We start from the raw sequence: 144,179 nt of genomic DNA, 5'->3' as shown, positions 1-144,179 counted from the left end.
TGTGGCTTCAAGCAACTCCCAAGCCTCCATGCTCTGCTGAAACTGCCCCCATTTTTCCACTTGCCAACTGGACACCTCATCTTACATGCCACACAACTTTAAATTGCGAATACCCAAAATGAAACTCATGATTTACCACTCTCTGGGTCTCATGGCCGACCCAGAGAGAGTCTAGGACAACCTCTCTCACCAGCCCTGAAGTGATCTTTCCAGAATACAAACCACACCTTTGTTGCTCCATTGATTAGAGCTGTTTGTTTGTCCCCCACCTTCTGTGGGCAGGTATCTACATACCCAGCATGTGAAACACATAAACCACAGCCTCTCCCTGCCCCACGTGTACCCCTCCCCTGGCCTCTTGCCACAGCAAACTCCTGCCTTCCTCTGAGAAGCTATGTCTTTCAAGCAGCCTTCTCTTTGCATATGGAACTCTCATTACCTCTGTGCTTTTCATTTCATTTAGCAAATAATTTTGAGTGCTTAATATGTGACATTTATCTTTTAACTCAAAAAAATGGATGTTTAGTTTGCCCCCAGACTACTGAACCCTTATAAACTTCATTCATGTAACAGACCTCTGAATTTTCACAAAGCTCCTCCTACTTCTGGTACACAGGTGTCTTACTAGGGTCGTGTTTCTCAGCCTTGGCACCACCGAAATTTTGGGCCACATAATTCTTTGTTGGAGGATGGGGAGGGTGGAGAGCTGTATTTTATAATGTGTGGTAGCACATTCTGGACTCTACCCACTAGATACCAGTTGCTCACAATCCCCCATTTGTGACAATCAAAAATGCCTATAGACATTCTCAAATGTCCCCTGGAAATTAAAATCCCCTAAGAACCAATGTTTTCGGGCATTTATGATGCTTTCCACATCCTGATCAGCAAGCCCAAGTAGCATGACGTCATTAGGAGGTGGACCCGAAGTGATATTCTGTGCAATGTCAAGACAACAAGGCCCCTGTAGACGTGTTGACAGTGAATACATACAGCTGTCCTTCTCATATAAAGGCACCACTGCAGATTTCCCCTGTTGATGAGGACTGAGAAGGAAGCATTTGCCAGATCAATAGTCACATACCAATTTGAGAACATGTGTCAATCTTCACCAGCCAACACAGCAAGTCCAATATAACAGCTTCAAAAGAGATCATCACCTAAAAAACTTTGTGGTGGCCTGATTACCTCTGCTATCATTCACCTGATACCTACACAGTGGGTAAGTTTAATGGTGATATTATGGGGCCATCACCTTGCAACCTTTATGTCTTTGATGGTGGCAGTAATACCCACAGTTCCTCCTGGGATGTGATGTTGTTTCTGATTTACTATCTTGGATAATGGGGGAATAACAGTTTCAGGTGGTCTTACTTGGCCTTTGCTCCTATGATGTCCATTACTTCACAGGTCATGAGACCTCCTGGGAGTTCTAGGAACCACTGAATATATCTATCCTGTTCTGGGACCTGAGAAGTAACCACAGGATAGTCTTGTGAACCGACGGACCCATTGCAAAATGGACATGGGGTAAAACTTCATTTGTCACCTGCTCTCTAAAGCTGCTAATCTAGCTGTGGACCCAATGTGTGGCATTTCAAATCCCCTGTTACCAGTGTCAGCTTAGGCCTTGTATGTAGAAGTTCTCGAAAAGTCTGGCTAGTTCCCATTCTCTGGCACTGGTTACATGGGGAAATATCTACAGATTCCTTGAAGGGGAGGATTAAAATAGTAAATTTTCGTGTAGACTTGTGGGAAATAGTAGCGTCCTTCTTCAAGGGGACCCCAGCCTCTCATTAGAATCTTTGGATTCTAGATGCAAAAACAGACTTACATTTGAAAACTGAGTAAGAGACCATCATTTTCCACTGAAGTTACCTTATGTTCTCCCAGCTTCTATTATCATTATCATTATTATTATCCAATTTTAACAACACCCTAGTCAGCTGTCTGTCTGTCTCCTGTTTGGGAACACCATGATCTCTTAGCCATCGCTGCACATCTCTGAAGGTTAAGGCACCCTAACTGCTACTCTGCAGTGTTTCCAATTATGATAATCATGGCCACCTTTGCCTTGGCTGGTTCAAAGCTGCTCCGGAATCTTATCCCCACTGACACTAAGGAGCCCAGCTCCACGGCAGTGTTTACCACCATTACCCCAGCCTACAAAAGACAGACGCCACCTCTCACACATGTCAGTGAGCCCTTAACTTGGGCATTCCCATTGCCTTCAGAAGGAAGTGTCCTCCAGTCTCTTTCAAGAAGCATTGTTGAGTGGAGGGTACTCAGGCTTTACATAGACAATCCATTCTAACATTCCCGACTCCTTGAGCCTGACCCTTTCCTCCAAATTATGTCAAACATACTGCAGCATCTCTCCCCTATCCATTTGAGGCCATCAACCCACCCAATGTCAAGGAGTCACCTCAACAGACTACTAAGACCAGCTCCAGACACCCTCGAGATCCACTCCTATGTATCTTTGCTGACACATCTGCCCATTCCTGTAAGTCCTCTGACACACGGACAGATTTCTCCCGGAGCTGAGTACATTTCCCCACCCACTGAAGCTGTGCTCAGCTCTGACTCGGGTCATTACCCAGGAGACAAGGAGGGGTGACGGGGACAGATCCTGAGGAGAGTAATGGTTAGCTGTGGTGCATCTTCTCTGTGAGGCCACAGCATAATCCCCTAGGAAGGGGAGCCTGATTTCTGCAGCCTCTGCCAGCCAGGAAGCTTCAAGCCATTGGGATCCAATATCCTCAGTCTCAGCAGGCAAATATCACCATCCAAGTTCTCAGGCTCTCCTCGTTCTCCGTCAGGGAACTTTCTTTGACATTAAAGGGACTTTAAGGCTGTCCATTTAGTCTTTTGCATTTCCTCCATCCTTCAGATCAGATCCTGACTTTTAGAACCTTGTGTCCTGCAGCTTTAGGAGATGAGAACCCCCTTTAGAGCTACCATAGGAATACCCTGGCTTTCAGAGAGAGCTTCAAGATAGCAATTAGCTGCCTATTATTTTCATCTAGTATTTTCTTTTTGCAAGGCTTCCAGTGCCTTCCAAAGTGATTATCCCACATCACAATCCTTATAAATTTTCATTGCCTCAAAATGGGCCAAGTGTCACAGTGAGTTGATATCTCAACACTCTACCTCCACCTTCTCCTTGTCCTCATTAACCACAGATAAAAGCTCTGGTATCTGTGATGCCACCAGATGCCAGGTGATGTCACCATGTGCTTACCACAACCAACGCCCACCAGAGTGTCTGCTTGCTGGAGTCAGCACAAATTCCAACTCTTTTGGCCCAAGTTCTCTAGACAAGAGACCCTGGAGCACACACTTATGTGCTAACACTTCACTGCAACGTGCACTCCTAGAGGAGCAGGGGTGTGTATGTGTGTGGTGGGGAGAGCAATGAAGCAGGGCAGAGGGAGCCTAAATGCAGAAGCACAGAGTACCAAGTTGGCCAAAGCTTCGTAACAGCCTGTTTGCGTGATCTCATGAGATGTCTTCAGGAAGGCTGTAGGGACTATGACATCTCAGAACAGTCACTGGGGCTCAGGGAGGGGGGGCGGTAGTAGGGAAGGGCCCGTCAACCAGCCTCTTCCTATCAGCTGCCTCCCACTGGGCAAAGTCAGCCCCATGGTTTTTGTGTCTCCACACTTTCAAGACAGAAACCCCAGCCTCTTCCGGTGCAGTGGGCTCTCCTTGCCAGTCAGGGCTGAACGGACAGTGGCTTGACCTGCAGTGGTGGTAGCAGCAGCCTCAGTGACCTGACTCTGTGACTTTGGGAACAGTCCAGGCCGAGGCTGGGCAGATATGTGGTGTGCGGTGGGCGGATCTGGGTGGGTCCATAAGCGGACTCTGGCACACACCCTGAGCACTAGCCTTGCCTTTGCATATTAATAAGGCCAATGGGTTGGAGGTAAAGAAGCACAGACACGAGACACAATGACTTGCAAAGTCATGTGAAATCTGTTCTCATCCTTTTCAGATTCACATCCTTAGTTTCCTTCTCTGTTTGTTTAAAGAAAGATGGTTGTATAGCAACTAAAGACATGGCTATTTCCTTAATGCAGTCACTCAGGGAATTTCACCTGCTTAACCAAGAAGAGGAATTTAGAAAACCAGAATTGTCTTAAATTATAAATTCTACCCCGGGGGGTACGTTCTTAGAGCTCACTGCTGCTGTTCCATCCCCTGGATTTTTGCTTTAATTAGCTGGACAAATTGCATACATTCTGCATTTCATTTTGTACTTTACAGCCTCAACTCCTTCGGCTTCTTACCGCCTCACCCGCCCTCTGGCTGATGGTCACGTCTGACTGCAGAACAGCTGTGTGTGTGTGCTTGGCAGCAGGAGTCCACTTGTCTGAGACTACAATCGGCCAAAGGAGAGAGAGAACGGAAAAGGTCAGAGTGCCTCCCATTTGCACCTACTAAGAGCCAAATTGAATCTGAGGGACCTGGGATATTTCAATTATAAAATGTACCATGTCTGACTTCATTACAGATTCTGCTCTTATAGTTCTTTTATTTATTTTTAATTTTTTTTTATTTATTTTTGAGAGAGAGAGAGAGACAGGGCATGAGCTGGGGAGGGGCAGAGAGAGAGGGAGACACAGAACCTGAAACAGGCTCCAGGCTCTGAGCTGTCAGCACAGAGCCTGATGCAGGGCTTAAACTCGTGAACCACGAGATCATGACCTGGGCCAAAGTCGGACGCTCAACCTACTGAGCCACCCAGGCGCCCCACAGATTCCGCTCTTAAAATGGCACAAAAGTTGACTACATCATATTTCATCTGAGTGATGGCCATTACTCTTTAAAGATACTGCATTGAATATTTTTATTACTGTACCATTTTGTGATGTGAATAATCACAATGTATTGTATCTGTGCTATCTGTTTAAGTCTACTGAAAAACCTTTCTGAATATCCCTGTATTTCACACGTTTGAATTTAGGACTTAGCAGCCAAAACATGTTTTGCCTTTGTATTAAACGAATAACACAGTGCAGTACAAGTCAGCCCAGGCCAAAAACAAGAGCACACACAAAAAAGTGTATTCAATGGCACATCTGCCGTGCCTACACAGTCTCCTGTTACAACCCAAGATAATGTGCACTTACCATATTATTCTGGTTTTGCATTCAGCAAACCAACATTCATGTGGCATTCGAATGCCACAACAGGACAAGGCTTAAAGAGTAATCCTTCATTTTAGTTGTGGGTCCAGCTATCTTTGGAGTACATGACCTGAGCACTGCCAAGAGCTTACAGAGCAGCAAGATTGACAGCCCTGAAGGAGAGACAGCCAACACAATATTTACCCACTATATGAATGTGGAGGGGTTGTTTGTTTCCAGTAAGAAATATCCCCTCTAGCAACATGAATCTTTCAGACTGGATTAGAAAGGGGCTTTCGTAGACATCCAAGGAAACAGCTGATCAACACTTGGTTGTCAGCCACAGTGCCTACTGCCAGACATACAAAAGGGTCCCTCACGAGCATATTTTGCTTTAGGTTCTTAACTGTTTCCCAAACTGTTCCTTTTCTGGAGTAAAATGAGAAAGAATATTACACAGATGAGAGAGAGCCATGTAGGAAAAAAGAACCTCATACAACAAAGGTATCCACCAAATACTTGAGGAAGGAAGGAAGGAAGGAAGGAAGGAAGGAAGGAAAGAAGGAAGGAAGGAAAGAAGGAAGGAAGGAAAGAAGGAAGGAAGGAAAGAAAGAAAAAGAAGGAAGGAAGGAAGGAAGGAAGGAAGGAAGGAAGGAAAGAAGGAAAGAAAGAAGGAAGGAAGGAAAGAAGGAAGGAAGGAAAGAAGGAAGGAAGGAAAGAAAGAAAAAGAAGGAAGGAAGGAAGGAAGGAAGGAAGGAAGGAAGGAAGGAAAGAAAGAAGGAAGGAAGGAAGGAAGGAAACAAGGAAGGAAAGAAGAAGGAAGGAAGGAAGGAAGGAAGGAAGGAAGGAAGGAAGGAAGGAAGGAAGGAAGGAGAGAAGGAAGGAAGGACAGAAGGAAGGAAGGAAAGGAAGGAAAGAAAGAAAAAGAAGGAAGGAAGGAAAGAGAGAAGGAAGGAAGGATGGAAGGACATAGCACCATATGCATTTTTCTGTATCTAAGGTCTTATCTCTCTAGTTAAAGTTTGGTAAGATAAACTAAGCAGTGTCTTTTTCATCCCTTTTCTAAAGTAACATAAACGAGCATCTCACTTATTAAAAAATAATATTAATTATAAAATGTGGAAAATAAGAAATGAAGTTCCCCAAAACCTATTTTTTAGCCATTACCTCCAGTAACCATTTGCTGCATATTCTTCCAGGCTTCTTTCTCGAGCATGTATAAAACATACGTACATATTTTTAACAAAATGGGATCATATATATTGCATCCTCTTCTGTAAGTCACTTTTAAAATCTAATTTTCTATTATAGACATCTTTTACGTCAGAATACACAGTAACTATACCTCACTCCTTTAAACACTGAATAATATTTTATAAATCACTTACCCAATCCCCTGTAGATGAAGCAGTATAATTATAAGGTCGAAAATAAAGGCACGTCCTTCTTCTTAATAGATAGTGTCAAATTTTTCTCTAAAATACTACACCATCAACAACACTGACTACTGTCAATTTCCTTAATGCTTATGATCTGGAAGAAATGTTTTTAGTTGTTCTAATTTGTATTAGCTTGACTATCAGTGAGGTTAAGCACCTCTCCTATTTATAAGTTATCTATACTTCTGTGAATTGCTTTTTCATATCCTTTGCCATTTTTAACTGGATTGTTTATTGCTTCTCACTGGTTTGTAGAAACTTAGGCACTTCGTAGGTTAATTGTTTTAGTTATATATAGTGAATATTTTCTCCACCTTGGTAATAGTTTTTTAATTGGGATTATGTTACTTTTAGCTATATAGAAGAGTTTTTCTTTCAATGCTATCAAATACATCATTCTAAAACATTATGACTTCCAGGTCACATGTCACGATTTAAAATGCCTTGCCTAGGGGCACCTGGGTGGCTCAGTTGGTTAAGCGTCCGACTTTGGCTCAGGTCATGATCTCATGGTTCATGGGTTCGAGCCCCATGTCAGGCTCTGTGCTGACAGCTCAGAGCCTGGAGCCTGCTTCAGATTCTCTGTCTCCTTCTCTCTGCCCTCCTTCCCTTGCTCACGCTCTGTCTCTCTCTCTCTCAAAAATAAATAAACATTAAAAAATAAATAAATAAATTTAAAATGCCTTGCCCACTCCAACATAATGAAAATATTTTGTTTTTACTAGTACTTTAAAGATTTTCTTATGTTGAGATACATAATCATTTCAAGTTTACTTTTGTATGCAGTACAAGTTAGAGATACAACTTTTTAAAAATTTTTTTAATTCTTAAATCTTAGTTTTGTTTTTCAATTTTACCCAGTTACAGCCAGTTTAAAACATAATTTCTTCACTAAGCCATCCTATTGTCACTGATTTAAAATGACTCCTTCATCATCTACCAATTTGCCACTTACAGTTAAAGGATTTTAGAGCCAAGACTGAGGTTTTCAGAAGAAGAAGCAATTCTGCCTCAAGACTGCAAATAGAAACCCTGGCCAAGTTTCCAGCTTGCCTGGCTTGCCCTGCAGAACTTGGACCCAACTGTGCAACATCATCTCTTTATTTTATTCTGCTAATCTCTTGGTCAAATCCTGGGCTGGCATCTTATTCTTTGAATTACCATGACCTTATAGTTTGTTTCACATCAAGGAAAGTAAGAATCTCCCCTATTACTCCTTTGCAAAAGTTCCTTGGCTCTTCTAGTGCCTTGCTTTTCCACATTAACTTCAGAATCAAATCTGCAACATACACATGCTGCCTTAGAAGAACCCTTTCCCTCCTCTATCCAAAGTCCACTGAGAAGGCATCTTCTGTGTGCTGGCCGTGGTGGGTAGGGGCTCTTGCAATGGTCCCAAGCATTAGAGAGCCCACAGTCTGATGGGTTATAGACTAATAAAGAGTGAATTTCCATGATATAATGTAATGAGGGAAATAAAGGATGATCTGGATGTTCGAACATGCTCAACGCCAATACAGAGCTTCAGGAAAGGTTTCTACAGGAGGTGCTCTCTAAACCTCAACATAATAATCATAGGAGTTATGCAGAAAAAAATAAGGAAGAGAGTAGATCAAGGAGGCAGAAGATCAAGAGAGTAGGTTAGAGAAGGCATGTTGAGCCAAAAGACCTGAAAAATGTCTAAAGTGATGGAAACATGACAGATGAGGCAAGGGGCCTGACACACTATATTAAGGAGGCTGGGTTTCTTCTGAAGACCGATGAGCTGCCTTCAAATGGGTTTTGGGCAGAAGAGAATAAGGGAAATTTGTCAGAGACAATGAGTAATCCTTGAGGATCTAAGCGTTCCCAGCCCAGTGGGGTACATCAGGTTAGGCGGTGCCATGTGACCAGTTCTGGCCAATGGGCTGTGTGTGGAAGTGATGTGTGACCTTCCATCCCAAAGCATTTAAAAGCTGGTGCTTGACCCTCCCACACTGGTTGCCACAGCAACCCGGAAGCCCCCGTGCTGAAACGGTGGCTCCCCAAGGTGGAAGCAGCCTGGACCACCAAGTCACTACTGCATGGGGGTAGCTGACCTGAAGAGCCACCCAACCCACGCTGGAATTATCACAAGGCAAGAAAGAAATCTCTATGTGCAAGCCACTGAGACCTCGAGACTTACTTATTGCTATGGTACAGCCTGGTGCTAACCTGACTAATAAAGTTCCCAAACACAATCCACCTTTTCAAAGCTCCACAAACCACTGAAAGTCCCTGTCCTCTATAGTTAAGAATACTCCTTCCTCCCTTGGGGAAAAAAGGATGATATCAACTCATGTCATTGCTATGTCTTTTCAGGGATTTACAAATCACTTCACTGATGAGCTCTGTGCTCCCCTGAACAGAAGTGAGGTTTTTCCTGCATAGGGAACTCCAATCTGCAATTTTCCTCTCTCCTTCTTCATGGTCCCACCTTCTCTCCTTATTGCCTCTTTGTTCTTTCAGCCCTAGCCTTTTTCCTATCTTTCTTCAGCAGTGAGATGGTCCTGGTTGTTAACTCAGAGGCAGTCATATGGCAGCTATAGCCACACACAATGACTTTGCTTCCAGCCCCTCTGTGTCTTCACAGGGAGCAGACAGGCTCCATAGCATTGCTGCTCCTGCAGACAGAGAGACCTGAGTTCAAATCCTCCCTGGTCTCTTCTTCATATGAACTCTGATGGGCTCCTTAACTTCTCTGAGATGTAGTTCCCTGTTCTGCAAAATGAGGATACTAGTACTTTTTGGAAGTCTTTTGGAGATTATGGGAAATATAAAGTTCCTAGCACAAGGCCTTGGCCCACAGAGCATGGATTTCCTAAAGGTCTGTTTCTTTTTTTTTCCTTTGCCCTTTCTTCTGAAGGGTAAGCCAGCTCCTTTTGGCTCCTCCCCGTTTAATTCCATTTTTATTCATCCAGGTCTTTTGATGGACAAAACCCCATACTCAAGTCTGTGGAGGATGCCAGTGATCAGCCAAACTAGGCACAGAGGCAAGATATACTCATGGAGGAAAGTTAGCAGGCTAGTAATAAAATTTGTAAATGCCCGGTGTTTAATATGAGGCATAACCCTTAAAGAAATACACAGAAGGAGAAATTTTCTAGGCTCGGGTTTAGGCTAATGACTCAGCACAGGAGGCAGAAGGGAGAAACTGGTCCTGCTTTCCCAGTGGCCAGGACTCTCACGGCTCAGTCAGGCACCCTCTCTAGTTCCTAACTGTCATCGGATTGACAGCTGTCCCAACGATGACAGACGAAGAGAGATTTCTAGACAGGCTCTGTCCACTCAAAACAGATACCCCCTTAGGTACTATCACTTGTCTACTGATTCAGGAAAGTGAAACAAATCTACTTTTGAATGAATGTACAAACAATTGTGGAAGGTCTGTTCTGTACAAGGCACAAGAGTAGTTACCACCAAGGCTGTTCTTGATATTGAAGGCTGGGACGGTGTCTGGTGCCACTTAGCTTACCCTGAACCTAACACCAGCAGCAGACACACAAAGGGTATTTACACAAGGTCAGAAGATTATCCCAGGGCCCCGTAAACAGTGCCCACAGATGTTCTCAAACTTCTAACTGGGGCAGGGCCAGCTCCTTACTGAGGTCAACACCTTCATGCAGCTGTGGCCTGCACATAAATTTGTTTCAAGTCCAACAAAGCTCCAGCCACCATCCCAAAGAGGAACGTGCACTTTGTCTGATCCTATCACACTAAATACAAAAAATAGGCAAATTGCATATCAACATAACATACCCATGTGCCTAAGACTCCAATATCAAATGTCACATTCAAAGGCCCTGATAAAAGCAAAACAAGTCAACAGTGACTAGGTCAACATTTCTACTTCTGCTTCTTTCCAAACCCTCTGGTACATGGAAATTTAAATGAATGGAAGGTTGATTTCTCCTCAGACTTTAAGGTAAACAAGCACCAAGGGTGTGACACAGCACCAAAAAAAACCAAACAAGATCTTACGATGGATTCATCAATAGAGGTACACCATCATGAACAAAGGCAACAAATCCCCACATATGAACGATAGATGCGCTCCTCCACAATTAGACCTGGGGGATCCCTGCAGGAGGTGACAGAGTGGTGACCACTGTGCTTCCTTTGAATCAGTGAGGACATTCAGGCAGGAGACAATCAGCTCAAACACTGTGTCATCTTTCAATGTTGCAAGAACCAGTGTGAAGACAGCTAGATTTTACCATACAGTTCCAAAGGCAGTGCTGAGACCAATAGATAAAAGTGACAGGGACAGAATATTGCAGCCCTCAACCAAATGTGAGGGAGACCTTTCAAAATGACTAAAGCTGTTCAAAAAATTGTTCAAAGTCTCCTGAGGTGGTGAGCATCCTGTCACTGATATATTCACACAAATGTGTCTTTCCACTTTCGTGGCTACGTGGAAATTTAGAGGGAACATGAGATTCTTCGGGCTTCAAGTCAGGTTTTGTGGAAAGTGTCCCAAAGGACAGAGGGGTTAGGCCGGGTGGCCTCAAATGACTGTAGTTAAGGTAACCAAAAAGTGTTGCTTCCTCAGATATTTTCTCCTATGACAAAGGTTAAGAATTTCCCCGGGTCAGGTTTTGAATCACATCTTTAACATTTCCAATCCTTCTCCCCACAGGCATGTCCCCTGCTCAGTGGCATCTGGGTGTCTTTGCCCACTTCTCCCAGACCCCAAAGTCACACCCACACTCTTGCTAAAAGCTGTGGACTATAAACTTCATCATGTATAATGCAGAAAGGGAATCATTGATTTTGTTCTGATTAGTCATCATAATGCTTTTCTCTTATATGTACTTAATCGCTGTGGTTTCTCCGAGAATGGAAAGCTTTCCTCTCTATAGAAGAATCCAAATAGCTCTCTAAACAGACACCAGCTGGGCAAACAGTGCAGAGAATTTCGGTGCAATGTGATGAGAGCAACCACACCCACGGCCAAGGCCAAGCAGCCTCTCCACACGGCAGCCAAATTACAAAGAACTGTGGAGGGACTCCTTCTGATCTAACCGTAGGGCGCTTCCATTTCTTAAGAGAATGTTCCATCCAGCTTTGTGGTTAGTCGCAAAGCCTGAAAGTGATTAATGGACTAGAGCATCGGCCAGTGTTTCCCTTCCAGGACTAGAACCGGACGGAGTTGAGCAGCACCAGCACCAGCAGGAAATGATAACACAGCTGGCGGCCTGGCCTTGGGCCACAGTGACAGGCTTCCCTGTAGGCCCCTTCGCTCAGCAGGCTCCCCTTCCCGCCTTGCCTCTTCTCGCTAAGCCTGTCTCTCTGCACAGGGACGAGAGGCCTTTCGTGTCCATGTCTGAGGGATGCGGGGGAAGTGTGCAGTCTTAAACACAGGAAACACAGATGGTGGCATCCAAGACAGTGTGCTCTCCTCTGCTCTCCGCTCCAAAGGAGAGTTCCCAGCAGCTAACAGGGTTGTGTGACCACCAACCATTACAGAATTGTCTGGGGGCAGGATGAGGTGGGGTAGGAAAAATGAATGAATGAATGAATGAAAGTGACTTCTCTAAGACTACAGACTGTTGAATAACCAGGTGGCAATCTTCCCTTAACGAATGTTCTAGCATGGAGAGGCGGGGACATGTGGGTGTGAGAAGGGTCATAGCCTCCTCCTATTCTAAGGGAACCAATGCTTGCTAAGCCAAGAGGTTCCTTAGGGCTGGAGCTGGGACCTGTATTTCCAACTAATGCCCCAGAGGACACCGCAGCTGATGGAAGAGACAAGAAAGAAGAGCATCTTTGATGCCAAGGCCCCCTGAGGTCTGACCATGGGCACAGTCAACCTCCCAGAGTAGGCACAGCGAACTCAGAAGTTTCTCCTTAGACACAGGACCACCCAGCTTCTTGCTCCATTGGAGGAAGTATGAAGCCACATCTTCAATTTGTGTTTCCACATTAAGCAGCATCAAGCCCTTTTGTGTCCTCAGATTTTGCCTGGACTGGGTAGTGTCTCTACACTGCGAATTCCAAATTACCAGACACAAACACACTTTTATTTCTTTGCAATCTTTATTTGACCTAGAACACACTCGGCGGAAGCTGAGCTGCACCCTGCAAGGGTACACTGCCCCCAGCTGGTGCTGGGCTCGGCGACCCAACTGGACCACATCAGTAAGGCTGGCTCCACCTGGTCCGGGTCTCCAGGCTGAACACTGACCAGGCTTTCAAATACAAGACTTGGTGTAAACAGCGGAACTATTAAACCCACCTGTGAACTGAAAACTAAATTATATGTATGTTCGCTCTCCTTGGAGCTGACCTGGGCATTAGTTACATCCATGTCTGAGACCTGTAATCAGCAAGATGCCAATGTCAACAGGGGGTGAGGCCCAGGGCACTGTGGGTGCAACAGTGCACTCCCCCTCTCTCTCCTTTGGAGAGTGGAAAGGGCTCAGCCTAAGCAAGGGCAGGGTTCTGGAGAGACATGGGGAGGGAGCGAGGGAGGCAGGTGGAGGCTGTGTTATTGGTATAGAGAAGTGTATCCAGCAGAGAGGGTGTCTGCCTGGAGCACAGGTGATGACTGTCCTATGGACACAGACACCACAGGTGGCCTCAGAAACGAGCTCCTGCTCTGGCGGGCAGGAACCATGGGTGGAGGCCTCACAGAGCCCACCTCCCTGGCTTCTTTCCACGCTCCACCCTCTTTCCTAACTTCCTCCTCCAGAAGCTTCCATGGAGAAGCAGCTGTGCTGCAGGCAGGTGTGGTAGCTCCTGGGGCCTGAGTCCCATCCACAGACACAGGCAAGGAGGCCCCTCACTGCCCTGGGGCCAGTTTCCACTTGCTCTACCCTGACAGCAGCCCCAGCACTCTGGTCTGGACCTCTCCTTGTGGACTCTGCCCATCCTTCTTTATGTTCTTGTTTCTGCGTGACCCATGCTGGGATGTTGCTCTCTTTTTTTTCAGGGACCTAACTCAGTCTCTTCTTAGGAACTGCCCCAATTCCCTCTGTATATTGATTGCATTACCTCCACCGATTGTTTTTTGCAGAGCGTGGCTTCCCCCAGATCAAGAAATGCCCACAGCCCCTCTGAACTGAAGAACCGGGGTGAAACACAGAACTCTCTGGCTCCCTCTCCATCCTCCACACTCTCTGGCAAGCCCATCTTCCGGCACAGGCTGAGCCCTGCATGTCGCAGGCGAGGAACCACTGGCAAGAGGCGTTTCTCATTGGGTTCCAAGAATGTGGAATCATGAACATCATGGCACATTCAGGAGGACAAGTCAACGAGAGCTGGTACTGCGATGGGAACTGCGGACAGAATTCCTCAGTGATGCCTCAACTTTGAACTTGGACGAGCAGGTAAATGGCAAATGAGGGAAGGAAGACCAGCCAGAAGGGCCATGGGTGCATGTCCATGTTTAGATCCTCCCCCAAAAGTACCTGCTATCGTCATCCCCTTGCTTCATCATATATACAGTATGCGATGGTAAGTGTATAACTACCACCTCCCCAAAAATCAAATGTGTGTGTGTGTGTGTGTGTGTGTGTGTGTGTGTGTCCCTTTGTAAGTTTCTTACACATTTTTTTATACACAGGATGTACAGCACACAATTTACAAAAAAAAATGATAAAATACATGATATCCCATAATATTCTTTATTAGAAATCTGTACAGTTAATTGATTCGCACAGAATTTTTTGAATTTTGCCACACCTTCATAATTTCAGCCAACCAATGGCCGTAATGGGGGAGCGAATGTAGTTCCAGGACAAATGTTGGTTAATATTTTGTTTACATTAACAAGTAAAGAGAAAGCAAAATGACAAAAGTATATGGTAGAGCCTCACCTCTTCATCAGTCATGTGAGCAGCTTTTTTGTTGAATCAGACAATAGTTTTCAAATAGTAGAAGACCATGTACTCAATTCCTGTGCTATTCGTGAGGTAACATCCACGGACACGACCAACTTTTAAGTTTAATCAGTTCATCACCATTCACATTTCGTCCACCATTTTGTTATGTGCACATGGGTATGTTTATACCGAACGATCAAGCCCTAGTTTGTAGCGTTAGCCCTCTCTTTCATGTAAGTTACAAATTCTCCCCTCATGGCCTATTTCAAACTACCAAGGTGACGTCACCAAACACAGAGTCTGAAAGAGATCGTAGTAGCAGGCCAGCATATGAGATTTTCACACACACACATAGAATAGGAATAAATTACCTCAAAAGCATAGATAATAGTAAAATCCAGTAAATTAATTAGGTGATGAGGTTAGCATATTTATTACCATTGTCTTTAGTATAATTTTTATTGTAAATTTACATAATTTAATTTTTAATGTTGGCTGCGCTTAACGACTGGCTTGCAAAGTCCCTGAAAATTTAATTATTGGGTCTCACAAGCCAGTTCAAGCCACCTCTAACACACCATTGTATGAAAATGGGATCACGCTCTATGTAATCCTCAGGCAGCTGTTTTATCACATATTATGTTATTCTTGTCTTTGGACCTCCCACCCTCTTCTTTGCTCACAGCTCTGTCACAGGATGTGGAGCCCTGAGAACAACTCCCAGAATCCCTTGCCAACAGGATTTCTATTCTATTACCAATGAGAGGTGGATGGGAGGACAAAAGTAGATTTCATCATCCTCAGGCAGTGATGGTGGCAAAAACATGGGCTCTGCAGAAGCAGTAGAGGCTTCCTGAGACTTCCTGACCTGTGAGGGGCACCCTCACCCTTGGGCTTTGCCCCTCCCCCATCCCTTCCAACAAATTTGTAGGGCCTGATTTCCTGTATTCAGCCCTTCCTGTTGGAAATATGTAGAATGGTTTCTGGTTTTCAGATTAGAAGACTGGGATTTATCCATGTTTAGGCATGGAGCCCAGTCCCACCATTTTCATTGTGGTATAATATTCGACTCCAGGATGGTATCACCTAGGACACCCCACAATTAGGCTCCATTTTACACCCTGCTGACCCAGACTTTGATGCATTCAACACAGCCAATATACCCAGATTATACTGTCACAAGCAACAAGACATTGTTCTGGTGTTGACCCAAATGGCTCTCATGCTTACCCATTAGACATGTCATTCCTTGCTCTTATCAGCACCTTCTGCAGGTGATCCAGTGGGCCTTGCCTTCTAGTCCATCAACCTTGACCTAATGTGCTCTCCTGTGTTGAAGGAGGGCCTACTGGTGGTCAAGAGACTGGTTCCTATAGGTCACTACAAGCCCACAGGAGCAGGATGAAAACAAAAATCATATAATAAAAATGTAGTTCACCTTCTCACAGTAAATTAGTGTTAGTTGTAAGTTTATAATAGTGAAACATAACGGGCAACAGTCCACATATGCCCACTAGTCGATCAAACTCAGCCACGACTTCTCTAGAGTGCCCCCTGTGCTCACACAATCTGTTCTGAGATATGCAGGAGAGAAGTTAATTTACTGTTAGGAAGAAAAGGGAAAATATTTCTCGCCTTGTCTGTGGGCCCTATTCACCCTTCAAAACCCAATTCAGACATCTCCTCCATGATGCTTTCTCAAACACTACCAATCTGAAATACCTTGCTCTATGTCCGCTGTGCCTTGTATATAATTCTTTATACCTTTGAGGGATGAGGTAATGTCTTTTCCCCAAAGAAGAGATTTGCTTACCACTTACTGTTAAGAGCATTGGAATCCCCAAGTTCTGTGTTCCTCGGCTGTGAGGCAAACCCCCTGCATGCTTAGTATCTACCTAGGCCCCTTCATGTTGCCCTGTGCGACATAGGGGATAACAAGAACCCATCCCAACATGAAGCTCATTCCACTTGCTGTGCCACGAATAACAAGTCCTTTATCTCTGACCCAGGAACCTTGAATCTTCTGCCAGCATCCACAAAACAGGAACAGGCTGATGTACTAGCTTATAAGTAGAATACAATCCCAGATCCTTCACAGATCCTGGACCGACTCTGTGTCTTTTCATCCTTACAGGCTCCAGAGTCCAACACAGGTCCTGATTAGTATATGTCTGGATTTTAATCAAGTTGAATTGACAAGGGGCGCCTGGGTGGCTCAGTCAGTTGAGCGTCCAACTTCGGCTCAGGTCATGATCTCACGGTTGGTGAGTTCGAGCGCTGCATCAGGCTCTGTGCTGGCAGCTCAGAACCTAAAGCCTGCTTTGGATTCTGTGTCTCCCTCTCTGTCCGCCCCTCCCCCGCTTGTGCACGATCTCTGTCAAAAAATGCATAAACACTAAAAAAAAGTAAAAAAAAAATTAAAAAGTTGAATTGACTAGACCAAAGACAAGAACTTTTCTTCTACTGAGTACCATATAGCCCAATGTTTCTCAACCTTGGCACAACTGACATTTGAGGACTGTCAAACTAGGGCTTGATTGACATTCTTCGTTGTGGGGGACTGTCCTGTGCATTGCAGGATATTTAGCAACATCCCTAGCCTCTGCCCAGTTGATGTCAGTAAAACCCACTCTCTAGTTGTGGCGACCGACAATGTCTCCAGACATCGCCAAGTAATTGTTCTTTGGGGAGGCAATATCACTACCCCCAAGAACCATTGGATTTAACTATCCCAAGGATGTGGGTGACAGTTGGAAGAGCAAGCAAAGGGGCCATAATTAAATGATAATTTAGCATAGTCTGAAATTTTAACACATTGGGGAGAAATATAAAATACTGCATCATCTATTATATCTCAGTAAAACTAGGGGGAAAATATCGCACTACCTGCTTTTCACAGCTAACAGTAAACACAACTGTTGTTAACATCTATGGCATAAGTGCCATGCAGAGGCCATCAACTAGATCTCCCCATTTATACCCTCCAGCAGTTCTGTGAAATAAGCATTTCATGTTATAGGAATCTGAGGGATGGATTGCATAAGTGGCTCACCCAAGTGGAACAGTTTACACTTAAACACAGAGCTACGAATCTCCAACACTCTTGCTCTTAATTATTAACCAACCTCGTGCTATAATCCCAGAAAGAAAGGGGGAGTCAGTCTGGTGGTTGGAAATCATGAAACGGGAAATCAAAGCCTATCTTAAGAAAAAAAAAAAAACCACACTCACGTGTCAATACCAGTGTCTTAGGGGTTAAAAATACATAACCCTTTAGATATTTTAAGTGGGCAGATAAGTGCCAAAATCTGTAATAATATGTACTTTGATTCCTACATAAAAATGTTAAAATACAAGCCCTCATGTGTTGCTGTCTTTTCTGCATCAAACACACACACACACACACACACACACACACACACACACACACACACACACATGCTAACCAGCCAGTCCAGGAAGGAGAAAAGTGCCAAAACCTGTTTCAACAAGGCAAACACCACTCAGAACTTTGGTGGAGTACCTTCTCCATCTGGCGGTAGGTTAAAGAATTGTCCCTGAAACACTTCAAGCCACCCAGGACTCTGAATGAGTCAGACACACAGTGATGCTCCAAACTGATCAGATTTGTAATTTGGAGACAGCAAAATTACTAATTACCTATGGAATTACAGGGCTGAGTAACTCCTAAAGAAAAATACTATTTTGACTATATTTAAAACTTTCTCTGAGAAGCTAACATTCTCAAGTACCCTACATCCTTACATAGATTTGGTCCATTCCAATGGATTTGGTCCATAAGGATGTATTCCCTATATACTTAACGCTCAGAAATATTTTAAATGCACTACAGTGTTTCATCTTGGAGGCAGAGAAAGAAAGGAAGGGGGAAAGAAAAGGAATGGAAGAGGGAGGATGTTTTTGCCATATTCTGTGGAGAACCAAAAACCATAATTCTATTAAAAATACATATGTATATTTGTCAAAGATTTAAAATTATGTAAGTGAGCTTCTTGCAGGAATCCTGAAAAACACCATCTAGAAAAACAAATGACGACTTCTCAACTAAAATAGTAAGTTTACCTAAAAGTGAAATTAATGTCCAATACTAAGATATACATGAATAACTTATGTTGATAAAAAATATCTTTGGGGCACCTGGGTGGCTCAGTCGGTTGAGCATCCAACTTTGGATCAGATCATAATCTCCCGGTTTGTGGGTTCAAGCCCTGCGTTGGGCTCTGTGCTGACAGCTCAGAGCCTGGAGCCTGCTTCAGATTTTGTGTCTCCCTCTTTCTATGCCCCTCCCCTGCTCACTCTGTGTGTGTGTGTCTCTCTCTCTCAAAAATAAGTAAACATTAAAAAAAAATTTTTTTTAATCTTTCTCCAGGGTGCCTGGGTGGGTTGGTCAGTTAAGTGTCCAATTCTTGATTTCAGCTCAGGTCATGATCTCACGGTTCATGAAGCTGAGCCCCACGTCGGGCTCTGAGCTGACAGCACAGAATCTTCTTGGGATTCTCTCGCCCTCTCTCTCTCTCTGCCCCTCATCCCCTTCTCTCAAAATAAATAAACATTTTAAAAAATATACGTTTCTCCAATTATTTTGTTTCTAATATAATTGCCTCATATCTCCATTCCTCAAATCTTTAAACTGTTCTCTTTCTTTTCACGGTAATATTACAGAACAATCTGTAACACATTTTTACTCATCTAACAAATATTTTATTGAGCACCTACTATGTACCAGGCATGGGGCTATAGCAGCAAACAGCTGTAACAGGAGAAGGGGCAATCCACAGGCTTTCTACTAAGTGTGAGACACCATTTCATTTCATTTTCACAGCTCTGGATGGTGGGTCTCATTATGCCCATTTTACACATGAGGAAACTGGGGTTGAGAGAGGTTGAGTGGTTTACCCAAAGACTCAGAGAATAAGTGGCAGAGGCAAGATTCAAAATCATGTATCTTCTCTAAAGCCCAGCTCTTAAGCCCTGCACCATCCAGCTACACATTTTCTTTCTTTAAAGTTTATTTATTTATTTTGAGAGAGAGAGAGACAGACAGAGAGAGAGACAACACAAGTGGGGGAGGGGCAGAGAGAGAGGGATAGAGAGAGAATCCCAAGCAGACTCCGAGCTGCCAGCACAGAGCCTGATGCAGGGCTCGAACTCATGAACCACAAGATCATGACACAAGCCTAAGTTGGACGCTTAACAGGCTGAGCCACCAGACGCCCCCCAGCTACAAGTTTTCAAGAGCAAAGCAGACAGCATGCACGGAGAGCTGGTATGTGTGGGGCAAAATGCCTGGCCCTGGGAGGTACAGGGAGACTCGGCCCTGAAACTGAAGCAGCACCTGCCTGCACGAGGCTTCCGGGACCAAGCACCCACCTGTCCACTCGCCAGCATTTGTTAACAGTAACAAATCTCCCAAACTCAGCTCCAACATTCTAGGGGGGGAAATCGTTCTTAAAAATTAAAATTAAAGTGAAATTCAACAAAAAGACTAACATGAGGAGGATCATCAACAGGTCCTGTGATTTCCGCATAGAGGGGTGGGAAAGGTTAGGTTGGGGCTGCGGATTTCATGTGGCTTCCCCCCCTCCCCCCCCCCCCCCCCCCACTGAGTCAATGAGGCAGGCCAATTACTGGAATGTTCAGGTGGCCAAATACACAGACTGAAGTGGAGATCTTACGTCTGGACCAAGAGTGCATTTTGAAAGGCTCGGCGACACAGAGCATAGAATGAGGAATAAAAAAATTACAAAAGATGCTCACTTGAATAGATGGAAAGTCAGCACTTCAATATGTATCACTTCTATATACCATAGATTCAGGACCGCATCTAACAAAAACCAGAGCTGACATCAGAGGAGAAACCCCGTCGCAAACACCACTGCTCAAGCTCATTACTCCTGGCCATTTCTGGCAAATCTTTGTTTCCCACTTCTTGTCTAAAACACACTGTTTGCTTGGCAGAAGGAGGGAGATGTGAGAACCTCCTACAGCAAATGTTGATATAAAGGAAATGTCCCAAGTGACCGGTGGTATTTATCCAGGTATTATTTCTGCCACCTGCACGGAGTTTACCAAGTAGGTTGGGGGGAAGGGGGCCGTGTCACTCTCTTGTCGTTCAGCTTGAGTTGCCCGGATACCCCTTTTTGGATTCAACAAGGAACAGAAATCTAATTGTCCCTCTCTTCACTTAAACTGTAAGGATCCCAAATTAGGTCATGTCTGTGAACCACATGAATGAACCCTGTACTCTGGAACTCTCTGTGTGGCTTGTGAGACCTGCCCTCTGAAACCAGAGGCAGCAAGCTTTGCAATCAAGATGTTCTGGGGTCTTGTCAAACACGGTCAACATTCAAGAGTTCTTCCCCTTGGCTCCGTCTCGGGGCGCCTGGGTGGCTCAGTCGGTTGAGCGGTTGAGCGTCCGACTTCAGCTCAGGTCATGATCTCATAGCTCGTGAGTTCGAGCCCTGCGTCGGGCTCTGGGCTGACAGCTCAGGGCCTGGAGCCTGCTTCAGATTCTGTGTCTCCCCCTCTCTCTCTGCACCTAACCCACTCGCATTCTGTCTCTGTCTCTCTCAAAAATAAACATTAAAAAAAAGAAAACAAGAATTCTTCCCCTTGGCAGGCATCCGTTTTGGCGTTCTCACTCCTACTTACTGATACCAATGAGCAGCTCTCTGAGTTCTGATTCCCTTTCTGCAGCCAAACTGCTGACTTACATTAAAAACACCCTCAGCATCGCCTGGGTGGCTCAGTTAGTTAAGTGTCCACTTCAGTTTGGTTAATGATCTCATGGCTCGTGAGTTCTAGCCCTGCATGGGGCTCTGCTCTGACAGCATGGAGCCTGCTTGGGATTCTCTCTCTCTCTTCTCTCTCTGCCCCTGTCCCCCTCAACAAATAAATAAACTTAAAAAAAAAAACACCCTCATAAACTGCCACTTGTGGGCACAATTGTCACTGCACATTCACTTCAGAACATACTTAGTTTCCACGGACCAGAAAAAGAGAAACAAAGGAGGAAATCTGATGAAAATAAGCCCAGAAAAGGACACAATTATAAATGTATATAGGAGCAAACTTTAAAGCTGTAGCTACTGCAGAATCATAGGCAAATCTTAAAATAAGGTTTCTAACCATTGTGGAAATTGTTAAAGTTTCTTTCATGAAATCAACTTTTTTTTTTCTTTAGGCTATGTTTTCATATCATAGCATTATCACAACTGTGATTAATGAATTATCTGCATAATTTCTAATTTAATGTCGATCTCCCTGGTTATTCTGTGACTCCCTCAGGCGAGGACCTGACTGGTTTACATCCCAGCTGCCCTGTATATTATTAACTGGCACATAGGAGGGACTCAAAAAAATGTCAACACTAGCTTTGCAATAGCGCTATGATTTCATTATTTCCATGTGCCACCTGTTTCGAAAGCACTATACCTCATTTCCCAGGTTTGTCACCATGCTACAGTTATGCAAGATGTTACAGGGGTGACAGGCGTATGGGACCTCCCTGGATATGTTTTTTATTTTGCCACTTCCTGTGAATCTTTGATTATTCAAAGTCTTTGATTTCACCTAAACAGTGGAACTTCCATTTGCCCTGACTCCCACACACCACACGATGCTCCTGGCTTGCTGGATTTCACCAGCGTTTTCCGTCTTTCACCAGCTCCACTTCTAACAATCCGACATCCTATATAATACCTAGGAGCTCATCCTTTCCTCCCGTGGACACTTGACACAGCAGATCACTGTGTACTACAGCGACCCTCCTGAGACAGCCAGCCAAAATGCCAACTATGATGGCGATTTTCATACGATTTATCCCTTTCTGTCTTCTCCACACAGACACCACCCAAAGTTGTCACATGGTAGTGATATTCAAGAAGAGCTAGCTGGAATACCAAGGGTCACGGAGAGATGTCATCATGATGAGCCAATCATCCCCTCAAGATTGTTGGTTGGCAATAAAATCCAGAACATGCGTGTCCAGGTTCCCAGTCAGTGAACCACACTCCTAAGAACTATGTAGCCACATCTGCGACAGCCTCACACTACACAATGAATGAGGCCACCACCAAGCTGCCAAGAGCCTCAGAAAACTGTACAAAGTACATTAAAATCAACAGAAAGGCTTCCCATGTCACAATTTTTGGATAACTTCTCACCTCTTCCTCCCCAAAAGCCACCACTGGCTGAAGTTTGACACCACAGGCTTGAATCACACAATCAGATTCAAACTCTTAAATAAACCACTGAACAGACATTAACTTCCCTGTAGGCCTGGGAACACAATTCAGCCCTGCTGGGCATAAAGGGAGATTGAGTATGTAGGGGCAGAGCCGAGTCAGGAGAGCAGAGCATTCTCAGAAAGTGGGTTTACCAGCTGCCCACACCAGCCCCGAGCTTGGCCCACTCTCTGTGCTTCTTGGCCCTCCCAGTTGATGTCCTCCTCCAGGGAAAAAAAAACAAAGGGGGCCCACCTTAACACTGACATTAGTCTCTGTGGGTCAGAAAACAAGAGCTGTTCAGCTTTCCAATACCTTCACCAGCTCAAAGGCTCAAAGCGTTACCTGTCGTTGACTCTTGTTGTAAAGACAATAGCAAACAGCAGAAATTCAAGGGCAAACAACTTTGAGAGCCTCTCTAAACAGTGAGGCTTGGCTACCAGGAAAGAGAAAAAGAAATGAAAACTAATCTTCATTACATCCTGGACAAAAATGGCAGGGAGGGAGAGAGCCAAGAGAAGGAGAGAGAAATGATCGTCATTTAAAATGTTTTAATATGGCGGCACAATCAAGACTTACTTTCCCACTGCCAGGCAGTGAGTCTGAAGAGGGCCAAATGGCCCATTCTCTCACAGGCTTTTCAGCAGAAAAGTAATACCCATTTGTATAACATTTATAAATCAATAAAGTACTTGCACATGTGGAAACTCAAAGTCTCAGCAACCCTGAGCTATTATACCCACTTTACAGATGAGGAAACTGAGACTCACAGAGACAGAGAGTCAGCCGGAAGTGGCAGAGCCAGGGGCACAATGGGACCAGTCAGCTGGTCAGTAGAGACATGAAAGAAGCAGCTGAGGACCGTGCTATGCTATTCTTTGAGGAAAAAGAAATAAAGCATGGTCCCAACAGTTTATTTTTGTTTTTACTGCCCTTGCCTTAGGAGACATATCCAGAAAAATGTCGCTTCGGCCAATGTTAGAAAATATTGCCTATGTTCTCTTCTAGGATTTTTGTGGTTTCAGGTCTCACATTTAGGCCTTGAATCCATTTTGAATTTATTTTTGTGTAGGGTGTAAGAAAGTGGTCCAGTTTCATTCTTTTTTTTTGCACATAGCTGGCTAGTTTTTCCAGCATCACTCATTGAAGAGACTGCCTTTTCTCCATCATATATTCTTCCCCCCTTTGTCAAAGATTAATTGACCATATAAGCATGTGTTTATTTCTGGGCTCTCTGTTCTGATCCATTGATCTATGTACCTATCTCTGTGCCACCACCATGTTGTTTTGATCACTACAGCTTTGTAGTATATCTTGAAATCTGGGATTGTGTTACCTCCGGCTTTGTACTTCATTCTCAAGGTCATTTCAGCTATTTGGGGTTTCTCATGGTACATACAGATTTTAGTATTATTTGTTCTAAGTTCTGTGAGACGTGCTGTTGGCATTTTGGTAGAGATTGCACTGAATCTGTAGACTGCGTTGGATAGTATGGACATTTTAATAATATTCATTCTTCCAATCCATGATCATGGAAGATCTTTCCATTTGTGTCGTCTTCAATTCCTTTTATCAAAGTTTCACAGCTTTCAGAGTACAGGTCTTTCAGCTCCTTGGTTAAGTTTATTCCTAGGTATTTTATTCTTTTTGATGTAATTATAAATGGAATTGTTTTTTAATTTCTTTCTGCTACTTCATTATTAGTGTATAGAAAAGCTACCAATTGCTGGGTATTAATTTTGTTGTACAGCAAAGGAAACCACCAACAAAGAAAAAGGCCACCTACTGAGTGGGAGAAGATATTTGCAAATGATTTATCCAATAAGGGGTTAATATCCAAAATATATGAAAAGCGTATACAAATCAACACCAAAAAAACAAGCAAACAATCTGATTGAAAAATGGGCAGAGAAACTGAATAGACATTTTTCCAACAAAGACATCCAGATGGCCAACAGACACATAAAAGGATGCTCAACATCACTAATCATCAAGGCAATGCAAATCAAAACCACAATGAGATACCACTTTATACCTATCAGAATGGCTAAAATCCAAAAGACAAGAAATAACAAGTATTGGTCAGGATATGAAGAAAAAGGAATCCTGGTACACTGTGGGTGGCAATGTAAACTGTGGGGACCACTGTGCACCCATTATGGAAAACAGTTTGAAGGTTCCTCAAAATATTAAAAATGGAAATATCATATGATTCCATAATCCACTACTAGGTTTTTACCCAAAAAAAGCAAAATATATATCTATATAGATAGATATAGATATAGATATAGATATAGATACCATATATAATATATAATATTCCATTGTGTATGTATATACCATACATGTATATCCAATATATATATGTGTGTATGTGTGTGTGTGTGTGTGTATATATATATATATATATATATACACAATGTATACAATGGAATATTACTCAGCCATAAAAAAGGATGAGATCTTGTCATTTGTGACAACACGGATGGCCCTACAGGGTATTACACTAAATAAAACAAGTCAGACTGAGATAGTCAAAAAGCATATGGTTTCATTCATATATGAAATCTAAAAAAAAAATGAATAAACAGACAAAAAGCAGAATCAGACCTACAAATACAGAGAACAAGCTGATGGTTGCCAGAGGGAAAGGGTGTGGGGCGAATGGGCAAAGGGGAGTGGCACGTTCAAGCTTCCCATTATGGAACGGATAAGTCACAGGGATAAAAGGCACAGCACAGGGAATACAGTCAGGGGTGTTGTAATGACCTGTATGTTAACAGATGGCAGCTACACTTGTGAACACAGCATAATGTATAGACTTGCTGAATCACTACGTTATACACTTGAAACTAACGCAACATTGGGTGTCAAGGATACTCAAATAAAAAAGCAAGCAAGCAAGCATAGTCCCCGGATGGGGATGAAGGGGGCTGGGGGATTCCTCTCCATCTTTGCAGTGGATCTAGGAAGCAACATTTCAGGGAGTTACTTTTATTCTTACTCTGACAATTCAAAGAGAACAGTGCCTAAGCTGATAAATTCTCATTTCAAAGGTGATTCATAGACTATTATCTCCAAAAAGAAATCCACCCAGAAACTTGAGATGAGAGAGTTAGGAACAAAGGGCTCCAGCTGTTACTTGAATCTGTCGGTGCCTCAAACGGGACAGCAGCTTAAACCAAAATATCAAAGGACTTTTTAAGGCCAGCAGCTCACCTTGAAGTGACTCCGGAATACGACCCCAGCCGCAGATGGAGACACTGGATCTCAAAGGCCAGGCCCACAGTGGCAGCAAGAGGTCAAGTCCACGATTCAAACCCAAGACTGTTTTCTGACTTTGCAACAAGGAAGGGCAAGCGAGGCACACCCTCTAGTGCAGGAAAGCAGCGGGCTCTCCACCCGTGCATTTTGAGGACAGGTAAGCTCTCACCTGATCTCGGAAGGTGGCCTGAGGGGGGAAGAGAAGTAAGTCGGTGGTGAATGTTGCCGCAGCGCAAGGAGCAGAAGGAACGGGTTGGGTCGGACCAGGACTCTGCCCTCCGAGAGCGCCCTCTCCTGTCGCCACTGGGAATAAAAGTGCTTGGCCTGGCTGGGAGCGAATCCAACCCTCGCCCGTGCCCTGGGAACATACAAAGATAAATAAATCCCGAGGCTGGAGAGATGGGACTGGGGCAAGATCCACCCCACCAGCCAGGTCCCAGGGAGACCCCACCAAGCTTCCACCACCCAACTGCTCCCCACTGCTCTGGGAGAGAGAAACAAACGCCTGTCTTGTTCAAGGAACGCAAAACACACACACAGGCTTGGGACGAGAGACAACACTCCCTTTGATGACATTTTGGATGATATTTCTTCCATTTCAAAATGCACCAGGAATTTGCTCTAACTCATGCTCTGTGAGATAACTTAGGCTCCCTCAGTTTTCCCAGCTTACTTCTTCAGGAGGTTAATTCCAGATTTCTCTTTCCACCCTAAACGTTGTAAGGAGTTAGGCCCATTTTGTTGACCTTTCCTTTTTTTTTTTAATTGTGGTAAAATATACATAACATAAAATCTGCCCTCTTAACCATTTTTAAGTGCACAGGCCAGTGGCGTTCGGTACCTTCACATGAGCCATCACGTTCCTCATCTCCAGACTTTTTCATCTTCCCAAACTGAAACTCTGTCCCCGTTAAACACAAAGTCCCCCATCCCCCTTCCCTAGCCCCCCACATCCACCACTCTACTCTCTGTCTCTACGTGCCTGACTACTCTGGGGACAGCATATACAAGGAATCCTACAGTGTTTGTCCTTTCGGGTCTGGCTTGTTTCACTGAAAGGTGACCTCATAGTTCACCCCTGTTGTAGCATTGTGTCAGGATTTCCTTCCTGCATTTTTAAGGCTCAATAATGTTCCATTGTATGGATCTATCACATTTTGTTTACCCATCAGCCATCAATGGACACTTGGGCTGCTATGACCTTTTGACTCTGAATGACGCAGCTATTATCCGAGAAAACTCTGCTTTTATTATTGTGATGTCACTGCCCAAGCCCATCTGAAGCTCCGGCCAGGAGTCCGTCTCAGTGGTTTCGAAAACCCCCCTCCCGTTCAGTGCCCTCCCCCACGTGATACCCAGCCCCCACCACAAAGCCCAAAGCAATCAGAAAACAAAACTCCACCCTCACACAGTCCAACCGTCACACACACCCCATCCCTCACCCACCCCAACTCTGACACACCCCAATCCTCACATACCCCAACCTTCATACAACCCAAACCTCACAGACACAGCAACTTGACATACCCCAACTCTCACAAACCCCTTCACACATACACCCAGTCCCCACACAGCCCAAACCGCCCCCCCCCTCCCCCCGTCTCTAGGGACTTTATGGGCTGGTCTCCAGCCTACACACAAGAACCACAGGGACTTCCCAGCCTTGGGGCATCATTCAGGGAGCCCCAGCATTTCCATTTCTGTCTCCCTCCCTCTCTTAATGGGACCGCATAGTTTTGAAAACAAAATGACTCCTGCCTCTGCCACGTGAGCGAGGGCACCTCCAGGTCTCCTGGACAGAAAGCCCTGCTCTCACCTTGGACACTGGAAGCAGGGGGAGAAAGAATTCCTGTAAACTATCCTGAGTTATAAAGGTTTTTGCATACTAACCCCAGCCTCTTCAGACCTGTTTTTATTACATTATGTTCACTTGTCATCCAAAAGGAGGACTCAAGTAGAAAAACGCATTTTAAATATCCTAAGGTTTTCCTGCTGTCCTTGGGCCATACGTGGTACAGAAAGCCTATGGAGAGAGCTGTTAAGGAAGGAGATGGATCTAGATGCTGTTCTAAGGATTAGGCAGAAACAGGCTGTGCCAGTCTCATTCACCAGCTGTTTCCCCAGTAAAGACTACAGGTATGTAGTTGGTGCCCAATCAGTGACTATTGAATGAGTAAGTGAAGAGATGTTTAAAGTCAATGGAAGGTGAAGGGAGAGAATGGGTGCCCCCTTGAGTGTCCATCTTCACCTTGAATCAGCCAGGGTAAAAGTGCTGCTTAGCAGTGGGAGCTTTGGGGAAAACCTAGAGTCCAGGGGCTATTTAGTCTTCGCTCACCATAAGAGGTTGGGTCAAGGTGAAATTCACAGGCAGGAAACTCTGGGTACACCTGCCCGGCTCATGGACCTTACGAAGCATTCCCTTAAGCTGTGGCTGCATGAGACGCAAGGACAAGAGTAATGAGACTCGCACAGATGCTCCTGAGCCCGGAAGGGCAGTCTAGTCTTTCTGGATCGTCTTGACAATGGGAAGTTGCTGCAAATTTCAACCTGCTTGCTTTCCGGCTTCTGAGCTCCAGCCCTCTAGGGAGGTGGATTCACCACTCACTGCACCAGTAGGTAACCCACCCTGTACCTCCAACCTCAGGCAGTTCAAGCATCAGTTGGTCAAAGTAGGGAGAAGGATGCTTTCCCACACCTTTTCAGGAAGATTGGGGGAAAAGGTTTTTCTGCTAATAACATATGCATATTGGCTGACTTTACCAAGCCTGTGGTTAGTTACAGCCACAGATTTGGGCAAGATTTGGACACAAAACAAAATGACCCAGCTGCTAAGACCAGGGCTACTTCTCAACAGGGCACTAAAGAAGTAAATCTAGTACCAATCAAGTTGCTGATAAAGAAACCTGATCAGAAACAGCAGAAAAGATGCTCTCCTCTGTCTCTGTTAGATGGGCCCTTTTCTGCAACCAGTCTGTGTTTTTGTCATGAACCAGTGCATTCAGCTGTATCTCAGAAGACCCCCACTCTGGGCAGCAGTATGCTTGAACTTGAAACAGGAAAACTGGAACCCATCCTAGCAGGAACCAAGAGGTAACCTACAAGGAACAACACAAAGCTGTTGACCCACCTCTTGTAGAAAGCATTGTTTCCGGTTTATTTAAAACACTAGGGCCACTGCAGAAATAATTACGCATACTAACCATACTCCTCCTCACTTCAAGTGACCTCTTCACAGCAACCGAGACCCAGGAAAAGTCTGTCATTAAGGTTCATAAAGAAAAGATAGGTGTATCAACATTGAGGTTTTGTGGTGAGCTGAGAAGAAGCCTCCCTAGAGTCTGCTGGTTCTATCTCACCAAGCTATTTTCTCCCAACATGGCTGTGGTCTGGTCTTCAAACAAGCTGAAAGATAAGCAAATACCCTTCCTCTCAGCTTACATTTGACTGCCTTCAGCATCCAGCGTGTTTCATGAATGACAACAATATAGTAGAAAGCCACAATTCACCCACACTCAACCACAGAACTCCCATCTAGAATAAACCAGAATTGGGGCAGAGGAACCCATCCAAAAACAAAATCAAATTTGATTGAAAGGTGATACAACCAGCCTCTTTCAGCTACTGATCATTCTGAAGTGGGAAATATGAGAGTTAGGGAAATCACATGACTAACTCAAACCACTATAAAGTCACAAACCATGTCTTAGAATCAGAAACAAAAACTTGAGAATGGATTGCTAGACAAAATCTACACTGTCCAACTCAGTACCACTAATGACATGCAGCTGTTTAAATTTAATTTTCAATTCATTAAAATGAAATAAAATTTACAATTCAGCTCCTTACTCTTGCTAACCACACATTTCAAGGGCTCAGCGGCCACATATGGTTAGTGACCACCATATTGAGCAGCACGGATATGGAATATTTCCATCATAGCAGAATGTTCTTTTAGACAGCACAGGACTACACACTAAGAAAGGAAAAAAGAAAGGGAATTTAAAAAGCAATAAAAGAGTTCTCCTCAAAAAAAACAAAAAACAAAAAAACCAGAAACCTAAGTATCCACCATGTACCTATCTTGTGCTTCCTGAAGGCATATTCAAACATAATGAACACATAGACGATATGAGACTTTAGGGCTACATAGACCAACGATGTTCCATAAAAGCTAGAAATGGTATATGTGCCATGGGTATTTTTGTAATTGTCATCAATAAGCTGAGAGCAACCCTTTCAACAAAATGTTAGTTGGTGGCCTCATGCTCATTTTGTTGATCTATTCTTCTGATTTCTAGTGGAACAAGTTTAGATCCTCCTGAAAAGGAACAGGAAAATATCCTACTTCCCACTTCTAGAACACATATATTTACTAGCCCTCTTCTTTCCATAAATGTGCATCATAGATTAGAGTTTTTGTTTTTGTTTTTGTTTTCAGGAATTTCCTTAGCAGAAGCCTCTGCCCCATGACCACCTTGAACGCCAGCTTTGGGGCAGTAGAGAATGTCATAGTCAAGGTTCCTTGCACAACAAGCAACAGAAACCAATCTGTCCTACCTTAATTAGAAAAGGAAAATTGTCAGATGGATTCCAGAATACTTCATGAAGCCTAAGGATAATGAGGCTTCATGAGACACTTCAAGACCTGACAATCCACCGTCTCTGTCTCAAATGTCTGCTTCCCTTTGTCCAACTATGTAATTTCTTGCTCTCTTCAGAACTTCATTCTCTGCTTCTCTTCTCACAGAGTAGAAAAGGGCCACCCCTCAGCTCTAAGGAGCATATGTGGCCACCTCATGACTCTTGAATTTCACATGTCCCTTGGTACTTAGAATTTCAGAGACCCAATTCCAAGAGCCCAGGAGAACTGATTAGCTCAGCTTATCTCTCAGTAGTCCAAACAATCATGGAGGGAGAGTGGAACCATCTAGAGTAAACATGTCAGCAGCAGCTACTGAGGTACAGAAGAGTGGGAAGCAGAGAATTCTCAGGGAGGGTGCTCTGAGCAGTGATACCAAGGATGTAAATGGGAAAAAAATGTGAGTTTAAGAAACTAAAGGCCACCTAATAGATACATTCCAATAACCCAAAATAGTATAATACAGGATGTCTATAAAATCTGGAAACATAGCTAATATTATTTTTATTTGTAACAGATTAAATATGTCTTTGAAAACAAGTATATTCATTCACTTGTGTTTCCCAGACATTATGGACATAGTTTACATCATATGCTTCTTCATTGCTACATTGCTCCAAGAAAGCAAAGATTTTATAAAGAGATTAAAGCGTTAGCAAGTTATTTCCAATATACTTGAAAAGCTGAGATGATTTTTATTCTTAAATTTCTGAATATACATGCTTTCTTTGGAAAGGAAGTATAGTCATATTTTATAGTTTAATTTAGTGTTTTTGTAATAGTCTTTACTTTAGAGACATTCTGTGAAATTGATTTTTTACCAATTATCTCCCTGTTTTCTCAGAGATACTAAATATTGGTATTCTTTGAAAGGTACTGAAGCAAAAACGATAATAAAAGCCAAATTATCCTCTTTATATTTTTGCTGTGAAAAACTGAAAAAAAAAAATGGGCACCTGAGTGGCTCAGTCAGTTAGGCGTCTGACTCTTGATCTCAGCTCAGGTCATGATCTCATGGTTCATGAGACTGAACCCTTCATCAGGCTCTGTGCTGACAGTGTGGACCCTGCTTGGGATTCTCTCTCTCCCTCTCTCTCTCTTTCTCTGCCCTCCCCCACTCGCACCTGTGTATGCTCTCTCTCTCTCTCTCTCTCTCAAAATAAATAAATAAACTTTAAAAAAAAACTAAAAAAAAAAAAGTTTATAGGTCACTCAATGCAGCTCAGTTTCTTGGCAGACATTAATACTGTACTTTAATTTTTAATAATATTTGCCCAAAATTTTTATACTAAAAATTCATTTCTAAAGGAATACCTTTCCCTTGTACTGAAAAAGGCATTTATTTCCATTTGCATCTTTTTATCAGGTAAGTTTTTTTTCCTCCCGGAGCTCCCAGGAAAAAATAAAGATCAAGTCATTTAAAATGGAACACATCATGGGGGCCAGAATGGCCAAGGAAGTAGGTAACAAGCTGAACCTTTGCTTTATCCCTTTGGCTTTTCATGTCTCATGTCCCAGGCTTTCAAGATCTCCAGAAGCCCACCCAGTTTTCCCTCTGTTCATAGCTAGTGGGGTAACAGGAAAAACATAGGCTTTGAGGTCAAATGCTGTCAATAAGCTACATGATTTTGAGAAAATTACTTCATCACACAAAGCCTGTTTCCTCATCTGAAAATGAGATTAATGATGGAAATCTCAGTTTTGTTGTGAAGATTAAGTGAGTCAACGTTTGTAAAGTACCTAACCTCAGCATACAATAAATATATCTACATTCATATTAGAATTATTATTGTCATTTTCTTTCTTTCAGTGGCATGGCTTTTAATTAGTACTATCTTTCTGAAAGTGACCTTCTTTAGCTTGGTCTTGCAAATCCCTCCTCTCCCAGCCTCAGTTCCAGCCCTGGGATGCAGCTCAGCCCAGACTCCGAAACAAAGGAACAGCAAGAACAAGTAGACGCTGAAATGGCTAATAAATATTGCTAAACCCCTATAAGTCTGATTGAAGAAAAGAGAGAAGGCACAAATAAAAAGTATTAGGAATGAAAAACAGAAACAGAAATACAGATGTGCAAATTAAAAAGAGAAAATTATGAACAATTTTTGCCAATAATCTGATAACTTAATTGAAATAGGTAATTACCTAGAAAAATATTAATTGTCAAAAATGACTATAGAAGATATAGAAAACCCGAATGGTCCTATGCCATTTACAAAATTTAATCTCTAATTTAAAATCTTTCTCAGCTGAGTAAGTACATGGAGTTTATTATACTATTCTCTCCACTTTTTATTATGGAAAATTTTAAGTATATACAAAAGTTAAAATAATAATTTCTCATATAGAAATGTTTTTGCAAGTAAGTTTTATCAAACATTCAAGAAAGAGGGATTCTAATCTCTCATTAATTTTTTCAGATAATAAGAAAAAACAGTACAACTTACTTTTTATGCTAATATAATCTTAATGCCAAAAATAGACAAGAATGAGATGAGAAAGGAAATTTTAGGCCAGAGAAGCTGTAATGGGAACTGGGGCATGTTGAACTCTATGGTGACCTCGCCTTTCAATTTTTATCATCCTTCCTCTTTTATGTTGTAATTTATCTTATTTAAACTTCAGTCCTTCCACTAATGCCTGATAAATCCACACACCTGCAGGGTGGTGTTGTAGATGGATGTGAGGAATAAAGCCTGTCCTATACATACTATCCTGGCTCTTCAGAGACCCAGAGACTAGATGTGGAGGCTCTAGATCATGTGTTCTAGAAAGGAATCCTAAGTCAACAGTGAGGATATCAGTGACTCTTAATGGTTTTGCTGCCCCCTTCTCTAGGTGACTATTCAAAGAAATGATTTCATCTGATCACATCTTATGAATCAGCCAGGTACAGCCCACAGCAGCCCTATGGCCATGGCTCAGGACAGGCTGATGCCTTTCCCCTACTCATCTCATTAGAAGCAAAGCCCATGACCTGACCTGCTGCCCTTGTCCCCCAAGGTGTTACATCAGATACATCAGAGATTCAGAGCTATCAACTACTGTACTCGTGTGGCCCTCCAGCCAGCAGTGTGTCCTCATTTGAGTCATAAGCCCAACTCTACACTATCTTGCTAAGTGAGACTAATTTTAGTAACTTCAGAAAGTAAAATATTCTTGCACTTGGCAATTTCCCATTGTCCAAGGCTAGATCATTGCTAACAGGACCCACGTAAACAGGGATGGGCATGAAATATTTAAAAGACTGACATTATCTGCCTGATTGATGTAGAGAGTTCATTTGGGGAGTACTAAAAGGTAAGTTTGGTTATACCAAGCTAGACCCAGGGGAGAATGGTGTTACTTGTTTGAATAAACCATGGGGGAGGGGTCCAGCATTCTTTTAGCAGCAGTGTAATTTTAATGAGTAAAATTATATAGAAACCTTCAATATATAAAGCTGATGAAATCAGAGCTGGTCTTCTTATAGAAGGAAGATGGAGATTCAGATATTCACCCACTTGACTTTCTCCTATCCTCTGAGTCAACCCCTCTAGAATGCAGACTCCTTCCCTCAGCACTATGGGTATTGGGCACACAGCTCAAAGTCCACTGCCATGTGACATTAAAGTTCCACTTAAAATCTTTGTCACAGAGTCATCCATAATATGGAGTGAGGAGGTTTATGTAAAACAGACCCTCCACTTTGCCAATGAGAAAACTGTGAGAAGGAGAGTCTTCCTGACCTGTCTGAACTCCACGTCTACTCAATGGCAGAGGCAAAAATATTATATATGCACCTTGACTCCCACCTCCTCCTATTTCCACCACACCCTACTGAAGTTTCGCCAATTAATTAAATGGAATTGGTGAACTTGCATCTACTACTGACTCCTGTATTGTTAACTATTCCCATACCTCAATGATACGTGTACACACTTCTGCACGGTTCTAAGGATATGTGTAGCAGAAGTCCTGACTAGGCTATGGATGAGGCCTGCAGAGATAGATGGCCCAGCCACACACACACGTCATCCACTAAGCATCATGGTTGCCAGAAGCAACTTGAACTTGTTGAGCCTGAGGGCAGGTAGAACAGGGCCAGGGAAGGGGAATCAACAGAAGGGAGGAATAGGGAGACTGTGGGGTTCCCTGGGAAAGAGCTTACTGTGCTAGATAAAAGGATTGGATCTGATGGTTCAATCTCACCAGCAGAACCTGAGGGATGGGGGGAATGGCAATTCCAGGTATGACAAATGCCTCTGCCTAGATGTTGCCCCAAACTCAACCACACTGACAGTGTGTACACGACTTGTGAAAGAGAAGAGGTGTGGAATACAGAGTATTTAATAAGCTGTAAGTCCTAGAGGATCCAGCACCCAGAATCTCCACAGAGGGTCCCCCACAAAAGAGATTAAAAAGGTGTTTCCCTACTAGCAAGAGTGGTGGTAAGCCTCAGGAGGCAACAGACACTGCATCCTTCCCCCGAGCCTACTCCCCACCCTCAAACAAGGGTCAGCAGCCTGAAGGAACCTCAAAGCTACAAGAGACCTGAAGTTCCAAAAGCAAGGCAAGGCCTCCCTTTAAGTCCAACACAGAAAACTACAGAAAATCACACTGACTGGCCCGGCTTGTGTCACATGACAACTCCCGAACCAATCGCCATGGGGAAAGGACATATGCCACGAGTGGCACGCGGAAGTCAGGTGCACTTTGGGCCAGCCAGCCTCTCCCAACCATACATCATCGAGGAGGAATGGCAGGACCCTGAAGCTGAAGATAAATGGGGGAGGGGTGGTGAACAGACCAAACAACTGCAGATCCTTAGGCTGAGAAATTTCTAGACTGTTACCTAAAAACAATCAAGAATAAAAGGTTTGAATAAGCTGAAATCCTTTTAGAGAGAAGTATCTAAAAAAAGGAGATGCAGAAGAAAATTTAAGAAGGTAACCATCATAGGCTAGGGGATAAGGACACTGATAAGGAGCTAACACAACCAAAGATGGAATAACAAGAATACAGATGATAAAAGGAATAAACTAAAGATCAATAAAAGCTACCACCTAGTCACACCTCCCAACAGTACATCTATGGTTTCATTTTATCCTCCTCAACAGCCCTGCCTCAAAAACTGTCATCCCCCAGCAAGAGCTAAGCAATCTGGGTTTCACGAGGTCATATCATCCAAAGTCATTTAGCTAGTTCCACAGCAGAATTCGAAATCAAGCCCAGGTGTGAAGGACCTCTAAATCTCTCCCACCCCTTTCACGTCCCTCAGCCCCCTCCCACACCATACTGTCTCCCCTGTTCTGCAGTTTTAAAACCAAATCATGAGGATTTTGGAGCTGGTGTATTTTTGAAGCTACGGTAACAGCCACATTAGAGGCTAGTGTATAAGAATTCAATAACTACTGAGAGTCTAACTGGAATGGAGAGAAGAAAATTGGAAAACCAGCAAGGTGTAAGGTAGTGCTTCTTGGGTATCAAAAGCATCTCTGAATGCTTATTAAAACTACACCTTTGGGGCACCTGGGTGGCTCAGTCACTTAAGCATCTGACTTCAGCTTAGGTCATGATCTCGCGGTTCACGAGTTCAAGCCCCACGTCAGGCTCTGTGCTGTCAGCTGAGAGCCTGCAGCCTGCTTCGGATTCTGTGTCTCCCTCTCTCTCTGCCCCTCCCCCACTTGCATTCTGTCTCTGTCTCTCAAAAATAAATAAAAACTTCAAAAAAAAAAAAACTACACCTTCTAGGGGTGCCTGGCTGGCTTGGTAAAGGGGAACATGGGACTCTCAATCTCAGGGTCATGAGTTCAAGCCCCACACTGGGGGTGAAGCCTACTTAAATTTTTTTAAAAAGTTTAAAAAAACAAAAACTGCACCCTCTAGGTCCTCATCCCCAGAGATTCAAGGTTTTTAGGTGTGGGGCGAAGCCCAAGAATGCCAGCTTCAACAAGCACCAGTGATTCTGAGGTAGGCCATTGGCAGACCACTGTTCAAAAACACTAGTGAGAAACCAGGGCAATTAATAATGGCAGAGTGTGAGAAAAATTGGAGAGAGATGTATGTAGTCTAATACTGTGCATACTGGGAAAAGAGGAAAAAGAAACATGTCAAAGGCGACCACTGAATTTACTTATCTCTGCTTTTGAAGATGGATGTCATCTTTGTCCCAGAAAGAGAATATTCTGGAAAAACTAAGCAACTGGAAGGGGCAGGGGGAGGGGGAAGTATCTCCTGCATCACTAAGTGGCAAAGTACCAAACCTAAGCAAAGGCTTAAAATAATTATTAATACTTGATCTAAGGTTATAAAAGAATAAGGAAAGAAAATAAGAGGAAAGAATACACTAAGTCAATGTTATTGATTTACACTCTCTGAAAGAAATGCCAGACTATTATTTAGATGTCAAAATAACTCCAAGAAGAGTACAAGGCTGTTTTGATCATTTGAAACCAAATACCTGCTTTCTCTGAGATGGGGCTTTCAGACATAGAGCCTCCTTAAATACCACTGCGATGCTCTGAACAGATCACATTTCCCTTTCAAAGGTTACACCATGTTAAATTATATGCAATTTCAAAAAGAACAAGTCGTTGTCCTACTTTGAGTCCCCTTCTCTTAAAAGCATGTTTTGACTAAGATTAATTTATAGCCCAAGGAGATTTGGGGAGAGGAAAAAACCTTGAAATTGCAAGCAAAAATAACTAAGAATTCCGGTCACTTCTTAAATATCAAGTGATGTTGTTTTGGGAATAGGACCAGATTTGCACAGAACCACAGGTAAATGGACCAAACTTTGGGATTTGCAGTATCCAATAGACACTTCAAGGCGGGGGGGGGGGGGGGGGTGAAGGGGAATCTAGTGGATGCCACAGTTGTGGAGTGTAGCCATAATGGAGCTCAACGTTGGGCAATTTGCTCAGCCTCTAAGCCCTTCACCAAATGGAAAGTGGTACACTAAGAAAACACGAGGGCAGAGATGCTCATTACCCCACAGGAGTGGTGTGAGACTAATTAGTGAGTGCTCCTGAAGCACTTAAGAATGGATCAGCTGGGCAGTTTGGCTCATGCAACATTAGGTTTCTGTAAAATGTGCCCGTGGCGGCATGGATAACTTGCATCCTGACTGTTCCTATCACGATAGCCATAGACGTGCTCATCTCTTTCTATACTAATAAGTCCCCTTATTTCCTTAATCAGATTTCTCCATAATAATGTATTGTTCGTGTTTCTTTTTATTTATTTAAGTTTACTTGGTTATTTTGAGAGAGAGAGACAGAGAGCAGGGGAGGGGCAGAGAGAGAGTAGAGGGAGAGAATGCCCAGTAGGTTCTGGGCATTGTCAGCAAGGAGCCCGATGCAGAGCTCCAACCACGAACCACCAGATCATAACTTGAGCCGAAATCAAGAGCCGGAGGCTTAACCAACTGAGCCACTCAGGTGGCCCCGTTTCTTCTTTTTAAAACAAACCAAAAAAGGCATCTCCTTGTGCTTTTTAATATTTTCTTCACATATGCTAGGAATCTCTTCGTCAATCATTTATGTAACACTTACTCTACCAAATCAATGTTAACTCATTAACTGAAGGGGCCCCAGGAGAGCCTGTGTGGCAGGTGGTACTAGGGTTCATTCACCCACCTGAGGAAGAAAAACGTCCTTATACACCTCAGCTTTTGCATAGGGTCACTTTGGTAATTTCACTTCCAGAATTTTTTGATTACTCAGATGCAAATTACTGAAGGGAAGATATTTTCAATGGGATAGGGATTAAGTACTTGCATCGCAGTTTTGATCTGTTGGGCCATTTCCTGGGTCCTTGGATTTTAAACTCTGGCCAAGACTCACTTCCTTTGAGGATCTATGGTCTGCTAGGACCGCAGTGACAAAACACCTCAGACTTGGGGGCGTAAGCCAGAGACATTTATTCTCTCCCAGTTCTGGAGGCTCGAAGTCCAAGATCAAGGTGTCAGCAGGTTTGGATTCTCCTGAAGCCTCTCTCCTTGGCTTGCATATGGACCTTCTCACTGTGTCTCACGTGGCCTTTCCTCTGTGTGCACACATCCCTGTATCTTTACCTCTTCTTATCTGAAAACCAGTACTATTGAAGTAGGCCCCCAGCCTCCAGGACTTCATGGTATTAGAGTTCTCCAGAGAAATAAGCCATAGGATATAAAAGGAGACATCTATAGAATTGGTTCATGTGGTTATGGAGGCCAGGAAGTCCTATAGTTTGCTGTCTGTCAGATGGAGAACCAGGAAAGCCAGTGGTATAAAACAGTTCAAGTCCAAAACCTGAGAAACGAGGTGTTGATGATTTCAGTCCCAGGCTGAGTCCAAAATCCCAAGAGCCAGGACTGTCAATGTCCGAGGTCTGGAGATGGATGCCTCAGCTCTTGTAGAGTGTAAATTCACCCTCCACTGCCATTTTGTTCTCTCTAGGCCTCTCAGTGGCTTGGATGATGCTCACCCACACTGGAGAGTGCCATCTGCTTGATACAGTTCACCAATTCAAATGCTAACTTCTTCCAGAAACACTCTCAAACACATCCAGAAATAATGTTTTACCAACTATGTGGGCATCCTTTAGCCTAGGAAAGTTGACATAACATCACATTCATTGAATGCTAATTATCTCCTCCAAGGGCCTGTCTCCAAACACAGTCACATTGAAGATTAAAGCCTCAACATATGAATTTGGAGGAGCACAATGCAGCCCATCACAGAGGATATACCAGACACATTAGCAGAACCAAAAATAGAAATTCTGTAGAATGGTGGAGAAGTTTAAGCAATTGCTCTATGTTAACTTGACCCATAACACCATCAGAGCACAAGTACCATGAGTTAAACCATACTCCTGAAATAAATCAACTGTATATAGAATAAAAGCACTGAGTTTATGGGAAGGGATTGGTCCTATTGCTAATTTCTATCTTTTAATATAATTAAAAGGGGCTTCTACTCAACCAGAACCCTTGGACATTCATTTCAGATCCAAATGATAAAGGATGTCAAAATATGTATCTTGGAAACCAACTGTATTTAGCTTCTGATAGGGAAAAATTTTGTGGACATAGCATTTAATAAACAAGAGAAGAGGGCTTTTCATTCAATATCCTTATGATACGAAGTGGCTATTAAACTTAATAGCCATTACTATTTCAATAAACAATGAACACAACCCAGAAAGCACTTTATCCAAAATGTATAAAATCTATGCAAATCATCAACTGTGACTAGCCAATGGGAAACTTGGGCTTCCAGCACTAATTTGCTATTGGCCCCCAGTACTTACTCTGCCCCTTCATCAAGATGCATGGCTCTACAATTCCCTGAGCCCTGATAGATATCTGTTGTGCATAGAACAGCAAAGCCAAGGGGCAACTTATAACACGGATCATTTAAAGGAGAGATAAGATCCTGGAAATGGCCCTAGATTATATTAAATAGCATCTTAAAACAGATATAACCAAAGCCTACAGATAGCTTTTTCTGAACTTCAGACTACCCAACCTTTTCTGGCAGCTCATGACATTTCTATCAGCTGCCCCACACCTGAAATCATCTAAGTGAAAATGTGCTGGGGCTCTCTTAGCCTAACCATACTGTTAGCTTAAATTTCCCATTTGTCTTCATATTCTTTATTATTTTCTTCTTGTTTCTAGCATTGGGTTATTTCTTCTAAGCCCCAAATCCATACTACTTTAGATGACTATATCTGTATACAGTGTGTCTGACCTCCCATGAAAGTGTTCTATTTAACTTCACTATGCTGAAGAGTTATGGTGATGAAAACCTCCTAATAATTATTAGCAAAGCAGGATGGTGGGGGGGGGGCGTGGATAGAATTGCAGGGGATACACAAGAAGAAACAGCCCATAGGACAGACTTTCCTTTGTAGTAAAGAAATTTGTGTGTATATGGTGTCTGATTCGAGACATGTATGGCTGGTAATGGCATAAGAATTGGGAAAACATTTTTTACTAACACTTACTGTAAGGGGGAAAGAACCGTGGCTGTTTTTTCTGTCAGTGGCACCCAAACTCTGAAGAATTTCCACAGATAGGACCTACACTGTCCAAATTCTTCCCTGATTACTCTTCCCAAATTATGAACTAAAAAAATAACATGGGAATGGTAGCTACACTGTCCTGTTGCTGTTCTACAGTAAATCGTATTTTACTCCAGGAACGAATATTTAAAGTGAAGAATACAAAACACTACATTCATATTAAATTCCCAAAGCAAACCATCTACTTCCTTGGTTTAGAGTGACCGAGGTGGCCTTAATGTTTCCCTCAGCTTGACTAAACCTTAGACAGACTTATTCTTAACCCTAGACACTGACCTCCCTTTCCTTGGAGCATTTTGTCTAAAAAAACTTGTAAATTCTTTTTCTGCCACTTTCAGATATATGACATCTTTTTTAAAGCTTCTTGCCAGTTTTATAGTCCAGGGATGTCTTTCTCAAGGACCCGGGAGCCATTGTTTCAAAACGTAATCTTCAAAGGAGATAGCAGCCTTATCTCCCAGTCTCTGGGGGAGGGCAGGAGCCCCATATGATGGCCTAATCACAGAGAAAACATTTGCGGACTCAGTAAATAACCCAATGTGCTCTACACATCTCACCCATCAACCTCCTGCTAACATCCTCCACCAGCTCATCCCAGCCCTTAAAAACCCTCCTGCCCTTTCTTTCAGTAAATCTGACTTCAGACTCCAGTTCCTCTCCCCTTTTGTAACAGTCTTGAATAAGGCCATCCTTGACTGCTTAACTTTGTTTACTGCAATTTTTGCTTTGACAAGTTTGTCATTCCAATAACTCTGCTCTTCATGGAGAAGCGGGAAGGCTCCTTTTCTCTTGGTTTCAATGAGGTACTTACTTCACAGTTAACAAAGGATCCCTAATTTCTTCATGGTAAAGCGCCTACGAGACATGTACTGTTAATTGCAGGCAAGCTGTTTGAGAAGTCCATGTACACGTGTTAATAAGGAGCTCTAAAGATATTCATTGTTATCATCATTCATTCAACAAACATTGACTGAGCGTTGACCAGCAACTGTGCTTGGTCCTGAGTACACACTGGGAAGCACGCAGACCGGGTCTCAGCCTGTAAGAAACTTCAGTCCAGCATCCGTGTTACAAAGAAAGCATTCATGGGGGGTTTTTTTGTTTGTTTTTTTTCTTTCTCTTTTGCCTTTCTCTTTGCTCTGACCTTTGCAGACACCCTTCTGTCTGGGGAGAAAGAGGATTATAGAAGGCATGCAAAGAGACAGACCACTGTAATGCAAATCATCACCTTCATGCATTCAAAGTGATGTTCTAACATAATATTGATTTCTTATTTGATGCATTTGTTTTAAAAAGAAAATTAAAATAATGAAGAATAACTTTATTTTTCAAAAAAAAAAAGTGATGTTTTTGTAGCAAGAGATGGCCCTTCAGCCTGGGGCTGTTGTCTTGAGAAAAGGTGTCCAGCTTTCTTATCTCCCCAGTAGCATATCAAGAGCCAGGCTTAGAGGACTAAGCCATGGGGGTCTTTATACTGGAGGCCTGGACAGGACCTGCCCTGTTTGGGCCCTGGGTGAACCGTGGTGAGGAGAAGGGAGCCCAGAGGCATGAGGCAAGACAAGTGCCTTACTCCACTCTGGCTGCTATAAAAAACAATGCCATAGATTGGGTGGCTTAGGCAACAAACTTCTTTCTTTTAAGCTCAGGAGGCTCAGAGGTCTGAGATCAGGGAGGCAGCATGGTCGGGTTCTGGTAAGAACTCTCTTCCTGCTGTGTAGACATCTCTCTTCTTGGTGTGTCCTCACATAGCAGAGGGAGGCCAGGAGCTCTGGTCTCTTCCTCTTCTTACCTGAGCACTAAGCCAGGGGCGCCTGGGTGGCTCATTTGTTTAAGTGTGTGACTCTTGATCTCAACTCAGGTCTTTTTTTTTTTTTTTTTTTAATTTACCTCCAAGTTAGTTAGCATATAGTGCAATAAAGATTTCAGGAGTAGAATCCAATGATTCATCCCTTACATATAAAACCCAGTGCTCATCCCAACAAGTGCCCTGCTTAATGCTCCTTACCCATTTGGCCCATCCCTCCACCCACAATCCCTCCAGCAACCCTCAGTTTGTTCTCTGTATTTAAGAGTCTCTTATGTTTTGTCCCCCTCCATGTTTTTATATTATTTTTGCTTCCCTTCCCTTATGTTTATCTGTTTTGGATCTAAATTCCACATATGAGTAAAGTCGTATGATATTTGCCTTTCTCTGACTAATTTTGCTTAGCATAATACCCTCTAGTTCCATCTGATAGGGAAAAATCTGTTATAAGATGGCCAACAGGACCGATAGGGAAATTCCAGTCACCGACCCAAGACTTCCCTTCCGGGTTCTTCTTCCTACCCCGCTTGCCGCGCATTCCAAATTTCTACTAATGCAGAATGTGGAAGTAACAGACTATAAATTGTTTCCTCTGCTTATGCTCAGGACTCAGACCTCTGGAGAGTGATCTCCTCTGAGCCCGCCAGTGTGGTGAAATAAATCTTCTGCCTTCCAAGATCTCCGAGTGCTGCTTGGTTCTTCCGCTGGGTAATCCAGACCAGGTTCCGTAACACATCCATGTAGTTGCAAATGGCAAGATTTCATTCTTTTTGATTGCTGAGTAATACTCCATTATATATATATACCACATCTTCTTTATCCATTTATTTGTTGATGGACATTTGGGGATCTCAGCTCAGGTCTTGGTCTCAGGGTCATGAGTTCAAGCCCCACGTTGGGCTCCATGCTGGGTATAAAACCTACTTAAAAACAAAACAAAACAAAGCACTAATCCCATTTGGGGGGCTATACTTTCATGACTTCATCTAAACCTAACCACTTCTCAAAGGTCCCAAAACCATCACACTGGGGGTTAAGGTTTCAACATATGAATGGGGGTGGGGGGAAACAGAAACATGCAGTCTGTAACTACAAGCCAACAGGTAAACTATTTTTCAAGTGAGGACATCCAGGACAGAGTTGTGGCCAGACTACATGTGGCTACGGAGGAACCAGCTTACAGGCTGCCCCCCGTCTCAGTTCAGGGCCTGGACACATCCTGCAAAATCTGACAGCACACAAAAGCACGGTCATTCCAAAGGATGCCTGGAAGAGCAGTCATCCTGGGCCTCCCAGATTCCTAGCTTGGAGCCAGGTAGGGAATGAGGCTCAGAGGTCTGCAGGTAGCAACAGTCCGCAAGGGAGAGCTAGCTGATGTGTCCCAGAGGTACTGCCCGGGACAGGCTGCAAGTTCACCAGCTGCAGACAGAAGAACCAGCACAGGGAGGAGAGAACTATAAACACAAACCCCCCCACTTCCACCCAAAGCCATTTTAGGAAGGGAAACAAGGGAGACTCCCAGACCATGTTGCTCTTTAGGCAATTGCCTAAAGAAGCTATTTAAATTCAGTTGAGGCTTTTTAAATTAAATTGGATGAGATAAAATTTAAACTGGAGGGGACTGAAAGCCAGATCTTACCCAGTAACCTGTGGGGTGGGCTCAGGGGAAATTGGATCACGCAGCCACAATGAAGGCTTTACATTTTCTCTGCAGTATCAGTTAAATTGATGACCCTGCACAATAGGCGGCCTTGGTCGCTTGCAGAGGTACATTTCATCCTCATGACAGCTGGCACTCTGCTTGTCCTCATTTACAGATGAAGAGGAGGGGGCACAGGATGGATGACAAAAACTTTCCATGGTCCCAGAACTGGTAAGTGGTGTATCAGGACCCAAATTCAGGTGAGGCTCAGTCTAGAACCCACACTTGTAGCCCGTACCCTATACACCCCTAATCAGAAGACAGTTAAGCAGAAAGCCTGGGTAATCAGGATGCCCATTCAAGCAAAAAGAAGGTACCATATAAAGCTTTCATATCAAAACACCAAGCAAAAATGCCCTAGCAGCAAGCAAAGCTCCATGACTTCTAAGGGTTTATACCCAGTGACACAATCTGCCCCCAAAACTAAAAAAAAAAAAAAAAAAAAAGAAAAGAAAAGAAAGGAAAAAGCAGCAATAATTAAAGATGAGATGAGAGCAGTGAAGAGAAATGGAAGTTGGAAGAGATTCCCTGTGACAGCTTTATTTTTTAGGGAAAGAAAGACAAGAGACTGATTTTTCTTCCCACGACTCTGGATCAAACTGAGGTTTGATTAAAGAAATGACCTTGAACCAGAGCAGAGAATAATAAAAGATAATTTCCAGTAAGTATGCTAGCTCAAATTAATGACTTACTCTTTATTTTTAAACTGAATTCAGTAGAGATTTACATGCATTAGGTTGCGATGATTAACATTTGAAATTTGACCTTGAAATAATCTTTACATTGTAAATTCTTAATGATCAAAACAATGTTCTCAGTGATTAAAACATATTAGTGATTAATTATTAAAGGAGAATAATTGCAAATACACATTCCTAAAATCTCAAGGCTTTTAAACCATTTGTACAAATGACTGGACATTTTTTAAATTTGCTAAGAAAAAAAACCCTCCATCTGATTCGCATTGTCTTTTTTCTTTTTTTTCTTTTTTTTTTTGATTCACATTCTGAATCCAACAACAAGAGAAAAGGTACTTCTTGCAAGCTAGAAATGCACACAACTGTGATCGCATCAAAGCCAAAGAGAGTAAAGAAAATTGTTCTGTATAAATCTGTAACATTAAGAAATAATCCCAAGAACTTCTTAAGAAAGGTTAATAAAAGACCAGTACTTTTGATCATCATTTATCTTTTAAAAAACACTTTGAGGGGCACCTGGGTGGTTCAATCAGTTGAGTGTCTGACCTCGGTTCAGGTCATGATCTCACGGTTCATGGGTTCAAGCCCCAAGTCAGGCTCTTTGCTGGCAGCTCAGAGCCTGGAGCCTGCTTCAGATTCCGTGTCTCTCTCTTTCTCTGCCCCTCCCCTGCTCATGCTCTCTCTATCTCTCTCAAAAATAAATTTCAAAAAACATTTTAAAATTCTTAAAAAATACTTTGTAATCACTTTAATAACGTACAGTCATGATCTTAATGCTATGCCTAATAACTATGACTGATGCCCAAGCTGATAACTGGAGAAGTGAGCTACCTAGCAAACTAGATTTGCCCAGGGGCACCTGGGTGGCTCAGTTGGTTAAGCATCTGAATTTGGCTGAATTTGGCTCTCACGGGTTCACGAGTTCTTGTCCCATATCAGGCTCTCTGCTCTCAGCATAGAGCCCACTTCGGATCCCCAGTCCTCCTCTCTCCCTGCCCCTCTCCCCACCTTGCTCACTCTCTGTCTCTCTCAAAATAAATAAATAAACTGTAGAAAAAAAAAAAAAAAAACTAGATTTGCCTGAGCAGTTTTTCCTGAGTAAGAAGGTTTCAAGAAATCACTGTATCTCACACCATAGGGAAATAATACTCAACCAGATTTTGGCCCCATGTATTTTAAGCCATCTTTCCTGATGCCATGGCTCTTCTTAACTAGGATGCTCTTAGGGTGCCTGAGTGGCTCAGTTGGTTAAGTGTCCGACTTCAGGTCAGGTCATGATCTCATGGTTCATGAGTTCGAGCCCCACGTAGGCCTCTGGGCTGACAGCTCAGAGCCTGGAACCCGCTTCAGATTCTGTCTGCCCCTCCACTGCTTGCACTCTGTCTCTTGCATTGTCTCAAAAATAAATAAACATTAAAAAAAAATTTTTTTAAACACTAGGATGCTCTTGCGTGGAGATTTCCTCTTGACAAAAGGAGCCCCAGAGTGGGTACAAGCCAGGGCTGACTATGGCTGTCCCAGGGCCAGGATGAGGGCCTCTCAGGAACCCCTGCCTCCCAACAGCCGACACACCTGGCCAACTCTTTGGGGGAAGATCCAAAAGCATTCCCTACACTCTCCCCAAATCTGTCCCTTGTCTTTGGGGTCCCATAAGTAGTGACAACCTTTAATAGAAAAAGAAAAAGGAAGAAAGGGAAATTTTCTGGGGCATTGACCTACATAATTTTCTCAGTGGTCAAACATTACTTTTCACAATCTATTCTATGTCGATCATTTACCTATTTTTTCCAACATAAAGGAGTGATATTTGAAATGTTACCTACAGTAACTTTCTATTGCTGTGTAAAAATTACCACAAACTTAGTGGCTTAAAGTAACACAATTTTATTATTTCACAGTTTCTGTAGGCTAGGACTGGCACATTTTAACTGGGTCCTTTGTTCTGGGTTTGGACTAAATGTTTGTGTCCCCCTCCCCCCAAATTCAGATGCTGAAGCCCTAATCATTTATGTTCCAGGAACTTTGGGAAGTAATTAGCCTTAGATGAAGTCATGAGGGTGAGCCCCATGATGAGAAGAGTGTCTTATGAGAAAATGAAGAGACCAGATCACTCGAGCTCTGCCATGTGAGCACAGAGCAAGAACACAGCCATCTGCAGAGCAGGAAGAGGGCCCTCACCAGAAGCAGAATCTGCCAGCATGCTGACCTTGGAATTCCAAGATCTCAGACAGTGAAAAATACATGTCCGTTGCTTAAGCTGCTCCGTCTATGGTATTTTTGTTATAGCAGCCAGAGCAGACTAAGACAGTCTCACAAGGCTGAAATCAACTTGGAAGCCAGGTACATCCTCACTTGCAGGCTCAGTGAGGGAAAGAACCACTTCCAAGCAGCTTCAAGGTATGGACAGAATTTGTTTCCTTGGGTCTATGTGACTGAGGTCACCATTTTCTTGTTAGCTGTCAGCTGGGGACCACTTTCAGCTACTAGAGGGTGCTCTCAAGCCCTTGCCACATGGCCCTCCCCAGAGGCCCCCTCACACTTCAAATCAATCTCTTCAGAAGGCACTCAGTCACTTTTAAGGGCTCATCTGATTAGGTCAGGCCCACTTTCAAAATCAACTGATTTGGAACCTTAATTACATCTGAGAAACTTCTTCATTTATGTCACATAACATAACCTAATCATTGTGCTCGCAGTACCATCCACACTTGAGGAAGGAGAATTGCATAGGGTGTATATACCAGGAGTCCGAAATGGGGGGCCGTCTCAGAATTCTATTGGCCTGGTTTCTCCGGGGAACACTGACTAACATACACAGTTATTCTGTGAGTTATAGTTCAGGCTCCACTGGAGGTCTCTCCAAACCCAACGGGCCCCTTATTTTACACACTTTCATGCAAGAGGCAAAAATGGTAACCCCTTAAGGATTTTTTAATGTTCCTAACAGCCTAAAGGGTCCCAGCAAAGTTGTATTCCATGTAACCTTGAGTCTGTACTTGGTTTGCTTTCCACAGAATCCAATGACTGTCTGGTCCCTTTGATGCTATTTTTCTGCAGGTGCAATTTGTGTTCTCTTAGCCTGATGATATAGGAAGTGGGAGACAATAAAGAAAACAGGGAGTGCTCTTGTTGAAGGGGGTACCATAATCAGTATCAGATATTGTCAGCTGCATATAATTGAAAACCTAACAAAAAGGAGCTTAAAAAAAAATACAGTGTTACTTCACATAACAGAGATGTGGGTGGGGTGAGAGGGAAAGAAAGAGAGAGAGAGAATAGAGAAGGGAAAGAAGAAAGAAACAGAAGAGAGAAAGAGAGGCTCCAGGGTTGATTATTCAGTTGCTCATCAAGAACTTTCCCTCTTTCTTCTTTCCTTCTTCTACTCCTTCTTTCCTACTTTCTACTTTCTACTGACATCCTGAGGGTATTGCCTTGGGATGACTCCCTTCCTAGTCACAAAGAGACTGCCATAGCTCCAGGCATCACGCAGAGATGACACTAACAACATCTAGAAGCACAAAGATACTATTCCTTCTCAGTTGCCTCTTTTTACATTACAAAAGAGAGCATGAGGAGACCTACATTATGCTACAAAACACAATGAAAAACACCAATACTTCACAAACTCTTCCAAAGAAAAGAAGAGGAAACAAACACTTCCAAACTTTTTTCATGAGGTGAGATCACCTAATCACCCTAATACCAAGACAAAGATATTATAAGAAAACTATAGACCAATATCCTCTATGAAGATAGACAGAAAAATCATCAACAACATATTAAGAAACCCAATCCAGCAACATTTAAAAAGGATTATGACCAAATGGGATTTATCCCACGAATGCAAAGTTGGCTGATATGAAAATCACTTTACAAGGGGAAACAGCCTTAGACAATTGGTAAACAAATAGATATGGCTGTGTTACAATAAAACTTTATTTACATACTTCTGGGTATACACCCAAAGAAATTGAAAGCTGCAACTCAAACAGATATTTGTACATCCATGTTCAGAGCAGCATTATTCACAATAGGCAAGAGATAGAAACACCCCACGTGTCCAGCAACTGATGAACAGATAACAAAATATGTTATATACATACAGGGGAATATTACTCAGCCACAAAAAAGACGGAAATCCTGTCACATGCTACAAACTGGATAAACCTCAAGGACATTATGCTAAGTGCAATAAGCAAGTCACAAAAGGACACATACTACATGAGCCCACCCCTAGGAGGTAGCTAAAGGAGTCAAGCTCTTAGAAACAAAAAGTAGAACTGTAATTCCCAGGGGGAGAGGGGAGAAGGAAAAGGGGAGGTGTCATTCAATGGGTATAGAGTTTCAGTTTCACAAGAGGAAAGAGTTCTACAGATCTGTTGTACAATGACGTGAATACTGAACTGCACATCTGAAAATGGTTAAGATGATTAAGTTTTATGTTATGTGTTTTTCTCACAATAAAAAAAAAAAGCAGTGATGCAAATTGAATAAGTTCTGGAGACCTAATGTACAATGCTGTGACTATGGTTAACAATATTATATTGTACATCCGAAATTTGCTAAGAGGGCAGATCTTAAGTGTCCTCGCCACAAACGGAAAAAAAGATATGGTAAATATGTGAGGTGATGGATATGTTAATTAGCTCAGTTGTGGTGATTATTTCATAATGCACAAATGTGACAAATCATCCAGTTGTACACCTTAAACATATGCAACGCTTAAGTCTCAATTAAACCTCAACAAAGCAGAGAAGGAACAATGAAATGCTGATTCACGCCACATCACGGATGAACCTCAGAAACATGATGCCAAGTTAAATAAACCAGACACAAAAGGACACACAGTGTATGACTGCACTGGTATGAAATAGCTCAAATAGGCAAATTATAGAGACAAAAGGTACATTAGAGACTACCAGGGGCAGGGGTGGGACGGGAGTCCCGGATACAGAGCTTCCGTTTGGGGTGATGAAGTTTTGGAAACAGGCCGTGGTGATGGTTGCACAGCACCATACTCAATGCCACTAAACTGTACACTTAAAAATGGTTACGAGGACACCTGGGTGGCCCAGTGGGCTCAGCATCCAATTCTCGGTCTCAGCTCAGGTCATGATCTCACGGTTGGTGGGTTTGAGCTCCACATTGGGTTCTGTGCTGACACCACAGAGCCTGCTTAGGATTATCTGTCTCCCTCTCTCTCTGCCCCTCAACCCCGCCTCTTAAATAAATAAATACACATTAAAAAAATGATTAACTGGGGCGCCTGGGTGGCTCAGTCGGTTAAGCGTCCGACTTCAGCTCAGGTCACGAACCACAATGTTTTTAAGTTTGTATTTAGGAAAAAACCAAACTTCAGTGCCAAAAATAGGGACTGGCAGTTCGCTGGCCCCTGATCTAGAGTCTCTATAACACTGAGAGGACTGGTGGTATATCTTTTTGCTCCAGAACTACCCCAGTGTAGGAGATACAAGGTGATACGTACTTGCCATGAACTCTGACGTCCTGTGTCCTTTCCTTACGAGGACGCACGTATACACGTCTGGAACAGGGAGGAAGGTGTCCTTCTATTAGGTTATGTGGCTTAAAAAAGCCTCCACACCCTGTCGCGGAGGCTGTACTGTGTCCCTGGAAGAGAAAACACAGAGGGACTGTCTGGGCAGAGTGCTCAGACCAGCTGTTCAGGACACCCGGGCACGGCTCACCCCAGCACTGTCACGCACTTGTGCTCACGACCTCAGTTGGATCTGCCGGTTCTAATATGCTGGCTCGATGACACCCTGCTTAGGAAAGCATGTCGCTTACAAACCAGACCAAGTGAGGGGGGCATCGCGCATTTGGCGGATGGCTGCCGCCATCCTTAGGCGTATTTTCAACCAGAAGCAGAAACAGCCTGGTAGAAGCAGACATGAAACGCGAGGCCTGAAGTCATAATTCAACGTAGAACAACCTGCGGGCCGGCGCAGGTTTATTAGACGGCTAATAAAAATAAATCATGGACGTGTTTTTAAAATGACTCCCCATGTGTTGTGGTTACTTCTCAGGCATACTGTAAATTACCTGTGAAGTGCTACTTCCTACAGGGATTTTTTTTCTCTCTCTCTCTCTCAAATACAAAGGGGTTATAAGGCTAAAGAATGCAGACATGCATCACGTCTGCAGAAATCATAAAAAAAGATCAAATGTAATATTTTCTTTCAACATGGATGACTGCTTTGAGATTTTCCATTCAAGCAGCCTTGAACACAGCCTCCAGCGTTTGCCAATTACTCCTGACAAATACCATTTGGGCCTGAGTGATGTTGTAAGTGAAATAAAACAGTGGGAGGGAAAGACCAGAACATGATAAAAGGCATTTTTTTTTTTTTTGGTCTGCTGAGAACTTACTGTAAGTTATACATTCACGAGGGAAGGCCTTGCTTCCTGCCAGTGATAGACCCCATGTGATTTTGAGTTCTAAGGTGACTTTTGTTTGACAGTAAGAGGAAGGGAAGACAAAACTCAGTTTTCATGTCCCTTAAAAGGGAGTCGGCTCTGTTTTCCTCCTACACAAAGGAAAAACTGTATATAAACAAAAGAAGGGACACCGGGCGCTGTTCCTCATCATTCCACACAAATATAAGCTCATGTGTGAGAATAATGCCATGAAATCAGCTGTCGGCACGTCCGCCTGGCACCATCTGCGAGCTGGAGCATGTCAGAACCCATCGCAGGTAACCAAAGCCACGAGACAGAAAGGCACAGCTGGGGTCCAGAGTGCGGTTGTCTGTCCCCCCGCCTCACACACCAGGAACCCCCGGATGGCCCACTTCCTCATTCTTTGAGATTCCAACCAGACTCAGCCCTACTCTTGATCACAGCGCTGCAGAGAATCGGGGAGCGGCCCACAGAAGTGACCGGAAAGAAGCTGCGTGGGGATGAAGCCCATGTGGCATCAAGCGGACCAGGGCCGTGTGCAGCGCAGCCTGCCCTCTTGGGCAAGGAAGGGACTTTGCCTCGTGACCCACTGAGCTGGGCTTTCTTCATCCTTCAGACAGAGAATACAGCACGGCAAGGATGGAATCAGTCCATGCATGGCACACATCTGGTCCCACGCTGGCCCCTAGAAGCTAGGCAGACCCCGGAAATAGGTAAACCAGGTAAACACACGGCCAGGCTAAAAGTCCCCGGACTCTCCCGGTCAAGGCCCACCGGTGTTACCCGTGTAAATGCCTCCGCAGTGGCTTGGTGATTTCATGACAACACTGCTGCATTAGTATCTACTGTTTCCCTGTGAATGTGGACCTCAGAAACGTGTGTCAGGGAGACTGGGGTTCCATGGCCAACTGCCCAGCAGCTCCCCAGCATGGGGGGCAGGTGAGAAACTGGCAGCCTCTGTCGGGCTACTCACCTGGCACTGCGGGGGCAACTGCGAACAACCATGCCCCAAAGTAAAAGGGGCAAAACCATGATCATTGCTGCGATAAGCTGGCCTTGTGAGTCCTTGTGAGTCCTGCCCGAAGAGTCCGCAGGCCCGCCCCACTCTCTGTAGATGAGCCAGCACCCAGGGCACCTCGCATCAAGGACCAGCATCCCCCATCTGTGCTAAACGGGTTGCTGATGGTCAGACTGGCCCAGGAGACTGGGAAGGCTCGACCAAACACAAACCCCAGGGCTAGCCGTACTCCTGAGTTACCACTTTCCTAACTTTTGCAGACACACGCATCCTGTTACAGTGCAGATTTCTTTCTTTTTCTTTCTTCCTTCCTTCCTTCCTTCCTTTCTTTCTTTCTCTTTCTTTCTCTTTCTTTCTCTTTCTTTCTTTCTTTCTTTCTTTCTTTCTTTCTTTCAATATAATTTGTTGTCAAGTTAACTAGCATGCAGCATATACATCGTGCTCTTGGCTTCAGGAATAGATTCCCATGACTCATCGCTCACATACAACACCCAGCGCTCATCCCAACAAGTGCCCTCCTCAATGCCCACCACCCATTTTTCTCTCCCCCTCCACCCCTCCCCCATCAACCCTCAGTTTGTTGAGACTCTGCATTTCTTTTTTTTATTTTTAAAAAAAATTTTTTTAACGTTTATTTATTTTTGAGACAGAGAGAGACAAAGCATGAACGGGGGAGGGTCAGAGAGAGGGAGACACAGAATCTGAAACAGGCTCCAGGCTCTGAGCTGTCAGCACAGAGCCTGAGGCGGGGCTTGAACTCACAGACCGCGAGATCATGACCTAAGCCAAAGTCGGCCGCCCAACCGACTGAGCCACCCAGGCGCCCCGAGACTCTGCATTTCTAACAAACCCCCAATACTGGTGGTCTGTGTATCAGCCTTTGAGGAGCAGGGTTCTAGGTGACCCCAATAAAAGATGCTGACAGCACTTAGCTTCCTGAGGGATGGTTTCTGGTAGCAGCGGCCTCCGTTATAGACCCCTGCCACTAGCAAAACATAAAAGAAAGAGGGTGGGCTCTAACAGTTGTCCACTGCCAGGACTCGGGCCTACTGGTACCAGAGACGCTGCCTTCTGAATAAAGAAACAGGAGATTTCATCTTTCACACAATCTCTGCTGACGTTCGTGTCCACATGAGCCATGATTCCCAACCTCGGCTGTGCTGCGGCTACCTGCTCTGAGTCTTGACCCACAACGGTCAGAAAGAGCTGGTTACCCCAACGTGAATACTCTGGAGCAAGATCTCTTTCCCAAACAGACAGCTGCCACCAGCAAGGCGACTCCAATCAGATAAAACGGTCATCTGCAGCTTTCTCGTGTCTCTCAATTAAGGGGGAAAAAAATCCAATATGGTAGTAAGGGGCCTTGTCCAGGCCTTGCCAGCACACTTTAGATGAAATGCCAAAGAGAAAACAAGCATCCAGTCAGGGCAACTCCAGAATGTGTATCAATAGCGAGAGGTGTAAAAGGAGAAGGGTAATCAAAAGGAAAGAGGTGTGATAGGACCTCCCTGATCTGCAAGGTGAGTTAGTCTTGATCTAAGGACAGATGAATGCAGAAAGTCAGGCGGACCAAAGAAGTCACTTCAGGTGAGGCTGCCTGCGTGGCCACTCTGGGATGCTGTGCTAGGTCACTCAGTTCACATCGCCAGCGGTCTGATCCGGAAGCTGTCAGCCGCCTGTGGACAGGGAAGCCCAAGGACATGCTGGTGTTTCCACTCTACCTTGAAGCTCTGTCTTCAGATCAAACACACGCCTCTAACAACAGATGGGCCAGCTCTCCCATCAGTCAGAAGAAACAGCTCCTCTCTAGCTCTCCACAAAATTAGCCCCATTTTCTAATTCCAGAAACATCTGGCAGAAGTGTAGTCACAGGAATACACCCTTTTCTTTGTGTGGGTGGTCAGTTTAAACTCCTTAAAAGCTCCCTGTCCTCTGTTTGCCTGTGTGTCAGTCAGGACCTGAGTCTACCTGCTATCGATGATGTTAGAAATGAAAACCTGCTATCTGCTGTGAGAAACTGTTTCTTTCTCAAAAGAAAGTGCTAAATATCAGCATTTATTTATGGCTTGTCTGAACGCTGGGACAGGGCAGTTTCTGTGTCTTATCAGACCCCTCCCCCATCCCAGCCCCTTCCTCTGAGCACAGCGCACCTGGCTAGGCCCCCTATCTGGCAGCTGTCACCTTGAACTAATGTTTATCTGCCTGTGTTTCTCACCCAAGGAGATCCAACACCCCACAGACAATAGGAACCTCTGCATTTCATCCCAGTAGCAACACACAGAGTTGTTTTTGCCTTGTCTGGATCCTACTAACATCTGAAAAAAAAAAAAAAAAAAAAAGATACTCTGTTGCCTCAATTCCACAGAGCCTCGGTGTCTGGGAGTCAGCATCCCCAGCCTGGCGGTCTTCTGGTGCCACCTAGTGTACGAAAATGGAAGTGTCTCAAGCTCAGAGCAAAGTCCCACAAAGATTCACAGATCCAGTGTGTATTTTTCAGGCATCAGTCCAAACACTTGGGACTCTTACAGGTGTGACTTGTTTTTAAAAAGTGTTTCAAGAAAATAACTAAAATGCTCTGAACACCTGTTGTGATCTGGCCACTCACACTTAAGCACACTCACTGAACCAAATGTGAAAGCATTTGAGCTTTGGATGAATCTGTTCTCAACATGGATTGGCACCATTTAAAAGGTTATTTCAGCAGCATAAATGTGTGTAGCCATATAGCAATGGACACTCTGTCTCCTGCCTCTCAAACTATTGTCATTGGAGGCATTAAAGTAATACCAGAGTATTCCAGCTAGGACAAGTTAAAGCAGCTTGTTCCTCTAGTGCAGAGGCTCAGAAAGGGAACTATGGCATATATTAGAGTCACCTGGGAGCTTTCAGTTCCCCGATATGTTGGCACATCTAAGACCAATTAAATCAGAGCCTCCAGGTGGGACCCAGGCTCAGCAGTTTTTAAAGCTCTGCCATGTGCAAGAGAGGTAATATCAGTCAGCAAGATGGAGGGCCAGGGGATCCCAATCTCATCTCGCCCACAGAAACAACAAAAACTGTAAATAAACAATTACAGACCAATGAAAATAACTCAAGGAAAGCTCGGGACTACAACAAAAAAGCAGCAAAACTCCTGCAGAGCTTAAAACCGAAAGGTGGTCACATAGAAAAGCACAGGAAGCATTTTGCCCACATCACCCCCTCCTCAGGTCAAGAGCAGCTTGGTGCACAGGGATCCACTCAGAGGAAGCTCCTCAAATGTTTGCAGCCTTTACTACCATGGCCTCCCACAGTCTACACCATTGCTGATCCCAGCTCATGGAGCTGTCCAGCCTCCCCACCACCAACCCCCTCCTCACAGCTGGGGCTGTCGGTGCAGTAAGATGTGGGGTCCTGCTACTGCCGTGTCCAGCTCTTTGGGATCGAGACTTTGCCCCACCACCTACAAGATGGGTGCTACTACTGCCCTGAGCCCTGCCCTCAACTCAGGTCGCAACGTTGTCCCATTACAGGGGCTGCTGTGAGCCCCACCCCCAGGTCCCAGGTCAAGGCTGGGAACCTTCATTGATTAGGCTGTGTGGCCACTGCTCTGACCCCCACCCTTCAGGTCCCAGGTGGCTGCTCTGAATCATTATTGCCAGGTCACACTACCTCTGCTCTGATCCCTGTCCCTGGGTTCCAGGTCAAAGCCCTGAACTGTCATTGGCAGGGGCACTGCTATGCCCTGAGTCCTCACATGCTCCCTGGATCCTAACATGTGGCTTTCAGAGGCCATCCATCACTAGGGATGCACTTCTGCTTTCCTGCAACCTTCCCTGAGGCCAAAGTTGGGGCTTTGACCCACCACCATCCACAGGCTGTACTGCTACTGGCCTCTGCCCCCTGCCCCCTGGGCCCAAGCTACCGCTGTACCTGCCATCCCAGGGCCTGTGCCACTGCTGCATCACCCACCTGGCCAGAATCATTGCAAGACCCAGAGACCCAGACCCTGGTTTCACAGAGTTCCACGTACACCCACCTTAGACATCAGCATCACTGCCACGGGCAAATGCATCTGTGCCTCAAGACCCAGGAACAGTGGTAGCTCCACATGGCTCTGATCCCAGGACTCTGAGTGCCAGCATGCCAGACTATATGCCAAGAGGGATCCCCCCTCTGCTAGAACTTTCTCCCATGGGCAAAAATAGGAGAACAGAAGATCCTAGCAATCTTCACCTCTGAATATCCCAAAAGCCTTAGTTACCAGTGTCATCCAGTCTTGGCCACAGAAGACCCCCCACAAGTCTGCGCCTACACTGACCTCAAGCTGATGAAGTTGCATGGAGACTACGCTGCTGTGCCTTCCAAGAACCAAAGATGCTGCATCCCACCCAGCTGGCACCCTTGCAGCCACCTTTTGGTGAAAGTTTTGCCCCACCAAAGCCAATTCAAATGGCTGGAAGAGGTGAATGCACTCCCAAATGTGCAAACATCAACACAAAGTCATCAGAAGCATGAAAAAGCAAACATGACACCATGAAACGAACATGATTTTCCAGTAACCAGTTCCAAAGAAATGCAGATCTGTGAGTTACCTGAAAAAGAATTTACAATAATCATTTTCAGGAAGCTCTATGAGCTTCAAGAGAATACAGACAATTTAATGAACTCAGGAAAACAACACATGAACAAAATGAGAAGTTCAACAGAGATATAAATCATTGAAAAAAAGAACCTAACAGAGACTCTGAGTTGAAAGATTACAGTGAATGAAATAAAAAATGCAATAGAAATCTTCAACATTAGGCTCAATCAGGCAGAAAAAAAGAATCTGGAAACTTGAGGACAGATCAAATTGAAATTACATAGTCAGAGGAGAAAAAAAAATTGGAATGAAAAAAAAGTGAGGAATTATGGAATACATCCAATGAAATAATATCTGCACTATGGGTGACCCAGAAGGAGAAGAGACAGAGAAAGGGACAGAAAATTTACCTAAAGAATGGCTGAACACCCCAAATCTGGGGAAAGTTTGGCCATCCAAGTACATCAAGCTCAAAGGTCCCCGAATAGATACAACCCAAAGAGATCTTCACCAAGACACAAAATCAAAGACAAAAAGAGAATTTTGAAAACAGCAAGAGACAAAAGATTAATCACATACACATACAAGGGAATCTCAATAAGTCTATCAGCAGATTTATCAGCAGAAGCCTTGCAGGCCAGGAGAGGAGATAATATATTCAAAGTGCTCAAGGAAAAAACCTGTCAACCAAAAATATTTTACCCAGCAAAGTTATCCTTGAGCAATGAAGGAGAAATAAAAACTTTCCCAAACAAACAAAAGTTGAGGGACTTTATCACCACCATACCTGCTAAACAAGAAATGCTAAAAGGAGTTTTGAGGCTGAAACAAAAAGACACTAATTAATAACATGAAAACAGATGAAAATATAAATTCACTAGTAAAGGAAAACATATCCTCAAATTCAAAATACTCTAATACTGCAAAGGTTGTGTGTAAATCACTTTGAACTCTAGCATACAGGTTAAGAAACAAAAATGATATGGGGCACCTGGGTGGCTCAGTCAGTTAAGCGTCCAACTTCAGCTCAGGTCATGATCTCACAGTATGTGAGTTTGAGCCCGTGTCGGGCTCTGTGCTGACAGCTCAGAGCCTGGAGCCTGCTTCAGTATCTGTGTCTCCCTCTCTCTCTGCCCCTCTCCTGCTCATGCTATGTCTCTCTCTGTCTCAAAAATAAATAAAAACATTGAAAAGAATTAAAAAAAAAAAAAAAGAAAAAAAATGATTTAAAAAAAAAAAAACTATAGAGGGGCACCTGGGTGGCTCACTTGGTTGAGCGCCCAACTTTGGCTCAGGTCATGATCTCACAGTTCATGGGTTCAAGCCCCATGTCAGGCTCTGTGCTGACAGCTCAGAGCCTGGAGCCTGCTTCAGATTCTGTGTCTCCTTCTCTCTCTGCCTCTCCCTTACTCACTCTCTCTCTCTCTCAAGAATAAATAAACATTAAAAAAATAAAAAAAACCTATAGAAGCAATATTTTGTTAATGGATAGATAATATAAAAAGAGGTAAATTGGTACACAAACAACATAAACTGTGAGTACAAGCAAGTAAATGTGTATAACATTTTTATGCAATTGAAGTTGTCAGTTCAAAATAGTTATAATTATAAGGTGTATTATGAAAGCTTCATGATTACCATAAAGCAAAAAAATCTATAATAGATACATGAATAAAAAAGAGAATGGAATCAAAGCATACCACTGTAAAAAAAAATCATCAGCTCACAAAGAAACACAGCAAGAGAGAAAGAATGGAACAAAGTAACCACAAAACAATAGAAAGCAATTAACAAAATGGTGATAGTCTTTACCTATCAGTAATCACTCTAAATGTAAATGGTTTAAATTCTATAATTAAAGGCAAAGAATGAATAGACAAAAAATGGATGAAAAAAACAAAACCCAACTAAATGCTGTTCACAAGAAACTCATTTGAGCTTTAAGGACACTTGCAGGCTTAAAGTAAATGGTGGAAAAAGATATTCTGTGCAAATGAAAATCAAAAGACAGTAGGGATAGCTATACTTATATCAGATAAAACAGACTTTAAGTCAAAAACTGTAACAGAGACAAAGAAAATCATTATATAATGCTAAAGGGGTCGATTCACCAAAAGGATATAATTACTGTAAACGTCTCTGTACTCAGTATTGGAAAACTTAAATATATTAAATAATTATTAATAGATCTGAAAGCAAAAATAGACAGCAATGTAGTAATAGCAGGGAACTTCAATACCTTACTTTTAACAGTGGGTAGATCATCCAAAGAAAAAAAATCAGTAAGAAAATAACAGACTGGAATGACACTTTAAACCAAATGTACCTAATAGACATATATAGAACATTCCATCCAACTGCAGCAGAAAACACATTCTTCTCAAGCACAAATAAAACATTGTCCAGAATAAATCATATTTTAGTCACAAAATAAGGATTAAGAAATTTAATAACACTGAAATCTTATGAAATATCTTTTCCAACTGCAATGGTTTGAAACTGGAAATCAGTAACAAGAAGAAACCTGGAAAGTTTACAAATATGTGAAATTTCAACAACACACTTCTTAACAACCAATGGGTGAAAGAAATCAAAAAATATCTAGAGGCAAACAAAAATGGAATCACAACACACCAAAACTTATGGGATGCATCCACCAAAACTTATGGGATGCATCCAACCCATAGACAACCTATCATTACACCTCAGGGAACCAGAAAAAGAAAAACAAATTAAGCCCAAAGTTAGCAGAAGGAAGGAAATAATAAAGATTAGAACAGAAATAGATGACATGAGAACTAGAGAAACAATAGAAAATATCAACAAAACTAAGGGTTGGCTTTTTGAAAAGATAAACAATTGACAAACATTTAGGTAGACTAAGAAAAAAAAGAGAGACCTCAATAAAATTGTAAGTGAAAGAAAGACGTTATAACTGATACAACAGAAATTCTAAAGATCATAAGAGACAACTGTGATCAATTATATGCCAACAAATTACATAATTTATAAGAAATTGATAAATTCCTAGAAACGCACAACTTACCAAGACTGAATCATGATGTCATAGAAAATTTGAACAGACCCATAACAAGCAAGGAGATTGAATTAGTAATCAAAAATCTCCCAACAAATAAAAGCCCAGGACCAGATGGCTTCACAGGTGAATTCTACCAAAATTTAATGAAAAATTAATACCAATCCTTTTCAAACTCTTCTAGAAAATTACAGAGGAAGGAACACTTCCAAACTCATTCTATGAAGCCAGCATGACTGTGATACTGAAGGATAAATTAATACTGAAGAAAATTAAAGGCCAATATCCCTGATGAATGAAAAAATCCTCAACAAAATACTAGCAAATCAAGTGCCAAGAACACATTAAAATGATCACAGGGATTAAAATGATCAAGAGGGATTCATCCATGGGATGCAAAGATGGTTGAACATAAGCAAATCAATAAATGTGATACACCACATGAATAGAATGAAGGATAACAATCATATGATCATTTTAAAAGATGCAGAAAAAGCATCTGACAAAATTCAACATCATTTCATAAAAAAAAAAAACCTCTCAACAAATTAAGTATAGAGGAAGTGTTCCTCAGCATAATAGAAGTCATACATGATGAGCCCACAGCTATATCGTATACAGTGATGAAAAGTTAAAAATCTTTTCCTCTAAGATTAGGAATAGACAGGGATGCTTACTCTCACCATTTCCATTTAACATAGTACTGGAAGTCCCAGCCATAGCATTTAGGCAAGAAAAAGAAATAAAGGCATGAAATCAGAAAGCAAGATGTAAAATTATCTGTTTGCAGATGACATGAGCTTATATATAGAAAACCCTAAAGACTCCACCAAAAATCTGTTAGGATGAATAAATAAGTTCAGTAAAGAAGCAGAATATAAAATCAATGTACAGAAATCCATTGTATTTCTATCCATTAACAACAAACTATCTGAAAGATGAATTTAAAAAGCAATCCCACTTATAACAGCATCAAAAACAATAAAATACATAGGAATAAATTTAACCAAGGAGATGAAGAACCTGTACACTTAGAACTCTAAGACACTGATGAAAGATATTAAAGAAGATACAAATAAATGAAAAGATATCCCATGTTCATGGATTAGAAGACTTAATACTGCGAAGATGTTCATACTACCCAAATTATCTACAGATTCAATGCAATACTTATCAAAATCCTAATGGTATCATTCACAGAAACAGAAAAAAGTATACAAAAATTTGTAGGGAACTACAAAAGGCCCTAAATAGCCAAGGAGATCCTGAAAAAAAAAGAAGGAAGAAGAAGAAGAAGAAGAAGAAGGAGGAGGAGGAGGAGGAGGAGGAGGAGGAGGAGGAGGAGGAGGAGAAGAAGAAGAAGAAGGAGAAGGAAGAGGAGGAGGAGAAGGAGGAGAAGCAGGAGAAGCAGGAGGAGGAGGAGAAGGAGGAGGAGAAGGAGGAGGAGGAGAAGGAGGAGGAGGAGGAGAAGGAGGAGGAGGAGGAGAACAACAACAACAACAGCAACAACAACAACAAAGTTGGAGGTATCACACTTTCTGATTTCAAGCTATATTACAAACTATAGTGTGGTACTGGCATAAAAAACCATCATATAAACCAGTGGAAGAGAATAGAGAGCGCAGACAAAAACCCACACATACATGGTCCACTAAATTTTGACAAGGGCACCAAGAACACACAATGGGGAAATGATATCCTCTTCAATAAATGGTGCTGGGAAAACCTGATATCCACATGCAAAAGAGTATAACTGGACCCCTATCTTACACCACTCACAAAAATTAACTCAAAATAGATCAAAGATTTAAATGTAAGACCTGAAACCATAAAACTCCTAGAGGAAAACATAGCAGAAAAGATCCTTGACATAGGTCTTGGCAACAATTTCTTGGATAAAACATCAAAAGTACAGGCACAAAAACTAAAATAAACAAGTGAAACAGCATCAAACTAAAGAGTTTCTGCATAGCAAGGAAACAATCAATGAATTGAAAAGGCAACCTACAGGATGGGTGAAAATATCTGCAAACCATATATGTGATAAGGGGTTTATATCCAAAACATACAAAGAATTCATACAATAGCAAAAAAGCAGATAATACAATTTAAAAATGGGCACAGGACCTGAACAGACATTCCCCCCCCCCCCCACACACACAAAAAAGACATACAAAAGGTATTTGAAAGGTGCTTAACATCACTAATCATCAGAAAAATGCAAATCAAAACCACAATGAGATATCATCTAATAGGATGGCTATTATCAAAAAGACAAAAGATATCAATGATGGTGAAGATGTGGAGAAGAAGGACACTTATATGCTGTTAGTGGTAACGTATATTGGTATGGCCATTATGGAAAACAGTATGATTCCTTAAAAAATTTTAAATTGAACTACCATACCATCCAGCAATCCCAGCCCTGCGTCTATATATCCAAAGGAATTGAAATCAGTATCTCAAAGAGATATCTGCACACCCACCTTCAGTACAGCATTATTCAAAATAACTAAGATGAGGAAACAAGGTAAAGTGTCCTTCAACTGATGAATGGGTAAAGAAAATGGAATATTATTCAGCCACAGAAAGGAAGGAAATCTTGCCGTTTGCAACTACATGGATCAACCTGGAAGGCATTTTGCTAAGTGAAATAAGCCAGACTGAGAAAGACAAATGCTGTATGATATCACTTACATGTGGACTATGGGGGGGGGGGGGGCAGTTTCACAGAAACAGAGAATAGAACAGTGGTTGCAAGGGCCAGGGGAAAATGGGAGCGGCATACATCCAAAAGTACAATTTTTCAGATTAGGAACAGTAAGTGCAGAGGAACTAACATACAGCATGTTGGCTAGTTAACGCTATGGTATTGTTTACTTGAAAGTCACTGAGAGCAGATCTTAAGCATTCCCACCACAGAAAGAAAACAAAGTTAACTGTTGACTGTGAGCTGATGGATGGGTTCATTATCTTGCTCTTGGTGATTGTCCTGCAATGTGTACATATATCAAATCATCACGTGTACACTTTAAGTCTGTACAAATGTATTTGTTAATTATTCCTCAATAGAGTTTTTAAAAACGCTGCACATGTGGTTCCCAGGGACTTCAAACGGCTGCTGCGACCCTTATACTGTCTGAGGCCTGGGAGGACCCGAGAAGCAAAGATCTATGCTGCCTGTGACAAACACACCCTTAGACTTGACCCTCCCCCCACTCCCCGGGTCAGTGACATCCTGAATTCCCTTTTATCTTGAGCACTTTGAAGTCTCCCTTTGTGACAAGGGCAAAGTTAGAACGGGAATTATTTACTGTCCTAATAATTGCTACATAGACCCTGCACAGTCTTGGTTTTTGCCTTATCTTCTGGCACTAGCAGAAGGCTTCTAAACGCCCATCACCACAGCTGCATAACCAGACAGGGACCCTTGAGATCAAAAGGAGGGCCCCACCCCCAGGACAGAGTTTCTCTGAAATGGGAGAAGGCTGCCTTGCAGGATCACTCACCCCTTCTCGCCCCTCCGCCTTTCGTGGGATGTGGGTGTCACAGTGACAGGGAGGGGGCTGTAAAACTGAAAACCACAGGGAGAGGGCTTGGCCCACAGGGACCTCTGGGGAGGCCCTCTTTCTCCTCGCACCTGGGTGCTGCCTGGCTCCTTGTCGTCAGTCTGCCCAGTGAGGTCGATGAAGTTGCCTACTAGAACATGCAAACAAGGGGCGCCTGGGTGGCTCAGTCAGTTAAGCATCCGATTCTTGGTTTGGGCTCAGGTCATGATCTCACAGTTCGTGGGTTTGAGCCCCTGCTTCGGATCCTCTGTCTCCTCTCTCTACTCCTCCCCAGCTTGCACTCTCTCTAAAAAATAAACAAACATTAAAAAAATTTTTTTTTAAAGAACATGCAAACAAACCAAGACAAAACAAACCACTTTACGTTTAAGGGGGTCTCTCCCCACCCTGCAGTGGAGGCTGCCCATCTTTGGAGGCAGAAACAAGGTGTAACTGACAAGTGACAGACTCGAATTCAGACTCCTGGGTTCTAATTCCAACTGTTTGATGGGACAGGTCACGTGACCCCTCTATGCCTCAGGTTCTTCACCTATAAAACATGTAACACCTGCCTCATAGAGCTATTGTGAAATTAGATGGGAAAATCCGATGAGAACAAGAAGGCTGGAGCAGGGTGGGGTCTCTCCTCCTGTTCCTTCTCCACCTCTTCCTGGGCTGGGCTACCCCTTCCCTTTCTCCTCCAACTGCCTCGCTCCCCACTCTGATTCTTTTCTAGAAGAATATAGTTGGGGAGTCCGTTTGAGAGAATGTCTAGATCTTACACTATGGAAAGAGAATGCAGGACAGTGAAAGGTCTACCAGAATCAGAAAGAAAATCTGGATTCTGATGCTAAATCCAAAGTCCAGAGCAAGCTCCTCAACCTCTTGGGCTGCAACCACAAAATAAGGGGTCTGAGTGGATCAGCTCAAGGACCTCTTGTCACCCCAACCCTCGGACAGTGCATGTATTCAGAGGCCCAGCCTTGGATTCATGTGATCTGGGGTCTGCCTAACAATTGACATCAAGAGTCATGAAAGGACCGACTAAAACCTTGGAACCAGCACCTGAGAGTGGAGGGTGAGGGGGCACAGGCCTCTCCCATTGGAATCTCTACATCCACGGTTCACAAACAGTGGGCACTCAAATCACCTGGGGGCTCACTGAAAATACATATTCCTGGACCTACCCCTAGAGATTCTGATTCTGTGGCTTTGGGATGTGCTTGTACAACCTGGCAGTTTCTGATGCCACAGTCAGGGCACCACATCCTGACAAGCATGCTCTTTGTTTTTGTTTTTATTTATTTAAATTCAAGTTAGTTAACATACAGTAGTTTCAGGAGTAGAACCCAGTGATTCATCACTTACATGGGACACCCAGTTCCCATCCCAACAAGTGCCCTCCTTAATTAATGCCCATCACCCCTTTAGCCCATCCCCCTACCCACCTCCCCTCCAGCAATCCTGTTTGTTCTCCGTATTTAAGAGTCTCTTATGGTTTTCCTCCCTCTGTTTTTATCTCATTTTTCCTTCCCTTCCTCTACGTTCATCTGTCGTGTTTCCCAAATTCCACATGAGCCAAATCATATTTGTCTCTGACTTATTTCACTCAGCATAATACACTCTAGTTTATCCACCTTGTTGCAAATGGCAAGATTTCATTCTTTTTGATTGTTGAGTAGTATTATTCCATTGTGTATATATATATATATATATATATATATATATATATATACCACATCTTCTTTATCCATTCATCAGTCGATAGACATTTGGGTTCTTTCCAAAGCACACCTGTATCCCTTGGATACCTAGTAGTGCAATTGCTGGGTCGTAGGATAGTTCGATTTTTAATTTTTTCGATTTTAATTTCCATACTGTTTTTCAGAGTGGCTGCAACAGTTTACATTCCCAGCAGCAGTGCAAAAGGGTTCCTCTTTCTCCACATCCTCACCAACATCTGTTGTTGCCTGAGGTGTTCATTTTAGCCATTCTGAAAGATGTGAAGTGGTATCTCATTGTGGTTTTGATTTGTATTTCCCTGATGAGTGGTATTGAGCACTTTCTCATGTGTCTGTTAGTCATCTGGATGTCTTCTTTGGAAAAGTGTCTATTTGTGTCTTCTGCGCATCAAGCATGCTCTTAATAAAGGCTTCAACTATGTGTGATGGAAGGTAGCCCCACCCCCACCCCACATGGCTCTGCACTCACCTGCTAAATACCTTTGGCCATGTTACCTCCCTTCTCTGAACCTGTCTGCTCTTCTATAAAGTGTGGTTAATAACACCTCCTCTCAGGGAATGAGTTGTCATTTTTGAAGACAGGTTCCCTGGGCCATGAGTCTGCTCTTCCATATATATACTGAGGAGTCTCTTTGCATATCAAAAGTAGATGCCAGGAGAGAGAGGAGTGATTGATTGATTGATTGAATGACTGATTCATTCATTCATTCAAGAGAACAAATCTACACCTTTATTTACTTTTCAGTCAGTTTAAATCCTTGAGGGGTACAGCATCACACGGATTCTGTGGCCAATGGCTTTAGCATGAAGGTTACTTCAGAATTTGGCACGGACCATGCCATTGTTTCCATGAGCGTGAGGTACCATTTCCCAGATTACTCTGGTTTTATTTGGTTTGCCACTAGAGTGTTGTTGTTCTTTGCTTTGTACACATAAGCACCTCTCTTGCCTAGATAGAATTCAGTTTCATCTCGAGCATAAACACCTTTTAAGAAGACATGTGTGATCCCTCTGGTTCCAGAGACCCCACTTACAGCCAGCAAAAAATGGCTGTGGACCACAGCCTTCCAGGAGCCCTGTTCCCAGAAGGCCTCCACAGGTTCCAAGATGGCAGAAAGAGAAAGGCCCAGGAGAGAGGGGATTTAAATAGGCAGGACTGTAGCATCTCAGCCCTCCAAATGTTCTTCCAAGGCTGGCTGATCCAGCCACACTTTAATTTTACAAAGTCCTGATCAGGTGAGAGCAGGTGCCTCCCTAAGCCCGGGTGCATCTTTCACAGACACGGTCTTTGCTGTATGAACCCTATAAGCGTGGCATCTAGAGGCCGACCGAGGTTTGAATCCTAGCTCTGCCACTCAGCAGCTGTGTGACCTCAGCAATAACTTTCCCTTTACATTTACAGAATCAGGAAAATATGAACTCAACCGGTCGTGGTAAGGATAAACAAGGTGACCAATGCAGTGCATGGGCAGAAGGTCTAATGCTATCAGACCATTACTGTCGTTGTCCGATTGGCAGACTCTGGACCTTCCTGGAAAAAGCATGAGCTGTGAGAAGAGGGGTAGAATTCTCACCAATTAGGCACTAACCTTATTTCTTTAAAAAAGAGCTTTATTGTCGTGTAACTCACAGGCTACACCACTGACCCATTTTAGATGTATGACACAATGGCCACCACCCAATCCCTCCAGCACCCTGGCCCACCCACGGCAGCCACTAATCTACTTCCCATTGCTCTAGATTTGCCCTTTCTGCACATTTCATATAAGTACAATTTTATTTCAAATATTTATTTGAGAAAGAGCGCATACACGCATGAGAGGGGGAGGGGAGGAGAGAGAGGGACAGAGGATCTGAAGCGGGCTCTGCACTGTCAGCACAGAGCCCGACATGAACTCACGAACCATGAGATCATGACCTGAGCCAAAGTGGGACGTTCAACAGACTGAGCCACCCAGGCACCCCTCATACAAATACAATTATATGTGGTCTTTTGTGACAGGGTGCTTTCATTTACCATGTTTTTAAGTCTCATCCATGTTGCAGCATGTATGTACTTTGTTCCCTTCTGTGCCTGAATGATACTTCATTTTATGGAAAAATCTCATTTTATTTATCCATTCATCTGCGGATAAACATTTGGGTTGGAGCTGTTATGAATAATGCTGTGACAAACACTGCTACACAAGTGCTATGAACATTCATGTTCACGCTTTTGTGTGGACATGTGTTTTTAGTTCTTGGGAGAGAGGGGAGTTGCTAAGTCAGAAAGACTCTGTGCTAAAACTTTTAGGAACTGCCAGACTGGGTTTCCAAGCAGCCACACCGTCTTACTTTCCATCAGCAGAGCCACAGGGTTCCGATTTCCCCGCATCCTCAACACGTTATCTTTTTTATTACAGGTGTCCCAGTGGGTGTGAATGGTAACCTTGCATTTTTATTAAATTCTACTATGTTTCTGTGAGTTTTTACAAATGTACTTGCAGCCTAGTGTTAAAACTACGGAATAGTTTATAGAAGGAAAGTAAATGAAATATCCCCTCAAGGAAAGGTTGTAACAGAACAGCCCCAGAGAGAGCGCATGGCACTGAAGAATGTGGCACCCGGGGAGGTTGTGTGTGGCACACTGGCAGGCTTATAGAAAAATGCTTCAGGCCTGCTTGTTCCCTCTTAATGTTCCATTCCCTTTAATTCACAAATGACTTTCTGGATCTGTAAAAAACAAACAAACAGGCCCTTTTCCAACAGGGTGGCATTCCTGACAAAACTCTATATTCAAATGTCAGCTGACTGGGGCGCCTGGGTGGCTCAGTCGGTTAAGCGTCCGACTTGGGCTCAGGTCATGATCTCGTGGTGCGTGAGTTCGAGCCCCGCGTCGGGCTCTGTGCTGACAGCTCGGAGCCTGCAGCGTGTTTCGGACCTCTGTCTCCCTCTCTCACTGACCCTCCCCCGTTCATGCTCGGTCTCTCTCTGTCTCAAAAATAAATAAACGTTAAAAAAATCTTGAAAATACAAACAAACAAACAAATGTCAGCTCACAAACCGATTTGGGTTTTATTATTCTTTGCTCCTCCAGATAAGACCTACTACCCAACATTAATCTATCACACAGAATGTGGCTGTTGTTTGCCAACTGAAGAGCTAAAATAAATTTCCTATTTCTGTGCCTTGATGGGCCCTCTCAGGACGTGTCTAGGTGGTTCAGTGAGAGCCATTTTCACAGAATTACAGCTCTGATTGCCTAGGTCATTACCAGCCTCCACCTTCAGGCAGAAGCACTTAAAGTGCCCCAGTCAGAGGAGTGCATCTACTGTTTTTAGCTTGAAAGATGAGGACAAATAGTCCTTAACTTCTCAATGTCTGTCCCCTCAGGCCAAGTCGGCCAGTGGGAGGCTTACCACCCACAAACTCTGTAACCAGATACCAAAGAGGAGAAGGTGTGTTAGTAAGTGACCTCAGGCATGCCCAAGGCAATAGTGAGGAGCAAACAGAAAAGGAGGAAGAAGAAAATGGGGGGGGTGTGGGGGTGGGCGTGTAAACTACAGAAGGAAGAAAATCATGCCACTGGGAGAGAGCCTGGCTTTGCCAGCCCTCAAAGGCAGCTGTGTGTCACAGTCAACAGTGGTTTACCCTGTGGGCCAGACTGCCCTACAAGGAGCCACAGGCTCTGCAGACTTTGCAAGAAGTCTGCGGCACACATATGCCAAGCATGGTCTATAAATGGAAAAGTCTTATTCTGCAGTTTTCCAAATACACATAGATCTGGTGTGGATGATGAAATACTTCTCATTTGTAAATGTGTGAGTAATGATTTTTCTCATTGTCTATTGTTTTTCTAATCACTGGACAACTAGAGCACAACAATGTTCATGTTAAAGGGTGGCTTTGTTTTTGAAAAGTGTAAAAGCACCTTCACGTAGGAGTTCATACGTATGTGTGTGTAAATATATTAATATATATAGGTCCTAAATGTCCACTAATAGGGGACAGGAAAAATAAGTATGGTATAGCACAGGGGTCAGCAAACTATGGCCCAAGACCTGTCTTTGTAAATAGTCTTACTGGAACACAGCCATTCAACTTGTTTGCATATTGTCGATAACGCTGTGCAATAGTCGGGACAAAGGCTGTATGGCTCAGAAAGCTTAAAATATTTACTATTTGCCCCCGTTAATGTTTGCGGACTCCTGGTATAGCACATCCTGAAACACACTGCAGCGTGCAGGTGCATGCGAGTGAACAGGGAAGTAAGGGGGGGGGGGGGGGGGCGGGTGGAATCCCAAGCAGGCTCCACACTGTCAGCACAGAATCCACTGCATAGCTTGATCCCACGAACCATGAGATCATGACCTAAGCCAAAATCCAGAGTCAGACACTTAACCAACTGAGCCACCCAGGTGCTCCCCACTGCAGCTACTTAAAAATAAAGTCAACACCAACTGCATATAAGAACAAGGAAAGACGTCCAGACACTGTCTCCTGAGGTGAGTGGGTCCCATTTGTTTGGGTTGCACTCAAGGACAGGAATTCCAGTGCTGGGGAAGCACAAGACCTGGGAGGGAAAACCGAACTCTGGGCACCGATGCCTGAGAGGGGCAGCCCCTACACCATCTGGCCCCAGTCCGTCCCCAACCTTGGAGAGGCCTGGCGGTCCCTCCACAGCTCCAGCCCCTAAAAGACTTCTCCACGTGTCCGTCCCCTGGGGCCAAGGACTGTTGAGGGCTGTGGAGGGAACATCCCCTCTTCCCTCCCTGGTTCTGAAAAGGATAAACAGGGAAAGAGTAAGGATGGAAGCTCACATATGACCATGGCTTTAGGTCAGTTTGCCCACACTGAGCCCCAGAATCCAGCAGACGTCCCCGCTGAGGTAGAGCTGCGCCAGAAGGCCCGGGCCTCCCGAATGGCATGTTGACGCCCACTGACGTAGAGGCGGCAGGCCCACGCGCATTAACTCCATCCCCACAGCAGGACACAGTAAATCCCGGACACGAACACACCCACGCTGTGGACCCTGACCCCTCCGAGGGCAGGGTGAGTGGGCATTTTCTCTGTAGCACACTAAGTGTGCAATCTTAGGCAATTTCTTCCCCTTTCTATTCATGACACAGGGTAACCGTGAGGCTTAAAACTCTGCATACCAAGGCCTGAGCACAGCACCTCGCATCTAGCAATGCTAATATTTAGTAAACGTTATTGTCTTATGTTCCGATGGCAGTCCAGTTTTTACAGTAAGGGCATATTTTGCTCCTGTGACCGATGATAGAACACCTGCTCCGACTCCCTCCCAGTGGTTCTGACTGTTGACTGACAGGCAGGAAACCGCTATGAAAAGTGTAAATCCTGAGCCAAACTCTGAGTACTAAAAAAGTACTAATTAGTACACACTTTACATACAAACCACAGTCAGAGGAAAGTCAATAGCCTAAAATGCTTTTATAATTATGAAGGAAGGAAGGAAGGAAGGAAGGAAGGAAGGAAGGAAGGAAGGAAGGAAGGAAGGAAGGAAGGAAGGAAGGAAGGAAGGAAGGAAAGAGAGAGAGAGAGAGAGAAAGAAAGAAAGACTCTTAATTCAAAATGACCAACTGAGCACAAAAATTCATCTCCTATACCTCCCAAGCCCCCATGAAAATGATAGAAAAGCAGCAGAATAAAAGTGTTAAACACCAGGGTGCCTGGGTGGCTCAGTTGGTTAAGCATCTGACTTCAGCTCAGGTTGTGATCTCACAGTTTGTAAGTTCAAGCCCCGCATCAGGCTCTGTGCTGACAGCTCAGAACCTGGAGCCTGCTTTGGTTTCTGTGTCTCCCTCTCTCTCTGCCCCTCCCCCACTTGAATACACTCTCTCTCTCTCTCTCTCTTTCAAAAATAAATATACATTAAAAAAAAAAAAGTTAAACACCTACCACAAAGAGACTGGGAAAGGAACATGTCTGACAAGAGACTTAAACACATTGTGGAAAACCACAGAGGGAGGTCTGCTGAGGCAGGCCCTACTCTCTCCTGTATTTAATGACTGAACTTCCATTCATTCAATCAAACTCACAGAAGGTGCCCCGACTGTCCCTCCTATAGCCAGCTCCCTGGTTCCTGGTGAGCAAGGGCAAGAAAGCGAAAGGTGGCAGGCATCCCCTGGGCCTCTACCCAACACGAGTCCCAGTCCCTGGCCCTTCTACATAGGGGGTCCACAATCTCCTTTTCAAATTGGAAATCAGAAGGGAAAATACAAAGTGATTTGCTCAAGTTCAGTGCAGCTGGGGGCCAAGCCCGGCTGGGACTGGGGCCTGCCCCACACCACCTACCCCATTCCCCACCCGAAGCCACCCACCACCAGCACATCTCTAAACCAAAGTATCAGAGCAGAATAAAAGCACAACTTCTTGCCCTTTTACAGCTGCTGAGTCAGCGGGGAAGTGGGACACCCAGGGAAAGGCCACACACAGAGCCCCTCAGGCCCCCTCTCTCCTTACAGAGCAGTGCTTTCCTCCCACTTCTTTCTGCAAAACTGGGGTCTGTTTTGAGAATATTTTTTGAGGTGCTGGGAGGATGACACATCCATCATCGCTTACACTCTAGAATCCACAGAGCCTGCCCTGCCCCCTGCAGACGTCCTGCATCGTCTGAGAAGCGGCCACCGCTCCATCCCACAAACAAAGAAAAGCAGAAGGAACAAGAGAAGTATACAATGGTTTAATAGAAACCACTCGGTGACTGTAAATGATTCTATACAAAATAAACCTTTAAAACTGGTTAAGAAGTCACACCCACCACAGGAGGTGATCAAACGCGTCAGGTGAAGTTACCTAAAAGGTGTTTGCAAACTGTTTAGAATCAGAGCAGAGGCCTGCAGAATCTTTAGCTCTTCTGTCCACAATGTTTCTACCAAAGTTAGTTGGTTTACCGAAGCCACTTCTTCATCTTTCATATGAGAAACCTGGAAAGCATTTTAAAATTATTTTTTTCTTGCAGTAAAATATACATAAACATAAAAGTGACCATTCTGACCACTTTTCAGTGTATACTTCAACGGTACTAGGTACACTCACAATGTTATGTGAGCATCGCCACCACCCACCCCACAAGTTTTCCATCGTCTCTAATGGAAATTCTGTACCCTATTAACACTAACTCCCCAGCCCCTGGTAACCTCTACTCTACTTTCTGTAGACTCTGAATTTGCCCATTCTAGATAACTCATACAAGTGGAATCATACAGTATGTGTCTTTTTGTATTCTAGTTTATTTCACCTAGCATAAGGTCTTGAAGATTCATTAAAATTATTTTTCAATCCCAGTAATGTTTTCATTAAAATGAGTTGATTTCTCATTTAATTAAAACATTTGCTAAATAAAAATATTTTTTAAAAAAAGAGTACTTGAAAATTTATCCAATATAAACACAATGCTAACGGTCAAAAAAACCCCAGAAATTACACCAGTGTTCATCTATTTAAGCATCAAACAAACAATGCCCGAATAAGGTGTAACAGCAAGTACAAAATAGGTAACTTCTTAATCAAAACACTTCTTTAGCAGAAGAATGCGATATTCTAGAAGCATACCTTTTGAAGCACTGCATTGGTCTCCTCTATGAAATAATGGCATATTTTCTGGGCTATGTCCAAACTTCTCTTCTCATTTGTATCTGAAATGATTTCTCCAAGAAGTATTTTTTTCCAGCATGTACTAGAACCAAATTGTTCAGTAACATAATGTCAGCAGGCTCTCAAAAAGCAAAGAAGGCTTTTACACCTCAACACAACACACAAACTCGTCTCCTGTTTTTCTAGAAGCATAATAAAACTCACTAACCTCCCTAACCTCCCCCCACAGATTCCCTAACCTCCCCCCACATGCAGCTCCTGGTTTGAAGCAGACAAGGTATAGAAGCAGGAAGGAGGAACAAGCGAGACTAAGAATCAAGGCAACTGCCGCTCTTTCGAGGGCAGGCGCTGAACTGTGTTGTCATCGCAATCCTGTGTCTGGCACGTAGTTAAGTGGAGTCATGTCCACCAGCCACGGAAACGGAGCAGATGACGGAACAGGAAGGTGAGTTCCAGCCAAAAGGACTAAGGACTAAGGAAAAAGGTAGAAGAAGTTTCCTTCTCTTCAAGTGACTTTCCTAAACTATGGTAAACTGGACAGAACATGTTTCACAAAGTAAAATGCTCTCAAGATGGAAGGAGGAATCCACGATGAAGCCTTCCTGTACACACAGGTCATTCCCATTTTATAATCCAAATATATGTAGGAAAAGGGGTTGAGGGGGCAAGTGGGGCCAACTTTCTGCAGGCAGAGGAACGTAAGTGCTTCAGGGTAAGCAAGAGGGAGCCACAGCAAGATCTGAACCAGAAGGTGGCAGAGCCAAAACCACATGCTAGAAAGCAGCACTAAGCAGAGAGGAAGAGAGTGGAGGAAGAGATTCTAGATGCAGAGAATCTGAAGTGGAATGGCTTAGGAAGGGAAAAGTAAGGTGACAAGTGTCACATCAGAGCTGAAGTATACACAAGTCACTTAGAAATTCAGAACAGCTGGCAACCCACACAGGGAATAAAGTCTTAAAGGTCTTGAGCTTTAGAGATTACAACTGAAATCTCAGGAGTAGCTAAGTTTTCAAGGAAGGTAGGAAGGATGGATGGATGGATGGATGGATGGATGGATGGAAGGAAGGAAGGAAGGAAGGAAGGAAGGAAGGAAGGAAGGAAGGAAGGAATGCTATATGCTATTCCATATATTCACTAGATGCTAGGCACAGTGTTTCATATAAAACAATCATCTAATTGAATCTTCACAATTACCTAGCAAAGAAAGCATTATTATCCCCATGTTAGACACAAAGCAACTGAGAATTGGGAACAGTAAAGAACCCACCCTAAGTGACAAAGCTCAGGAGAGGTGGAAACAGCATGCAAACACAGAGCCGGCAGAATCCCGGCCTTGGGCTTCTTCTGCCACACCACTCCAGACCATTAGGAGTAAGTCAAAGGGCAGAAAAGCGGTCCAAGGGTGACCTTTGAGAAACAGCCTGTTGTTTTATTTAATTTGAGGTATGTGCCTAAGGACTTATACCTTTTTCCAAGAAGGACTTAAAGACCCTTAACATGAGCACACAGGAGATGAAACAGGTGAGATGAATGGACAGGAAAACAAGACAAAGGAATATTAAGGAAGAAGGAGAAGATACAACCAGGATACACTGCATGCCTTAAAATGCTACACATTTGAAGGAACCACAGACTTGCCTCTGAGTTTTCTAGCAAACAATAAAGAGAAAAAAACGTATCAGACACAGAATCCACAATGACTGTAAAATAAAAACAACCCATCTGCTGAGAATGAACACAACTCTTTCTGCTGTTGAGACTGGGGAGTAAGTCTTCTCCCTGAGTCCCTGCAGAAAAAGAGGTAAGCCATATCTTAACAGCTGCCATTGAATGAGTACCAGCTACTTGGAGGCACAATGCTAAGGGTTATCTCTACACATCAATTCATTTAGTCCTCCCAACTGCTCAAGGACCGGGTCACCATCTTCAGCAAGTCCTCTTTTCACGTGGTTTCTCTCACCTGAGCTTTTGCCAAGTAGTGGACCCGGGCTGAAGGAGCTGCCTGGACCAGGCAACACGCAGCCACATAAGCAGCCAGTCCTTTCCATGCTGGGGGAGGGACTGGCAGCCTGAAGGAAACGTTAAGGAGCCGAACCAGAACGTGTGTCTACACCGGGGGCTCCTCTACCTGCCTCCCCCATGGAAAGGCCTCTCCTTTAGCAGGGGTCTGGATCTGCCCCCGGGGAGGATATAGCTCCCCAAGAAGCGATTTGTCCCCAGGGGAAAACTCGGTACTCAAGAGGCCTCCCCCTGAACAGTGACGATGCATTTTTTTTAAAAATATTTCCTCTAAACAATGCAGGTCACCAGGGAAAAATACCTGAGAATAAAAAGTTCTCAGGGCCACGTACTCTGATTATGACTCTAAAACCAGAATTCCAGAAATGGCAAAAACTTAGAAGTGAAACACTCACCACGCGGGCAAGTTCCATAGAGAATAAGCCACCCAGTACACAATGGCATATCTTCCTCCTCCCAGGCTGACTGTTTGAACTTAAGCTAAAAGAAGCCCCTGGGTTATGTCCAGGTTTAAGTACTGCTCATGACCGACGCACGTGAAACTTACAATTCTTCAGCTTCCAGACATAACAACTTAAGCGCTGTGAGTAACTTCCAAGATGGTCCATCCCATCCAAATGTCAAATTTCTAAAGCATAAGAACAAACAATGACACACCTGTCATTTCAGTACCTCATGACACCGTGGCAATGGCTGAAGAGCCAAACATTTTCTGAAGGGGCTGAACATTATGTAGCCTTACGTATGGCATCTTGGTCACAATAGTAAAAGAGAAAACTACGTCCTCAAACACGTAAGAAGAAAGCCAGAGTCAAAACAAAACAAAACAAACAAAAAAACCCCACAAAACTCTTTCTTTAAAAAAAAAAAAAAAAAAAAAAAAGGTAAAAAACAACCTTCCAACAGATTGTGATAAGGAGCTGAGCCTGGCCAGAGCAAGAGGTCACATGCCACAGGCCCCAGAGATGAAAGGTGAAGAATGGGCATCACCCCGGGCATCAGACAAATGGCAACCACCACAGCCAGACTGCTCTCACACTGCTACTGGATCATGTCAAACTTGGTTTCATTTACAGAAGAATATCTGAAAGGAGAGCCTCGAACCCTGTGTATCCCACTTGGCGTGGAATCACCTAGCCGCCCCCGCCAGCCCTGCTCCCCGAATGCCTGCAGCACGCCGCAGGGTGACTGAGGGCCAGCGAGGCCTGCGGCAGCCCGATGCCATCCCACCTGACCACGTGCTGAAGGCACGTCGGTCTCCCAACCGATATAAACAGGGCTTTCTTTTGGTTCGATCATTTAATACTTCAACTTTGTATCTTATATTCCCAAATAATCTTCTTGAAAAGTATCTTACACTCTCGTGTGCCCACATCAAACACGATTTAGTACACATAGTAAATGCTCAGCAAATACCTACCTGTCAACTGGAACAAGTCAGGAGGTATCTCAGACCTACAGAAACCCTACCCTCCATTTTCTCATCAAAGTTTCTGGAAGGAATAATTTTAAGAAACACTCACTCTATAAAGTCATGATCCTTTAAAATGGAAATCTTCTTGTTCATCTGTTTATCTGTTGATGGAAGATATTTAACAAGTATATCTATATAAAATAAAAAGGTCAGAATGAAATTTAGGGTGTCATTCGACAGACATGCGCGCCTTCTAAAGTTATTCTACCTTCTCAACAATCAAGACGTGTGTGAACAGTTTTACCTAATTCACATCAAAAAGCTCCAGTGGAGTCCAAGTCAACGAATCTTTATTTGGCCCCTGAAAAGCCACAAGAATTCCAGGGCAAGGGACCAAACATCCACAGTCTCAACGCATGTTCCCACTAAGCCAATGAACCCACAAAACCAGGTCGTTAGGACAGTGGCAGGATGCTGGGAAGCTACACTGACCAGAAACGCAGGAGCTGTACAAACATGAGGAATTGTTTGGAACATAAAGGTTTCAAGAGCCAGAATTCAAAATTGGATATTTGTGATTGTGATCATAAGCAATAACGTGCAAAAATTAAAGTTTTTTGGGGTAACAGGGTAATGCCTGATTTTTCTGTTTTTAAAACTTCTCTTTTGGAGTGTCTGGGTGGCTCAGTCAGTTGTTAAGCGTCAGACTTCAGCACAGGTCATGATCTCGTGGTCTGTGAGTTCAAGCCCCGCATTGGGCTCTGTACTGACAGCTCGGAGCCTGGAGCCTGGAGACTGCTTTGGATTCTGTGTCTCCCTCTCTCTCTGCCCCTCCCCAGCTTGCTCGCTCTCTCTCTCTCTCTCTCTCAAAAATAAACATTAAGAACATTTTTTAAATTTTCCCTTCATATTTGTATGCTTTTATTTTTTAATGTAAAAATAACTAAAATGTAAACTTTGTTCAAAACTGACAAATTAATATTTCATGGTCATCAATATTAAAGCTATTCTGATAACAGGAGGTTAATCTCAAAGCTAGTTTTCTAAGAGACCCAGCAAGGCCCAGTTTTTGCTTTTTTATTTCTATTTTGAGAAATATTATTATTATTCTGCCTACAGGATGGAGTTGTTTCACCTTGAACAAAAGTTTCCATTTCCATCAGAACTTGTTTTAAAACTATCCCAAATTATGCATTCAGTAAACCTCTGGCCATATTTCTTCATGGCCTAGAAAACTATTTCTCTGCTGCATCAAGAGAAGGGAAGAAATCAATTTTCTATGTACTGTTATTAATATTACATTTGGAATTTCACAGCATAAATTTAATTGCTCAATTATTTCTTTTAAATAGTAATACCAATGATGGCTAGTTAGCAGGCCTCAAAAAATAGAAATGAAATCAAGATTTCATCATGACATTAAACACCCCAAAATAAGGACTATGTAAAAGATTTATTCCTGTGATTACCACAGTGCCTCACGCAGTAGGTGCCTAAATAAATTTTTATGTTTTGCTCTCCAATCTATCCTGTACTTAGTGACAGTGACAATGTCTCAGGACAAACATTTCTATTTCTTCTCATCTTTTCAATATTATATTCACTTCCTCAGCGGTTTTCCTTTCCTTCTGTTCTACTGTCCGACCTAACCCAACACAACTTTTCTCAGTTCTTCCTATCCTCGATATCGATGAAGGCTTTGTTGTTTCACTGGCCCTATCTAAGGGAAGATAAATGGTATATATGTTAAGGTTTTGCCATTTTTACTAAAACTTAAAAAAACTATATCCCAAGATGGGGAGGAAAAAAGAGTTCTATCATCTTAGTAAGAACAAAGTTGATTCCAACCTTCTGAGACATAAACACAAGCGTGAGGATTACGGATGGAAACGAATCCATACTCCAGGAGCAGCCGCTGATTATCATGAGGGCCATAGCAGATGAACACCTCTTCATGTTTCCTACAGCTTGAAGCTGTTCTAATTTCATAACAGCGAGTTTCCTCATTAAATGCTGCTTCTACCTAGAAAGGAAAATTGTTTAAGTTTTTTTAAAGCCAAGCATACAACTAAAAATATTAAGTTATTGTATTAATTTACGGCAGATGCAGCTTTCAAACACTCATCACTGAATTTAACCACCCGTGGAAAAAGCCACACCTGCACCGGGGCCTCTTGTTTGCCTCCACGTCACCCCTCCGTAAGAGAGGGGGTCCTGCCCGAGGATTCTCGGGATGGCTGCACACATGACACCTGACAATGGACAGGTAAGACTGACAGCTGTTTACCAGTCATGTATACAGCAATAAGGACACACCAGCCACACAGGGCTAACCGGGGGCTATACTCAGGAGCAGTGTGACCAGCAGGGGCCATGGGGAGCAGGATTTGGAGTAACCAGAGGTGACCCCCTGGCTCTCACGGGAAGATGTGATTGCTTGCTTGAATAGTTTCAAGGGCTGGCGGGAAGGTGAAACCCGTTAGGTTGAGGCCAGGTGGGGTGTGCTAGTCTAGCTGAGGGGGCCACCGCGGGGGGGTGGGGTGCATATCCAGCGAGAACTGGGGAAATCAGCCTAGCCTCTGGGGGGCCCTGTGAGACCCAAAGACATCAAGGCAGCACATGAATTTCAGGTTTTACAATTCACAGCCTTTGAGCAGCGGAATATCGGTTGACACAATCACGTGGATTTTGTGACAATTCTGTTAGTTAACAGATGAGAAAGCAAAAGATGACCTACCTGCTCTCCACAATAAGGAGTGGGTACAGGCACGGAGGCCTCCATACTAAGCAGTAAATCCCAGTGAGGGCAAGGACCAGCAACAGGCTGAGATTGCCAGCTTGCCGCACAACAGATGAGGGCTATGGTCTCGAGTTATGGGCCAAAAGCCAGCTGCAACTCTTTAGACCAAGGACCCGCCATCTTTTTTCCATAGAGGGCCAGAGGGCAAATATTTCAGGCTTTGCCAGAGCCCTGGGGCCACATGCCCACAGGCCGTAGTTTGTGATGCCCCTACACTTGGCTGTGAAATCACTGGTTTAGAGCACAAATGCACTAACAGCCCAATACAAATAAAGTCACGCCAATGAGGACTCAGTCCCTGTGTCCAGCATCCTATTACACTGCATGCCCCCAACATTATTTCACTGACATCAATCACAGACACACCCATCTAGCCTCCACCTCCTTTGCTTAATACTGCCAGAAACGCAGATTTCTACAAAAGAACAAGCAGACAGGCAAGGAGACTGCCTCGGCCTAAGAAAGCACAGTACAGGCCTCCCTGTGCTCTCCTCTCACTGGCATGTGGGCTAACCAGATGCCATCGATCTTCTCCATATGGGGTAGAGTATGAAGAGAACAGCATGGGCAAGGGCCCAGCCAGTGTATCTCAAGTGTACCCTGAGCAGGTTACAGGTAAGCTGACACGTGGCTACCTCTGCCCGCGAAGCCAGGCACTTAACCCCAGCAAGCCTACAAACATCATCATCTCCATTATGTGCCACAGGGGGAAAGGGCTGGGGACAAGATCTAGGACTGCCTCCCAAAGAGGGTTTCTTTACTATTTCCCCAACTCCATTTCCCCACAGATATCCATCCATTCAGTAAAGGTTTATCGAATGCCCACTAGGTGCCCGGCCCCACAACGAGCACTGTGGTTACAGGGCAAAACAAGGCATCGTCCCTGTCCTCACACAGCTCGCGGAGGGGGTCGTAAGTCAGTCAGTGATCATGGCAAAGGTCAATGCTGACAGCCATGCCACCACATGTGAGAGGGAACAGGGCAGCAATCTGGACCTCAGCCCCCACGCTGGCAGAAGGAGGACGCTGCACCAAAGGTGAGCGTGGGGGGCTGCTGGTTAAGGTCATCCAGGGGACACAGCACTGAGCGCTGTGGGTGAAAACACAGCAAAAAAAAAAAAGGGACACCACGAAGGGAAAACGGGGCTGGGAGAAAGGACAGAAAATTAGCTGGTGGCAGGCAGGTTTACCTGACGCCAACAACACCTCTCTCTATGCTTTCAAAGTCACAGGTTCTACACGTCAGAGTCCCTCCTGTCCGAACAGAACGTGCGCCCTCGTCAACTGCTCACCTGCACACGGGGGCTGTGGTTCAGCAGATCCAGGTACGGGGCGAGCGCACAGCTGTCTGGCTCCGCGGAAAAACAGCGCCTCCGCCTGGGCTTCACATACACGGCCCTGGTGTTGACCGTACACCAGGCCCACAGGAGGGCACGGTAGCTAAAGATGCTCCCGACGGCCTCGGAAAACAGAGGCTGCAGGGAAGAGAAAAAGCCTCTGGAGGAAGAAAAGAACTCTCGCACACGGGCTCTCTGCTCTTCGGCCTTTGCTCTCAAGGGTTTGGGAAAAAGATTCACCACTTCTGGCTCCAAGCAAACGGGGCAGGTGTAGGCCTTTGGTAAAATCTCTAGGTAAGGTTTCCAGACGGACTGGTCCCCAGCATGCTTTTCTGAAACCAGAAAGGTACACAGAGCCAGCAGAGGAGATGGGGGAGGCCGCCATCTGTTAAAATGAGAAGCCAAACATAATTTAAATTATTAAAAGGCAGATTAAAAGAATTACTTTTATTCAAAATATGGAAGGAGCTAGAGACACAGATATCCCAGTGGTGTTTTCTGCTCCCAGAGGAACTGTAGCCAAACTGTGACTACACTCGGAGTTTATTTGACGCACCCGACAGGGGGTCTCTTGCCTCCTCAAACTTTCCTCTCCAGATTGCACCCTGATGTAAGTGCCCCAAAGAAGTCACACTGATAAGCGACAACTGACTCACTAACCCAAAGTTCCAGCTTTGTTTTTAGGGATTCCTTTTTGTAAACAGCTTCTCTGCTTCCAACTTGGTTCTCCAGTTTTAAAGCTTTTGCTCTGTTTCACTTAATTCACTTGGCTAAGCATATCAAACACGGTAGGGAAAAAATGGGTGGAAAGAATCTAGACCTGCCCCATCCAATACAGTAACCACTGAGTACTTATAGCTATTTCAGTTTTAGTTTTTTTAATTAAACGTAGCATTTAAAATTCAATTCCTCAATCATGTAAGCCACATATCAAGCACTCAATAGCCATATGTGGCTAATGGCCACCATACTAGACCAGGCAGGGCGAAACACCCATTTCTATCACTGCAAAGCTCTACTGCATGATACTAACCCAGACAGAAATTCAAGAAACTCATTATATATTTGCTAACGTTTTAATTCCTAAATTTACCCACTCTATTACCAATTATACCTTGCAGTATTTTTATTTGTTACCAATAAAAAGATCTCATGTTGCATGAATGTATTTAGAAAAGTTTTCATTAATCTCACAGTCCAGATTCTACACTGCCAATTATCCTACTCAAAATTTCAGAATGATACAGAAAATGTTAATACAAAGAGTATCCTTGCTTCTACTCAGGTCAATAAAGATACATTTGCCTTCAGAAAAACATGTGGAGGAGATTAAAAGTCCAGAATTTACCCTGGATTAAGAAGCAACATAATCTTTCAACCCTCATAATTTAGAAACCCCTTCTGCTAAGGATCTTGCTCACTCTGTCCTCATAAAAGTCCCCCAAAACAAAGGCCCCCTATAACAAAAGCCAGAAAACAGTTCTCAGCTCCTTTTTTGGCCTTCTCTCTTCTCTGCTAAACAAAACTAACTTATAATGTCAACAGCTCTTCATAGTTGAAAGAGAATTCAACCATGTACCTTAAAAATGCAGTTGAAAATGAATCAAGAACAAACATGTATGAGATGTACGAAGGGGTGGTCCTAACGAACGAGGCCTTAGTTGACATATTTGCTGATGCTGTGGACTTGAGAGGATAAGCACTTGAGCAGACAATCATGTGTGCGGTCACTTACTTAGCGATGTACGCCCCTAAGTAGCTTCTAATCACTGTGTCCGTGGTGAGCAGGCAACTCTCAGGCAACGAAATAATCACCTGTCCCTCCTTACCAAAAAGAAAGTAAAGTTTAGAACACCCACGCTTTGAGAAGGACCTGTGAGTACAAGTTCTGTGAAGTCCTTGAGTCCATGATCGCCTCCTAAGAACCCAGCAAAACCCAACCACGGACACCAGAACCCACGGTCTGGCTCCCACGTCCCTGGGTCAGCGGATGCAGGCGAGACTGCTCCGATGGCAGGAACCGCAACCCCAACAACAATCAAAGGTGACTCATTTGACTGACATCCACTAGCAGTCAGCCTTTCACCAGCGCACATGGAAACACTTTGACAACTCACATCGCATCGTTCCTTCACTTTCTTACACCCGGGAACAGTGCTAGCTGTGGGAAACGACAGAAACCATTCCATCTGGCGAAATGTGTGCATCCAGTGACTGCTCCCAGCAACGGCCTACTCTCCATACCACCTGTGCCAACTAGATAAAGAAAAGGCAGCCCACCCGCACAAGGATCGCATTTTACTACCCGCAAAAGTGTAGTTTTCATTTCTGCCCACTGAGACAGGAACACAGAAAGAAAAATTAAGATGTCAAGTAACAGACACCAGGAAGAAGTAAAGCATTAAGAAGGCTGATGTTAATTAAGATCCTGGCTTTCATTATAACTGGCATCTAAGTTGGTTAAAAGTCTCAGCCAAAAATCTTCTGGGTTCAATTTCTAGTTTCAATATATGTAAATGAAGATCAAGTTGGACGGTCCCTAGAGTCCCCTCCTACTCCAACAGCCCACAATTTCAAAAAGCCACTTAATAAAATGCTCTGTATCTTGACTGGAATAAATCCCATCATCATCAACACTTAACAAACTAGACCCTTAAAATCTGTGCATTTCACTATGTGTAAAATACATCCCTAATATTCAAAAAGTTGAACGGAAAGCCATATTTGAAAGCAGATGTGAAGCAACTGCCAATTATCATTTCAGAATCTAAACAAAGATGACCTATATTTACTGCTTTATACGTGAGGCGTATTTCTTCTCCGGAAATAGAGCACAGTCAATTATATGTTCTCTCAAAAAATACAAATACTGTGAGCTGCCTAAGTGGCTCAGTCAGTTAAGCATCCGACTCTTGACTTTGGCTCAGGTCATGGTCCCAGGGTTGTGAGATCAAGTCCCAAGTAGGGTTCCATCCTGGGCGTGGAACCTGCTTAGGATTCTCTCTCTCCCTCTCTCTCTGTCCCTCCCCCACTTGTTCTGTCTCTCAAAAAAATAAATAAAAATATTGTACAACAATGTGACTGTACTTAATATTATTGAACCGTACACTTAAAAATGGCTAAAATGGTAAATTCTGTCATATATATTTTACCACAATGTAAAACTTTAAAGTTAAAAAAAATGAAAGTACCATAATAGAGTTATACATTAAATGGTACCACTCTTTAGGCTAAACATGTGTACACAGCTGGATTTTATAAGGAACTAAAAATAAATCAAGGAATTAACTTCTAGCCTTACAGAAAATTGTGCACTGGATGTCCTTTAAATAGAACAGAAAGAACTAAAATGGACCTGGGGGATCACCTATGTCATCTACCTTGTTTTCCAGGTGAGGAAACAAGCTGGGGGGCTAGGGGTTGGGGGCCTTGAGCTGAAGGCCACCCTGCACCCTAGGACCAGCTCCGAGGCTCTGCCCTCTGCTTCCTCAGGCGGCACTCATATACCACACACAACCTCTCAGGTAAGTGTGGCTTCCTCCCCTGGCACATTTAAAATATGACCTGCTTTATACAATTTGCTGTGGCAGAGATGGCTAGCTGCCAACCTAATGTGCCTTCTCCCCTCCTGCCATTAATGCAATCGTATCTGGAGGTGCCAGGGAAAGGACACGTCTCTCATCCCTCGAAGCCAGCCGGGGCTGTGCACCCAGTCACTGTGGATGCAATGGGGCTGGAATTTCCTTAAAAGAAGGAAGCCTGCCCTTCCTCACCCCCTGGCTCCATGCTGCTGCTCAAGCTCCAAAAGCTAGACCGTGGACCTGAGGGTGCAGGGCTTCCTCTAGGATGTGTACAGAGAGCTGGAAGGAGCCTGGACCACTAACGGCCTGGGGCCACGACACGTGCCCAGGTCTGCCTATTCAGGCTTGCTTACTTGAGAGCAAAATAAACTTCTACTTTGTTTAAGCACTGTTACTTTGGGTTTGTCTCTTATATGCAGCAAACTTAATCCTGACACAATTATATTCAAACCTATTATTAGGTAAAAAATGGCTGTGTGTCTGAAATATCTTTAATTCACTTGATCTAAACCACAAAAACAAAGCAGCAAAATCTATACTAGGCGTCAAGGAAAAGAGAAATTCTTACCTGCAAGGATGTTTTGCTCATCAGCCCTCTTCCTGTACCTAAGACACAAAAAGAAAAAAAAAGGGTAAATCCTATGATATCTTCAAGATCTCAGGGATATCATTTTGAATAAAAAAAATGCAATTGAACTTCAAAATTACATAAAGCTGAAGCTGGGCACCTCTCATCCTTTGGCTCCCAGGGGAGAGAGAGGATCAAGGAGCTGTTCTGGGAAATGTCCTGACCTCCTTTTGCATTTATAATCCTTGAAGAACAAAAAGTCAAGACCTAAAGATAATCGACTTTACACACATCTGCTGAGGTGTCTCTTACAGGACCCTCTGAACTGGACCCTCTCTCCGGGGACCTACCAGCCGTGCTGGGGGCCCGCTCTTGATGCCCACCCAAGCTGAGAGGCTGGACCCTCAACCACTTTTACCCACTACCAGCACCAGCTTTCCAGCGATGATCTTGAGACCTCTTTGACTGGCTGGCCAGTAAAACCCACTCAGGTCCCACAAAGACTGCAGACGACACCCTCCCCTCCCCGACCACGAGAGCCATTAGACTCTCCTTGACCAGGTGAGCTCAGCAGGCGCAATCCAGGACCAGCTCCTCCCTGTGAACCAAGGCCTTGGCCAGAGCAGTCACAGCAAGTAATCTCACCAGCTGCACTGTCAACACCACCAACACCCAGAAATTAACCCTTCCAAGCCAAACGCTGCCTTCCCGTAACAGTCAGACAGCAGCTTTTCTGGCAGACCTAGGTACACTGTGACCTATAATTATTATGAGGTCCAGAACGTTCATCTTTTCAAATTCATACTTCCTCATCTTTTTCTCTCCACTCGGAGGGACTATAATTCAGCAAAGGTCAATCCTTGCAGGACTACTAGGAGCTCCTACTTCATGGATGGATCTTCTTCCTCAAGTCCTGGATCAGGGGTCTGCCAAGTCTGATTTGACGAGTCATAACTCATCTCCCCACCCAGAAGCATACTGTCTGTTCAGTATTTGGTTTTAAGAACTTATTTAAATATCTTCTGTATGTCCCACAGCAGAGTTAATCACCCCTGTGGGCCAGAACCCTTCCTGGAACCAATTACTAATGGGAGGATTTTTTTTCTACAAGGTCATCCTTTAAAAGACCCGCATACTAATCTAAGTGGAAATTTCTCTTCAAATATATATACGAACAGAACCTGGCATATGAAATAAATCTGGGAGATACTTCGCCTGTATTTCTACAACATAGCGTTCAATATCAGAAAACAAATCACAGACACCTGCACTTACTAAGGCAAGGTAGGAGGTGGCCATTAGGATCTTATAAAAGTAAAGCTTATTACAGACTTCCCAGCACCTTAAAATTTCTGCAATCATAAATCTAACTGGGAGACCCAGATTGGCCAGTGCTTTTGGTGGCAAAAGGAAATAGTAGGGTCAGTACTCAAATCAGGTGAGAGTCTAAAGACTGAATCCTGCTTGCAACTGAGGAGTCTTGCCTTGCCCCTCCACAAACCAAGATTAAGTCCCCAGAATTTTGTACACTTGGACAGACTCCCACAAATGTTCCTTCCCATCAGATTAAGAGCTAAAAATATATAAAGCAGTTAGAGAAGATATGTTGAAATCCCAACCCACAATGTGAGGACGTTAGGAAGTGTGGCCTTCAATAAGTGATTAGGTCATAAGGATGGAGTCCTCATGAATGGGACTTGGTGCCTATGGCAGCAGTAGGAAGAGACCAGAAAGCTTGTCTAGCTCCCTGCTCTCCAACACGTGAGGGCCCAGCACGAAGATGGCAATTTGTAAACCTGGAATCAGTCCTCACCAGACACTCAATCTGCCCATGCCATGATCTTGGACTTCCCAGCCCCAAAACTGTGAGAACGAAATTGTTGTTTAAGCTACCCAGTCTATGGTAATTTGCTACAGCAGCCCAAACTGACTAAGACAGAAGGTTCTTTGCCCCTAGAAATGTAAGTAGTGGGCTCTGATCATTACCAAACCGTTTTGCTTTAGCTTCTCTGTGACCACGAATCTGGAGGTGGGCCCAGAGACAGTTGTTCCCACTAAAAACGGTAACTCTTTACCGCTCTAAATTATAGTTAGATTACTTATTTTCAGGCATCCCATTTAAGCATATGCCAATCCCTGCTTGGTAATTTTAATCCTATCCTTCTTAAGGCAAAGAGACATCTGAGGCATAGACAGGCCAAAGGCACAAGTCCATGCCTGACACTATGTCCTCTTGATCATCTTGTGAAGAACTCCATCCAGTCAAATCTAAGAGCATGGCTTTTACTATTTTTTGTGCTTGACACACAAAAACAGAAAGTTCAACATTCCGCCAGAGCCTGACAAAAAAGGTTTACCGTCTTAAATAGGAGTAGTCCTAACAGATAATGGCAAGTATTTTAGCCCAAAGTCACCATGTGTAACTGACGCACAGGGAATAACTACACACATCACCTCATTCAACCAGGCCCACACATGGTTAATTATTTATCTTGGTGATGTATAAGGAAGTTAATCCGCTCAAAGTTAAATTATGTAATGGCTACTTAATCATCTCAGTGGCCAAAAGGAGCACTCAAGAGGCATACGATTTAATTTTCTGTAAGGTAAGTGTGCTATACCTGCCCTGACGGCACAGCAGTCTCTATGCTACACCAGACCCAGAATCCTTCCGAAAAGCATCTTGGTCCTCTCCACGGATACCTCAAGCCCACTTCTGGATGGAATTGGTGGTATGCAGGCACACACCCAGAGCAAGCTGCCAACTTCTATGAGAGAATGTTCCAGAAGAAAATGCTAATCCAAACTCCACATCAAGCTCCTGAACTTCAGAAAATTATGTTAATTGGCCTCTGCTTAGGTGACTGTTAAAGCTACGGCCACACAGAAGGCACACAGAGGGCTCCTCCTCTAACACTTGGGGAGCACAGCCACAAGCCAGCTGAGGCCTTCCTAAGGACTCCTCTCCTCGAGCCACACCACCAGAGAATGAGCACCTCCACTGGTTGTTTGGAATCTCCTTCTCTTAGAAAACTGTTTTGACTCACCTGAGCTATGGAATAATCCCATCAGCCTGCATGGCTTGAAAAATCCCATGAAACCACCATAAGCATGATGATAAGGACACCAGGTACATTACATAAATGTCTTCCCTATGAAGACCCAGCAAAGACATTTCCTTCAGGTCTCTTCCAGGAATACCTGCACTTCTGCCATGTAAACGATTTAATTTTCTTTACAGAACACAAAGACTCAGGTGTTGATCATATAAAGTGTCTGGCCACTGGAAAGACAAGTCAAATTTGTGGCTCACCTCCCAGGTGTACAATAAGATTTTAGAATCAGGGCTTTTATGTATTTTCTTATCCCTGCCTTCACCTTATTTTTCTATGCTCATTTTCCTTTTATAATTTTTGATATTATTTCACCACTTGGGAACTTCTCCCCATAAGCCACTTCAACTTATTTTTAAAAGAAGGCGAAGGATAAATAAATATGACAGCTACAAAGTAGGAAGCCTGACACACAACAGAAGATGTGCTCCCAGACAGAATACAGACCACCTTTAAGAACTACACGTGTTTTCCTATCACCTGGGCCCACACGTCTCTCATGTGAAAAAAGTCATGAGACTTGAATAACAGGCCTTACCTGGAAAACAAGCAGGTATTAAGTTTGTATCTTCAAACTTTCTATCTTTCAGCCACTTCTTAAGCTCTATAAATTCAGGCTTGTAGCTCTCATTCACTAATCAAGAGAGAAAAGAAAAAATGGAGAATAAGATCAATATGTAATCAGATCACCATTTAAGAAGTAATGGTCTCACACAGTCCTATTATAAAAGAGAATAAATTTTAAAATATGACTAAATAACATGAACTAGAAAAGAAAAACCATGGTCACCTCAAAGATTCAGGAAAAACATTTGATAAAATTTAACATTCATTCCTGTAAATAATGCCAACAAGGCAAGGATAAAATTTCCTGAATCTGATGAAGACTATCTAACAAAAAACCTACACACCTGATGAAAAATCATTGAAACAGAAAGCAGAATGGTTGTTGCTAGGGGCTAGGGAAGAGTGAAGAATGAGGAGTTACTACTTAATGGGTATAGACTTTCAGTTCTACAAGATGAAAAGAGTTCTGGAGATTCATCACACAACAATATGAATGTACTTAACATTCCTGGAGTATACTTAAAAATGGTTACAATGGTAAATTTTAAGTTATGTGTATTTTATCACAATTAAAAATAATTTTTTAAAAGATCTCAAGTCAGTAACATGAATAAATGGAGAAATATACCTTGTTTATGGATTAGAAGACTCAATATTGTTAAAATGTCAAATTCTCACCAAAGTGATCTATAGATTCAATATGACCCAATCAAAATTCAAGCAGACATTTTGTATAAATTGACAAAATGATTCTAAAAGCCATATGAAAATGCAAAGGACCTACAATAGTCAAAACCACTTTGAAATACTGATTTCAAAACTTATTATAAGCTATAGTAACCAATATTATGTAATACTGTCATCAAGACTAATAAAGAAACCAATGGAACAGAAAAGAAAATCCAAAAACAGACTCACAAATATACGAAGAGATGATTTTTTACAAAGGTGCAAAAGCAATTCAGTGGAAAAGGACAGTTTTCTCAATAAATGTTGCTGAAAGAACTGGATCTACATAAGCAAAAAAGGATGCACTTATTCCTATGTTGCACCATCTATAAAAATCAACTCAAAATTAATCACAGACTTAAATATAAAGCCTGAAACTACAAAACTACTACTAGAAAACATACTAGAAAATCTTTGCAACCCAGGGTTACATAAATTTCTTAGGTACACCGCCAAAAGGAAGATCCCTAAAACAACAAATTGATAAAGAGGACTTTATTAAAATTTTAAATTTCTGTTCTTCAAAAGAAAGACACTGTTAAAAGCATGTAAAGAAATGCCACAGAATAATTGAAAACATTTGCACAACACCTATCTGATCAAAGACTTGTATCCAGAATATCTAAAGAACTCTCAGTAGTCAAGAAAAAGAAAACAAGACATTTTTCCAAAGAAGACATCCAGATGGCCAACATACACATGAGAAGATGCTCAACATCACTCATCATCAGGGAAATGCAAATCAATACCACAATGAGATATTACCTCACACCTGTGATTTTAGAATGGCTAAAATCAAAAGCACAATAAACAAAACAAGTATGAGTGAGTATGTGGAGAAAAAGGAACACTTATGCACTGTTGGTAGGAATGTTAACTGGTGCAGCCACTGACAAAGACAGTAAGAAGCTTCCTCAAAAATTTTTTAAAAATAGGATTACCATATGACTCAGTAATTCCACTACTGGGTATTTACTCAAAGAATACAAGAACACTAATTCCAAAAGATATGTGCACCCCTGTGTTTACTGCAGCCTTATTTACAATAGCCAAATTATGAAAGCAGCTCGAGTGGCCACTGATAAGATGAAAGGATAAAGAAGAGGTGGTGTACACACACACACACACACTCTGCAATACTACTCGACCAAAAAAAAAAAAAAAAAAAAAAAAGAATGAAATCTTGCTATTTACAACAAAATGGATGGATCTAGAGAGTATAATGCTAAGTGAAATAAGTCATTCAGAGAAAGACAAATACCATATGATTCCACTCATACATGGAATTTAAGAAATAAACAAAGAAAAAAAAGAGATAAAAAAACAGACTCTTAAATATAGGGAACAAACAATGGTTATAGAGGGGAGGTGGGCGGGGGGGAGGGGAAATAGTTGATGGGGATTAAGAGTGCACTTATGATGAACACTGAGTAATGTACAGAATTGTGCAATCACTGTATTGTACACGTGAAACTAGTATAATACTCTACATTAGTTGTACTGGAATTTTAAAAATTAAATAAGCTATAAATAAATAAAAATTATCATTTTCAGCTCAAAAAACAATAAAAGAATAATAGTGCAAAAAGATAGATAGAAGAGAATTTACCAACACAGTGTCGTAAAAAATCAAGGTGTAGAAATCAACAGCCATCACAAGTACAAATAAGAGCCAGATAGAAGATGTAATGGAAGAGAATGCCTTTCTTAACATAACCAGAAAACAAAATAAAAAAAGAAGATGAAAAAGAAAACAACCTAATAAAAACATGGGCAAAAGATCTAAACAGTTTACCAAAGAATGCCTATGTAAATAGCAAATAAGCTCACCAGTCATTAGGAAAATACACATCAAAACCACAATATGACAGCACTTCTACCCGTTAGGACGGCTATAATCAAAAAGACAATAAGAAGTGTTGGCAAAAATGTGGAGCAACTGGAACTCTCACTAACTGCTGGTGGAAATTATACAACCACACTGAAAAACTGCTTGACAGTTTCTTTTTCTTTAAAAGCTGAACATATATCATATGATCCAGTCTTTCTACTCCTAGGTATTGACGCAAGAGAAGAGAAATCATGTGTCCATGCAAAAGCAAAGACTGTACACAAATGTTCATTAACAGCTTTATTTTTAACAGGCAAGAAAAAAAAAATGAAAACAATCCAAATGTACATCAAGAAGACAAACAAATCATGGAATGTATTCAGCAATAAAAAACAATAAATATTGATAAACACAATTATCTCAAAATAACTATGCTAAGTAAAAGAAGCCAAATACTATATATTATTATATGACATATATATGGTTATATGAAAATATAAAACGCAAATAAATCAATAGTGACAGAAAGCAGATCAGTGGTGGCCTGGATGGGGCTGTTGTTAAAGAGGGGCAAAAGGAAAGGATTACAACAGGAAACGAGGAAACTTCTTGAGATGGATGGATATGTTCATTATCTTGATATGTGGCATTCACTATGTCAATTATACCTCAATAAAACTTTTCTAAAAACCCCATCCAAAATATAAGGCTTCCAAAATATGTTACCATAAACTAGAGAATAGATTTTACAGCAAGAGCATTTAATCAGTGAGCATTTAATGAGCAACTACTATATACAGAGCACTATGTTAGAAACAGTGGGGAATGTTCAACATGTTCTTCAACCTCAAAAGTTGACAGCTTAGTTGGGAAATAAGACCTCCATTAGAAACAACTAAAAAACCAGTAAGTAGGCCTTTAAGAATAACACCCAATAAGCATCTTAGCAAAGGGTGATATTAGTAAAAAGTGAAAATGGCATTGCCAAAAAAATAAGACCTCAGCTCAGTCTTAAAGGCTGGAGAAAAGCTGAATAAGCAAGGAGAAGGAAAACAGCTGTTCTAGACGGAAGAAGGATTCAGAGGAACGACAGAGGCAGACGTATGTGGGGTGTGTCCAGGGAGCGGCGAGTAGAGAACATACTTCTGGTACATGCAATAGCAGGGTGAAGCCCCCTCACAAGGAAGGTAATGTTAGGCAGGAGGAGTTCATCTATCATGCAAAACGGAACGAGGATCCCTGGCAGCTTTTAAACCAAAAAGGCAACATGAGAATAGTCCCTTAGGAAAGTCAGACTGAGAGTAACAAATGGAAAAATAAGCAGGGAAGAAAAACAAGGGTGTAGATAACCCAGCAAAGAACAAGCTGAAATCTTTCGGTAGTAGAAGGGAGAGGGGGAAGCTACCTAACAAAAACTAGACAAGATTTAGTAGGACACTAGCTAGAGAGAGAGCAAAGAAAGAAACTGGAAAAGATTGCCTAAGATGGTGCTGACAGGCTTGGGATCAGGTAGGAAAAGTTTTATTAATTCTTATCAAAAGTAACAACTGCATTTGTTGGCCAAGCAGTTCCACATACAATGTCTTGCTCAGACTCAGTTATGCTGAATCTGAAATGATGAATTTACATCCAAACGCGGATATTCTACAGGTAGCTCTAGGTCAAGAGAAAGGTCAGGACTGGAAACGGAAACCTGGAGTCATTCCCAGAGAAGACACAGGTGAAGCAATGAGAAATACACCGACATTCCCACAAGAGTTTAAAAGAACATAATGGTATTCCTAAAAAGAGTATTAATATTCTCTTTGAACATTGCCCGTGGGCCTCTGAGAAAAGCTACATGTGTCTGTTAATACCAATTAACAAAAGATTCCTTTTCTTCATCACTGGCACCAAAAGATCAAAACTGTACCTCCTCTTGATACAGAACTTCTGAAGAGTTTCCGTCTTCTGATCCGGCTTGTTCGTCCTCTTCCCATCTTCATATCAAAACTGCACTTTCTGTTCAGGTGCCCAATCTAATATAAAAGCTTTTTCTTCGCCTTTCTTTCCAGCTGTATGATAAGCACTGTTCTTTGTACCTACAAGGATTTGAATACACAAGCGTATATTATTTGCTAAACCATCTCTCTAGTGTTTTTGTACACAAACCGTTTATACTGTAAGCTAAATCATCATTCCTTATGCAGTAAGGGACGGCCCATTATACTGCTCCCTCTGAAACAGTTTTATGTTAAGGTCCTACTAAATGCTGATTAATCGTCAAAATCCTCAACTATTTCACCACTGTGTGCTTTGGTGACTTATGTATCTCAATTCAAATCAACATTTACTAAGCACCAACCTAACATACTTGGGAAAAACAATGGCCATAAAGCTTCTATAAGCTAAGTCTTAGAGTTAAAAAGAAAACATTCTGGGATGCCTGGGTGGCTCACTTGGTTGAGTCTGACCCTTGATTTCAGCTTACGTCATAATCTCACAATTCATGAGCCCCGCTGCGCTGACAGCCAAGAGCCTCCTTGGGACTCTCTGCCCCTCTCTCTCTACTCCTTCCCCACTCGCACACACATGCTCCCTCTCTCTAAGCAGTTTTGTTTTTCTTTAAATGCTCTTTCAATGTGAAGTAAATAATTTGTTCTTAGAACTAGGATCCTGAAATCAATAGAAGTAAATGGGAGTTTGCAACAAATTACAGAGGAAATGACCACCAAGAAGGCAGACAAAACAAAGAAATGATCGTGAAATCTACACTGAGTATTGGAATATTACTCAGCACTCAAAAAGAATGAAATCTTGGGGCACCTGGGTGGCTCAGCTGGTTAAGCATCCGACCTCAGCTCAGGTCATGATCTCACTGTCTGTGGGTTCTAGCCCCACATCAGGCTGTGCTGACAGCTCAGAGTCTGGAGCCTGCTTTGGATTCTGTGTCTCCATTATTCTCCGCCTCTCCCCTGCTCACACTGTCTCTGTCTCTCTCGCTCTCTCAAAAATAAATGTTAAAAAAAAAATTTTTTTTTAAAGAATGAAGTCTTGCCAATTGCAACAATGATTTCCATATGTGGAATTTGTTTATTTATTTTTGAGAAAGGGGGAGAGGGGCAGAGAGAGAGAGGGAGACACGGAATCCCCAGCAGAGTCCAGGCCCTGAGCTGTCAGCACAGACCCGACCCAAGGCTCAAACTCAAGAACCCTGAGATCATGACCTAAGGTGAAGTGTGATGCTTAACCAACTGAGCCAGTTAGGTGCCCCAACATATGTGGGATTTAAGAAAGCAGATGGGGACACCTGGGCAGCTCAGTTAAGAGTCTAACTTCAGCTCAGGTCATGATCTCCTGGCTCATGGGTTCGATCCCCACATCAGGCTATGTACTGACAGCTCAGACACTGGAACCTGCTTCGGAGTCTGTGTCTCCCTCTCTCTCTGCCCCTCCCCTGCTTGCATTCTGTCTCTCTCTCTATGTCTCTCAAAAATAAATAAACATTAAAAAAATTTTTTAATAAAAAGAAACAAAGCAGTGAACATCGGGGGAGGGAGGGAAAAACACAGGATAATAACAGAGAGGGAAGCAAACCATAAGAGATTCTTAAAGACAGAGAACAAACTGAGGGTTGGTGGAGGGGAGGTGGACAGCGGGATGAGCTAAATGGGTGATAAGCATTAAGGAGGGAACTTGCTGGGTGTTACTGTATCATTAAATTATTAATCATTAAATTCTCCTAAAACCAGTACACTATATGTTAATTAACGTGAATTTAAATTTTAAAAAATGGTATTTTCCTGCTAAAAAATGACCACTGCAGTTTCTACATGGTACTTCTTTGGAAGCTTAAAAAATGAAATCCATTAAGCACACCAGCATGATACAGACAATGCAGTGGAGTATTATGCAGCCATTAATAAGAGGAAGGTATGCACCGTGTTCAAGATACATTAAGTGAAAAAAATAAAGTTACAGAACATTCAATGATCCCACTGGGGTTGGCTTTTGACGCATCCTGTACGTTTATGAAACAAGAGGCTTTAAGGAAGGTTATTCCAAAGACGTGCCCGGGCAGGGGGGCCTTTACTATTACTTTGGCAGCCTCCCGTTCTCTGCCTTACATATGTCTCAACACATAAGTGACACAACAGGAATATTCCTTAGGGGCGGGCATATGTATGCAGCGTAACCACACGACTGCTTTTAAACTCTTCGACTCATAAACACCGGACGGAAACGAGGAAGAAGTCCTGGCGCTACGGCGACCCCACCCCCGCGGGGGAAGGCTCGCCGATCTACCCAGAGTCCCGAGGCCAACCGCGGCCCGTCCCCTCCGGTGCCCAGCGCTCCGCCCGCACCCGGACGCCGGGTGACAGCGCGCCGAACGCCACGGGCCTCGCTCCCACAGGCACGGACTCGCACGGGAGGCCGGGTCTCGGCCCCGGCGGTACGAACTCCCGGCCGCAGGCTCCCGCGCACCCCCAGCGCGACTCGACCGCGGTTGAAGGGGCTACACCCGCTGAGGGATGGCCAGGTGACGGCCGTCGCAGCGTAACGCCAGGCCTGGTGGGGGTCTGCGAGCTGAACTGTTCTCTTCACCCCGAACAGTGAAAACATACGGAGAGCTCCAGCGCTCCCCGATCCCGGGACCGGGACCCCGGGTTCACCGCTTTCCGTCTCCCCGTCGTCCTCCCGGCTCACCTCGCGGCGGCGGCGGCGCCGGGCACACCGCACGAGGAAACCAAAATCAGCGCCCCAGAGAAACGTGGGTTAAGGCAAGAGCCCAGCGTCACACGGAGAGGTCGAGCAGCCACGCCCGCTTCGAGTCCTGACCAACCCAAGTCCTCAGGCGACCGGCGGAGGTCCAGTAGTGCTGTAGCCCCCGCCTCCTGGCGTGCGATTGCGCCTGCGCCTTCGCGTGCGCGTGCGCCCAGGTTCCCGGAAACGCCACGGCCGCTCCGCCCCGGCCCGCGCAGCCGGAGTCACGGATGAGAAGACCCAGCGGTCCCGGGGCAGGGAAGCTGAGCTCCATACAGCTGGCCTGCGGAGTCCTTCCTTCCCTAATAGAGGGGACGAACCTCCTCCGGCGTGCGTCCCGACCCGGCCCCTAAAGCCGCCAGGCCCCGCCTGGTCCCTCCATCCACCGACTCGGGCCGAGGTAGCGTCCTAGCAGACAGCGTCAGGCCCTACCTGCCAACCTTTGCCTTGACCCCGCCTTTCCCTTCCCCGGCCGACCCGGCCTCGCCCCTTTACTCGGTTAGTCCCGCCCCACTTCACGTTCTTTAGAGTAGCTCTCCCGGTACCATCTTTACCGAAGTTCAAATCCTTCCTGGATATGGAGCTCAATTTCTGCCTCCTCCCCCGCCTTGATTGCCATCTATGCTTAGTCACTTGCTTCCAGAGAGTACATTGTGGAAAGGGGAGAATATTAACTACAGTGGAGAAACCTGGCTGATACTCCCTGGTCACGTGATGAGGATTAATAGTAATCATGTTGATGTTGGGTTCACCATATGTAAGAAGGGTAGTTCATCTCTGGTATTCCTCCCAAAACCTCATAACCCCAGTTCTTCCTTGCGGACAATACTAGACAAACCCAAAAACACCCGACCATGTACATTGACAAAAGCTGTCAAGTTCGTGTAAAACAAGTGTACTCTTGAGAGTCTCTCATTAGGCGGAGAAAATTAAGGAGACATGACAGTTACATGTAATGCGGTATTCTGGAGGGCATCCCAGAAAGGAAAAAGGGTTCTAAGGGGAAAGCTAGTAAAATCCAAATAAAGCACGGAGCTTAGTCAATACTACTGTTCCATGTTGCTTCCTTGTGACCAATAATAGTAAGATTCTAATAATAGAATTCGATGAGGAGTATATGGAAGTTCTCTAGTACATTTGCCACTTTGCAGCAAATCCATTCTAAAATTACGTTTATTGAAAAGTAAAAGGGGGACCGCAAAACGTCGGTTCAGATTTGAATCTATGATTCATGCCATCATCAAGGATCAAGGCTCTTTCTAATTTTCACCTGTAGTGAAAATTACATGGTAATCAAGACAGTTTTTCTGCAGCTCCAGCATCACGATCTCACACAAATGCATTCAAGACAGGAAGAAAAGGATCACATGAAACAAGTATTTTCCTTTCGTGAGGGAGGAAAATAATGTCTACTACCTTTTTCTAGATGGGAATTGACAAAGATGCTCCCCTTCAGCAAACTCAAGCCAGCCTGCTCTGAGGCTGCTTCTCAACGAGACCTCAACCCTGGCCTATGAAAAGTACAAACTCAGAACAACTGGTTTCATCCACTACCCGCCCCCTACACACACAAATTAAAAGACTTAGCATTATATTTTCAAAAAGCAAACACTAACTTAGTTTCTAATAGCTCACAGCCACATCCTTAAGGTGATCCTAGCCCTCTATACCTGCGAAAAGAATATCTGTTTGTTCTAACCAACAATTGATAATGGGCCCTTGGGGCGCCTGGGTGGCGCAGTCGGTTAAGCGTCCGACTTTAGCCAGGTCACCATCTCGCGGTCCGTGAGTTCGAGCCCCGCGTCGGGCTCTGTGCTGACCACTGGGAGCCTGGAGCCTGCTGCGGATTCTGTGTCTCCCTCTCTCTCTGCCCCTCCCCCGTTCATGCTCTGTCTCTCTCTGTCCCAAAAATAAATAAACGTTGATAATGGGCCCTTCAGCACCCTTTATTAGAGGATTTACTAAAAAGGATTCACAATTTGAGTCCTTCCTCTGTCCATTTGAGGTATAAATCTATCTCCTACAACTCAGTAGTGTCTTTCTTAAGGATTTGAAACGTAATCATCAGAAAAGATAGGGCCTCTGTCTCCCAGTCTCTGTGTAGCCCACACAGCTGGCCTAATGGCATTTACACTAACACACTCTTGGTAATTCTTCATTTCCCTGACTCTACTCAAGCCCCTCCATTCCCCCTCTCTGTGCCCTTATTCTCCCTTTAAAACACTCAGCCACCTCTGTACAAATCCAAGTTAAGTTCATTTCACGCTGGACCCAATTTCCCATTTCAATAGTATATTACTGATTAAAATCTGTCCTTACCACCTTAACCAGTATCCAGCGTTGTTTATCTTTGATAAAATTAAGTAAATTGCTTAGATTTTCATAGCTCCTAAGCAGCTCAGTCAAAATTTGATTCCGGGAATTAAAATTCATGCACCACCCTTTTAAGAAGGCTTATTGAACATCTATATAAGCTTAGAATGTAAGAAGAAAAGCCAGTGTCAGAGTTCTGTGAGGGTAAATAATCGTGGGCAGGGGAAGACCCTAAGAGCTTCATAACTTGTCATTTAACAATACTGTTTTCCTACATCTTTTATGTTAGTAGACACCATAGAACTGGGTACTTTAGGACAGAACAACTGCTTTGAACCAGTGGGTAGTAAAGATGTGGATTTATTCCACAAGTTAAAAGACATGATAAAAATCCTTTCTCCATATAGCAGCCAGGATGATCTCAGACCTGACTCACAACTAACGAGTATCTTCCATGCTAAAACATCAGCAGTACTAACAGAGATCTGGGGCCTTCATCTTTACTCTTTTGTTTTCTTTCTCAAGTTGTTCAGAGGTCAGACAAGGTGCTATGTATGGAAAGTGGTGGTGACCTCGCAAATACACAACCAGGATCAAGACCCAAATGTGACGGGGAAAAAAAAGATAAAAATCATCAAAACAGAAATTAATTCACTGGCTTTAAATTAGCATGCTTTTCAAAAAAATAAAGTTTCAAAACATTTCCCATACTTAAATCTGTCCTTTCCTTTGTGATGCTTCCCCTGTTCTTATGCTTACAAAGTCCTTTTCCCACAAATTTTAGTTATTTTTCCTTACACTTGTTTTATGGTTACATTTATAAAACTATACATTTAAAAAGTGAGAAAGCACTTTTTTGTCTTGTTAGAAATTAATCAGTGTACCTTATGCAATCATTTTGGGGATAATTCTTTCTTACCCCCTTAATTGTTAATACCACTTTCATCATAAGCTAAATTCATATTTCCATGTGATATTTTATGCATTGCATTTTCTTGAGCATCCTGTGTCATTGGCCATCAAGTCTTGTGTTGGTACAAGTATCAAAAGGATAAACAAATCAGGCAGAAAATATGATTCGTGGTCCTCTTGTTTTGCCTTTTGAAACAGCAGGCCTCTCACCATGCCCAAAGTTCCCTGCACACTATGTACTATCTCTGTGGCTTAATTTAGTGAATTTAATTCATCCCACTTCCTTTTCACACTGGCTCACCCCAAGTATAGAAGAAAGTAGGGAGTGGTGTGGAGGGAGGCCAGCAAATGACAGACCAAGTATACACTTTGATAAAGGAGAAAATCCAAAACAAAGCCCTTAGTTATCTTGAGTGAAAACAAAAAAAATCCCCAAAGGTTACACTGCACAACTCCATCTCTATAACATTTTTGAAACAATAAAATTTTTAAATGAAGAACAGATTACTGCTTCCCAAGGAATTGAGTGGAGGCGGGGGTGGGCAACAGAGAGATGTTTGGCTATAAAAAAGCAACAATGGGAATCTTTGTGCTGATGGAAATGTTTTCAACATCTCTAGTGGTGGACAGACAAACCTAAGCATGTGATAAAATTGTATAGATCCAAATACACAAGTACAAGTAAAACTGAGGAAATCCGAATATGATTGATGGATTGTTTTCATGTGACTATCCTTATTATGATATCTTACTATATTGTTGCAAAATTTTACCATAGATGAAAACTGTGTAAAGCGTAAGGAATCTCTGTATCTTTTTTTACTGCTATATGCAAATCTGCAATTATCTCAAAAATTTGGGTCAAAAAGAAGCAAAGGTGTTTCCCAAATTGTTTGTTTTTTGCAACTAATTGGAAACCCACCTTGAATTGCAACATAATTGGAAACTATCTAAAGCACTGCTTGTAACTTTCTGTTGTAATGGAGATACTATAGATCTGCACTATCCAAAACAGCGGCCACTAATACATGTGACTACTAGCGCTTGAAATATGGCTAATGTAACTAAGCACTGAATTTTAAGTTGTATTATTTCGATTAAATTTACATTTAAATAGCCACTCATGGCTATCATACCAGGCAGTGCAGAAATGAGATTTGGTTTCATAGTCCCCTTTTCCTCTGTTGTAAATAAGAAATAAGAGGGGCGCCTGGGTGGCTCAGTCGGTTGAGCGTCCGACTTCCGCTCAGGTCATGATCTCACGGATTGTGAGTTCGAGCCCCGCATCGGGCTCTGTGCTGACAGCTCAGAGCCTGGAGCCTGCTTCTGCTTCTGTGTCTCCCTCTCTCTCTGCCCCTAACCCACTCGCATTCTGTCTCTGTCTCTCTCAAAAAATAAATAAACATTAAAAAAATTTTTTAAGAAAAAAGAAAATTCATTTCCCACCATTGACCTAATTTATGAACTTCTTAGGATCCATTTCCTCGCTTTAAAATGGGGAGGGACGCCTGGGTGGCTCAGTTGGTTAAGTGGCCTACCTCAGCTCAGGTCATGATCTCCGGATTCACAGGTTCAAGTCCCGCATGAGGCTCTGTGCTGTCAGCTCAGAGCCTGGAGCCTGCTTCAGATTCTGTGTCTCCCTCTCTCTCTGCTGCTCCCCCGCTCACTCCCTCTCTCTCTCAAAAATTAATAAACATTAAAAATAAAAATAAAAAATAAAATGGGGAAAATAAGATGCACCCTGACAAGTTATTTTGAATGTAAGAAAGGGCTTCAAACCCCTCCTTCCACCTGTACACTGCAGAACCTGCATACAAGTAACCTGATGACCCTGCAAGTGTCGAGGGAGGTAACCCTGTGACGATTTAGTGACTGTTCCCCACTCTAATGTGAAAACCAACCAAGGACAAACCGGTAGATTTGCTTTCACATACTTAGGGAAGAAAACAACACACACTTGATCTCCTAGCTTATTCCACAACTATAGTTCCAAACACTTCAAGAGATTTTTTTTCCTCACCCGGAAAAACAAACAAAAAAGTCCCTACAAATGCCCTATTTGTTGAATTACACAAGTCAATGGTTGAATAGTTGAGAGGATACAAAGAAAAACCCTTGGAGGACCAGGGATACAGGCTCAGTTTAGACTCAGTGAGGGACATGGCCAAATAGAATGATTCTCTCCGCTGCCAGGCGGGCAGCTACCTAACCAGCCTCTGCCACCCACCGGCCCTTCCCATTCTCTACCACCCCTGGGAGGTTCCCGGGAAGCCACGCCCTGAGGGGGAGGTGCGTCCCGCCCGCGCGCCTAGCGCCCTCTAACCTTGCGCAGGCGCGCGGACCTTTGTGCATAAACTCCAGAGGCACCGAGCGCCGCGAACGCCTTCTGAAGGTCCGCTCCCCACGCAAGTACTTCGTGCACCTCACGCGCAACCATGTCGTCACACACCCGCGTGGCTCTGGTCACCGGGGCCAACAAGGGCATCGGCTTCGCCATCGTGCGCGACCTGTGCCGGCAGTTTTCGGGGGACGTGGTGCTCACGGCGCGGGACGAGGCGCGGGGACAGGCGGCAGTGCAGCGGCTCCAGGCCGAAGGACTGAGCCCCCGCTTCCACCTGCTGGACATCGACGACCTGCAGAGCATCCGCGCCATGCGCGACTTCCTGCGCAAGGAGTACGGGGGCCTGGACGTGCTGGTCAACAACGCGGGCATCGCCTTCAAGAGTAAGGGGGTGGGGGCACGCAGGGGAGGTGGACACCACGGAGCACCTCCAGCCAGGGTGGGCTGCATCTGTTGGGGAAATCGCTGCGGTGGGGCTCTCAGCGCCCGTGGCGTCCAAAATGGCTCCGTAGGGCTGAAGGAGGGGTGGGGGAGAGGGGTGGGGCTGGAGCCAAGTCCCAAGGGAATCACAGCGCTTTTTATCCAGAGTGACCTTTCTGTTTCCTGAGACTCCTCGGATTCTTTCCAGGTTGTCACAGGGTTTCTCTGGGATTGGACTTTAGGGCAGTTGGGTGGATTTTTAATGCATTTTGAAATAAACAAGAAAATGGCACAAATTGGTGAACACAGATCCCGTGTGTGCCCCCTTCACCCACCCTCCCCAAGATGGTGCCATCTTACAACATTCTACAACCTTGTCAAATGAGGACATTGTCACTGGCACAATACTATGAACTAGAGGCCAGTTTTACAAAAAATTCACCACATTTCACATGCACTTTTCCTTCATATGCCGTTCTGTGGAATTTTTACCACATGGCTGCTATTAACGCTAATCTCTTTCTCCCTGAAAGCTAATGATCCGACACCGTTTCATATTCAAGCAGAAGTGACGATGAAAACAAACTTCTTTGGTACCCGAGACGTGTGCACAGAACTGCTGCCTCTAATGAAACCCCAAGGTAGGTGTGACAAGGGACCCAGGCAGTGGTGTTTCTGGAATGATCTTGCCGCTGCCTCTCTGACCTCATCTACGGGCCCTGCTCCCTCTCCCTGCTCAGCCACCCCGGCCTCCCTGCTGTGTCCCCACCTGGACAGGTGCCCTTGCCCTCAGGACTCTGTACACACGTGTCCAGCACTCAGCAGTGCCCTCTGTCCCACTGGCCTTTCACAACTGGCTTCTTCTTCTCCTCTACATCTTCATTCCAAACTCTCCTCCCAGAGGCCTTTTTCTGGCTCTGTGTCCTCACAGGTGCACTTCCCTGGGGATTTCTTCCTGGACCCTTCCTTCTCCCTCTCCCCCCCTCTGAGTGATCTTATTCAGGCTAGTGGACTCTTCCCTATCCAAACTTGTTAGGGCCCCCTAAACTCTGTCACCTGCCTAGAACATTCCCAGAGCCCCAGACACACATAGTTCTCCTCCTGCCTCTCTTTCTCCTCAGGACACCCTGCCCAGGCCAGGTGCAGATCCCTCCCCATCGCCTCCAGAAGGCCTGCACACTCACATGTGCCACAGATGGCCACAGGCCAGTGGTATATCTCCAGGCAGATGAGGCAGCTCTACTGTCCCTCAGGCCTGCTGTCACCTGGAGAGGCCCCCACACCACTGCCTCTGTCCAGGCCTGCTCAGGCTGCCTATATGCACATTTTTTTCAATAAGCATACGTACAGTACTATAAATATATTTTCTTTTATTTACGATTTTCTTAACCTGTTCTCTACCTTACTTTATTGTAAGAATACATCATGTATGTTAATCGACTGTTTATGTCATGGATACGCCTTCAGTCAAAAACTATCCGTAAACTTTTGGGGAAATCAAAAGTTAATGTAGATTTTTCTACTGCATGGGGATTCAGCAATTCCTAATCCCTGGGTTGTCAAGGTTCAACTGTATTTGGATCAGGAAGCACAAAACCAGAAGTAGTTAGCAATGCTCCATCGACAGGTGCTCAGGGAAGGACTATTATACAGAAAAACCCAGAATTGAAGGAAGAAAATTATTGATTGAATGTAACTTCAAGCTTAGTTGGTTGTTTGTGATTGGTCATCCTTAGGTTTCAGTTTTGTAAGTTTGAGGCATTTACAGGCATTGATTTTGGTTTGCTACATATGCCACCAGGGTATTAGAGCCACTGCAAAGTAATGGCCTCCTTGTTTAATTAATTTAACAGTATAGAAATTAGCTGACAGGTAAATCCACTTTTTCATCAGGCTTGTCATTTTCCATCAGTATTACATCCTGATTACAGCAGACGGTCACTCAGTCTTCCGGTACATTTGCTCATCGCTCTCCATAGCATCATATGATTCGTTTATAAATGGTAGTTGAATATTACTAAGAAGTCCAATGTGACACCACGTCACAGTGCAGTAGCACATCTAACAGAAAAATAAGAATCAAGAGATGCTGGCACATTGCTAGAGTCCCACTTGGTCACTCACAGTTGGTTCGGTCCATATCACATGAGCAAATCTGCCACAGAGATGTCACTCAGGTTCTCAGGCCTTCATTCATCCTTGTCAGCATGTTCTTATAGGAGCCATTTCCGATTTCCTGTGGAGCATCTGCTTGGCGCCCTCCCCACCAGAGCATTTCTCAGGCATCATTGGAGACATTATGGGTATAACAAGTTTAGGACCGTCCTGTCCTTGACTCATGCAGGCAGTCTTCATTAATGCTCACAGCAAACTCATGATACTTCAGTGGAAATTTTCTAGTACCAAATCTTAGCGAAACTGGAATTCATCTTTCTTTGCCCTTCTCCATAACATTTTGTGTTGTATTTTAGGCAGAGTGGTCAATGTGTCTAGCATAGTGAGCCTCAGATCGCTTAAAAACTGCAGCCCAAGACTGCAGCAGAAGTTCAGAAGTGAAACCATCACAGAGGAGGAGCTGGTGGAGCTCATGAACAAGTTCGTGGAAGACACAAAGAACGGGGTGCACAGGAAGGAGGGCTGGCCTGATACTGCATATGGGGTGACAAAAATTGGTGTCACGGTCCTGTCCAGAATCCATGCCAGGAAACTGAGTGAGCAGAGGAGAGGGGACAAGATCCTCCTGAATGCCTGCTGCCCTGGGTGGGTGAGAACAGACATGGCCGGACCTAGAGCCACTAAAAGCCCAGAAGAAGGAGCAGAGACCCCCGTCTACTTGGCCCTTTTGCCCTCAGATGCTGAGGGACCTCACGGGGAGTTTGTTATGGAGAAGAAAGTTGAACAATGGTGAACCGAATTCATGGTTCCATCTATGGGGCCGTCTGTGAAACCCCCTCCCTTGCCCAAAAGAACTTTTTCCTTGTCAATACTACCCCAATCCAAAACAAAACAAAGTGTAAAATATCCCTTCTTGTATTTGAGTGGTCTGCTAATTCTGTGAAAGATTTTTTATTTTAGCTGTGAAAAGGCAGAGGAAAATGAAATCAGTGAAATAATACCAGAAATGAATAAATGGTTCTTTAAAAATGCCTGTTTGTACAGACTGTACATGCTAAACCAGCAGAAAAATCTAATACACCTAAGTAGATGAGGAGAAGTTACAGTCTAGTTCAAGAGTAAGCAAACATTATAGAGACAGATAGTAATACTTTTAGCTTTGCAGGCCACACAGTCCCTATAGGATCTACTCGGATCTGCTGTTGTAGCTGAAAGAACCCAGAGCCAGCACATAAGCCAATGAGCTTGGTTGGATGTGCCAGGGAGCATTTTTCACCAGCCTCTAGTATAACTTGGGCAACACATCTGCTGTGATCTCTTAAAATACCGGATTCCTTGGGAAAAACAATTGCCACGTGTGAAATAGGAGTGAGAACACAAGATACATCCATACGGCGATCTGAGACAAGGGGAGGAACTGAGTATAGATTGGGTGTAGATCATGGCTCCCAAGTGACTCGCCCCAGGACACCAAAGTGACAGAAGATTCTTCCTGCCCAAACCAAGCCTGGCTCCTGTGGGCCTGAATGAACACCCACCACCTGCCTCCCTTCACAGGAACATCCCTGTTCTAAAGATGCTTCTACTTACTGATTACATTTCTTTTTTTATATATATATGAAATTTATTGTCAAATTGGTTTCCATACAACACCCAGTGCTCATCCCAACAGGTGCCCTCCTCAATGCCCATCACCCACCCTCCCCGCCCTCCCACCCCCCCCCCCCACCCCATCAACCCTCAGTTTGTTCTCAGATTTTAAGAGTCTCTTACTTTTCACTCTTCACCAGGGATTTTCAGGCTTACCCAAATGAAAGGTGACAGACCCAGAAAGCAAGGGTAGGGTCCGTATTTTAAAAGTTTTTCACTTCAAAGGGGTGAATCATTTCCTCCCTGTGAGCTTGTATTTCTAATCTGACCATGAGGAAACTCAATGTGTAGAGCAGCACAATAGAATCTCAATTACTACTTTGGCAATCCATCACAAACATCTTTTCTTTGATACCATAAAAATAACACCATATATATAACATTTATTTACTGTGACCTTGGAAGAACATAAAAAATAGGCAATTTAGGCAAATGGGATTATATAACCATTAAACATTCTAAGCAATGCGTCAGCCCTCAGTGACCTTCATAAACATTCCCTCCCTCTCAGGGCCCACTGGCAGTCACACTGAGGGAGAAGCCCAAAAGTTAGGACAAGACCTAATTCTCTACTTCTCCCTCTTGAATTTCTCTTTAAAAAGCACGGGGATCTTGTCCCCAAAGGCAGTTCTGTGTAAGCAACTAAACTGAATTTTGGAAAGAAAGCAACCTTATCCATTCTGCAGAGGAAGAAAGGACACATGCTCATGACAATATCTGTGCTCCTTTTTTCTGCTGGGGTTTTCCCAAAATAATTTTAGTTCACCTACCATGAATCTCAACCCCATATAAATCCATGACCAACCACCTTTATTTTGTGGAGCACAGCATTCCAACCAGAACCAATGCTGGGCCTAGAGGAGGGATCCTAAGAGGACACAGGCCTGGTTGGGCTCACAGTGCAGCCCCAGGGGAGACAGATTTGGTATAGAGAGCCTTCTGGTACCTTCGCTGTAACTTTCTTGAAAGGATGAAGGCGGGGCCTAGTGTTCTAGGAGTCACAGCACTGAATCCCAGCACACAGTTCTGGGTCCAGGCCTCCGCACCACTGGCCCTCTGTGTGGCCCACAACACCATCCGCCCCACACACAGGGCCTCCCTAGCACTCCACACAGTCATGCAGTCACACATCCCACGTGCCACTGGTGACTGGGAACAACAAGGGCATTGGCCTCGCCATCGCACGCGACCTGTGCCGGCGGTTCTCCGGGGACGTGGTGCTCACGGCACGGGACGAGGCGCGGGGACGGGCGGCCGTGCAGCAGCTCCAGGGCGAGGGCCTGAGTCCGCGCTTCCACCTGCTGGACTTCGACGACCTGCAGAGCATCCGCGCCCTGCGCGACTTCCGTGCAAGGAGTACGGAGGCCTGGATGTGCTGGTGAACAACGCGGGCATTGCCCTTGCTAGTAAGGACATGGGAAGGCCAGGAGACCTCCCTTAGGGGACCAGACAGGGTGAGTTTGGAGCTGGTGTCTGAACCGCTGCTGTGTAGCTCCGAGGGGATCAAGAACACCCACCCTAGGGAAGAAGATAGACTGGAGGCAGAGGGAGAGAGGACCCTCCAGGAACTGCAAGCCTTTTCAGCCAAAGGACCTTGGCATTGCCATAGATCAGACTCTCAGGGACTTCACCTGGGTTTTTTGCATGTTTCTCTCTTTGAGAATCTCCATGAGTCTTTTGTTTGTTTATTTGTATATTTTGAGGGAGAGAGAGAGAGAGAGAGAGAGAGAGAGCGAGCAGGGAGGGGAAGAGAGAGAGGGAGAGAGAGAATCCCAAGTAGGCTCCACACTGTCAGCACAGAGCCCAATGTGGGGCTTGAACTCAAACTGCAATATCATGATCCGAGCAAAGTCAGACGCTTAACCGACTAAGGCATACAAGTGCCCCTCCATGAATTTTGACTAATTTTGAAATAACACAACAAATCCCACAGGGTCATATGCAGAGATGCCTTGTGCACCCTTACCTTAGCTTCTTGCAATGGTGCCAAATTACAAAGCTAAATAGCATCACTGCGTGAGATAATTCCCTTTGGAACAAAGTGTACACTAACCTACACACTTGAAAATTGACCAGATTGCACATACAACAAAAATGTTACTGTCACTGCATGGAATCTTCCTAGAAGGCTACTACTTACTAACCTACTCTCTTTCTCCCATACCAGCTAATGACCCCACCCCCTTACATATTCAAGCAGAAGCGACGATGAAAACAAACTTCTTTGGTACCCGAGACGTGTGCACAGAACTGCTGCCTCTAATGAGACCCCAAGGTAGGTGTGACGACTTACAGCAGTACTGTTTCTGGAATGATCTAGCCCTGCCTCTCTGACCTCATCTACGGGCCCTGCTCCCTCTCCCTGCTCAGCCACCCCGGCCTCCCTGCTGTGTCCCCACCTGGACAGGTGCCCTTGCCCTCAGGACTCTGTACACACGTGTCCAGCACTCAGCAGTGCCCTCTGTCCCACTGGCCTTTCACAACTGGCTTCTTCTTCTCCTCTACATCTTCATTCCAAACTCTCCTCCCAGAGGCCTTTTTCTGGCTCTGTGTCCTCACAGGTGCACTTCCCTGGGGATTTCTTCCTGGACCCTTCCTTCTCCCTCTCCCCGCCTCTGAGTGATCTTATTCAGGCTAGTGGACTCTTCCCATCCAAACTTGTTAGGGCCCCCTAAACTCTGTCACCTGCCTAGAACATTGCCAGAGTTCCAGACACACATAGTTCTCTTCCTGCTTCTCCCTCTCCTCAGGATGTCCTCCTTTCCCTCCTCAAATCCCAGCCCTCCAACCTCCCCCCACCCCACACCTCTACCTAAAACTCTAACACACATCTAGATAACACTTGTGCTTTCCCAATATAATCCTGGTCACAGACCCCACCATCCACCCTCCATGACAAATGAGGTCACCATGCCCACCTCCTGATTATCACTGACCAGGTCCTAACAGTTGCCCTATGGATTTGCCCCCAACCTTCTCCATCCCAACTCTCCAACAGAGACTCAGCTGTCATTTCTGGACAATTGTAACCTTCCAAAGAGACGCTACTTCTTCAGTCTTTTCCTTTCTGGTTATTCCCTGTACTTTCTGGGTGCTCATTTACTCCCAAAAGTCCAGGACCAAAGCCCAATCCTGAGCGTAGCTTCTAGGGATCTCTGTCGTCAGACCTGCCAAAGTCCAGGCCCATCAGTTCCCCTCACCTTGTTCAATGTTTGCACAAAACAAACTGCTATAATTCCCTGGTTGTAAACCACTTTAATATTTACCTCCACGTTAATATGATGGGAGAACCACCACTCGTTTAGTACACTGAGTAAGTGAGGTGACACTTTTAGAAAGATTAGGGTGTCTGGCCTGAGTGATCACACGCGTATACAGTTTACTCTCAGTTCTGCCCCCACTGCCTCTTCATTCCTGGAAATTTCTACTACTTCTCCTTCTACCACTGGTTTCACCGGCACCCAAAGGGCGGCTCTCAAATGTCCCCTGACCCCTTTACTCACCATAAGGTTGATGTGGGACGAGTTCCTTGTGCCAGCATCACACTTCCTACACGTATCCCTTAGAAGGCAAAACTCACTTCTGGCCGATTGTTTTCTCACCTACAGAACAGTGTGGGTGCCTGCTGTGTATTTGGTCGTGGACCAGAATGAGAAATGAGTGTTCTGCATTTTCTGAGGCAGGCTCTAATCAAACAATTGATCCTGACTCAGAAAAATTAGACTCAGGGACCTAGAAATGCAAGCTATACTCTCAGTGTAAGAGCAGGGTTTTCTTGACTTTGAAAATAGGAGAGTTCTTCCATTGTTTGGGGGGATGGCAGCCACAGCAGTTCGTTACCATAACTTTACACCCTTTAGCAAGACTATCTGGGAGAAATCCTAGCTAGCATAACCAAAAGCAAATACTTTCCCACCTCCCACCTACTTTGGAAACCAGGACAGAAAGAACAATCTTGAATGACGTCCACCAGATCTCTCTAGTTCAGAACCCATTCAAAAATCCAATGTCTGCTTTGGTTTTTGGCATGAAAGGACAAACCAAAAGACAGAATCGTGAACCTAAGGTCACAATAGTATATGTTCATTCTTCTTACTTTTTAATCCTTTCTTCAAAAAGAGTTTTACTGAAATAATTTAGCCACAAAAACAAAATACTAAGAATCTACAACACCCAGGTGCCCACCACCAGTCTTAACTAGGCAATCAGTATCAAGGTCATGTAAACCCTTTCCCACATTCTATATCATTTCCCTCCCCTTCCCCGCAAATTCCTATTCCTGAATGAGAAGGATACTCTCTTTAAAAGGATAAGCTGTTGTTCCTCTTTATTGTCTTTATCTATGGTTTTATTTCAAAAAGATACTAAGATATAAACATCTCTAAGGAATTGAGCAAACTGGAAATCTGAACATTGTTGTTCATCAGATATTAGCTTAAAGTACTAGGTGGAAATACAGTCTTGTTAACGCTGCACTTATCAAGGAAACCTTAAAAAAGGTGTTCTCAACCTTCATTTGAAAAGGTACTGCTTTGCAATATCCTTAGTCTGAAATGCCACTAGAGGAATTTGCTTGGAAAATTACAATAGTAAACGTAACTCACTCACACACACCCTCTGACATATTGGTTCTAGAAAGGATAGGTGGCTGGGCATTCTAGATGTGATGTACTGGGCATCTTATATATGGTGCCCATTAATAACATGGAGAAATAATGAATCTCAAGGTCATGAGCACAGCTGGTTGCAGACTGAGGTCATGGGACATCCAAACTAGTGGTTCTTCCCACTATTCAAGGTCCTCAAATCATTTTTACTTGATCCCCCTCTCCAAATGAAGCCTTACCTGGTAAGTTTAGAGAAACAAAATAAGGACTCTGCTTGATTGGGCCTATGTCTTCCTCGTCTCAGGGCCCCAGGTACCTCAGGGAAAACCACAGGAGGCACATTTAAAACCCTGAGGTGTTTTGTGAAAACCCCCTATCAATCCAAAGACTTAACAACTGGTCCTCTTGATATCAGAAAACATGAATCTTCCAGGGAATGTGATGAATGTGAAATCATCAAAGGTCACAAGAACCAGCTTGAACTTACAGACTCTGAGTAGCCTTAAGAATCAAGTAATGCACTTGAAATTTGTGACCCCCAATGAGATGATATCTAAAATACCCTGCATTGTGTAGATCACTGTGGCTCTGCTTGAGGACAGTGAGGTTTGGAGAGTAGGAGATAGTGAGAGATTTCCTAACAATAGATCCCTGGTCACATACAGAGTAATGGTCTGGATAAACTGTAAGCCCAACACACACCCCGGCCCCACCAGCACAAGAGTCCTTTCTTACCTGGGTAATGTGCTTTTCATAGTGACTGTGAGGGGCAACTGTCACACTACCTCACACACGGTGTCACATACTTATAGTCACACATATAGTCTCTGTCTCACGCACACTCCCATTCACATACATATCACACACTGACATGAACTCACACACCCTTAGCACAAAGACGCTGGGATGGTCCATACACTTCTTAGTATATAGGCTGCGTGCATTCCAAAATGACACCTGAAAGCCATGAGTCCACGCTGACGACAAAAATGTTTGGATCAGAGTCTTTGCTGTATAAACTCCACAAGTGCTTCCCATTCCTTCTCATGTGATTCCTGTCCTGAGCTGTCAGACCAGAAGCATCTACCATCTCTCCCAGTTCTAGGAGAAGCCCCCTGACAGCCACCCAGCCCGCTTGGGGATGTGCTCAGTGCATGGGACAGGCCTGAGGAAGAGGGTTTGGTTGCAGCATCTACTACCAGGAATTTACCTACAAAACCTTTTACTCCCCATCACGCTTACAGGTAAGCATTTTCACAGCTGATACTAGACTTCCTGAGATAGAAAATAGAGAATAGAAAAGAGGTCATCACTTCATTATAAACAGCCTACAGAACGTTAGTAGAGTTTTCCATTTACTATCTATACTAAAGGTACTTAAGAAACTGGCTCCACACCCTAGGGAGTAAATGCAGCAGTCTTTCTACTATAGCAGTTACCCAATGTTGGTTCCTCTACTTCTGTCTTATTTCACACACTTCTGTTTTTGAAACTTCAAATCGTTAATATATGTTACTTTTGTTGTGAAAGAGGCAAATGATTTTTGAAAATGAAATAAACTAGTGAGAAGTAATAAAATCGGAGAGCTGCTTACTAAAACATCTAACTTTTCTAAAAATATTGTTTAATGTTTATTTATTTTTGAGAGAGAGAGAGAGAGAGAAAGAGAGAGAGAGCTGTCAGCATAGAGCCAACGTGGGGCTCGAACTCACAAACCACAAGATCATGACCTGAACCAAGATCAAGGGTCAGACATTTAACTGACTGAGTCACCCAGCTGCCCCTAAGTTCCATTAATCTTAGCTTAGTATGTTGTAGATGGAAGGAAGTATGGAGTAACTGACTCCTTTCTCAAAGGTATTCATCTTAGAAACCTGTTACATTAATAAGACAGTTTCTGCAATTCATTTTAATTATCTCTAAACACCACCAATGAGAATCACAGGGTCATGCATTATCTCTTACACTGAACTTGTATGGCACTGACATTCCTTAGTGGGATGGAGCTCAGAGTTAAGTGACCATGACTGTCTTTCCCGGATATTTACATAAAATAGGGATAGTTTCCTAATTTATTGAAGCTCTTATTGTTCGTAAATTCTCATAATTTTTCTATTAGGCTAAAGATACTCATGTAGATGGAAAAATAGTAAACTATTTATACATGTCAGTGTAAGTTCACATTTATGAATAATAACTATATTTTTGAAAAAGAATTAGTGAGAACTGTGAGATTGCTTTACACTTTTAACCACTTTACTGAGATACAATTCACATATCATACACTTTACCCATTTCAGGCATGCAATTCAGTGGAATTTAGTATATGGACAGACTTGTGGAACAATCACTGCTTTAAGATTAGCATACTGTCATCACCCCAAGGAGAACCTGTGCCCTTAGCACCAGCCCTCTTTTCCCACAATCCCACTGCCTGAAGCACCTCTAATCTATTATCTGTCTGATCATCTACTTCTCTGGACATCCCATATATAGAGAATCATATAATGAGTAGTCTTTTGTGACTGGCCACTTTCTTTTGGATAATGTTATCAAGATTCATCCATGTTGTAGCATTTCTTTTTATACTATCTTTTTAACATGTGACTGTTCCATTGCCCCTTCCCATAACTATATTGCCTGGTGTTTTCTCACTGCTCCCAAGTTGATGAAATTCCAACATAGAGAAAATACCACACACCTTAGCCCACTGAGGTGATTTGTTTTTACCTGGTTATATCAGAGGGACAGCCCACAAAACACATGCAGTCTGTTCTTCTTCAAAAGGTCATCACTAAAATGATCAGTTGTTTGTTGGTTAATAGGCACTTGTTCATAGAGCACTGCCCATGGGACCATAAGATGTTAAGATGGTTCCAAAGGGGATCTGTGAAGAAAAGTGGCTCTCTACTCATGATTGCAGTGAGCACTGACTTACCTTCTGATAGCACGTTCCTGTATAAGTCACTTTCTTTTCTTTATGGGACATCTGGGCACTGCACACCCCATTAGATCATTTCTCTGCCGTCCTCTGAGACATTATGAGTCTTGCAAGGTTCAATATTGGATTTTGTCCTTCATTTATATAGGAAGACTACATTCACACTCCTAGCAAACTGGTAACTGTCTCCCAAATGGGCAAATCTAAGGGATTTTGGTATTCATCATTCTTACACATGCGATTCTACATGACCATTTGTGTTGTATTTTAGGCAGAGTGGTCACTGTGTCTAGCATAACAAGCTTCATAGTTCTTAACAACTGCAGCTCAGAACTTCAGCAGAAGTTCAGAAGTGAGACTATCACGGAGGAGGAGCTGGTGGGGCTCATGAACAAGTTTGTGGAAGACACAAAGAGCGGGGTACACAGGAAGGAAGGCTGCCCTGATATGAAAGTACTCACATATGGAGTGTCAAAGATGGGTATCACTGTCCTGTCCAGAATCCATGCCAGGAAACTGAGTGAGCAGAGGAGGGGAGACAGGATCCTTCTGAATGCCTGCTGCCCTAGGTGGGTGAGAACAGACATGGGTGGACCTACAGCCCTTAAAAGCCCAGAAGAAGGAGCAGAGACCCCCATCTACTTGGCCCTTTTGCCCTCAGATGATAAGGGGCCTCACGGGGAGTTTGTAATGGAGAAGAAAGTTGAACAATGGGGACCCCCCCCTCATTTCCCTCCATGGGTCCCATTATGATACTTCCATGATATGAACAAAAGGACTACACTGTTAACAATGTTCATATCAGAAGAAGTAGAAGAAGAAGGAGGAGGAAAAGGAGGAGGAGGAAGGATCACTGTCCATATTGAGTACTTAAATTGAATTGGCTACTAATTCTGGGAAGTCTTTTGTGATTTCTTCTGTGATATATGAGAAGAAAAAGTGGAATTAATGCCAACCAACAATGAATGAATATCTGAATAAACAATTATAAGTAAATGTCCATGTGTGCAGATTGTTTCTTGCCAACCAGCCCCAAAGTCTAACAGACCCTAAGTTAGGTCAAGAGAAGGGACAGTTTAACTCAGGTGTTAGTAAACATTAGTGAAAGAGGCACATAATGAATATTTTTGCCTTTGCAAGCCAGTGGTCTCTAATCAAATCTGCTTTTGTAGCTTGAAAGTCACCAGAGACAATATATAAACCCATAATAGGGCTAGATTTCCCTAACTAGCATACTTTATCAGCCTCTACTACAAAATAGACATCGTTGTGGTCTCTTTAAATAGCAAACTCATTGGGGAAAAAAAAAACCACAATTGCAAGGTGTGAAATGGGAGTGGGCACTAGAGGTGCATCCATAAGACAACCTGAGACAAGGAGGAAAAATGAATAAGGATTGGTATCAATGGATATGAAAGAATTACTGTCAGATCTCAAGGTGAATGCGCTATTCATGTAAGGAGAAACGGTCAAGTCTGTAACATTAACAGTCCAGCAAAATCTCTACAGAAGGTGAAGGATAGTAACATACTCATCACTACTGAGGCTAGTTTGGAGGATACATGGGTGTCCACAGTCCTATTCTTTCCACTTCTCTCTTTGAAAGCTTTCAAAACAAACATCTGGAAACGAAAAGATCCTGGCTCTGCCACCTACGGGTTGACCTTGAGCAAAATCCTGCATGTTGCTCTATGTCAATCTCCTCAAGTGTACAATTCGGGGGAAGTCTTAGGATTTCCATGAAGGGTAAAGGAACTAATACAGGTGAACAGGCTGAAAACAAGGGCGGTGCAAATTGCCCTCCATAAGCGTCCCCGGACTGGGACCTGACACATCCAGGGCCCTGAGGGGAGCTTCTTACTGCCACACACCCAGCCTGGCTCCCTAGGGGCCTCCGTGAATGCCCACCACCTCCCACCCCTCACAGAAGCATCCAGATTGTTCAGACTCCCTCCTCTCATGATTATTTTTCAGTCTTCACCAGGGGTTTTTAGGCTGACAGAAATGAGAACTGATAGGCCCTGCAAAGCAAAGGCACGGTTTTGTTTTTTTCCTTTAAGTTTATTTATTTGGAGAGAGAACATGAGCAGGGGAGGGCAGATAGAAGGGGGAGAGAGAGAATCCCAAGCAGGCTCCTTACTATCATCACAGATTCTGAGGCACAGCACGATCTCACAAGTCATGAGACCAATACCTGAGCCAAAATCAAGAGTTGGACGCTCAACTGACTGAGCCACCAAGGCGCCCCATGGGGTAAGGTTTCTATTTGGAAAGAGGTTTCCTGTGGGGCGCCTAGGAGGCTCAGTCGTTAGAGCATGGGACTCTTGATCTCAAGGTTGGTAGTTGGAACCCCACGTTTGGTATAGACATTACTTAAAAACAGCCTTTTAAAAAATAAAATGAAATAAAAAATATAAGTGAGGTTTCCTTTAACGTTTTCTCTTCAACAAGGCTGTTAATTTCCTCCCTGTTAGCTTGTATTTCTAAAATGAACCTTGAGGAGTATCAATATCAAGGACAAGACATATCACGTCTACTGCTAATTTAGAAATATATCCCAGCATCACAGGTCTTTTTTCCTCAATACTTTAAAAATAACACCTAATTACATATAATACTTATTAACTGTGACCTTAAAGAAAACAAAAAAGTAGGCACTACATACAGGAAAACGGGATTGTGTAACCATTAAATTACACATTGCAATCATTGCCTTGGCCCACATGAACTTCATAAACATTGCCTCATCTGGGGGCACACTGGGACTCACACTGAGGGAGGAGCCCTGCCCACACCCCAGTCTCAGCACAGGACCTAATTCTGTTTCTCACCCTTGAGATTCTCCTAAGAAAGCAAGGAGATCTGTATGCTCAATACCGGTTTTGTTGTATGAACAATTTCACTGTATCTTAGAAGGCAACCATTCCCATTCTGCAGATGAAAGGCCTATTCCCAAGATAATTGCTCTCTTTTTTCTCCTATAGAGCTTCTCCCAAAATTGTTCCCTCAAAAGCTATGAAACTTTAGCATCCTTTTAATCAATCACCCACAACCTTTGTTTTGGGAAGCACATCAGTACTCCTCAAAGCACTGCTTGGCTCAGAGGAGGGATCCTAAGAGGACAGAATCCTAGTTGGGCTCAGAGTGCAGCCCCAGGAAGGACATATCTGGAATAGCGTTATTAGGGAACCTCCTGGAACATCTGGTCCCTGCTTTCATGGAGGAACGGAGGCAGCGCCTGGGCTCTAGGAATCACAGCACTGGATCCCAGAACACAGTTCTACTGGCATCTCTGACTGTGGCCAGGCCTCCGCACCACTAGCCCTCCGTGTGGCCCACAGCACCATCAGCTCCACACACAGGACCTCGCTATCCCTCCACACAGCCATGTGTTCAGACACCGTGTGGCACTGGTGACCAGGGCCAACAAGGCATTGGCTTCTCCATCACGTACAACCTGTGCCTGCAGTTCTCGGGCAACATGATGTTCATAGCGCTGGATGAGGCGTGGGGACAGTCGGCTGTGCGACCCTCAGCCAAGGGCCTGAGCCCCTGCTTCCACCTGCTGGACATCAAGGACCTGCAGAGCATCTGCGCCCTGCATGACTTCCTGCTGAAGGAGTACAGGGGCCTCACATGTTGGTCAACAACTAGAGCATCATTTTCGAAGGTATCATCTTCGAGGTTAAGAACATTGGAGCTCTTAGGCCAGGAAACCTCTCTTAGGGGACTACCCAGAAGCGGTTGGGGTGGGTGTCTGAAGCGCTGCTGTGGGGCCTACAGCTCTGAGGGGTTCTAGAACGGCCTTCGTAGGGAAAGAGGTCAGATTGGACGTGCAGGGAGAACAGAAACCTCCAGCAGTTGCAAGCCTTTCCAGCCAGAGGACCTTGGCATTGCCACGGATCAGACTCTCAGGGACTTTACCCAGGTTTTTGAAAGATTCTCTCTGTTGGACTTAGTGCATCTCTATGAATTTTTAACTTATTTTGAAATACACAAAAAAATGCCAAAGAGTCATATGTAGAAATGCCATTGTGCCCCCTTATCTTAGCTTCTTGCAATGGGTGCCAAATAACAAAGCTACACAACATCAACCAGCCAGATAATACAAGTTGGGACAAACTGTTCACCTATCTACACATTACTGAGAATTGACCAGATTGCACATACAACAAAAAATTTTAAGGTGACTGGGGAAATCTTCTCAGATGGCTACTTCCTATTAACCTGTTCTCCTTCTCCCATACCAGCTAATGACCCCACCCGCTTACATATTCAAGCAGAAGTGACATTGAAAACAAACTTCCTTGGTACCCGAGACGTGTGCACAGAACTGCTGCCTCTAATGAGACCCCAAGGTAGGTGTGACGACTTACAGCGGTACTGTTTCTGGAATGATCTGGCCCTGCCTCTCTGACCGCATCTACGGGCCCTGCTCCCTCTCCCTGCTCAGCCACCCCGGCCTCCCTGCTGTGTCCCCCCCTGGACAGGTGCCCTTCCCCTCAGGACTCTGTACACACGTGTCCAGCACTCAGCAGTGCCCTCTGTCCCACTGGCCTTTCACAACTGGCTTCTTCTTCTCCTCTACATCTTCATTCCAAACTCTCCTCCCAGAGGCCTTTTTCTGGCTCTGTGTCCTCACAGGTGCACTTCCCTGGGGATTTCTTCCTGGACCCTTCCTTCTCCCTTTCCCTCCTTCTGAGTGGTTTTATTCAGGCTAGTGGACTCGTCCCTATCCAAACTTGTTTAGAGCCTCCTAAAATCCTTCACCTGCCTAGAACATTCCCAGAGCTCCAAACACATAGTTCTCTTCCTGCGTCTCCCTTTCCTCAGGATGTCCTCCCTTCCCTTCTCAAATTGCAGCCCTCCAGTCCCCTACACACACCCCCATCTAAACATCTAAAACATGTCCAGATGACACTTGTACTTTCCTAATATCATCCTGGTCACAGACCCCACCATCCACTCACTATGATAAATGAGCTCACTATGCCCACCTCCTGATTATCACTGACCAGATCCTAACAGTTGTCCTTTGGGTTTGTCCCCACCTTCTCCATTCCAGCTCTTTAAAAGAGACTCGGCTGTCATTTCTGAACCATTGCAACCCTTCCTAAGAGACTCTGCTTCTTCAGTCATTTCCTTTCTGGTTATTCTCTGTACTCTTCGAGTACTCACTTACTCCCAAAAGTCTTTTAAGAATGAAGTGACCTCTAAGGGAGTTGTAATAGCCTATGCAGCATGATATTTTACCATTACCATCCTTTAAATAGGAGCCATCAGGAAACCATAAAAAATCTGCATTGGTTAGAGGAGTTTCCTGTAAATTGTCATGGGGAGTCAAAAGGTAACCTGTCAGTTGCTAGCAACGCCAAATCCTCGGAGTCCAAATACAGTTCTCATTTCAAGATCTCATGCGTTAAGTTTCTGACCTGAGTCTGGGTTAACTGCACTGGTTTCCCTGGAGCCCTTATGTCTCTTTATGGCCCAAGTTTTAACAGGTAGATGCGATCTTCCTGTGAAGTCGGTTGAGAAGGTGAACAGAGAAGCAAATCATCTACATGCTGAGACAAAGGAGAGCCTGCAGAAAACTTACTATCATCCAAATCAGCCTCTAACCGTGTGTCAAAACAGAAAGGACTCTCTGTGTAGCCCTGGGACATTACTGTCCCTGTGCATTGCCATTCTTCCCAAGTGAAGGCGAAAAGAGACTGGCTGTCCTTATCAACTAGAATCATAAAAACTGTACTGCATAGGGCTATTACAGTGAAAAATTTGCCTTCAGCAGCAATGGATGTCAGTACGTTTGTTCGTGGGTTGGGACAAATAGGGTGCTGAGGTTAACAATGTTATTGGTTGCTCTGGGGTTTTGGACAAACCTCCATCCTCAGCGGTTAGGGTTTTTGGTTGTTTGTTTTTTCTGTTTTTTACAGGTAAAACAGGTCTGTTACAATGACTTGTGCAGGGGATGAGGCTCTTGAGCCTTGTAATCTATTATGGGCTTGATGCCTTGAAGGGCTTCTCTATTTGTAGGGTGTTGATTAATTTAGGGGAGAGGTTTTGAGGGACCTATGTGAATCTTGATGGGATGTACACTGTGGATTCTGCCCATATGGGTTGATGGTTTTACCCATAAGAGGATGATAGCTGATCCAATAGGAATAGATTAACAGCACCCTCAGACTCAGCTATAGTGCCCTCAGAGAACCCGCACAGGAAAGGTGCCCAAGGGTAACTTATTTTCCCTTGTTGGTGATTTTGGTTACGACTGTCAAATTCTAGAATCCCTTCCCTTTTCTGGGAGTAATTCTGGTATGATACGTTTCCAGCAAAACTGAGTGCAAGAAATGGATAGGGGCAGGGGAACTAAGAAGAAAAGGGTGTGTATCTGTGCAAGGGGTGAGACACAAAGGAAAAGGTTCAGAGACAGGAACCTGTTAAAGTTTATTAGAGATCCCTCTATTTCAATTGTTTTAGTACTCGAGGTGGTGGAGCTGCTTTATAGCAGCGGGGTTAAGCAATGAGAGTGTAGATCCTGTGCCAATAAGGATAGAGAGAGATTCATTCCCAATCTGGAGATGCTTTGCCCAAGCTGATGAAGAGGGAAGATTGGGAAGAGCCCTTATAGTTCCTCAGAGCCCCACCACTGGGAATCAGGAGGACATGGGAAAAGTTGGCTAGTGGGCTAAGGTGCATGAAGTGCTTTCCCAAAGTCCTGATACCTTGCAACAGTAGCAGAAATTACACTTCCGGTTCTGTTTTGGGGCCTTCATTGGCTGCACATTAAAAATTTCAGTAGGTCCTTCCTATAGGCGATTCATCTAGGGTGACCCCAAGCTGGTTTTCCAGGTCTGTTAAATCTGGAGTGGCCATAGTTTCCCATGCTACCCTGGTCCTTTTGACTAAAAGGGAAAGATCCCAAATCAGCCCAGTAAGAAACATAGACTGAAATGCTACCCAGGTGGACTCACATCTAAAGGAAGACCAGAAGTTTTCTTTAAAGACATTTTTGAGTTGACTGCAATTATTATGAACAGATTCATCATGCCTTTGTATACAACCCTGAATTTTGTTCCAATCAACGGGCTTAGGAAAAGCCACTGTCCTTGCTCAGTGGACATTTCCAGCGAGTATCGTAGCAGAAGTTCAGGGTCTGTTCTTTATATCCTGTTCAAGATGTTCCTGCTGAGCTAGTTTCATCCAATGTTTTGCCTGGCCCTCACCAACAAGCATGTGACCAATTGAGAAACCTGTTGGTAACGTTTGGCTAATTACGTTAAATTCTTCAGCAAACCTATGGGTGTTCTCAGTGACTTTAGGAAACTCTTTGACTCTGAATTCAGCCTTAGTCCAGGGAATATAAGAAATGTGGGGTCTATTTAGATCTTTAGAAGACTTAACTTGAAAGGGGCAGGTTTGAATAGGTTCAGGAGAGGAGGAAGCAGAAGGAGCTTCAAATGAAAAGGAAAGTTCAGCAAAAGGATCAGAATGAGAGGGCCCAGAGAAAGAGGAAGGTGCAGAGACAGAGGAAGATGGCTGTCTCCTGTCTGTAAACGAAGAAGGTAGAGATGAGGGAAAGAGGCCTCAGAAGCCATTTTGTTTAAAAAAATGTTTTATTTATATATTGGGGGGGGGGGGCGGTCAGAGAGAGAATCCCAAGCTGGCTCCACACTGTCAGCACAGAGCCTGACTCTGGGCTTGACCTCCCAACGGTGAGATCGTGACCTGAGCCAAAACCAAGAGTCAGATGCTTAACTGATTGAGCCACCCAGGTGCCCCATCATTTTGCCTCTTTCAATTGTGTGCCTCAATGAATTTAGAAACAGTACTTTCCAAAGGGGCAAACAGAATCCAAACACGTCTGCAAGAGTCAAGTTACCATTTAAATTTTTTTTTTAAGATTATTTATTCTTGAGAGACAGAGAGAGACAGAGCATGAGCAGGGGAGGGGCAGAGAGAGAGGAGGAGACACAGAATCCGAAGCAGACTCCAGGCTCCGAGCTGTCTGCACAGAGCCCAATGCAGGGCTCGAACTCACTAACCGCAAGATCACGACCTGAGCCGAAGCTGGACACTTAACCGACTGAGCCACCCAGGTGCCCCAAGGTACCATTTAAAATAGACATCTCATTCTTTTTTTGTTTTGATTTTATCTTCTTTCAAGAAGAAACAGTTTTTTAACTTAATTTTGAGTAAACCAAGTTTGGAGATATTGAAAGTCCCCCATTATGGCCACTGAAGTTTCTGAAAGTTTGTAACAAAAAACCTCACTAAAAATGGAATCAGGAGGTGTCTGCAGGGAAAGGTCTCATGCCCTACCACTCCTACTCAATTGCAGGCTCAACTGCAGACTCAACAAGAAGAGACGAACTTGACCTTAGAAGGATTTGACCTTGCCCATGGATACTACTCTACTATACCAGCCAGAAATAGAGACACTTTCCTTTTCCCCCCAGGCAACACTCAGCCACTGAAAAGCCACTGCACTTCAGACACCCAGTTTATGCCAAGGGACTTTTAATTTATAAAAGCCTTCCCAACTTCCCCCTTCCTTCTTGAAAAAGCATACCTGTCCTTTGTTCCCTGGACTTGTCTCCAGGTTTCGCTGCAGCTTGATTTTCCTGACTCGCAGTTCTCTTCACCCTTGAATGTATGCATCTGTTCCTGGTAAATTAACTGGCAGTTTTACTTTTAAGGTTAACAAGTCCTGAAATGCTTTTGTTTAAGGCGGTGCATTTAGTTAGGAATGTGCCTACAGAACAACCATAGATTTTAAACATAAAATGAGCCATAGTCCCAAAGGGGAGGGGTGTCACGAAGCATTTTCTCGCAGGGGATCCCATTTTCTTTAGCAGTTTTCCGGGAACAACGTAGTTCCAGAATGACTCAGACCAGAGGCCAGCAGGTTCCAAGAGGAATAGTCCAGTACCAAACAGAACTTGGACCCAAGGCTAGTGCATTGACAACTGGCACAGTTCTAACTGCAACAGTCCAGTCCCGAAAAGAATTTAGACAGAAGGCCTATGCAGCTCCAAATGGTACCATTCCCACAGGAACAGTTCAATCCCAAAGCAGAATAGGACCGAAGACCAATGCAGTTCAAACTGGTACTTTTCCAACAGGAGCAGTCCAATCCCAAAAGGAATCAGACCAAACGAGAAAGGAGTTCCGTTAGGAACAGTTTGATTCTGAGAAGGAATCAAAGGCCAAATGAATACTCTCAGAGATCTAAAAAAAGAGAGAAAGAAATCACAGACAAAAAGCATGGAGCTGGAAGTCCAGGAGAAAAGCTTACCCTCCAACCCTATGGTTGGTGAGAAAGCAGTGAGCCCAAACACCTCCATGGATACCACACCTGCTTGCCCACCAGAGTAAGAGGCCTTGGGGATCTTCCCTGGATCCCCACATGTGTCACCAAGGAATGTTAGTTGTAAAAATGTAACCTGCCAGTTATTTCACCAGCAAAGTTGGGTTTCTTCGGGAATAAAGAGAATTGCAATCCGGGAAAACCAAGCTGTGGCAGAACTATAGGCAAGTCCAGGGAACAAAGGACAGGTACGTTTTTAAGGAGAAAAGGGGTAAGTTGGGAGGGCTGTTTTAAACTAAAAGTCCAATGGAGTAAACTGGGACTTAGAAGTGTAGTGCTTTCCATTGGCTGGGCTGTTGCTCCAGGGACTTAAAACAAGCATATTTCACTCTGTCTGGAGTAGTACAGTTGTGTTCATGTGCAAGGGCAACTCCCTTGGTCAAGTCTCTCTCTCTTCTTGTTGGGACTGCAGTTGACTGGGAGTGGTAGGGCATGAGTTGCTCCCGCTGCCGGCTTCCTGACTGCATTTAGTGAGGGTTCCCATGACTGATTTTCCACAAAAGATAAAGATTGGTGGATTGGAATTGAGCACATGCAGGTACATCTTACTCTCAGTTCTGCCCCCTTTCCCTGTCCTGTCTGAAAAAGTTCTACTATTTGTACCAGTACTGAGTTCACGGAGTTCACCTCAAACAAAGGGCAGCTCTCAAATCTCCCCTGACTCCTTTACTCACCGCAACATTGATGTGGGACAAGTTCTTTGTGCCATCACCACACATCCTACACATATCCCCCTTAGAAGGCAAAAATCACTTCTGGCTGATTGTTTTCTCACTTCCTGAATAGTGTCATCGCCTGCTGTGTATTTGGTCGTGGACCTGAATGAGGAATGAGTGTTCTTCTGCATTTGCTAAGGCAGGCTCTAATCAAATATTGATCTTGCCTCAGGAAAACTAGACTCAGGGACATGGAAATGCAAGCTATATTCTCAGCAAGGCAAGAAAACCCTTTGGAAATAGCAGAGTTCTTCCATTATTTGGGGGGATGGCAGCCACAGTGGTTCATGTTATCAGGACATTACCCTCTTTGGGGAGACTATCTGGGAGAAGTCCTAGCTAGGGCAGTCAAAGGAAATACTGTCCGTCCTCCCCCATACTTCAGAACCTTAGATACAAAAAACAATCTTGAATGTTTTGCACCAGATCTCTGTGGGGGCAGAACACATCCAAAAAGTCAATGTTTACCTTGTTGTTTACCTTGGAAGGAGAATATCAGAGTAGGATGACCTTATGGATAGGATACCAAAGGATAATAGATGTGGATTTCTTCTTCTTACTTTTTTTAAAAAAATGTAAAAAATGTAAAAAAAAAAAACCTTTTTTTTTAAAAATGTAAAAAAATGTAAATTTCTTTTTAAAAGAAATTTCTTCTTACTTTTTTATTTATTTTGAGAGAGAGAGAGAGAGAGAGCGCAAGGGAAGGGCAGAGAGAGGGAGATAGAATCCCAAGCAAGTTTTGCAATGTCAGCCCAGATCTAATGTGGAGCTGAAACTGATGAATCATGAGATCGTGACCTGAACCGAAATCAAGATTTGGACACTTAACCGACTGAGCCACCCAGGTGCCCAACTTCTCCTTACTTTTTAATGCTTTCTGTAAAAACAGTGTTTCTGAAATAATCTAGCCACAGAAGATATAAGAATCTACAGCGACCAGGAGCCCACCCCCTATCTTAACCCATCAATCAATGTCAGGGCCATGGAAACCCCTTCCCACATTCCATGTCTTTTCCCTCTCATTCCCCCAGAATTCCTCTTCCTGATTTTGGAGAATATTCTCTTTAATGCTCATTAGCTGCTATTCTTCTTTTTTCTCATTAAATTATAATATGCATTTATTTCCAAAATATATTATGGAATGACCATTCTGAGGAATCAAGCACACCTGTGAAATCTGAACACTCTTGTTCATCATACAGTAGCTGTAAAAGTTCTAGGAGCAAAACAGTCTTGTTAAGGCACACACACTATGTAAACCTTAAAGAAGGTGTTATCAACCTTGATTTGAGGTACTGCTTTTCAATGTCCAATAGTCTGGAAAATCACTAGAGGAATCAGCTGGCAGGGGGGAATTACCACAGTAAAGGCACCTCCCTCACACACCCACACTCTGACATATTATAGTTCTAGAAAGGTGGGGTGTATGGACATTACTACATTTGATGTGCTAGGCATTTTGTATATTGTCCCCATCAAGAACAGGAAGGAAAAACAGATCTCAAGGTCCCATGCACAGCCTGATGTAGACCAAGTTCATCTAGCTTCCAGCCTAATGGTTCTTCTCACTACTCAGGGTCCTCAAATATTTTATGCTGAGGATCCTGTTCCTCAAGTGATTTCTTGCCCAGTAAGGCTAGAGGGACAGCCGATAAAGAAACTCACCTTGACTGGGGCCAATGGCTTCCCACCACAGAGCCCCTTGATACTTTGAAAATAACACCTATTTATATATAACACATTAACTGTAACCTTAAACAGAACCAAAAAGTAGGGATTTCAGGAAAAAGGGGCTAATGTAACCATTAAATCAAACATTCCAAACAATTTGTTGGCCGCAGTGAGCTTCATAAACATTCCCTCCCACCCAGGACCCACTGAAAATCACACAGAGGGAGGAGCCCTGTCCACACCCCCATCACAGCACAGGACCTAATTCTCTGTTCCTCACTATTGAGATTCTCCGAAAAAAGTAAAGGGACTGTGTCCTCAGAGGCAGTTCCCCTGTGCAAGCAACTTCACTGCATCTTGGAAGAAAGCAACCTTTCCCATTCTGCAGAGGAAGAAGGACACATTCCCAAGACAATATCTGTACTCCTTTTTTACTTTTGAGGGTTTCCGAAAATAATTTTAACTCGCCTACCATGAATCACTAGCCCCCTATTAACCCCAGGGCCAACCACCTTAGTTTGGGGAGCACATCAGCTGACCTCAAACCATTACTTGGCTCAGACGTAGCATCCTAAGAGGACACAGTCCTGGTTGGGCTCAGGGTGCAGCCCCAGTAGGTATGGATTTGATACAGCTTCATTAAACTACTGGAACTCTGGCCCCTCCTTTCATGGAGGGTTGGGGGTGGGACCTCAGCTCTAGGAGCCACAGCGCTGGATCCAAGAACATAGTTCTACTGGCATCTCTGACTGTGGCCAGGCCTCCGCACCACTAGCCCTCGGTGTGGCCCACAGCACCATCGGCTCCACACACGGGGCCTCCCTAGCAATCCACACAGTCATGTCGTCACACATCCGCGTAGCGCTGGTGACCGGGGCCAACAAGGGCATTGGCTTCGCCACCTTGCGCAACCTGTGCCGGCAGTTCTTCGGGGATGTGGTGCTCACGGCACGGGACGAGGCGCGGGGACGGGCGGCCGTGCAGCAGCTCCAGGGCGAGGGCCTGAGTCCGCGCTTCCACCTGCTGGACATCGATGACCTGCAGAGCATCCGCGCCCTGCGTGACTTCCTGCGCAAGGAGTACGGGGGCCTGGACGTGCTGGTCAACAACGCGGGCATTGCCTTTGATAGTAAGAACGTGGGAACTCTTAGGCCAGGAGACCTCTCTTAGGGGACCAGCCAGGGTGGGTTTGGGGCTGGTGTCTAAACCGCTGCTCTGGGGTCCAGACCTCTGAGGGCCTCCCTAGGGAAGAAGATGGACTGGAGACACAGGGAGAGCAGGACCTTCCAGCAGTTGCAAGCATTTCCAGCCAGAGGACCTTGGCATTGTCATAGATTTGTCTCTCAGGGATGTCACCCAGGTTTTTGCAAGTGTCTCTCTGATTGGATCTGAGTCATTTGGTAAAGATTTAACCTATTTTGCGATAAACAACAACAAATTTAAACAAGGATACACAGAAATACCATTGTGCATCCTTCCTTTAGCCTCCCCACATAGTGCCCATTTACAAAGCTGCACAGCATCAACCAGCCAAATAATTCACACCCAGACAGTGGTGTTACCTAACACAGAAATTGCTGAAAATTCACCAGTTTGCACATAAAAAAAGTTATTGTCACTTCATGGAATATTTTCACAAGGCTACTACTTACTAACCTATTCTCCTTCTCCCCTACAAGGTAGTGACCCCACCCCCTTACATATTCAAGCGCAACTGACATTGAAAACAAACTTCCTGGGTACTCGAGACGTGTGCACAGAACTGCTGCCTCTAATGAAACCACAAGGTAGGTGTGACAACTTACAGCGGTACTGTTTCTGGAATGATCTGGCCCCCAACTCTCTGACCCCATCTACAGGCCCTGCTCCCTCGCCCTGCTGTGTCCCCACCTGCACAGGTGCCCTTCTCTTCAGGACTCTGTACCCACGTGTCCAGCAGTGATCAGTGCCTTCTGTCCTGCTGGCCTTTCACAACTGGCTCTTTCTTCTCCTTCACATCTTCATTTCAAACTCTCCTCACAGAGGCCTTTTCTGCACTGTGTGCCCCTCACAGGTGCACTTCCCTGGGGATTCCTTCCTGGACCCTTTCTTCTCCCTTTCCCTCTGAGGATTTAATGCAGGCTAGTGGAATTTTCACTATCCAAACATGTCAGGCTCCCCTAAAATCTATCACCTGCCTAGGACATTCCATAGAACATTCTCTTCCTGTCTCTTCTACTCCTCAGGATGCCCTCCCTTCCCTCCTCAAATCTGACCCTTCCTGCCCCTCACCCTCACCCCCATCCAAATATCTAAAACATGTCCAGATAACACTTGTGCTTTCCTAATATCATCCTGGTCACGGACCATTCCATCCACCCACCATGAAAAATGAGGTCACCATGCCCACCTCCTGATTGTCACTGACCAGGTCCTAGAGTTGTCCTATAGATTTTGTCCCCCAAGCTATCTGCATCCCAACTCTCCTCCAACAGAGACTCAGCTGTTGTTTCTGGACAATTGAAACCTTCCTAGAGACACTGTTTTTTTCTCTTTTCCTTTATGGTTATTCTCTCTACTCCCTGAGTGCTCACTTACTCCCAAAAGTCCTTCAGGATCAAAGGCAGCCTGAGCACAACTTGTAGGGATCTGTCTTGTCAGACCTGCCAAAGTCCAGGCCCATCAACCTCCCTTCACCTTGATCATTGTTTGCACAAAACAAACTGCCACAATTCCTTGGTTGTTAACTACTGCAATATTTACCCCCACGTTAATGTGATGGGGAACCACCACCCATTCAGTACACTGACTAAATAAGCCGACACTTTTAGAAAGATTAGGGTGTCTGGCTTGAATGAGTACGTGCGTGTACAGTTTACCCTCAGTTCTGTCCCCATTCCCTCTTCATTCCTGGAAACTTCCATCACTTCTTCTACCACTGGCTTCTCTGGCACTCAAAGGGCAGCTCTCAAATGTCCCCCAACTCCTTTACTCACCACAATGTGGATGTGGGATGAGTTCTGTGTGCCAGCATCACATCCACCACCTTAAAGGCAAAAATCACCCTTGTGGCTGATTGTTTTCTCACTGACTGCAGAGTGTCACTGCTTGCTGTGTATTGGCCTCAGACCAGAATGAGGAATGAGTGTTCTGCATTTGCTAAGGCAGGCTCTAATCAAATATTGATCTTGCCTCAGGAAAACTAGACTCATGGCCATGAAAATGCAAGCTACATTCTCAGTGTAAGACCAGGGTTCCCTTGCCTTTGGAAATAAGAGAGTTCTTCCATTATTTGAGGGGATGGCAGCCACAGTGGTTCATGTTATCAGGACATTACCCTCTTTGGGGAGACTATCTGGGAGAAGTCCTAGCTAGGGCAGCCAAAGGAAATGCTGTCCCTCCTCCCCCATACTTCAGAAACCAGGATACAGAGAACAATCTCCAATGACACCCACCAGTTCTCTGCGGGTCAGAACACATGCAAAGGCCAACGTGTGCTCTGTTTTTAGGTGCGTAAGGACAAACCAAAAGACAGAATTGTGACTTTAGGGATATTGAGAGATAGTACCTACTGATTCTTCTTATTTTTTTTAATCAACTAAACCAATACTCAACAAATTGAACCACCCATGCACCCCTCTCCTTATATTTTTTTAAGTGTATTTATTTATTTTGAGAGCGAGAGTGCCAGTGGGGAGGGGCAAAGAGAGTAGAAGAGAGAATCCAAGCAAGCCCCATGCTTTCACTGCAGTGCCCAAAGAGGCCTTGAACTCATGAACCATGAGATCATGACCTGAGCAAAATCAAGAGTCAGACGCTTACCCAACTGAGCCACTCAGGCACTGCAATTCTTCTATATTAATTCTTTCTTCAATAACAGTTGTAGTTAATATTTTAGGCAGAAAACGAAGATTAGAATTTACAACAACCAGGTGCCCATCACCAATCAGTCTAAAGCATGTAATTAGTATCAAAGTCATGTAAATCCCTTCCAACATTCCATATCTTTTCATTCTCATCCTATTCCTGAATTTGAAAGATACTCTCTTTAAAAGGATAAGCTGTTGTTATTCTTTTTGTCATAAATTACACTTATTTCAAAAAGCTATTAAGACAGAAAGCACTCTAAGGAATTGAACAAACACTGAAAATATGAGCACTCTTTTCATCAGACATAAACTTAAAATAGTAGGTAGAAATATGATCTTATTAAGGCTACTGTAACCAAGGAAACCTTACAGAAGTTGTTCTCAACCTTCCTTTGAGAAAGTACTGCTTTGCAATATCCCGTAGTCTGAAAAACCACTAGAGGAATTTGGTGGGAAAATTATAATAGTAAACATATCTCAGTCACACACACACTCTGACATATTGGTTCTAGAAAGGATAGGTGGCTGGACATTTCTAGGTGTGATGTGCTAGGCATTTTATATATGGTCCCCATTAAGAACCTGGAGGAATAATGGATTTCAAGGTCACAAGCACAGCTGGCTGAAGACCGAGGTCATGTGACATCCAAACTAGTGGTTCTTCCCACTACTCAAGGTCCTCAAATCATTTTCCCTACATATCCCTTCTTCAAATGAAGCCTTACCCAGTAAGGCAAGGGAAACAGAAAATAAAAGGACTCTGCTCTATTGGGCCAATGCATTCCTTATAGCAAGACCCCCAGGTACCTCAGGGAAAACCACAGGAGGCACATTTCAAAACCTGAAGTGTTTTCTGAAAAACCCTTATCAGTCAAGACACTAAAGAACTGGTCCTCTTGATATTAGAAAACATGGATCTTCCAGGGAATGTGACAAATGTTAAATCATCAAAGGTCATGAGAACCAGCTTGGGCTCACAGATTCTGAATAGCCTTGAGAGTCAAATGCTGCCCTTGAAGTTTGTGACCCCAGATGAGATGATGTGTAAAATACCTTGTGGTGTGGAGATCACTGTGGCTGTGCCTTAGGACACTGAAGTTTGGAGAGGGAGAGATGTTCCTAAATAGATCCCTGGCCACATACAGAGTAATGGCCTGGATAGACTATAAGCCTGAGACACACGCCAGCCCCACCAGAACAAGAGTCCTTTCGTATCTGGGTGACATGCTTTCACACTGATTGTGACGGGGCAATTCCTTTACACGCTACCTCATACAGGTCACACACTTACAGTCACACATCCAGTCTCTTTCGCACACACTCACATGCAGACATACGACACACTCAAATGCACTCACACACCCTTATCACAAGGTCTTATGGATGGTCCATAAACTTCTTTTCTTTTAAGTTTACTTACTTATATTTGACAGAGAGGGCACGAGTGAGGGAGGGGCAGAGAGCGAGAATGAGCATCCCAAGCAGGCTCCAAACTGTCAGCACGGAGCCCAACGTGGGGCTCAAACCCACGAACCATGAGATCATGACCTGAGTTGAAATCAAGAATCAGTTGCTTAACTGACTAAGCCATCCAGGCACCCCACCCTTAAACTTCGTAGCGCACGGGCTGCGTGCATTCCAGCGCAGAGTTCTCAAAATGACACATGAAAGCCATGAGTCTACTCTGGAGACTAAATGTTTGGATCAGACACTTGGCTGTATAAACTCCATAAGTACTTCCTATTCCTGCAGTTGTGTTTCCTGTCCTGAGCTGTCACACCAGAAGGGTCTATCATCTCACCCAGCTCTGAGGTGAAGCCCGCTGACAGCCAGCCTGCCACTTGCAAATGTGGTCAGTGCAGGGGACAGGCCTGGGTTGAGGGAATGGTTGCAGCATCTACTATGAGGAATTTACCTACAAAACCTTTTACTCCCTGTCAGACTCCCTGAAATACACAAGTAAGCGTTTTCACAGGTGATTCTAGACTTCCTGAGATAGACAATACAGAATAGACAAGAGGGCATCAATTCATTATACATTATACACAGCCTGCAGAAAGTTTGTAGAGTTTCTCCATCTAGTGTCTATAGTAAAGGTACATAAGAAAATGGCTCCAAGCCCCTATGAGTAAATGTTGCTGTCTTTCTGGTATACCAGTTACCCAGGGTGGGTTCCTCTGCCCCTGTCTTATTTCATAAACTTCTGTGTTTTGCAATTTTGAAACATTAATGTGTATTATTTTTATTTTGAGACAGGCAGATGATATTTTTAAAATAAAATAAATCTAATTAGTTAAGTAATCAAACATGAGAGGTGCTTACTGAACCATTTAACACATAAGTTCCGTTAAAGTGACACTTAACATGTTTTAGATGAAAGGAAGGACTGGAATAACTGACCCCTTTCTAAAAGGTGTTTATGTTAGAAAACTGTTACATTAATAAGGTACTTTCTAGAAATCATTTTAATTATCTGTAAACACCACCAATGAGAGTCACGGGGTCATGCATTATCTCTCCCACTGAACTTGTATGGCACTGACATTCCTTAGTGGGATGGAGCTCAGAGTTAAGTGACCATGACTGTCTTTCCCGGATATTTACATAAAATAGGGATAGTTTCCTAATTTATTGAAGCTCTTATTGTTTGTAAATTCTCATAATCTTTCTATTAGGCTAAAGATACTCATGTAGATGGAAAAATAGTAAACTATTTATACATGTCAATGTAAGTTCACATTTATGAATAATAACTATATTTTTGAAAAAGAATTAGTGAGAACTATGTGATTAACACTTTTAACCACTTTACTGAGATAAAATTCACACATCATACACTTCACCCATTTCAGGTATGCAATTCAGTGTAGTAAATGGACAGAGGTGTGGAGCAATCACCGCTTCAAGATTAGCACACTGTCATCACCCCAAGGAGAACCTGGACCCTTAGCATCAGCACTCTGGTTCTGCATTCCCACTGCCCTAAGCAACCTCCAATCTATTTTCTGCCTGAACATTTACTTTTCTGGACATCCCATATATAGAGAATCATATAATGAATAGTCTTTTGTGACTGGCCACTTTCTTTTGGGTAATGTTATCAAGATTCATCCATGTTGTAGCATTTCTTTTTATACCATCTCTTTAACACGTGACTCTTCCGTTGCCCCTCTCCATGACCTTATTGCCTGGTGTGTTCTCACTGCTCCTGAGTTGATGAAATCCCAACATAGAGTAAATAGCATGCACCTTAGCCCACTGAGGAGATTTGTTTTTACCTGGTTACAGCAGAAAGACAGCCCACAAAACCTATGCAGGTGCTCTCCTTCAAAAGGTCATCAATAAACTGATCAGTTGTTTGTTGGTTGATACACATTCATTCATAGAGCACTGGCCATGGGACCATAAGATGTTAAGATGGTCCCAAAGGGGACCTGTGAAGAAAAGTGTCTCTCTACTCATGATTGCAGTGAGCACCTACTTACTTTCTGGAGCACATTCCTGTATAAGGAGCTGTCTTTTCCTTATGGGACATCTAGGCACTGCACTCCCCATTAGATCATTTTTCTGACGTCCTCTGAGACATTATGAGTGTTACAAGGTTCAAGACTGTATTGTGTCCTTCACTTATATAGGAAGACTACATTCACACTCCTAGCAAACTGGTAATTGTCTCCCAAATAGACAAATCCAAGGGATTGTGGTATTCATCATTATTGTGCATGCCATTCTACGTAACTACTTGTGTTCTTTTTTAGGCAGAGTGGTCAATGTGTCTAGCATAATGAGCTTAGTAGCTCTTAAGAACTGCAACCCAGGAATGCAGCAGAAGTTCAGAAGTGAGACTATCACAGAGGAGGAGCTGGTGGGACTCATGAACAAGTTTGTGGAAGACACAAAGAACAGGGTACAGACAAAGGAGGGCTGGCCTGATATGAGGGCATTCACATATGGACTGTCAAAGATTGGTGTCACGGTCCTGTCCAGAATCCATGCCAGGAAACTAAGTGAGCAGAGGAGGGGAGACAGGATCCTCCTGAATGCCTGCTCCCCTGGGTGGGTGAGAACAGACATGGGTGGACCTACAGCCATTAAAAGCCCAGAAGAAGGAGCAGAGACTCCTGTCTACTTGGCCCTTTTGCCCTCAAATGCTAAGGGACCTCACGGGGAGTTTGTAATGGAGAAGAAAGTTGAACAATGGGCCCCCCCCTCAGTTCCCTCCATGGGTCCCATTATGATACCTCCATGATTTGACCATGAGATTACACTATCAGCAATGTCCTTGTCAAAGAAAAGAAAGAAAGAACCTTTATTTGTATCAAGTACTCACCTTGAATTAGCTACTATTTCTGTGAAGTCTTCTGTGATATATGAGAAGGAAAAGTGGACTTAATGACAATAGTGAATGAACATCATAGATGAATAAAGAGTTATAAGTAAATGTCCACGTGTGCAGCTTATTGCTTGCCAACCAGCCCAAAAAACTAACAGAAGCTAAGTTAGGTCAAGAGAAGGGACATTTTAACACAGGAGTTGATAAATATTAGTGAAAGAGCCACAGAGTGAATGTGTTTGCCTTTGCAGGCCAATGGCTTCTGTTGGGCGTACTCATATCTGCTGTTGTAGCTTTAAAGTTACCAACGATGATATATAAACCCATGAATGGGGATGGACTTCCCTTGCTAGCATACTTTATCAGCCTCTACTATGACATGTGCACCCCACCACAAAAAGACATTCTGTGGTCTCTTTAAATATCAAACTCACTGGGGAAAAACAATTTCAAGTTGTGAAAGGGAAGTAGGCTCTTACAATGCATCCATAAGACAACCTGAGACACGGGAGAAAAGGAAATATGGATTGGTATCAATGAATATGAATTACTGTCAAATCTCCTCAAGGCGAATGCACTATTCATGTACAGATAACGTGTCACCAAGTTTGTAACATTAACAAGGTCCAGAAAGATCTCTAGAGAACATAGAGGATAGTAAAATACTCGTCATAGATGAATCTGGTTTGGTTGATACATGGGTGTCTACAGTCCCAGTCTTTCCACATACCTCTTTCAAAGCTTTAAAGACAAACATCTGGAAACAAAAACGTCCTGGCCTTGCCACCTTATGGGGTGACCTTGAGCAAAATCCTGCATGTTGCTGTACATCGGTCTCCTAAGTGTACAATTCTGGGGAAGTCATAGGATTTCCATGAAGAGTAAATGACTAATACAGGTGAACAGGCTGAAAACAAGGGCGATGCAAAGTGCCCCCTGTCAGCGTCCCCAGACTGGGGCCTGACAGATCCAGGGCCCTGAGGGGAGCTTCTTACTGCCCCATACCCAGCCTGGCTCCTGGAGGCCTCCGTGAATGCCCATTACCTCCCTCCCTTCACAGAAGCATCCATGTTGTACAGACTTCCTCCTCTCATGATTATTTTTAAGTCTTCACCAGGGATTTCTGGCTGACAGAAATGAGAACTGATGGGCCCTGCAAGCAAGGGTTGGGTCCATACTTTATGTCTTTCCCTTCAGGGGCGCTTGAGTGACTCAGTCAGTTGAGCGTCTACTTTGGCTCAGGTCGTTATCTCAAGGTTCATGAGCCCCACATGGGACTCTGCCATCAGCACAGAGCCCACTTCAGATCTCTCTCTCTCTCTCTCTCTCTCTCTCTCTCTCTCTCTCTACGCCTCCCCTGCTCTTTCTCTTTTTCTCTCTTTCAGAATAAATAAACTTTAAACAACCTAAAGTCTTTCCCTTCAAAAGGGCTATTAATTTTCTCTCTGTTATCTGGCTTTTCTAAACTGACCCATGAGGAGCATCAATGTCTAGGACAAAACAATAGCATGTCAACTGCTGGTTTGGAAATGTATCCCAGTATCACAGAGATCTCTTTTCCTTGATACCTTAAAAATAACACCAAATTATATATAACACTTATTAACTAAAACCTTGGTCTACACCAAATATAAGCACTTTTAACAAACATAAGTATTTATAACCATTAAAGCAGACATCCCAAGCAATTCCTCAGCCACAGTGAGCTTCACAAACATTCCCTCCCACTCGGGGCCCACTGGGAATCACACTGAGGGAGGAGTCCTGCCCACACCCAAGTCCCAGCACAGGACCTCATTCTCTGTATCTCTCTCTTGAGTTTCTACTGAGAAAGCAGGGGATCTGTGTCCTCAGAAGCACTTCCCTGTACAACCAGTTTCACTGCATCTTAGAAGAAGGCAAACTTTCCCATTCTACAGAGGAAGAAGGACACATTCCCAACACAATGGCTATATTCCTTTCTTCCTGATGGGGTTTTCCCAAAATATGTTTAGTTCTACTACCATAAATCTCTAGCTCCTATTAGCCTATGACTATCCATTTTCTTTCCGAGGAGCACATCAGTCCGTCCTGAACCATTGCTGAGCTCAGAGGAAGGATCCTAAGAGTGGGGAGTTCTGGTTGGGTTTAAGATACAGACCTGGGAGAGACAGACCTGGTATAGCATCATTAGGGAACCATCTGGAACCTTTGGCCCCTTCTTTGATGGGTGATGGAGGCAGGGCCTCTAGCTCTAGGGGTAACATCCCCAGATACCAGAACACACCTGTGCCAATGCACGGGGCCCACAGCACACCCCAAGTGTCTTACCATGTCTGCTTTCTGCACTCTAATGCCTCGCTCAGCCTAGTAGACCTACAGCCATGTGGTGCTGGTGACTGGGCCCAACTAGGCTTCACCATCATGGGTGTTCTGTGCCAGCAGGTCTCGGGGAACATGATGCTCCCAACCATGCTTCCCCCTGCCTGACATCCATGACCTGCAGAGCAGCCATGCACTGCTTGACTTCCTATGCAAGGAGTGTGGGGGTCTGGAAGTACTGGTCAACAACATGGGCATCGTCTTCCAACCCTCCTCTCTCTGTGTGATCTAGTCAGGTTAGTGGAACCTCACTACCTGCAATTCATAAGGCTGGCCTAAAACCTATCACCTGCCTAGAATATTCCAGGATCTCCAGAGCACATATTTGTTTTCCTGCCTCTCCACCTGCACCTATGCCCTCCCTTCCTGCCTCAAATCCCTCTAACCCCATCTAAAACCAACATTTCCTGAGGACACTGCTTTTTCCATTTCCTCCATTCACTATAGCTTCTCTCTGGTTTGTGCTCCTCTGGAAGACTGCAACTTATTAAGTAGATTCAGGACCTCCATCAATTTGGTGTTTCTGTGGGTAAACCAGGGATAGGACTTCCTACTCTGCCATCTTGCTGATGTTACTCTACAGATGCTTTTTGGCCTGAATCTCCCTGATTCTCTCTTCCCTGAATCTCCAGCCTGCAGGCCTCCCTGCTGATTTTGGACTCGTCAGCCTCCATAATTGTAAGTCATTCCTTACAATTCTTTAAAATAAATCTCTCTCGCTCACTCTTTCCCTCTCTTCCTCTAAGCATGTGTATGCACACACACCCTATCAGTTCAGTTTTCTCTGGAGATTCTAGACTGATTAACACATGTGGCAAAAGAATAAATGTTACTCTATATTGTCACAAATGCATTAAGTTGGGATTTCAAGCAGTGGAACCCATCCTGGATTATCTTGGAGGGTCCTCGATGCCATCACATGTACCCTTATTTACAGAGGTGAGGAAGTTTTGAGGATGAAGAGGAGGCCTGTGAACATGGAAGCAGTGAGTGGACTGATGTAGCCATAAGCAAAGAAACACCTTTAGCCACCAGAAGGTGGAAGAGGTAAGGAAGAGTCTTCCCTAGAAACCAGAGAGTGCACAGTCCTGGAAGCACCTTGATTTCAGGCCTCTGGAGCTTCAAGAGACTAGATCGCTGTTGTTTTAACTGGGTACAGTTTGTAATCATTTGTTATGGTAGCCCCGGGAAAGTAAGATCCCCATGTTCCTTGTTTACTTAGCAGTTTGGCCACATTGGTGACTCAATGTAAGTTTTGGCAGATTACCTTAAAGATCCCCCAGGTAAAAACCTCTGGCATTTCTTCCTGGCAGCTCTCCCTAGGATTACCAGTTGTACCAAAGTATTGCTCTTGAAGAACAAAGAGTTCAGAAAGTTCTTTGCCTTCAGTCAAAGGCAAGGAACACACACACTCAGCAATTATGTCTCCACTGCTCACTCACTGTCTGTGTCTCTCTCTCTCAAAACTAAATAAACATAAAAAAAAAAAGATGAGGTCATGCTAGATCAGGAAGGGCCCTAAGTCCAATGACTGGTGTCTTTATAAAAAAAGGAGGAGGACACAGAAGAGAAGGCAGGGGTTGGGATGATGTAACCACAAACCAAGGAATCCCAAGGAGTGCCAGTGACCACCTGAAGCTGGAAGAGGCAAGGAAGGATTCTTTACTAGAGTTTTAAGAGGGAGAACGACCCCGTCAACACCTTGATATTGGACTTCTGCTCTCCAGAGCTGTGAGAAAATACCTTTCTGTTAAGCCCCAGCTTGTGGTACTTTGTATGATGGTCACAGAAATGGATCCAGACGCCATGTAGTTTGGCCACTAAACCACCAGAGGGCACTGTCTACCAACAAGTACTGCATACACAGACACTAGGACCCAAAAGAATTTACAGACACAGCCATGCCGTGTTCAGATCAAACACTTGTACTTTTGATGACGGTAAACAACTTGTAATGTATCACTTAGAAAAATTACAACCGTTATCATCTTGCTGGATAATTTTGTGACCTTTGCAACAACTTGGCTGGGAGCTTTTAAAGAACATCCTTGCCCTGCTGTCATTTTGTACCCCAGGGAGGGTATCTGTAGGATCAATTCCACCCCCCCCCAAAAAAAAAAAAAAATTTCCCTTCCAGGAATAGATGCATGTCCTTCATTTCCATAGACAGGTCCTACTGGCTCTGAGGTGGCTACAAGGCCGGGTCGCAGTGAGTGTAAGTTCTGCCCCAGTCCTAGGTGGCCTTGGGCATCTGGGTGCTGAACTGGGGAAATCTGTGGTCTATCAAGAGACCAATGGAGAAGCAAGACTTGAAATAAAAGAATCTATTCATGGCCAAGATATTTTCATTATACAGACAAGAACCAGAGATGTGAATACAGCTGTGATGGAGTTACTGAGCATGGCTTAGGCACTGAAGACAGCCCGTGCCAGGAACATTACTAGAGTCATCCCTTATGTCCCCTAGAGCAAGCAGAGCAAGGTGAGGAAGAGGGGTTCATTCCATTGTGTGTAAATTCTTGGCGAACATTCTGGCAAAAGCAGGTTTAACTCACATGATCACCAAAGATCTTCATCAAAAGTAAATACAAGGCGTTTGCAGCTTTCCCATGTACAACCTTAGAGCCTCACCCTTTGTGTTGCAGTATAACCAGGAAGAAATTCTGAATTACAGGAATGCAGTCATTGTAGCAAAGTCTCCTGATGCTGCCCAGTCAGTCATATGCTGAGAGACTCCATCTGGGGTTAGCTGTAATCCACGCAGAAGCCCAGGGTACAGAGCGGGACATGGATGAAGGTCGTCATTCTCCCCCAGTAGTCAAAAATGCTACTGTCCACCCAGATCTGGAGTTGCCGCTGATGATGGCCAAAGACAAGCTGCCGATAACTGTAGTCAGAGATGATGGTGGGCACACTACATGGTGGATGACATTATGGATGATGCAGGAAGATGTGTTGCTTCTGCGGAGACACTGAAAGAGAGAGGGTTTACAAGATCTATGTCATGGCCACTGAAGGCATCCTGTCTGCAGAGGACCCTGCCTGAGTGAGGAGTCCTCCAATGATGAGGTGGTGGTGATGAATACTGTCCCTCATGGCATGCAGAAGCCGCAGTGTCCCAAGATAGAGACTGCGGATATCAGTCTGATTCTTTCTGAAGCAATTCGGAGAATCCACAATGGGGAGTCCATGCCTACCTTTTCCCGAAACATTACTGCAGAGGACTAGGTGCCACAGTTGCCTGGACTGTGGAGCTCCCGAGGAAAACGTGTGGAAAGCGGTGCCATCAACTTACATACAAAGTGTTTCCTTTCAGGGGAGGACTACAAACAGCCTGGAGTCAGATGGTCTCTCTTGCCAGGTTTGGTAGGTAGGAGGCATTAAGATGGTCAAGGGGAAGACAGAGTTCATGGATAAATGGCCTGAAATGTCTGCCAGTGTCATTCTGTCCCTTAAACAAAAGTTACAGACACTTTCCTGAAAAGAATCTCCAAATCTTATTAATATGGAAAAGGGGCAAAAGGCAGATAAGGTCTTAACTCCGTAACTGGCAGTCGTTTCCACCGCAGAGACATGCGTGTGTCGATGTGGATCTTGATTAGGGAAGCTGAGTGCCCTGGCACTGTTGCCAGTCTAGTTGTCCTCTCCCCGGTTAACCTCACACGAGTCTTTTGTGGAAAACCCTAGTAGTCTGTGAGAAGCTGCTATGTCCACAGCCAGTGAACAACGAAGCATGTGTGGCACGACCCCTAGCAAGGAGGTCCGATTAGACAGTAGCATCCTTTCTCTCTCAATACCTGTGTTGCTCTTCAATGGAAAAGAAAAGAATCTGTGGTCTTCCTAGTCTGTTCACTACACTGCAGAGCTTCCCACTCCCCCGCCTTCATGGTGACTGACTTCTGTCCAGACTGTGCAGAAAACAATGCCTACAAAATAAAAGGTGTTCCAGGTCCACGGATGATCCCAAACCCTAGACATGAGGCTCCATCTGTACGTTCCATCCCCTTCCTGAGCATCAAAGTCAAATCAGTGTTGGAATATTGGACTTAAAAACCTAAAGTTTTAAAATATAGAACCATATACTTTTTCTTGTGTGACAGGTGACACTTTTGTCAACTGCATTACTTACGGCTGCACTTGACCTTTCTATCCAGCATTTACAATTACCTAGTCATCGGGTGTCTGGGTGGCTCAGTCGGTTAAGCATCAGACTCTTGATTTCAGCTCAGATCACGTTCTCATGGTTCGTGAGATCGAGCCCTGTGTCAGGCTCTTCAATGACAGCGTGGAGCCTGCTTGGGACTCTCTCTCTCTGTTCCTCCCCTGCATGTGTGCACGTGCATGCTCTTTCACTCTCTCAAAATTGGTAAAACATTTTTTAAAAATTAAAAAATTATAAAACACATGTTCATGCTCTCTCACTCTCTCACAATTGATAAACATTTTTTTTAATTAAAAAATAAAATTAAAAAAAAACATACAGGAACTAATTCCTCTGCAAAGAGGTAATAGTATGTTACATATTCACCAGAAATATACAGAAATGGTGGTTTTTCTAACCTTGGCAATACTGCTCTAGAACAAACAGTGAGGTGGGTCCTAAGGACAGGGCTAAGGGCCCTTAGACCATCATCTCCCAGTTCAGCTGCCTCACCAGTGTTATGGGTAATACAGATCCCCAGTCTTCCAGAAACTCTTCTCCAGCCTAGCATGGGCACAGCTGATTCCCTCTTCAGCCATGGAGTCCAGCCTCTCAGACACAGCCCTGATACTGGTTCATACCAACTGCAGAGAGAACGTCTTCCTCCAAGTCCACAGTGTTCCCAACAAGTATAAGCAGCACCCCTTTTCCCTGAGTCCCTCTGAATACAGAGGCCTGAAACCAATTCCAGGGCGCCACAGGGATAGCCACCATGGTGGCCTCAAGAACAGCCCTCACACCCAAGCATGTTTGACGAAGGAGCCAAGAATACTCAATGGAGAAAAGACATTATCTTCAAAAAATGGGGCTGGGGGGCATCTGGGTAGCTCAAAGGAATGAGTGTCCGACCCTTGATTTTGGCTCAGCTTGTGATCTGGAAGTTTGTGGGATTGAGACCCATGTGGGACTTCAGGCTGACAGTGTGGAGAGTGCTTGGGGTTCGTTGTCTCCCTCTCTCTCTGCCCCTGTCTCTCAAAATAACAAACATTTTTTTTTAATTGTGGTGGGAAAATTGCATAGTCCCATGGAAAAAAATGAAACTAGACTTCTACCTTACACCACTCACAAAAATTAACTCATAATGGATTAAAGATATTTACATGTAACACCAGAAACCATAGGGCGCCCAGGTGGTTAAGCATCCAACCCTTGGTTTTGGCTCAGAAATCGATATCATTAGTGAGTTCGAGCCTCATGTTGGGCTCTGTGCTAACAGCACGGAGCCTGCTTGGAATACTCTTTCTCCCTCTCTCTCTGCCTATCTACTCCTCCCCAGCTCACACACACAGTCTCTCTCTCAAAATAAATAAATAAACTTAATAAAAAACGCTACTCTTGGCAGTGATTTTTTTGACATGATATCTAAAGCACAAACAACCAAACAAAAAACAAACAAGTGGGACTACATCAAATTAAAAATCTTTTGTACAGCAAAGGAAACCATCAACAAGATGAAAAGACAACCTGCAGACTGAGAAATATTTCCAAACCATATATCTATATATATAGATAGATAGATAGATGGTTAGAGGTAAATATCAAAAATATATTAAAAAATTATACAACACAATAGCAAAAATACCCACAAAAAAACAAATAATCCATTTAAAAAATGGGCAAAGGATTTGAATAGGCGTTTTTCCAAAGAAAATATACCAATGGCCAACAGGTATATTAAAAGGTACTCAACATCACTCATCACCTGGGAGATGCAAATCAAAGTCGTGAGATACTACCTCAACCTGTTAGAATGATGATCATCAAAAACACAAGAGATTAAAACAATGCTGGGCAGGATGTAGAGAAATGGGAATTCTTATGCACTGTTGCTACGAATGTAAGTTGATGCAGCCAATATAGAGAACAGTATGAGGTTCCTTTAAAAACTAAAAATAGAGATGATGGCAGAAAAGCATGGAAGTTTTGTGTGTGTCTCACACCCCTGAAATACAGCCAGACCAACACTAAACCATCCTGCACACCTAGAAAACTGATTGGAGGATTAACACAACAATCTGCACAACCTGAACCACAGAATTCAGCAGGTATGCGGCGCGGAGAGGTGAACTTGGGGAATGAGAAGTCCCGGTGGGCAGGGAGCTGCTTTTGTGGGCAAAGAGAGGACAGAGACAGGGGGAGGGGGAGGGGGGATACAGGAAAAGCACCCCTCCCCAAAAGCAGCTGGACAGAAAGTGGAAAAGTGGAAACAGCCTCAGGGACTAAACTAACAAAGGAGAAAGCAGAGGGTTTAAATTCCATTAAGACCGTAAACAAGGGGAGCACAGAGTCTGCAACTCCGCAGCTCCATACCTGGAGGTGCTCTGGTGGGAACAGTGAATCCCTAGGAACAGAGTGGGGTCTGGCAGGTTCACCGGCCACGCGGGGAGAAGCGTTTCCACTGCTGGAAGGACATTTGGTAGAGACTGCAAGGCAACCTGGGCCCAGCAGACCCCAGAGAATGGCCACATTTGCTGGTGCTGGAACACGGTCGTTAAGGGCGAAGCCTGGTGCCAGATGTGTGTTGTGATTTCCCATAATCCCTGAAACGCTGCTGCTACACTATCTTGCAAACTTTTCCTGAGGCAGGCTGGCACCTGGCCACAGTCTCGGGGCACCGGCAGCAACAGGGTCCAGCAAGCGAGCGTTCCTGAGTGCAGCTGGCATTCAGCCATTGTTCAGTGAGACCCTCCCACAGAGGGGCAGAACAGGTCCAAGCCGCAGTCCTTCAGAAGTAAGGGGAAAACAGCCACATCTGAGACAAAATTTGGGACACAGGTACTGCCTGGGACTTGGTCATGGCCACTGAAAAAGTGGGGAGTGGACAAAAGTTGAAGACAGAGGACAGGTGCGTGGTTGCTGATCCGGGAGAACAGAGTTCCGATACTAGAGACTGGGTAGCTGGGTGACGCCATTTTCACTGCTCCCACGCCTGCGCAAATGCACCTAGGGCATCACAACAATCCACCTCAGTAGGCTAGCAGCGCCATCTAGTGGAGAACAGAGCCATTACACTAAGCCCTGCCCAACTGGGCCCACCTCACTCTTCAGGAACACAAGTCTCACGACCTGCTCAGTTTCTGGACTATAAAGTACTTCATAGTCTGAATTCTAGGGGAAAACAAAGCAATTTCAGTTGTATTTCAATCTGTTAGCAGGTCCACCTATTCAATTTTCTTTTTTTTTTCTCTTTTTCACTTCTTTTTCTTGAATACAGAAAGAGAAAAAATTCATTTTTATTTTCAATTTTTATTAAAAATATTTAATTTTTTACTATATTTTTTACTTGTATGTAAATTATTTCAAACTCTCTTTTACTTCCATCACTTTATTTTATTCTCCTTCAGTGTACTCACTTTTTCAAATTTTCAAATGATTTCCTTTTTTTGTTCTTCCCCCCCCCACCTTTTTTCTCTAATCTATCAAACTACTTTCAACACCCAGACCAAACACACCTAGTCATTTACTCGATTTTGTGTGTGTGTTTTCAATTTTGTGATTTTACTATTTTTTAATTTTAATTTTTATACCTCATTAATTCCTTTTCTCCCTTCAAAATGACGAAATGAAGGAATTCACCCCAAAAGAAAGAGCATGAAGAAACGACAGCCAGGGATTTAACCAACACAGATACAAGCAAGATGTCTGAACCAGAATTTAGAATCATGATAATAAGAATATTAGCTGGAGTTGAGAATAGACTAGAATCCCTTTCTGCGGAGATAAAAGAAGTAAAAACTAGTCAGGATGAAATTTAAAAAATGCTATAACTGAGCTGCAATCACGAATGGATGCCACGGTGGCAAGGATGGATGAGGCAGAACAGAGAATCAGCAATATAGAGAACAAACTTATGGAGAATAATGAAGCAGAAATAAAGAGGGAGATTAAGGCAAAAGAGCACGATTTAAGAATTAGAGAAATCAGTGACTCATTAAAAAGGAACAACATCAGAATCATAGGGGTCCCAGAAGAGGAAGAGAAAGAAATAGGGGTAGAAGGGTTATGTGAGCAAATCATAGCGGAAAACTTTCCTAACCTAGGGAAAGACACAGACATCAAAATCCAGGAAGCACAGAGGACCCCCATTAGTTTCAACAAAAACCAACCATCAACAAGGTATATCATAGTCAAATTCACAAAATACTCAGACAAGGAGAGAATATGAAAGCAGCAAGGGAAAAAAAGTCCCTAACCTACAAGGGAAGACAGATCAGATTTGCAGCAAACCTATCCACAGAAACTTGACAGGCAAGAAAGGAGTGGCAGGATATATTCAATGTGCTGAATCAGAAAAATATGCAGCCAAGAAGTCTTTATCCAGCAAGGCTATCATTCAAAATAGAAGGAGAGATAAAAAGTTTCCCAAACAAAAATTAAAGAGGTTTGTGACCACTAAACCAGCCCTGCCAGAAATTATAAGGGGGACTCTCTGAGGGGAGAAAAGATGAAAAAAAAAAAAAAAAAAAAATATATATATATATATATATATATATATATATATATATATATATACATACACACATACATACATACACACCAAAAGCAACAAAGATTAGAAAGGACCAGAGAACACCACCAGAAACTCCAACTCTACAAGCATTGTAATGGTAGTACTCACTCTAAACGTCAGTGGACTCAATGTTCCAATCAAAAGACACAGGCTAACAGAATGGATAAGAAAACAAGATCCATCTATATGCTGTTTACAAGAGACCCACTTGAGACCTAAAGACACCTTCAGATTGAAAATAAGGAGATGGAGAACCATCTATCATGCTATCATGGTCAACAAAAGAAAGCCAGAGTAGCCATACTTATATCAGACAATCTAGATTTTAAAATAAAGACTGTATCAAGAGAGGCAGAAAGGCATTATATCATAATCATGGGGTCTATCCACCAAGAAGACTTAACAATTGTAAACATTTATGCGCCAAATGT

General features: G+C 43.8%; 4 protein-coding genes and 1 pseudogene across 13 annotated transcripts; 4 read left to right on the top strand and 1 right to left on the bottom strand.

Annotated features, from left to right (window-relative positions):
- Window positions 1-50,204: 50,204 nt before the first annotated feature.
- On the bottom strand, window positions 50,205-141,835 carry SETD4 (SET domain containing 4). 9 transcript variants are annotated; one of them, XR_008297547.1, is made up of 13 exons: window positions 141,549-141,835; window positions 92,612-92,780; window positions 88,111-88,206; window positions 84,460-84,497; window positions 82,046-82,134; window positions 80,266-80,695; window positions 78,022-78,196; window positions 76,283-76,364; window positions 75,307-75,387; window positions 72,699-72,822; window positions 71,940-72,070; window positions 63,492-63,706; window positions 50,290-50,443 (listed from the first exon to the last, which is right to left on the bottom strand). XR_008297547.1 is itself a non-coding variant. In XM_053220582.1 (12 exons), exons 2-12 carry the CDS (start codon window positions 92,682-92,684, stop codon window positions 50,386-50,388), a joined length of 1,377 nt encoding a protein of 458 aa, XP_053076557.1. In that variant the 5' UTR covers window positions 92,685-92,780; window positions 93,505-93,662; the 3' UTR covers window positions 50,205-50,385. The 9 variants fall into 9 exon arrangements, 4 of the variants coding, with proteins under 4 accessions (XP_053076557.1, XP_053076556.1, XP_053076558.1 ...); XR_008297546.1 differs by lacking the exon at window positions 141,549-141,835 and adding an exon at window positions 100,991-101,131; XR_008297545.1 differs by lacking the exon at window positions 141,549-141,835 and adding an exon at window positions 95,763-95,912.
- LOC106966977 (carbonyl reductase [NADPH] 1) lies at window positions 101,103-104,572 on the top strand. Of its 2 annotated transcripts, none has more exons than XM_053220585.1 (3): window positions 101,103-101,391; window positions 101,995-102,069; window positions 103,900-104,572. In XM_053220585.1, the coding sequence occupies exons 1-3, from the start codon at window positions 101,103-101,105 to the stop codon at window positions 104,334-104,336; spliced, it is 801 nt and encodes a 266-aa protein (XP_053076560.1). In that variant the 3' UTR covers window positions 104,337-104,572. The 2 variants fall into 2 exon arrangements, with proteins under 2 accessions (XP_053076560.1, XP_014918637.1); XM_015063151.3 differs by having other exon boundaries at window positions 101,962-102,069.
- LOC106967000 (carbonyl reductase [NADPH] 1-like) lies at window positions 106,164-116,692 on the top strand. The gene is given in 5 exon segments (XM_015063185.3): window positions 106,164-106,169; window positions 106,297-106,540; window positions 106,543-106,599; window positions 107,361-107,468; window positions 113,013-116,692. Coding segments are annotated over 5 exon segments (897 nt in total). The 3' UTR covers window positions 113,495-116,692.
- On the top strand, window positions 125,201-132,784 carry LOC106966978 (carbonyl reductase [NADPH] 1-like). The gene is given in 4 exon segments (XM_015063152.3): window positions 125,201-125,624; window positions 126,175-126,282; window positions 132,102-132,546; window positions 132,548-132,784. Coding segments are annotated over 4 exon segments (876 nt in total). The 5' UTR covers window positions 125,201-125,335; the 3' UTR covers window positions 132,582-132,784.
- Window positions 136,960-140,531, top strand: LOC106966976 (phosphoribosyl pyrophosphate synthase-associated protein 1-like; annotated as a pseudogene).
- Window positions 141,836-144,179: the final 2,344 nt, after the last annotated feature.

The sequence above is a fragment of the Acinonyx jubatus genome, chromosome C2 (genome assembly GCF_027475565.1).
Source record: "Acinonyx jubatus isolate Ajub_Pintada_27869175 chromosome C2, VMU_Ajub_asm_v1.0, whole genome shotgun sequence".
In the NCBI taxonomy this organism is placed as follows: domain Eukaryota; kingdom Metazoa; phylum Chordata; class Mammalia; order Carnivora; family Felidae; genus Acinonyx; species Acinonyx jubatus.
The sequence above is the reverse complement of the archived record's forward strand: the minus strand, read 5'-3'. Positions and strand labels throughout refer to the sequence as shown.

What these genes read in the sequence shown, in the direction of transcription:
- SETD4 (XM_053220581.1), bottom strand. Translation starts at nt 92,684, where the DNA reads ATGAAGATGGGAAGAGGACGAACAAGCCGGATCAGAAGACGGAAACTC. An exon ending in TGAGCAAAACATCCTTGCAG is followed by an intron (nt 82,135 to 84,459) that starts GTAAGAATTTCT and finishes CTTTTTGGTAAG; the next exon opens with GAGGGACAGGTGATTATTTC. An exon ending in CCAATGCAGTGCTTCAAAAG is followed by an intron (nt 72,071 to 72,698) that starts GTATGCTTCTAG and finishes AATGCTTTCCAG; the next exon opens with GTTTCTCATATGAAAGATGA.
- LOC106966977 (XM_015063151.3), top strand. Translation starts at nt 101,103, where the DNA reads ATGTCGTCACACACCCGCGTGGCTCTGGTCACCGGGGCCAACAAGGGC. An exon ending in CGCGGGCATCGCCTTCAAGA is followed by an intron (nt 101,392 to 101,961) that starts GTAAGGGGGTGG and finishes TCTCCCTGAAAG; the next exon opens with CTAATGATCCGACACCGTTT. An exon ending in GCCTCTAATGAAACCCCAAG is followed by an intron (nt 102,070 to 103,899) that starts GTAGGTGTGACA and finishes GTTGTATTTTAG; the next exon opens with GCAGAGTGGTCAATGTGTCT.